Source organism: Macaca mulatta, chromosome 7 (assembly GCF_049350105.2).
Source record: "Macaca mulatta isolate MMU2019108-1 chromosome 7, T2T-MMU8v2.0, whole genome shotgun sequence".
Taxonomy (NCBI): domain Eukaryota; kingdom Metazoa; phylum Chordata; class Mammalia; order Primates; family Cercopithecidae; genus Macaca; species Macaca mulatta.
In genome coordinates this window covers 154677817-154821995 of record NC_133412.1, presented here as the reverse complement: position 1 = coordinate 154821995, position 144179 = coordinate 154677817, and the positions used below count along the sequence as shown (strand labels likewise).

Sequence of the window (144179 nt, the reverse complement as noted above, 5' to 3'; positions counted from 1 at the left end):
ATGTGAAGAAGGACATGTTTGCTTCCCGTTCCACCATGAATGGAAGTTTCTTGAGGCCTCCCTCAGCCCCGCAGAACTATGAGTCAATAAAACCTCTTTCCTTTATAAATTACCCAGTCTCATATATGTCTTCATAGCAGCATGAGAACAGAATAATACAGGGGGTTTAGAATCCAATCGCTCCAGATTTAAATCCTGTCTCCACCCCTTACTAGTTCAACTTTCTTCTAATCATTTATTCTTTCTAAGCCTCAGTTTCCCAATCTGTACTAGAAGGATAGATACTGTCACCAAGTGAACATGAAGGACATTTGGCCAGGGCCTCACATTTTAAAAAGCCTCATGTTTAGATTGTTTTCATTCTCTTTAAATAAAACACGTGTGTGTGTGTGTGTGTGTGTGTGTGTGTGTGTGTGTGTGTTAAAAAAATCAGATTTTTTTAAACTTAAATCTATATTTTTAATATACTTTTCTGGTATTTCTTCAGTCTTTCTATGCTAGCAATCTGAGAAGTATCCTAGGTTTATCTTGACTCTGATTATGATGGGAATAATAATTCCTGTATGTCCAACAGTTCTTTTCACTGGTTCATAGGGAGCGTTAGAAAACATGGCATTTGTTTCCAACCACCTGTCCTTTTCTTATTCTCTTTATTTCTTTCTGGCAAGGTCCACATCCAACTCTCCCTTGGGCCTTCCCATTGTAGCCTCTTTGTAGCCCTGGTGTCCCTAATACTCTATTTTTTATCTATGTTTGGCTCTCAAATTGAGCATTCATGTCTACTTGGACTGTCATTCCAGGAACCAATATTTGGTGTGGTCCCAGAATGCTCTTACCCATGAACTTTCTCCGTGGGAGACGCTAACAGTTCCTTTCAAAATCTCTAGAACTAGGCCCTGGGCCATAGCTGGCAGAACTGTTGGATAATGTAGTTAGCAAAGTCACTGCCATATAGTATTCGAAAACTGCTATGTTTTCCCCTCGTCTACCCGATACTTGTCTTCTTGTCTGAGGTCTCAGGAAGCTGGGACTTTGTTCAGTGTATCATTTAATTAGAAATAATCACTGAGTGGCTACAAAGTACACAGTACTTTGCTAGATTCTAAAATAAAGAGGGAAAGAGGAGAGCTACAAAGAAGTGTAAAGATGTAGTCCCTTGCCTTTCCGGGAATGTACAATCTAGTTGAATCTAGTGCAGAAAAATGGATTGGGCCTTCAATAGATGTTTGTGAGATGAATAAAAGACCCACACACAATTAAGAGCTCAAGTGTCAGGGGGTTGATGAAGTTTAAGATACTTTTGACTAAAGATGCCTAAGAATTCCCAAATCCTGCCTTAGCTGGCCTCCCTTCCACACTGTAAGGCCTCTCATAAAAGGGACAATGACAGATCAGAACTGAAGAACTGTGTTATTTTTAATTACCTGTAATTATGCTCTAAACTCCTGGGAAGAATTGGGTGATAACCTGGTCAGTGGGCGTGTGTTCCGCTTGAACGCCAAATGAGCTTTTTCCATCTTCCTAAACCCAAACCCAAAGCATGGGATTGTCTCACCCTCTAACTGGAGGGACTGTATGGGGCAGCACGAGGGACATCACACGGAGCAGCCACAGGAGAAGAGGAAGGAAGTGACTCAAGGTGACTGCAACTGTCACAGGCTGCCTGTCCCAACACTGGTTAAGTTACAGAGGCCCATGGAGGGAGGCAGTACCTGTGTGTGAGACTTTTAAACACAGTTGCCCTCACGAAGAGTAAACAATGCCTAACTAGCAGATGGGACTCTAACCTCTCCCTATGATGACTGAGGCAGTGTGTCATTAATTTGTAAGAAAAATGGCAGAAAGAAAATGCTATAAAACTCCTGTATGTCCAAATAAACTTATTTGGGGCCAGAATAATAAAAAGAGATAATGGGATAGGGCTGTTTTTTGGGTTTGGAGGGGGATTTTTTGTTTGTTTTTTCCTAAGACAGGGTCTCATTTTGTCACCCAAGCTGGTGTGCAGTGGTGTGATCTCAGCTGACTGCAACCTCTGCCTCCTGGGCTTAAGCAGTCCTCCCACCTCAGCCTCCCTAGTAGCTGGGACTACAGGCACATGCCACCATGTCCAGCTAAATTTTTTTGTATTTTTTAATAGAATCGGGGTCTTAACATATAGCCCAGGTGGGTCTTGAACTCCTGGACTCAAGTAATCCTCCCATTTCAGCTTCCCAAAATGCTGGGATTATAGGCATGACCCACCAGGCCTAGCCCAGAGTTTCTCTTAAACATAGAAGGGTTCCTCAATATCTAATAAGGGTAGAGACAAATTTCCTTCTCCCCTTCCTTCCCCCTGAACTTCCTAGAGATTTTTACAAGGGAACTTGCTATGTATTACTTCTCACCCTTTACAATCTCCATAAATGCTTGGTCAATGGACAAACTAATTCTGCAGTCAATTACCTGCAAGCTCACAAGCTGATCCCTCTTTAAAATATACATGAGAAGAGAGCTACTTGGTTGTTTAATGATATTCCTTTCACAACTTCTTTCTGGGTCTTTTCTGTAATTGAATTGTCTACAAACAAAACAAGGATTGCTACTTCTAATAGCATGTGGCATCTCATGGACACCTTTGAATTAAATGTCACAAAGCACTTCAAACAAATGTTCGTTAATTATGTAGTTCTGTTTGAGGGCAGGACACTCTACATTTCTCAAATGAAAGAGTTTGAGCAATCTAAACATGTCTAAAAAGTAACAAGTAACTCTTGTTCACTAAGTATGATGGAAAATGACATCTTTTAGCCAAAGTTAATAAAATGCTGTCTCTTTATTTCACTTGATTAACATGATATTTTGGGAAATGTTTTATGTCAGTTATAGAAAATGACTTAAAAATTTTAGGACTTCAATTCTCATTATATATTCTATCTCATGATATTATCTGCATATCTTTCTGCTCCTTAGCCCAGTCTATAGCCCAGATACGTTTTGCTCCCTCATCTCTGTCTTCATTGGTCCAGAAATGGTGATAAATATAATGCAAATAGTGAACCCTACTTTCCCGCAATCAATCAGCCTTTTCCTATGTACCTGGGTCATACAATCAAGGATCTTTGGTCTTGAAAATTTGGCCAAAATGCACTATTCACAATAGCAAAGACTTGGAACCAACCCAAATGTCCATCAATGATAGACTGGATTAAGAAAATGTAGCACATATGCACCATGGAATACTGTGCAGCCATAAAAAAGGATGAGTTCATGTCCTTTGTAGGGACATGGATGAAGCTGGAAACCATCATTCTGAGCAAACTATCACAAGGACAGAAAACCAAACACCGCATGTTCTCCCTCATAGGTGGGAATTGAACAATGAGAACACTTGGACACAGGATGGGGAAAATCACACACCAGGCCTGTCGTGAGGTGGGAGGAGGGGGATGGGACAGCATTAGGAGATATACCTAATGTAAATGACGAGTTAATGGTTGCAGCACACCAACATGGCACATATATACATATGTAACAAACCTGCATGTTGTGCACATATACCCTAGAACTTAAAGTGTAATTTTAAAAAATAAAATAAAAACGAAAGAAATTCTGGCCAAAATGGCAAAAACCAATTCATCAATTCAAAAATAAAATCATCTGCATTGAGCATGAATTCATGCCTGTCAGTATTTTTGCTATACCATTATGTGTGTCCCTTAGTTTCAAAAGAAAAATAGCACATAAAGAAATGAGAAGAGGTACTAACTATTGAAAAACTTGGGTGCACCAGATGGCTTCAGCTTTCAATTCCTCCCTATGGAATGTGGAAAAATACTCCAAGCATATTTACTATTCCGTTTATTTTTGATATTCAAAAAAAAACTTGAAGAATTTTCAATTTGGGTAGCTAAAGCATCACATTTTTATGTCACCCAAGGCTGGTAGAAATAGTATGCAAGTTGGCCGGGTGCAGTGGCTCACGCCTGTAATCCCAGCACTTTGGGAGGCCAAGGCAGGCAGATCACGAGGTCAGGAGATCGAGACCATCCTGGCTAACATGGTGAAACTCCGTCTACTAAAATACAAAAAGTTAGCTGGGCATGGTGGCGGGCACCTGTAGTCCCAGCTACTGGGGAGGCTGAGGCAGGAGAATGGCATGAACCTGGGAGATGGAGCTTGCATTGAGCCGAGATCACACCACTGCACTCCAACCTGGGCGACAGAGTGAGACTCCATCTCAAAAAAAAAAAAAAAAGAATAGTATGCAAGTTTTTGCATAGTAAATAGGATTATGTACAGGGAAGTCTATTAGGCTAATACTTGACAAATATGGGGACTGAGGACTTCCATATGCTTGCTCCAATATTTGACTAATTGGCTAGTACCCCTGTAGTAGATACTTCTTAAGTGTGCAGCTTAAGAAGCTATCCACGTGATTTCAGAAAAATAACACTGATTATAAGGGGCAAGTGAGGCAAAATGTTTAACCTAAATAATCCAAACCATCTAAGAGAGCAAATCCAGTAGCAGTTACTCAACTCACTAATATTGCTATTGCCATGATATGCCAAACAGGCAGACAAAAGTAACACCAGGCTTGATGCTACATGCTAGGATTGAAAAATAAACGAGCTACAGCACCTGTTCTCCACAAGCCCAAAATCTAATAGGAACATCCATACAAGGAAGCGAAGAAAGAAGGAAGGGAGGGAGGGAGGGAAAGGGAAAAGGGAAGGAAAGATTAGATAGAATCAACCTGAGGGGTTAAGGAAAAAGGAGATCAGACTTAAACAGGCTCTAGAAAGACGTGTTAGCATTCACTCAAAAAGCAATAAGGGCATCCCAGGCCATGGGAACGCTTGGGCAAGATATTTGCATTCTCTGTTCTGTAAAATAGAGATTGAGGTTTGACTCTACATTTTGAGAAATAAGAAGTCTGATAAGTTCTTATAATATTGCTTGAAAATGAAAAATACATTTTAGCAATTGCCTTTTTATTACCATAGAGCAGTGGTTCTCAAAAGGTGACCTCCAGGTCAGTAGCATGAGCATCGCCTGAGAACTTGTTAGAAATGTACATTCTTGACCACCTGCTCCCACTAATCCACTGACTCAAAAAACTCTGTGGTGGGATACCAATCTGTGTTTTAAGATGCTCTGTGAGAGATGCTGATGCTAACATGTGAGAAGAGCTGCCCCAGAGCAAACGACTTCGAATCATCCTGTGATATACTTTCTGCATCTCTCTAGATGCATCTCTCTCCACATCTAATTTCTAGAAATGCATTACACTAGTGGGTCCTAAATTTCTGTTCATGTACAGCATCAGTGCCTATCTTGACAAAATTTTTCGCTGATCCCCACAGGAATGAGATAAATGAGATAACCAAGAGTTTTTCATGAAGCTAATTTTTTAATTCATTGAGTACATTTAAAAGTTTTTACTGTGAGATTATATCTCTCATACTGTTTTACTTTTAAATCTTCATTCTTTTGAAGAAGAAGAATGGTAGTAAAAGAACAGTGATTTTTTTTCCAAATAAACTTAAGTGGCAAAATAGAATGAAACTCAATATTGGTCCCCAAAAGGCTTTTTTTTCAAACGTATTGGTCCAAGGAATCCAGACATCTGCAAACCACTGAAACTGACAGGATATATATAGCTTTGCCAGGAAAAAAAAAAGGTCATGTAAATGTATTTTTCCACCTGAGAGTCAATAATGTTAGTAAGATTTTTATCTATATTTGTATTTCAAGAATGTTCAAATTGAGTTTGAAATTAATAAAACCAAGTTTCGATAGTACATAAATTTAATAAATGTCCACCATCTCTAATGATTTTTATTCTAAAATTACCATTTTCTTTATCAACTGTCATTTGGAAGATTTCTTACTTGTGGTGAAATACACATATATAATTCTACCTCCTGTGTATATACATGTGTATGGGTGTATTTGTTTTTTGAGATCCTTAAGCACTTTGTTGGGAGAAAAAAAAGGTATCATTTATTTATGATACCATAGAGATGGTATCATAAATAAACTATTATTATTTATAATGTACATTCTTCATTCTCATGCACTAATGCACAATGTTATTTATTAGTTTAATCACTGTTGTGAGAATTGTTATTATTTCATGAAATAAAACTGAAAATGGAAATTGGAAAAGAAAAATACATGCTATCTTCAGGACATGTAAGAGTTACTATATCTACTTTCTACATAGACAAGTTATATTTATTTCTCTTACAATATCGTATTCATCAAAGTATTAAATTGCCTCTTATCCCAAGAAGCACTGGAGCATTAGTGGCCACTGGAACACAAACCTCATTTCTTCCCATCATCTCCCACATCACTCCCTACATTTCTCAAGTCTTTTTAAAACCATCCTAGTCCAGACTTTTAACACTTCAAGTCTCAGATGACTGCAGAGCAAAGTAGCCATTTCCGCAGCCCGGAGGGTCCAGGGAATTCTGGGGATAAAAATTTCTGAACATATCCACTCAGATGTCCCCATCTTGAGTCTCAGAGTTCTTTCTCCTCCCATTGGGGGTTTTGACCTGGTGAGGTACACCTGCTGGGTTGTGAATTCAACCTTCTCTGGAGATCAGCAGTCCTTGTAATTAAATATGGAGCCTGCTCTTCGGCTTTTCCTGCCCTCTGGCTGCAAGAGATAAAAGAATATTTTTATCTATCAAGGAGGACCTCTGCCTGTTGTAAGTCAAGGGCCTTAAATGGCCACTGTTCACCCTCAATCTTTTGCAAGTACATCAATACCCCCCAGCAAGAGCGTTCAATTAGTAGTAATTCAATAATTACCACTTCCCCCAGGCCTCGGCTGAGGGTGAGCTGTTGCACCCACCAGTGCATTTTCTTTCAGTGGTAGCCATCCCAGTTCACCACTGGGGAAAGTTGTAACAATTGCACCCTGTACTCATCTTATGACATGAGAACACCCTGAGCCCACTAGAATTTTACTAGTATTTTTAGATGCTTTTTCCTTGACTTCGACTAGACTGTAAACTCTGCCACTTGCTAGGATGCACCCTGGGGCAGTGAGTAAGTACATCTCTGAGCCTCCATTTCTCCATTTGTGTTAAACTTGGAACTTATTCATTTCGTTCTCTAACGAATATCTGAGTGCCAACTATGTGTCAGGCTTAATGATGGTTTATTTTGTCAAGAACTAGGGGTTGGAAGGTGCCTTGTTTATGGAAGACTGAGCTCAGCATATGAAAGCCAGAGGCGGCAAATGGATGTGCCACGGCCTCGTAGAAAGAGGACAAATGGAGAGCAAATTAAGGGAAAAGCAGATTCCGGGAAAAGCAGGCATGGAAGGAAGCAAAGTCCAAACCCCAAGTCCACATCCACTCCTGCTGGGACGGACTGTCTTTCCAAGAGTCATTACTAATACCTGATGTCTGTAGCTACTTGTTTTAACCCAACTCTGTTAAATCCCCAAGAATATTCTCCTCCCTGTCTCCAAATATAAAGAGAAGTTCATGAATAAATAGCAAAAGCAGAAAATGAGTCAGTGGAGGGGAAAAAGTAACTTGGAGAGTGGGTTTCTAAATCTGTGCTAGTGTCTTCAGATTTGAGGGCCTGAGGCAATTGACCATTCTTTATTCCTAGTTTAGTTTATCCAGCTCCTTCCCAGGTGTGTTTGTCTGATCGACTCTAAAATTATGCTGTCAGAATGAACTTCTCCTGGGCTGGGGCAAATAAACATCCCTCTTCTATGAGATCATGTCTCCTTTTTATAAAGCATTTTTGTTCCGTACTCCTGGAATTTCTAAGTGTGTGCTTTCTCAATTCTGCAGATGAGAAGTCCCTGGAAAAAGGAAAAGAAGGTGAGGATAGAAGGGGCCAGTAGGGATTGAAGATAAAAACGTGGCAAAGCACACATCTCAGCCCAGTGCTGTCAGAGAGTCTGCCCGCAGCTCATCTTGAAAGAAGGACACGCTTCCAGACCCACACTTTCAGTCCCCATGGAAGGGAATCACAGTCAACCAAGACCACAGACTTCAGGTGAGAGACCTGATGTCTACGAAGTTAGGAGAGGCAGTAACTGCGACTCCTGCCTGATCCTAAGCGTCTGTGGAGCTACAGGTTTGTTCTTGGCATGACTTCATTGCCGATTTTCTCCTTCCCAGGGTCTTGTTAGAAACGACTCTAGGTCTGACCCCCAAAATTCAACCTTCTCTGGAGATCAGCAGACCTTGTAATTAAATACAGAGCCTGTTCTTCAGCGTTTCCTGCCCTCTGGCTTCAAGAGATGAAAGAATATTTGTATCTTAGTTCCTGACTCTGCTGCTACCAACTGCCCCGTTGCCAGTCAGCATCTTTCCCTCAGCCCCTCCTTCTGTGTCTAGGAGGATGCCCAGTGCTAGCTCTTGGCTTTGCTCTTTGTCATTGTTTTCTCTGGGACCCAGGAATGCTCACATTCAGGTCTCTTTCATGCCAGCCCCATGCACACATCAAAGAGAATAGATGTTGCCCAGTGAAGCTTCTGGAGATGGACGATGCTCTCATCAGCAGGTGAACCAAGAAGAGGAGAAAAGATGGCAAGGCTTTCTTGCAACAAGGAAGTGATCATTTCACCACATATAGAGAGGCAGCACAGGGATGTGTGCACTACTGAATCGTGGGCTATGGCAGGGGTTTTCAGGGCCAACTCTTTCTCCCCAGTCTAGTTTCTGAACTTCTGTGCTTCTCCATAAGCCAGTCCTCCCATTAAAACTTCCCTGCTAACCCAAAATAGGAGTACTTATTCTGAGTCAGGATGCTGAGTTCTTTTGTCACAGCATAGATACTTACTAGTAATATGAGCCTAAGCAAGTCGCCACCTCTCTGGGTCTTGGTGTCGTGTTCTACAAAGTGAAAATGTTGGATCAGACCATCTCCGTGATCCGTCCAGCTCTCAGTACACACCCGACACACAGGCTTCACACGCATGTTCTTCCCTTACAGATTCAGGGTGATCAGCTCAGAACATGGCTTCATGCACATGTGCTTCCTACATAGATTTAGGGCCGTCAGCTCAGAACATCCCCCCTCTGCCTCTGAATAAAGTTTAATCCATGTTTCATTTTGCACATTCCCCAGGGAGCTGCCTGTGTGGGTTGGTATTGGTCAAGTTGAACATAAAGAGAGCAGTTAGGGCTGGGTGCTCTGGCTCATGCTTGTAATCCCAGCACTTTGGGAGGCCAAGGCAGGCAGATCACTTGAGGTCAGGAGTTCAAGACTGGCCTGGCCAACATGGCGAAACCCCATCTCTACTAACAATACGAAAATTAGCCAGGTGTGGTGCATGTCTATAATCCTAGCTACTCAGGGCACTGAGGCAGGAGAATTGCTTGAACCCGGAGGAGGAGGTCGCAGTGAGCTGAGATCGCACCACTGCACTCCAGCCTGAGCAACAGAGCGAGACTCCGTCTCAAAAAGAAAAGAAAAAAAAGAACAGAAAGAGAGAGCAGTTAGGAAGAAAAAACATACAATTTTAGGTAATAGCTAGTCTGTGGTCATTCTGAAGGAGGGCAGAGGTTTGCCCTGCTTCATGCTCCAGTAGTAATTACCTTCATTGAACTCTTGACAGTTTTTTATGCACTTGTTATCCTAATCAAATCAGCCAAGTTGGCACTAGGATCTTCATCTTATGGAGAAGGAAACTATAATTGGAGGGGCAAGAATTTGACTTGAAACTCCACAGTCTTTCAGCTTTGCCATGCTTGCCTGTGTCAGTGCACCAAGAGAAGGATCAGGCCAGCATGGTTAGGGCATCACTGCTGTACAACCACTTTTCAGCCATGCTAGTTTTACGTTTTACCTATTGTTTCTTGAGAATCATATCCATTTCCTATTAATTTAGCAAAATCTGCTGTCATTTTTAGTTTTAAAATTTGTTTCATTAGTTTTCATTAACAGATTTCCATCTTTATCGAGTGCCTAATAAGTAGAATAAGATGCCGTTAAAAGGTCGATGAGAAAACTAACACCTACGAGCGTTCACAGACTTTACTAGGTGTTATGCTTCAACGGAAGAAATGAGTCATGGCATATTTGAGTACATGCAATGATGAATAGATCTGACTGTTCTTTTGCGATTTCTGTGATTCTCTCAGTGCTCAGACACTGTCACTTTTTCTTCTCGGCCACCCAAGAGTGACCATGTGCCACCCTAGCCTGTCATTCTGAAGCTCATTATTACAGATCCTACAACCCATTCTGGCCAGCCAGTCATTCTATCAACCTGTCCTCGAATTTCTTAGGCAGCCCATAAATGAGACCAGCATGATTTCGATTCAGTTGGTATTATCTGGTTATTTTCAACTTATCCTTTTGGGTTTTTTTTCCTCTATAATTTTTTTGAAAATTTAAAAAATACAGAAAAGTACAAAGAAAAAAATCTAATTATCATCCATTTATCCCCTGCCCAAACTGACTACTATTCATATCTTGTCATACTGATTTCTAGTCTTTTCTTTGGTTTTTACATTTAAAAATCACCTGTTTTGGTAAAAAATGATGCATTCCTACTCTAAAAAATATAAAGACTTCACTAAATCACAAAGCCAAATATAATTTTTTTTAAAATCCAAATTCCACATCCAGGAATAACGATTGTTCATATAAGGTTAAAATGATGCCATATATCTTTCTATGCAAAAATACAGAAAAAAGAACTGATAAGTAGAGAGAGGGAGGAGGGAAAATCCATTTATAAAAATGGGCTTATTTGTATATACATGCTTTTCATTAAAAAGGATTAATTTTAAGTTTACTTTGATTTTATGGAAGTAAAAGAAACTGCAGTGAAATCGAAGTACTTTCTGAACTTCAAACAAACTTTTTTTCACTTTTTAAAGCTATATTGTTAAAAATATATTTCTGAGGTTAAGAAATGAGTTTACTAAAAACATGAGAAGATTGGAGTTTTTAAAGCTACCTATTTTAGGGGGGACGATTTTTCTTCACTCCTTGCAATTTGTTATGAGAGATGAAAACTTTCAGATTCTCCAATTTTTTCCTGTCCCTCCTATTCTTCGTCATGTTTGTATTTATATTATTGCGTTTTCTTTATCCATTCATCTCTTGATGACCATTTAGGTTGTTTTCACAACTTGGTTATTGCAAATAGTGCTGCAATGAACATAGGAGCGCTAGTATCTTTTCAAGATCCTCATTTCAGTTCTTTTGAATAAATACGCGGAAGTGGGATTGTCGATTCATATGGTAATTCCATTTTTAATTTTTTGAGGAACCCCTTTACTGTCTTTCCTCATAGCTGCACCATTGTGCATTTCCACCAACGGTGTATAAGGGATGGATATGCAGACTCAGTTTTGTTTTCAATTCAGAGAAAAGTTTCTGTTATTTCCTTGAATACTTCTTTGGAGACATCCAATGTTTTATGTAGAAATTTTCTGTCTTTTACACCCATTAGCTTCAATTTAATTGCTTTATCTTTTGTGTTTTTCATTTCATTTATTTGGAATGTCTCAAGCCTTTCTTTTTTTTTTCATTTTGAGATGGAGTCTTACTTTGTCGCCCAGGCTGGAGTACAGTGGCATGGTCTTGGCTCACTGCAACCTCCACCTCCCGGGTTCAAGTGATTCTCCTGCCTTAGCCTCCTGAGTAGCTGGGATTACAGGCATGAGCCACCACGCCCAGCTAATTTTTGTATTTTTAGTAGAGACAGGGTTTCACCATGCTGGTCAGGCTGGTCTTAAACTCCTGACCTCAGGTGATCCGCCCGCCTTGACCTCCCAAAGTGCTGGGATTACAGGCGTGAGCCACCGCACTCAGCCTCAAGCCTTTCTTCTATATTAATACTTCAAATTTCGGTACTGTTTAAATTGTGCTCTTTGCAGTTAGCAATTATGAGTTTGAGAGTGATATTGTTGAATTCTTCTAATTCCATAGTGCTTCCATAACTCCTTGATTTTATTCTATTGTTTTATTATCTTCGAATTCTTGACTTATTATATTTTTCTTATAAAGCCAAATTGCTCTAAAACATAAAGTGATTGCAAAGAACTTCTTCTATTCCTCATGTTTTCTTCTAGACAGAATCTGTGCAATATACATCTAGCCTGCTTGCTTTGACTTGGGGTTTTACTTGTTTCTTTTACTGTAGTGGGTTTGCATTCCTGCCATGCTATTTATTTGCATTTTGCTCATGCTCGCCAGCCCTGTGCGAACTTTCTATGTGGTCTGACAGAGTGGGATGACTTCTTGCCTCTCTTCTCACCATGTCTGAGACCAGTTTAAGTTTTCTGCTGAAGACCCAGCTGGGCCCCTACTCTTGAGAGGGTATCAGGGCAGATTTGGTTGGAAAAGTTAATCCTGCTCTCTCTTCCATTATTTTGCTATCTGTGCTGTACAAAGGATCACCCTACCTAATGCCAATGGAGATGGAAGCATCTTCTTCCCATTGCTCAGTAACCTTGGGCTTCGGTAGATTTCTTCAGTCCCATGAGTAGTGGTAGAGCTATCTTCAATCACTCCTTTCTTCCAATATCATTTCCATGATTCCTCGGTCAGAAGGAGAAAATAAGGCCACTTTGTTCCATCTGCTTCTCTTCACATTTGGGGCTAGTAGTGAGAATTCTTAGAATGTTATTTTCTCTCCAGTCTGGAGAATTCAGGCATTACTAGGATTCCAGTCTGTTCCAGCATCTTCTGAGTCTTTTCATAATGGTCAGGTGTTTGTTTGTTTGTTTGTTTGTTTTTAAGTTTATTGTACTATCTTATATTTCTTCATTTGATTACTGCTTATGGTGTTTTTTTTTTCTTTTCCTACTTCCTTATTTCATTATGTTTTGGGGAAGGCATGCAGTTTTAGTCATGTTAGCCCAGAGTCTCATACTTGTCTATATGCTGTTGAATCGTACAACACGCTTCCATGTACACCCAGGGTTTGAGCAATTTCTGACACAACAATTGTACCTCCTTCCTTTCTTTCCCCCTCAAGAATGCATATATGAAAAGCAAGTGTTACTATCTGATGCAGTGCGTACCACAGAGTGCTCGCTCAACCAGTGTTTACTGAGTGTGACGGTAACATACAGCAATTAACAAAACGGGGCAGTCTAAGCCCTTATGGAACTTGGATCCCATGGGAGCAGACAGATATTAATCCAACAAAACACATAAATAGCATTAAGTTAATTTCAGTTTTGTAAGATGAAGAGATTTCCATGGATAGATGATGGTGACGCTAGCACAACAATGTGAATGTACTTAATGCCACTCAACTGTACACTTAAAAACAGTTAAGACAGTACATTTTGTTATGTGTATTTCACTACAACTTTTACAAAACAAGATTGAGTATTATAAGAGGGAGATAAATGGTCCCGTGAAAGCATAGGTGGGGGTAGGTCAGGAGACCCTTCCTCCCCGAGGAAGAAATGATTAAGCTGAAATTTAGAGCAACAATAGGATGGAAGTTATTACAGGGATAACCTTGAAACCACTTCAACTTATAAAAAAAAGATAAATTATCCACAAATGCTGGTACTTTATTATTGGTATGGCAGGATAATATATTTGAAATATTAACCAATATTTTTCCCTATATTTGCTTTCACCTTTCTACCCTTCTCCTCTTGCCCAACCCCAAGCTGCTAGATTGGCCTGCACTTGCTTTGTAGGGAGAAAGGAGGCAGCGAGGAGAAAATCACAAAACCTTTGAGATTCATGCTGGATTTTGTTTTTTCAAAAAGACAGGAAATGTAAGTGCCACAGAGAGAATTTGCCGTACAGGTTTTAGAGAGAAATCATGACTACAAGAGCCAGGGTCCCTCCCGTTCCTAGATTTTAGAAGATTTCCCAAGCTCGAGATAGAGAGCCTAAGGGGAAGCAATGGGATGGTAGAAGTTGGGGACAGGGCGGGGGAAGGGGCACCTTGGGCAAACCCCAGGGAGGTACTAAAGTCCCCAGGTGGGTGTGAGGCATCTGAGAGCAGGAAAATGTTCCCATGCTTGGGGAAGATCCCTGGGAGGCAGAAAAATGCAGAAAGGACATTGTGGCCTGCTGTTTCCGGGACCGCTGGATAGAGCCATGGGTGGCCTCAGAGAATTTGCTGAACTGCAGTGTGACAGAACAATTCCCATGCCCCCAAAGCATCCAGGAGATAGAGTGAGCCAATGAATCTGAAACTTAGCGGGAGAGAAAGGATATCTCCTAGGCAACCTGAATAAACTGATCACCAAGAACCAGATGAGTACCGGACATCTCAACAGATGCCCACGTGGCCAGGTGATGTCAAGGGCTTAACAGCTCCACACACTCACCGAAGCCTTTATATCACCCTCTGCCCCTGCCACACAACCTGTCCCAGAACAAGAGAAACGAATTGACTATGATAACGTCTCTGGCATCCTAACAAATTGAGGAGACAAAATAAAATTAGAAGGACTCATTGGAGGATAAAGCAAGCTACAGATTTTGCTCCCTGGTTTCTAGGCTGAGACCCACAGTAAAAGAGAATTACAGCCGGGCGCAGCGGCTCAAGCCTGTAATCCCAGCACTTTGGGAGGCCAAGGTGGGCAGATCACTTGAGGTCAAGAGTTCAAGACCAGCCTGGCTGACATGGCAAAACCCCATCTCTACTAAACATACAAAAATTAGCTGGGTGTGGTGGCATATGCCACCCCAACTACTCAGGAGGCTGAGGCAGGAGAATCACTTGAACCGGGAACGTGGAGGTTGCAGTGAGCTGAGATCGTGCCACTGCACTCCAGTCTGGGTGACAGAGGGAGACTCTGTCTCAAAAAGGAAAAAAGAAAGAAAATTGCCTCTAACATCCTCATTATGGTTCTTAGCAATATGCCTATGTGTCATGGCATGAACGTTTAGAAGCACTGATACAAATGTTCCCTACGGGGACATCATGTAGGCAGAGTCCAGCCCATCAGTCATGGGTGAGATCACCTGAGGGAGGGAGTTGCGCCTCTCCAACAAAGAGGCCTACAAATAGCTGCAAGCCAGCCCCTGGTGCAAGATGCAGCAGACCCTGCTCTATTGTCTCAGCCCATTGAGCTGCTCTCTTCTTGCTTGTTACTTTCCATTTAGGAGCTTGATAAATCTCACAGATTTCTTAATGACAGTGACCATGTCTTAACTTTGGTTTCCTTTTTTTAATCCCTTGCTGAAACTGTGGTACATCGTGGGTTCTCTGTAAATATCTGTTGAAATAAAGACTCCGGCTTTGTATCCTCTAGCTACTATAACGGCTTGTACACAGTAAATTGAATTTAAACGAACTTCAAATGACTGCTGGGAGGCCTGAGTTTAACAGTTTGGCCAGCTCTGCATGAAATTCTGGATATACCCACAGACAACCTAACGCTTTTAGATAACTTGGCCTAATTTTTAACACTCAAAATTTCAGATCCTGCTGAGTCCTAATTTGAAAAATATTTTCAGCATCTGGAATGTAGAATACTTAATCGTTCCATAGATATCCAGTTGAATAGAAGCCTAGAGGTTAAAACCTGACACTTCAAAAATATTAGACTAAGCTGTTCAGACCTCTAAATGTTGTGTTAAACTCAGAAAATGAGGCTGATGCTGTGTTCAATGCTGAGAGCCATCTGCATACGACAGACAGGTTTCAAATAGTATGGTCATGCCGCCCTCTCGTGATGAAATATAGCAGCTGCAACATTTCAACAGAAAAGCTTCTAGAAGTTGACTACTACTGCTAATGATAATTTAGACCACATTCTATGACTCTGTAAACTTCTCAGATGTTACCGATTTCATGTAATCCTCATAATAACCCTACTTTCAAAGATGATGCTATTATCCCCATGTTACAGATGAGAAAACTGAAGCTCAGAGAAGTTAGCACAGCAAGTTCACACTAGAGCTAGTTAAGTAAGAGAGCTGCTGTGTCTGATTCCAAAGCCCAAATGCTTTTCACTATATTATATAAATAATTTGTTGATAGCTGTGTCTACAGTGCCTTGCACATGGTGGATACTGGACACTCACTAAATATTTACTGAATGGATGAATGACAATAGCAGCAGTTATGGTTTTACAGCAGCAGTTAAAAATACAGCAAGTCTATGTCAGTACCTATCATGTGTTGGGTGCCTTCCATGTACATGTAAAATTTCACTATGCTCAACCAGGGAGAAGTTCAGAACTTATTCTTCTACCCAGCAATCCCATTACTGGATATATAACCAAAGGAATATGAATCATTCTATTATGAAGACACATGCAAGCATATGTTCATTGCAGCACTATTCACAGTAGCAAAGACATGGAATCAACCTAAATTCCTACAGTGATAGACTGGATAAAGAAACTATGGTAGATATACACAGTGGAATACTACACAGCCATGAAAAATAACAAGATCGTGTCCTTTGCAGGGACATAGATGGAACTGGAGGCCCTTATCCTTAGCAAACTAACACAAGAACAGAAAATCAAATACCACATGTTCTCACTTATAAGTGGGAGCTAATGATGAGAACACATAGACACACAGAGGCAAATGACACATACTGGGGTCTTGTGGTGAGTGGAGAGTGGGAGGAAGGAGGGGATCAAGAAAAACAACTAATGGATAATAGACTTAATACCTAGGTGATGAAATAATCTGTACAGCAAACCCCCATGTCACAAGTTTCCCTGTGTAACAAATCTGCACTTGTACCCCTGAACTTAAAAGTTAAAAAAAAACAAAGCACTTGTTCTGCTATATTCTTTAACTCATTCTTTATTTTTAATTTATATACAAAATATGCATATATATATCTGTTTATATATACATCTATGTGTATATATATATTATACTCACACACACACACACACACACACACACACACACACACACATATATAAATTTTGGTAGAGACGGGGTTCTCACTATGTGGCCCAGGCTGGTCTCAAACTCCTGGTGTCAAGCAATTTCCCACCCTCAGTCTCCCAAAGGATTGGGATTACAAGCATGAGCCACTGCACCCAACTTTATTTTTTAAAAGAATTTAAGTACACTCTCTATTTATAGATATGTTATAGATATGTGCACTCATCGTCCAATAACAATGCATGAAAGACCTACTATGTGCTGAACACTGTTTAAGCTGGGGTGAGGCTTGAACAGTTTGAATGATGTGTCTAAAGCCTCGTGCCCAGTGTACTGGCCTTTCCTTCACTTCTCTAAGAGCTGAAACTGAACCACAATTCTGTAAGAGTTTGCTGGGTGGTGTTTTGGGGCATGGATCTTAATTATTAACATCCTAGATTATCTAAATTACTTAAGATAGTGGCATAAAAATAGCTTTTTTAAAATGTCTGTGTTGTTTTTTAATTGTACTCATCAAAGCAGCTTTGGCAGGATTGTCCGTTATTTGTAAATCTGAACCTCAGGCAGTTTTGTCACTGTCAAGGGGCCCCGCTTTGGAAATCATGAGCCCAAAGCAGGACCTAGGATTAAAGCATAAAGACCCCAAAGTCACCACCTGTTTCCCAGCTTAGTGAGCCACTTCACAGGCAAGTATTTAGGAAGTATGAGTGAGGAATGGGAAATTTGAGGAAAGAGCAGTTTGGGTATCTTTCCAATAGGTATTCTATTCAAGTCAAAAATAAAAATACTTGAATATATGTTATTAAACCAAAGTTCGGAGAGTGAGAAATTCAAGTCATTAAATTCCTATTTGTAGAAAACAACAAGAAAACAGAATAATCACTAAGATTCCTGTCATCTCCAAAATATTCTAATTGAAATTAGAGACAATTTGCCTTTCTGTTTCCTTTTCTCTGAGATCAGACAATCAATGTTAAACAGACCTCGCCATGTTCTGAAATCTCAGTCTTTGTGACTGTAAATTCATTCATTCAGTCAACAAAGATCTGTTGAATCATGCCACGTGCCCTATCTTAAGATAGCTTTGGGGTTGGATTTTACACGGAAGGAAAGCTGACATCTTGCTTTATATTCTTCCTGGGTAGTCTGAAGTTGCTGACTGTTCGCAGCCCTTTGATGAGTTCCCGGAAGTCTCTTTCTCTCTTATCTGAGGGGGGTCACAGGAGGCAAGAGAGCTTTCCTGAGGCTGAAAAGCCTCCAAAGTATAGTAGGGAATGAGGAGGGCTCTGGGGGTGAGTTAAACCATAAAGAGGAAGCTCCTGCCTGAAAAGAGGCGTGAGAAGGGGACTGGCAGGAAGATCAATCTCGCGGACCCAGCTGATCAATTGCAGAACATTTCAAATCTGACATTCAGATCTCTAAAGGTGAATCCTCACTTTCCCCTAGTGTCACTGAGCTGCGTGTAAATTCTCTTCCTGAATCACTAAGGAAAGAAAATAGCACAAAACCCTCTGTGTTCTCCAAGACAACGGGCCACATTGGGAAGCCAGGGCCCCGTCATGTGGGTGGTAGTGGCTGGAAGCACATTCCAGCAGGGCTCATCGCTCCTCCTTGGGGCTCCCCAAAGTCATCTCCGTGGGGGGCAGGGGAATGGGAGAGTCCCACAAGGTCTATGCATGGGGACAAACTGGTTGAAGGACTTGAGGGCAGCCTCAGGAGCCCCTACTGCCCAGATGTCACGCATACGAGAAGATACTGATTCTTTTGGTCCTCAATATTTCAGTCTAATCAGAGGATGCTTTTGAGTTACGGTTTTGGGAATACAGGGATTCCTGGCTGACTGCTAGTGGGGTGTTAGAAGCTTTAACAAAGCATTGGCCCCTTATGGGTCTGTTACCCTTTCTAAAAGGAGAAGGTGAGATTAGATGATCTCAAAGGATGGATCCAAGGCTAAATTTTCACTTTGAAGAGTGAAAGAAAACAGCCAGTCTTGTTACCCCTTAGTCTTCAAAAATCAAATTCTTCAGAAGCTGCAGATTTGCAAGGACATTTCCACCTTCCAGGCTACTTTGCCCCCATAAAATTGCATAGGACATATAAGATTTGCTTTGCTGGCCGGGGACGGTGGCTCACACCTGTAATCCTAGCACTTTGGGAGGCCGAGATGGGCAGATCACCTGAGGTCAGGAATTCGACACCAGCCTGGCCAACATAGCAAAACCCTGTCTCTACTAAAAATACAAAATTAGCTGGGTGTGGTGGCGAGCACCTGTAATCCCAGCTACTCAGGAGGCTGAGGCAAGAGAATCGCCACTTGAACCTGGGAGACAGAGGTTGCAGTGAGTCAACATCATGCCATTACACTGCAGCCTAGGCGACAAGAGCGAAACTCTGTCTCAAAAAAGAAAAAAAAATTTACTCGGCTACTATCTACGTGTCTAAAGGTATCTCTGTTCCTATTGCTGGATTTATTAGATCTCCTACTATAATTGTAGTAAGATAAAAATCTAAAGTAATGCCAGATAAATAAATAAGGCATGGCTGGGATACCAGTGCAGACAGAATGGCTTACTTGGTTGAGCCCCATAGCACCTGCCTTATTTGGGTCATTTAGTTTGTGGGTGGAAATGTCCCCCTTTAGAGAAAACACTACTAACCATTCACTCAAAACTCTACATAGTGTTAGATCTGAACCAATGTTTCTTAAAGTTCAGACAGCTGAAATCGTCTTCTGCAAGGCAGCGTCACCTTCAGGTCTACCTGGTAAGTTTCTGTGTACATTCCTCCTATCGATGGCTTTTTACTCAGCTCACATTTGAGGGCAACAAGCTGTTAGTCTGTTCCACTAGCAGCAACCCATCAGACGTGCTGCAGGATCTCTGGACTCCTGAATCAATTTATTTAGAAGACAGAGCATTTTTATTTTATTTTATTTTATTTTATTTATTTTATTTTTTGCCTCTTATCTGTAAGCCCTATCACATCTTCCTACACCTCCTATCTGTAGCTTTTCCTGCACGACCACCTCAGGCTCACCTCTGGCTCATGGCCTCCTGGGAAGAACTAATCCTCCCCAAACCACAATCTCATTCTAAACATTAATCTGGTTTTGTTTACTTACTTTCGATAAATATATAAGTTTCTACTCTGTCTGAACATTCTTGCTGAACTACTTTCATTTATTTATTCACTCCTTTCTTATCTCTCTCCCAGTTTGAGGCTCCTGGCTACCTCACATGACCTAACTGAACTCTCTCAAGCCATCCTTTCAAAAGGAATGAACATTGAGGTCTCTCTTTTATGCCAAAGACTCCAGGATGCCTGCAGAGTCCAGACCTCTGGAATCTTAGGTATCCGCCTTACATATCCATCTCCATCACCCCTGGTTGAACATGCTGAGAAAGAATGACCCGGCATGCATGCAGAGAAGAGTCACTACTTGCTGTGTTCAAACATGCATGGGCACTGTGTACACACACTATGCATCACCCAGCATGGTCCTGTTTTTGTGTGGCGTGGCTTCATTCTTTTGCAGTTCTACTCCCAATGAGCCATATGACAATTTTTTTTTAATTAAAGGAAATTACAAATAGGTTTGTTTTTTAATCTCTGGAAATGTTTAAGATATCTCCTGAAAGAACCAGGGAATGGGTGATTTTGAGTGTTGTGTATATCCTGCAAGATTATAATTAAATTTGCAAAAACTCCATCCCCCTTTGAATGAGTTATAAAAACCAGCAGAAAGTGAAGTTGTCGGTAATTAAGCTGATACTTTTATCTTTATGTGTCTGATGTCTGTCTTACTTCGTTTCTTTCTTTTTTTGGGGGGGGTGCGGGACAGTCTTGCTCTGCTTCCCAGGCTGGAATGCAGTGGTGTGATCTCGGCTCATTGCAACCTCTGCCTCCTGGGTTCAAGTGATTCTCATGCCTCAACCTCCCCAGTAGCTGGGATTACAGTCATGCACCACCATGCCTGGCTAATTTTTGCATTTTTAGTAAAGACAGGGTTTCATCATGTTGCCCAGGCTGGTCTCGAACTCCTGACCTCAAACAATCTGCCTGCCTGCCTCAGCCTCCCAAACTGTCTTATTTCTTAATGGATTCTGAACTCAAAGAAGGAAGAAAAAGGTAGGCTTTATTATCTTCCTCAAATTCCAACAAGAAAAACAAACACTAAACGTATAATCCATAAATTTAAAATTAACTACATATTGGGATAAGCGCCATGAAGTATAACAGGGAGACTACACCTGTTGATAATACTCACAAGCTCTTTTTCATTTGTGGGCTACATGTGGATGTTGAGCTATAAAAACCAACTGATCTGGCAAGAGAAAATGCTTATCTTTCACTTGAAAAAAATTTACACAATGTTTTGGGGGTTAGGGTTTTCTGCTAGTTTTTTTGGTATCTGGTTTGGTTTGTTGGGTGTTGGCTATTTATAAGAGATTCAACCCATGTTTGTATTTAACAAGTCTTTTTTTAACACAAAAAAAGAAAGAATTTTTTAAACCCTCAATCTCTTCTTTGATCCACCCTGCTGTGATGCAAGGTGTCAGTACTGATTGCCCTGACCTGAGCAAAAAGAGATCCACTCTAGACTCCATATTTTAGAGGACACATACTTCTGCAAGTGCCACAAATGCACTCTGGCTCAGTGTGACCTGAAACCTAAACCGAACTCATAACCAACACCAGCCAGGGTTGGGAAAGGATTCTGCATATCTTTCCAAAGACCCTGAAACAGAAGGCAACTGTGTCTAGAAGTCTTGAAAGGCTTTGTATTGCTGATATGGTTTGGATCTGTGTCTCTACCCAAATCTCATGTTGAAATGTAATTCCCAGTGCTGGAGGTGGGGCCTGGTGTAAGGTAACTGGATCCTGGCAGCGGTTTTCTCGTGAATGGTTTAGCACCATCGCCCTAGTGCTGTTCTCATGTAGAGTTCTCTCGGGATCCAGCTGCTTAAAAGTGTGTAGCACTTCCCCTCACTCTCTCTTCCTCCTCCAGCCATGTAAGACATGCATGCTTCCCGTTGGCCTTCTGTCATGATTGTAAGTTTCCTGAGGCCTCCCTAGAAGCTGAGCAGAGGCCAGCATCATGCTTCCTGTACAGCCTGCAGAACTGTAAGTCAATTAAACCTCTTTCCTCTATAAATTACCCAGCCTCAGATATTTATAGCAGTGTGAGAATGGACTAATAGAATTGCTCTGATGCCAATGCCAGAGGTAGACACGGCTTCAGTAAGAGACAACACAAACTGATTTATTTCTCTTAGAGAACAGAAATGTAACGAATTTTCTCAAAGTATACTATCATTTCCCAGTAATACCAAACATCCATTTTTTTATTCACTTAATACTCCAAGTTACAGTTCTAGAGATTCTCACAGCTTTCAAGATGTTCACAGCAGTTGCATAATGGCAATAAAATATTTTGCAATATTAAACAATTCATATTACTCTTAATAGAAATAGGTCTAGACATAACAAGTATAAAGCTTGACATTGACTCTTTACATTGGTAACTGGAGAGACAATGAATCTTGGAATTGTAAATCATTGTAGTTTTATAAAAACATTTAATGTGATTTAAATAAATTTTCAAAAAATTAAATAGAAATATTTTAAACTTCATTTTAATCATTTTTATTTAAAATGTTTTTATTAATTAAAATGTACACCGTCTTTTAATTTTAGCATATAATTTTTAATATTTCCAAAGAAATGTAATTTTCTAAAATATGTATATTTTATTACAACTTTTAATTTTCAAATTTACTTCCACTTATATTTTAAGTAATAGTGTGTCTAAATTACATGCACTTTGAGTTTTATCGTTTAATGCTTTGGATCATTGAGATCATAATAGAAATAAAATATACAAAAGTGGAACTCAAAAAGAAAATGAGCTAACCAGAAAGTAAGTAGAAGTTCTTCAAAGAGGCAGATTGCATACGTATTTTAAAACTGGAAACAAGGGAAATGAGCAAATGTCTGGCAAGTATGCCCCACAGAAAAGTCCTGACCAAGATATTATGTATTCTCTATTTAATGAAGAATTAATTGCAATTAAAAAATTAAAATTAGCAAATTATTCTTATCAATTCACAGTCTGCACAGGTCATATGAAATGCCTACAACTTCATAATCTTCATCAAATGAAGATGTAATTACATGTCACAAAACGTAATTTGCACATAGAAAAAGTACAATGCAATTTCTGAAAAAAATGGATGAATAAAGAATAATTGATCATATTCAATAAAGATAAGGAAATGCCACCTCAGAACCTTATGCTGATGTTCTTAAAAGGATGACACTACGTATCCAAAATTTGCTATGCATAATGATGCTTTCTGTGTCAGTAAAAGCACAATATCTAGGTTTAGTAGAAATTGTCTCACATTTTGATGCTAAAATGAACAAAAATATAATGAAGCAAATGATCACTCTCAAGGTTAGAAAATTCAAAATGAAGCTAATAATTTAATGAGTAATAAGATGAGAAAAAAACATATATAATTTTTAAAAAGATACTATTGGCTGTGCACAGTGGCTCATGCCTGTAATCCCAGCACTTTGGGAGGCTGAGGCAGGCAGATCTCTTGAGTCCAGGAGTTTGAGACCAGCCTGGGCAACATGGTGAAACCTTGCCTCTACAAAAAATACAAAAATTAGCCAGGTGTGGTGGTCCATGCCTGTGGTCCCAGCTACTCAGAAGGCTGAGATGGGAGAATCACCTGAGCCAGAGAGGTCAAGCTGCAGCGAGCTGTGATCACGCCACTGCACTCCAGCCTGGGTGACAAAGTGAGTCCCTAACTAAATAAACAAATAAACAGATAGATAAATGAAATTAAAGATACTATTATTCAGTTCAACTAGGTTGTAACAGGGTCAAAATTTATGTTGATGGCCGGGCGCGGTGGCTCAAGCCTGTAATCCCAGCACTTTGGGAGGCCGAGGCGGGCGGATCACAAGGTCAGGAGATCGAGACCATCCTGGCTAACACGGTGAAACCCCGTCTCTACTAAAAAATACAAAAAACTAGCCGGGCGAAGTGGCGGGCGCCTGTAGTCCCAGCTACTCGGGAGGCTGAGGCAGGAGAATGGCGTGAACCCGGGAGGCGGAGGCTGCAGTGAGCTGAGATCCGGCCACTGCACTCCAGCCTGGGTGACAGAGCAAGACTCTGTCTCAAAAAAAAAAAAAAAAAAAAAAAAAAAAAAAAAAAAAAAAATTTATGTTGATGAAGTAATATTCACTATATGTGTTGTTGAACTACCAGAAAAGGAAACAAGTCAAAACTCAACAGTATTTTGCTGGTTTACATGAGTTGTGAAAGTAGGTTTAGACTTTACTGAAAAGCTGAGAAAATAATTTTTAGTTTTAGGCATTGATTTAAGAGACTGATGAGGGCAATCGCTTATGGAATGACTGTAAAACTCACTGACATGATTGGCAAAGAATAAGGTGATTAAGCCAGAATGTTTACCAAAACTCCAAAAGCATTTCTTTGTGCCACATGTGCACGTATGCACAGAGTTGGAATATATTGCTGGGAGAAATGAGTTCGTCTGCACCTATGGCAACACTCTTCTTTGGAACAATTCAGAGATAAAATGCAGTATCTCCTGGGTCAGCCCAAAAATGAACTAACATGATGAAACACATATGAAATTAGACCCTACACCATTATTTGACACACAATGGGAATTTGGACCAATGTTAGAACACTTAGGATCCACTAGGACAGTGTGGCAAAATAACATTCCCAAATGAGTGAATAATCACCAAAATGAAATTAATTTTGAGTTTGTGCCATCCACATTTATTTAGTATAACCTATTGCTTAATTTTAATTTTTAAAAAGTAACAAAACAAGACAGATCTAATTTGATACTTTATGTTAAAAGCATTAAGCTATATATACATATATAGTTTAATTTTAGAAATTATTTTCTTAACTGAAAAAACTGGCATAAAATATACAACAAAGGTGATGCTTAAAGTATAAAGAATTGTTTTAAAAAAGGCCAAGCATGGTTGCTCATACCTGTAATTCCAGTGCTTTGGGACACCAAGCCAGAAGGATTTCTTGAGGCGAGGAGTTCAAGACCAGACTGGACAATACAGTAAGACCCTGTCTCCACAAAAAAAAGGGGGTTGCGGAGATAACTTTTAAAAACGAAATTATAACGTTTTTATGACGATGAAAGAAGATCATGTATAAATAATTCTGAAACAAATTTCAGAAAGGCAAATCATAAATCGAGGTGTATTCTTAATTGAAGAGAGATTTTAACAAATTGAGTTTCAAACTGCTATTTTCAAGTTATCTTCATAATACCATAGTGTTGAAAAATTTAAAAGGAAAATACTTATTGCAACAGGACTATTCAAAAAAAAACAAAAAAAGAAAAAATACTGAATGGATCTAGATATCAAAAGACACTTACAGTTGTGATACAAAAATAGTAATTTAGATGAGTTAAAATATGTAGTAATATTTTCTATGATAAAAATAATTTATCGCATAAAACCCCATAACAATGTTGTAACATGTTAGTAATATTTGTGGTTCATTTTTTAATGTAAGTAATGTCTTAAGAACTTTATTGGCCATTTTAATTATTACAGCCTCAGCAGAGAGGTTTCCCAGGCTGAAATTTTAAAACCATATAATAACTTCAATGACTCAAAAAAGATTATGTAATTTGGCATTACCATCAAGAGAACAGAAATTTTGTGGAAATCTTGATTAAACAGCATAATTGGAGATACCGCTGACATTAGGCAAGAAAAATAAAAATTTTAGAATAAACGTACAATTTGCAAATTACATATGTCTTTAATTTATGACTCACTCAAACATGCCCAACACATCAAGGGAACACCCAGGCACGTGCAATAATAATTACGGTCAGTTGTCTTTGATATTTGCCGATTTTCAGTAATATAAGACTATATAACTTTGCACATTTTTTGTGAAGGTGTATTTGTTTTGGCAGGTAGATAGGACATAATTTAACAGTTTGTTTGCTTAATTTATAACTTTTAATTTGTAAGAGCCATGGTATATATATAGGCCTCCATTTGTACTCATGCCCTGGGCCCTGCCAGGTGTGTGCCAGGTGTGTCTCCTGGTGGGGGACACAATGCTCAGCATCACCAAGGAAAGCTTCCTTTTTTGTTCCTTGTTTGCTATTTTGTATTTAGCTTGATGCAAGTGTGCAGTCTCTTTGCAAAGCAATAGGCTTCGAAGAATGTTTGTACATGTAAATGGGTTCAAACATTATTTTTTCGTGTGACTGTTACCACAATTAATAAATCGATTATGGAATGACTGTGAAACACAACAATAGCTGGAGACAGACTTCACACTGAGATTGAAACGTGATAGAACAGGCTCCGGAAAGTGACTTCCTTCTGGATTACAGAAAGGTGGAAAAAAAGTACTTGACAGTGGAGAAGCCTGCCAAACACTACTTCAGCCAGGTTCTCAAGGTTAACATCCACAGTGACAAGCCATGTTGGCAGTATGTTTCCTTGATATGATGTGGTGGGAATGGCATTTCACCCCTGTAGTGTTGCGCACAAAAGCCATAACTCCAGTTTAATCATGAGAAAAACAGCAGACAAATCCCAACTGAGGGGCCGGATGTGGTGGCTCACGCCTGTAATCCCAGCACTTTGGGAGGCCGAGGCAGGTGGATCACCTGAGGTCAGGAGTTCAAGACCAGCCAGGCCAACATAGTGAAACCCTGTCTCTACTAAAAATACAAAAATTAGCCAGGCGTGGTGGCAGGCACCTGTAGTCACAGCTACTTGGGAGGCTGAGGCAGGAGGATCGCTTGAACCCAGGAGGGCATAGGTTGCAGTGAGCCGAGATCGTACCACTGCACTCCAGCCTGGGCGACAGAGAGAGACTCTGTCTCAAAAAAAAAAAAAAAATCCCAATTGAGGGGACATTCTGCAAAACGCCCTGCCAGTACCCCTCAAGACTGTCAACGTCATAAAAAACAAGGACCATCTGAGAAACCGTCATAGCCAAGTGTTGCCTAAGGAGACATGATGAAAGGTAATGTGGTATCCCAGATGGGGTTCTGGAACAGAAAAGGCACGTTAGGTAAAAACTAGGGGAAGCTGAATAGAGTGAGGATTTTGGTTCATCATAATGGATCCGTTTGGTTCATTCATTGTAACAAATGCACCACACTGATATAAGATGCTAGCAATAAGGGAAAACTGAGTGTGGAGTACACAGGAACTCCACATTGCTTTGCAACTTTTCTGTAAACCTAAAACTATTCTAACATTTTAAAAGGTATCTTGTTTTTGTTTTTGTTTTTTTTTGGTAAGACTTGTCCAGGTTTTGGACAGGTAAAATGGGGGAATTGTAAGGAGAGTGTATAGGCTTTAAAAGGCCATGCTGTAACAGGCGAATTATAACAGGCTTTAATCCTTTTAAAGCGTGCTGTGGGATGGGATATTGGCATTGGGCGGGGTAAGGGTTATTCGGTTTTAATGAGATGATAAGGGGTGCATGATCAGTCACCAAGGAGGGAGTAGAGGAATCCCATACCTGTGGATTAAGGTGAGGAGATACAAGGGGAGGATGGGAAGGAGGCTTTGAACTGGGGAAAAGGGCAGCAATGAGGTGTGGCTGTAGCCTAGGAATAGTCAGGGAAGCAGATAATTTAGTTGAAATATCTAGACCTAATAAGGGAACTGGGCAGGTGGGGATAACTATAAAGGAGTGCTTAAAAGAGTATTGTCCAAGTTGGCACCAGAGTTGGGGAGTTTTAAGAGGTTTAGAAGACTGGCCGTTAATACCCACAATAGTTATGGAGACAAAGGAAACAGGTCCTTGAAAAGAAGGTAATGTGGAGTGGGTAGCCTCCGTATTGATTAAGAAGGGGACAGATTTACCCTTCAGTGTGAGAGCTACCCAAATCTCGGTGTCTGTAATGGTCCAGGGGGGCTTCCGAGGCAATCGGGCAGCGTCAGTCTTCAGCCACTAAGCCAAGCAGATCTGGGAAGGAGTCAGTCAGAGAGCCTTGGGCTACAGCATTAGGGGCTTTAGAAGTGGCTGCCGGGTGACCTGGGCAATCTGATTTCCAGTGGGTCCCTGCACAGATGGGACACGGCTTGGGAGGATTCCCGGGCTGTGGGCATTCCTTGGCCCAGTGGCCAGATTTCTGGGACTTGAAACAAGATCCTGATGGAGGAAGTATTGTAGGAATGCCTGACTGCTGCGGCTTAGGCGTGTGCGGCTTAGGCATTTTGAAGTTCTTGTGTGCTGGAGGTGCAGCTGGGTTTTGTCTCACAGCAGAGGCATGTAATTGTAACTCAGAAACGCGTTGTTGTCTGGCTGCCTCCTCTCTCTTATTGCACACATTGAAGGTGAGATTGATTAATTCCTGTTGTGGGGTTTGAGGGCCGGATTCTAGTTTTTGAAGCTCTTTTCTAATGTCAGGAGCTGACTGGGTGATAAAATGCATATTTAGAATGAGATGGCCTTCTGACCCTTCAAGGTCTAGAGCTGTAAAGCATCTCAGGGTTGCTGCCAAACGAGCCATGAACGGGGCTGGGTTTTTGTCTTTACCTTGGGTAGTTTCTTTAAGTTTGTCATAATTAACAGCTTTGTACGCTGCCTTTTTAAGCCCTTCAGTTAGGCAGGAAATCATGTAATCTCACCTAGCTATACTTGGGGAAGCTGCCTGATAGTTCCACTAGGGATCCTCTCAGGGAGCTGCTTTAATGCCCTCCGGGAGGTCTGGCTCATGGAGCCAGCAGTTGTCAGTGTGAGATTGTGCCAGAGAAAAAACTCTTTCCTGTTCACTTGGGGAGAGGGTAGAAGTTAGGATGACATTTAAGTCACTCCAGGTTAAATTGTAGGACAGAGTTAGAGATCGGAATTCCCGTATATATTTAGTGGGGTCTGATGAGAAAGAGCCTAAATGCTGGCTGATTTGGGAGAGGTCTGATAGAGAAAAAGGCACATGGACCCTGACTATGCCTTCAACTCCAGCCACCTCTCTAAGAGGAAATTCTTGGGCAGGTGGGGAAGAGCTAGTCACAGAACCAAACTGTAAGCCGGATCGGGTGTGAGGAGTGGGGGTGATGGAAGGATTATAGGGTGGAGGAGCGGAGGCTGAGGAAGAATTGGGACCTGGCTCAGCCTGGTGACAAGCAGCCTGGGGAGGAGGGGAGAGGTCAGATGGGTCTGCAGGAAAGGAAGATTAGAAAGACTCAGTGACACTTGGGGTTGGGACTGAGGGTACAGGCAGGAGGGAAAGAAGGAGGATTTGGGAGGAATCGCACTGGGAACAGAGACTAGGGAGGGAACAAAGTGAAAAAAATACCTGGATGTAAGGCATCTCACACCATTTGCCCATTTTTCGACAAAAATTATCTAGGTCTTGTAGGATGGAGAAATCCAAAGTGCCATTTTCTGGCCATTTAGAGCCATCGTCAAGTTTGTATTGGGGCCAAAAGGTGTTGCAGAAGAAAATAAGGCATTTAGGTTTTAGGTCAGGTATGAATTGAAGAGGTTTTAAGTTTTTGAGAACACAGGCTAAGGGAAAAGAGGGAGGAATGGAGGGTGGAAGGTTGCCCATGGTGAAGGAGGCAAGCCCAGAGAAAGGAGAAAGTAGAGACACAGAGAGAAGGGGTGGTAGGTGCTTGCCCCACAGGATGGTGGAAAAGGGGTAGAGACATGGAGAGAAGGGGTGGGGGGCTTGCCCCCGAGAAAAGCGGTGCTTGCCCCTAAAGATGAAGGACCAAGGCAGGCATCCCGGCGTGATCAGACACCTCTGAAACGTGGGTGAATAATCAAGCAGGCATCCCCGCGTGATTAAACACCAAGAGAAGACTGTCTTCCAGAGTCCATGATCAGTGCCCGAGTTTTGGGTTCACAGATAAAATGAGTCTCCTGTCTCTACCAGAAAAGGGAAGGAACTGAAATTAAGAGAAGGGAGAGATTGAAAGATGATGCCAAGACTGAAAGGAGAAAGAGGTTGAGGGATAGTGAGAGAGGTTGAAGAAGACAGTAAAAAGAGGCCGCTTACCCAATTTAAAATTGGTGAGATGTTCCTTGGGCTGGTTGGTCTGAGGACCCGAGGTCATAGGTGGATCTTTCTCACGGAGTAAAGAGCAGGAGGACAGGGGATTGATTGCCCAAGGGAGATCCCACCAAATTTCACTCGCGTCCGTGTGAAGAGACCACCAAACAGGCTTTGTGTGAGCAACAAGGCTGTTTATTTCCCCTGGTTCCAGGCAGGCTGAGTCTGAAAAGAGAGTCAGCAAAGGGAGATGGGGTGGGACTGTTTTATAGGATTTGGGTAGGTAATGGAAAATTACAGTCAAAGGGGGTTGTTCTTTGGCGGGCAGCGGCGGGGGACACAAGGTGCTCAGCAGGGAGCTTTTGAGCCAGGATGAGCCAGGAGAAGGAATTTCACAAGGTTATGTCATCAGTTAAGGCAGGAACAGGCCATTTTCACTTCTTTTGTGATTCTTCAGTTACTTCAGGCCATCTGGATGCATACGTGCAGGTCACAGGGGATATGATGGCTTAGCTTGGGCTCAGAGGCCTGACAGTACTATCTTATAGTTCTGGATATCAGAAGTCAAAAACGGTCATGTGCGGTGGCTCACACCTGTAGTGTCAACTACTTGGAGGCTGAGGTGGGCGGATCACTTGAGCCCAGAAGTTCAAGACCAGCCTGGACAACATAGTGAGGTCTCGTCTCTTTTAAAAAGTGAAAAAAGTTAGCCAAGTGTGGTGGCATGCACCTGAAGTCCAGCTACTCAGGAGGTGGAGGTGACAGGATGACTTGAGCCCGAGAGATCGAGGATGCATTGAGCCATGTGTGCACCATTGCACTCCAGCCTGGCCAACAGAGCAAGACCTCGCCTCTTAAAAAATATTAAAAATAATTTTTGTAACATCCAAAAATGGATCTTACAAAGGTAAAATCAGGAAGTTGTCAGGGCTGTGCTCCTTCTGGAGGCTCTAGAGGAGAGCCACTCCTTACCTTTTCCAGATTCTAGAAATTGCCTGCATTCCTTGGTTCACGGCCTTCCAGCAATGGCACCACTCCAACCGCTGCTTGCATCATCACATCTTCTCCTTTTGACTTTGACCCTCCGGCTTTCCTCTTATAAGAACACTTGTGATTACATTTAGAACCCATCTGGAGAATACAGGAGAATCTCCCCATCTCAAGAAACTTAATGCAATCATATTAGCAAAGTTCCTTTGGCCATGTAAAGAAACATATTCACTAGTTTGAGATTAGAACATGAACCTCTTTGAGGAGGAGGCGTTATTCTGCCTAGCACAAAGTATAATTCACACACAGTAAAATGCCTGGATCTTGAACATGCAATTCTATGAGTTTTGACAAATATGTGTACTCATGTTACTCACACATGAATGAGATTATAGAAGATTTTCATCACACGAAAATTCCCTCCTGCCCCTTTCCAGTCAGTTTTTCCCCTGCCCACCCTTACCCCAAGCGACTGCTTTTCTAATCTTTATTGCTGCAGATTAACTTCATGTATTATTATTATTTTTTTTTTTGACAGAGTCTCACTCTTGTCTCTCAGGCTGGAGTACAGTGCCATGATCTCAGCTCACTGCAACCTCTGCCTCCCAGATTCAAGCAATTCTCCGGCCTCAGCCTCTTGAATAGCTGGGATTACAGGCGCCTGCACCGTGCCCAGCTAATTTTTGTACTTTCAGTAAAGACGGGGTTTCACCGTGTTGGCCAGGCTGGTCTCGAACTGCTGACCTCAGGTGATCCACCTGCCTTGACCTCCCAAAGTGCTGGGATTACAGGTGTGAGCCACCGCGCCCAGCCAGCTTCACCTATTCTTGAGCTCCGTATGAGTGGAATCATAAAGTATGTGCTCTTTTCTGTCTAGTTTCTTTCACTTGGCATAATGTTTTATGTTTCATTCAGCACAAGATGCATCCATGATGTTGCACATATCATTAGTTCTTTCCTTTTTATTGCCAAGTAGTATTTCATTGTATGGATATACCACAGTTTATCTCTTCACCAGAAGGTAGACATTGAGTTTTTCCAAGATCTTCAGTATTATAAAATGATATTGCAAATATAGCTTCTGTCAACATTTTCGCATGAGATGTTTTGTGGATAAATGATTTCATCTCTCTTGAACAAATAATAATAAAAAATGCTGGGCTATAGGGTAGGAATACATTAAAATTTATAAGATATACTGCCAAACAATTTTTTACAGTTGTACACATTTACAGCTCTATCAGTTTTATCTGAGAATTCCAATTGCTCCATATCCTCATCAACATTTCACATTGTCAAGCTTTTAAATTTTAGCCATTCTAGCTGAGGTAAGTGATATTTCATTATGATCTTAACTGGTTTTTCCTTAATGACTAATGAAGTTGAAAACCTTCTCATGTTTCTACCTGCATATTTTCTTTGTGAGGTGCCTGTTCAAATCATTCCCATTTTTTTGTGTGTGTTTTTATTATTGAGTTCTTATATTTATAGTATGGGTTATGTCATATTTATATTGCTTACATTATTTAATACATATTCAAATTGCATGTTTTATTCTACATAGTATTTATAATATATTCATTATAATTTATTGAGTTTTTCATATATCTTAGAAACATGCTCTCTTTAAAATATATGTACTACAAATATTTTTTCCTTTTTTTTGTGGCTCATTTATTCATTTACTCAGAGATTTGAATAGAGAGAGATAGATATAGAAATGACTATAGATGTGTGTGACTGTGTACGTGTGTGTATGTATGCATATGTACACACTCACACACATCTATAACCCCCCCACACACACACAAGAGGAGCACATACATATATATTTCCCAGTTCTATCTGCTAAGAGATTTTAGAGGCAATACCACCTCAGTAACAATAAGCACTCCGCGGATATAAATACCATTTTCCACTGAAGGGAAAGCAGAGCTCCTTGGAGAAATGGGTGATGTCAGGGCTGGGTCAGGGAAAGTAGAAAAAAATGTAAATAGTACAAAAATGTAAGGATGTGCTCAAGGAATGATGGGAATATGTCACAAAGATATAGGTGTTGGGGGCGTGCCCAAGATGGCTGAATAGGAACAGCTCCAGCCTCCAGCTCCCAGCATGAGTGACACAGAAGACAGGTGATTTCTGCATTTTCAACTGAGGTACCGGGTTCATCTCACTGGGGAGTGCCGGTCAACTGATGCTGGTCAGCTGGTGCAGGACATAGGCATGGGCAAAGACTTCATGTCTAAAACACCAAAAGCAACGGTAACAAAAGCCAAAATTGACAAATGGGATCTAATTAAACTAAAGAGCTTCTGCACAGCAAAAGAAATTACCATCAGAGTCAACAGGCAACCTACAGAATGGGACAAAAATTTGCAATCTACTCATCTGACAAAGGGCTAATATCCAGAACCTATAAAGAACTCAATCAAATTTACAAGAGAAAACCAAACAACCCCATCAAAAAGTGGGCAAAGGATATGAACAGACACTTCTCAAAAGAAGACATTCATACAGCCAACAGACACTTGAAAAAATGCTCATCATCACTCACCATCAGAGAAATGCAAATCAAAACCACAATGAGATACCATCTCACACCAGTTAGAATGGCAATCATTAAAAAGTCAGGAAACAATAGGTGCTGGAGAGGATGTGGAGAAATAGGAACACTTTTACACTGTTGGTGGGACTGTAAACTAGTTCAACCATTGTGGAAAACAGTGTGGCGATTCCTCAAGGATCTAGAACTAGAAATACCATTTGACCCAGCCATCCCATTACTCGGGATATACCCAAAGGATTATAAGTCATACTGCTATAAGGGCACATGCACATGTATGTTTATTGCAGCACTATTCACAATAGCAAAGTCTAGGAATCAACCCAAATGTCCATCAGTGACAGACTGGATTAAGAAAATGTGGCACATATACACCATGGAATACTATGCAGCCATAAAAAAGGATGAGTTCGTGTCCTTTGTAGGGGCATGGATGCAGCTGGAAACCATCATTCTCAGCAAACTATCACAAGAACAGAAAATCAAATATCACATGTTCTCACTCATAAGTGGGAATTGAACAATGAGATCACTTGGACACAGGAAGGGGAGCATCACACACCAGGTCCTATTGTGGGGAGGGGGGAGGGGGAAGGGGTAGCGTTAGGAGATATACCTAATGTAAATGACGAGTTAATGGGTGCAGCACACCAACAAGGCACATGTATACATATGTAACAAACCTGCACGTCGTGCACATGTACCCTAGAAGTTAAAGTATAATAATAAAAATAAAATAAAATAAAATAATAAAAATAAAATAAAATAAAACCAAAAAAAAAAAGAAAAAAAGATACAGGTGTCCCTTTGAAGGGGTACCCACTGGTCAAATCTGAAGTAATCTGATGATAGTGAAGAATTATACCTATTGAATAAAGTAAGAATCTAAGAGTCCACACCAATGTAAATTAGTTAATTAAATGAATAAATAAATAAGAAGAGAAAGTCCTGCCTACAGAAGAAAGCCAATGATAAACATAGGAGGAATGATAGAAAATCACCATTTGGCAGCCATCATAATTATTCATTCAGGCAAGAATCATGAATATATATGGTAAATTAGTGGGTAAATGTTTGAGAACTCATGAGATAGTTACATAGTCTTAAAGTATCCCCTACAAGATACCTATTAATTACAAAAGGTATAATACAGTGAAAACACCTCTATACCTAATTGATCAAAATCATCATTGCCAGAATAGGAACTAACCAACAGCATTTGCCTCCTGATATGGTGCACTGAGAATTCAGAATCATTTTTGTGGTGTTCTTACCAAAAGTGCATAACCTGAATCTAATCATGACACAAACTGAAAGTAGCACGTTTTACAAAATTACTGGGTTATGCACTTTCAAAATGCCAGTGTCATGAGACTCAGGAAAATGTACACAGACACACACTCTCTCACACACATAGTCCCCTCAAGAACTGTTTCAGGTGAAAGAAAACTAATGAGATGTGACAAACTGGACACACTTCATGATCCTGGATATTCTTTTGTTAGGAAGGACATCATTATGGCAAGTCGATGCAATCTGAATAAAGTCTGTAGATTAGACAATAGTATTGGATCAGCATTAAGTGCCTGACTTTGACAACAGTACTGCAGTTGTGTACGAAAATTGCTTGTTTTCAGGAAATGCACACTAACATCATTGGGGGGAAAAGTATCATGTCTGCAACCTACTCTCAACTCTTATGCCGTTTGTTTTAATCACATATGTGTGAGCCTATGAAAACATTTTTCATGTATTTACATAAAATATATCTTTATATATCACATATATTTTGTCAACTGCAGCCCTTTAGTTTCCATTTATGTGATGTCAACATGGCATAGCTGGGAGAATAGGAAATGGTCCAAAAGCCTTGTTTTGCATCATGAATGTTTTCTAAACTTACTCTCAAGTAATTTGCATTTACAGTAATATTATTTCCCTTGTTTGAAGATCTTTTTCTTAACTGCTATTTTGCACTTATCTATCTCCATTTCTTTTTTTATTTTTTAAGAAATTCCACTACATATATATGTAATTATACTTTAAGTTCTGGGATACATGTGCAGAACATGCAGATTCCTCTCTTCATTTAGTGCTATAAATTTCCCTCTAAACACTGTTTTAGCTGTGTCCCAGAGATTCTGGTACATTGTGTCTTTGTTCTCATTGGTTTCAAAGAACTTATTTATTGCTGCCTTAATTTCATTATTTGCCCAGTAGTCATTCAGGAGCAAGTTGTTCAGTTTCCATGTAGTTGTGCGGTTTTGAGTGAGTTTCTTAATCCTGAGTTCTAATTTGATTGCACTGTGGTCTTAGAGGCTGGTTATGATTTCCGTTCTTTTGCATTTGCTAAGGAGTGCCATACTCCCAATTACATGGTCAATTTTAGAATAAGTGTGATGTGATGCTGATAAGAATGTATATTCTTTTGTTTGGGGTGGAGAGTTCGGTAGATGTCTGTTAGGTCTGCTTGGTCCAGAGCTGAGTTCAAGTCCTGAATAACCTTGTTAATTTTCTGTCTTGTTGATCTAATATTAACAGTGGGGTGTTAAAGTCTCCCACTATTATTGTGTGGGAGTTTAAGTCTCTTTGTAGGTATCTAAGAACTTGCTTTATGAACCTGGGTACTCCTGTATTAGGTGCATGTATATTTACGACACTTAGCTCTTCTTGTTGTGTTGATTCCTTTACCATTATGTAATGCCCTTCTTTGTCTCTTTTGATCTTTGTTGGTTTAAAGTCTGTTTTATCAGAGACTAGAATTGCACCCCTGCTTTTTTTTTCTTTCCATTTTCTTGGTAAATATTCCTCCATCCCTTTATTTTGAGCCTATGTGTGTCTTTCAACATGAGATGGGTCTCCTGAATACAGCACACCGATGGGTCTTGATTCCTTATCCAATTTGCCAATCTATGTCTTTTAATTGAGGCATTTAGCCCATTTACATTTAAGGCTATTATTGTTATGTTTGAATTTGATCCTGTCATTATGATACTAACTGGTTATTTTGCCTGTTGGTTGATGCAGTGTCTTCATGGTGTCAATGGCCTTTACAATTTCATATGTTTTTGTGTGGCTGGTACCGGTTTTTCCTTTCCACATTTAGTGCTTCCTTCAGGAGCTCTTGTAAGGCAGGCCTGGTGGTGACAAAATCTCTCAGCACTTGGTTGTCTGTAAAGGATTTTATTTCTCCTTCGCTTTTGAAGTTTAATTTGGCTGGATATGAAATTCCGGGTTAATTCTTTTCATTAAGAATGTTGAATATTGGCCCCCGCTCTCTTATGGCTTTTAGGGTTTCTACAAAGAGATCCACTGTTAGTCTGATGGGCTTCCCTGTGTGGGTAACCTGACCTTTCTCTCTGGCTGCCTTTAACATTTTTTCCTTCATTTCAACCTTGGTGAAACTGACGATTATGTCTTGGGGTTGCTCTTCTCAAGGAGTACTTTGTGGTCTTCTCTGTATTTCCTGAATTTGAATGTTGGCCTTTCTTGCTAGGTTGGGGTAGTTCTCCTGGATAAGGTTGTGAAGAGTGCTTTCCAACTTGGTTCCATTCTCCCCGTCACCTTCAGGTACACCAGTCAAACATAGGTTTGGTCTCTTCCCATAGTCCCATATTTCTTGGCAGCTTCATTCATTCCTTTTCATTCTTTCTTTTCTAATCTTGTCTTCATGCTTTATTTCATTAAGTTGATCTTCAATCTCTGATATACTTTCTTCCACTTGATCAGTTCAGCTATTGATACTTGTGTATGCTTCACTAAGTTCTCATGCTATGTTTTTCAGTTCCATCAGGTAATTTATGTTTTTCTCTAAACTGATTATTCTGGTTAGCAATTCCTCTAACCTTTTTTCAAGGTTCTTAGCTTCCTTGCATTGGGTTAGAATTCGCTCCTTTAGCTCGGAGGAGTTTGTTTTTACCCACTTTCTGAAGCCTACTTCTGTCAATTCGTCAAACTCATTCTCCATCCAGTTTTGTTCCTTTGCTGGTGAGGAGTTGTGATCCTTTGAAGGAGAAGAGGCATTCTGGTTTTTGGAATTTTCAGGCTTTTTGTGCTGGTTTTTTCTCATCTTCATGGATTCATCTACCTTTGGTCTTTGATGTTGGTGACCTTCAGATGGGGTCTCTGAGTTGACATCCTTTTTGTTGATGTTGATGCTATTCCTTTCTGTTTGTTAGTTTTTCTTCTAACAGTCAGACGTCTCTGCTGCAGGTCTGCTGGAGTTTGCTGGAGGTCCACTCTGTTTTCCTAGGTATCACCAGCAGAGGCTGTAGAACAGCAAAGATTGCTGCCTGTTCCTTCCTCTGGAAGCTTTGTCCCAGAGGGGCACCCACCAGATGCCAGCCAGAGCTCTCCTGTATGAGGTGTCTCCCATTCAGGAGGCATGAGAGTCAGGGACCCAGTTGAGGAGGCAGTCTGTCCCTTAGCAGAGCTCGAGTACTGTGCTGGGAGATCCGCTGTTCTCTTCAGAGCCAGCAGGCAGGAACATTTAAGTCTGCTGAAGCTGCGCCCACAGCCACCCCTTCCCCCAGGTGCTCTGTCCCAGGGAGATGGGAGTTTTATCTATAAGCCACTGACTGGGGCTGCTGCCTTTCTTTCAGAAATGCCCTGGCCGGAGAGGAGGAATCTAGAGAGGGAGTCTGGCTACAGCAGCTTTGCCAAGCTGCGGTGGGCTCCACCCAGTTCAAACTTCCCTGTGGCTTTGTTTACACTGTGAGGGGAAAACTGCCTACTTAAGCATCAGTAATGGCAGACACCCCTCCCCCAACCAAGCTCGAGCATCCCATGTTGACTTCAGACTGCTGTGCTGGCAGCAAGAATTGAAAGCCAGTGGATCTTAGCTTGCTGGGCACCATGGGGGTGGGATCCACTGAGCTAGACCACTTGGTTCCCTGGCTTCAGCCCCCTTTCCAGGGGAGTGAATGGTTCTGTTTCACTGGCATTCCAGGATCCACTGGGGTATGAAAAAAAACTCCTGGGCTACCCTCTTTGGGTCCCCTCCCTTTGTATGGGAGCTCTGTTTTCACTCTATTTCACTCTATTCAATCTTGCAACTGCACCCTTCTGGTCTGTGTTTGTTACGGCTCAAGCTGAGCTTTCGCTCACTGTCCACCGCTGCTGTTTGCCACTGTCGCAGACCTGCCGCTGACTTCCATCCCTCTGGATCCGGCAGGGTGTCCTGCTGTGCTCCTGATCCAGCGAGGTGCCCATTGCCACTCCCAATCAGGCTAAAGGCTTGCCATTGTTCCTGCACCGCTAAGTGCCTGGGTTCGTCCTAATCGAGCTGAAAACTAGTCACTGGGTTCCATCGTTCTCTTCCATGACCCACGGCTTCTAATAGAGCTATAACAGTCACCACATGGCCCAAGATTCCATTCTTTGGAATCCGTGAGGCCAAGAACCCCAGGTCAGAGAACACAAGGCTTGCCACCATCCTGGAAGTGGCTTGCTGCCATTTTGGAAGTGGCCTGCCACCATCTTGGGAGCTCTGGGAGCAAGGACCTCCCTGGTAACATTTTGGTGACCATGAAGGTACCTCCAAAGAGGTGAGTAATATTAGACCACTTTTACTTGCTATTCTGTCTTATCTTTCCTTAGAATTGGAGGAAAATACCAGGCACCCATTAGCCAGTTAAAAACAATTAGTGTGGCTGCCAGACTTAAGACTCAGGTGTGAGGTTATCTGGGGAAGGGCTTTCTAACAAGCCCCAACCCTTCTGGGTTGCAGACATTGGTCTGCCTGGAGCCAGCTTCCACTTTCAATTTTCTTGGGGAAGCTGAGGGCCGACTAGAGGCAGAAAGCTGTTGTCCTGAACTCCTGGCAGTAGCTGGTTGAGATCACGGCTTAGCCAGAAGTCTCTACTCAACAGTCACCCGCCCATGTGTGTGCTCCTACCTATCCTTCTGACCCATCCTCCTGGGTCCCGACCATGACTTTCTGGAAACTGTAGCTCCAAAATTCTCCTTATCTCTGAATCTACTTCCTCTGATCCCTGCCTCCTAGGCACTAATGGTTCAGACTTTCATTTCCTCTAGCAAGTCTTACCTCCAAAGGAAGCTCTACGCTGTGTCCTTAGGCACTTAGGCTATAACCCAGGGAGTCTTATCCCTGGTGTCCCTCCCAATTTAGGTATACAGCTCTCAACATGGGCAGTTATGTGAGAGCCATTCCCCACCACCCTTGCCAGGGCCCCAAGTTTGTAATGGCTAAGAGAGAAAGATGGGGGGAGAGAGAGAGAGAGAGAGATGGAGAGAGAGAGAGAGATGGAGAGACAAAGAGGGAGTCAAAGAGAAAAAGAAAGGAGAAGATAGAAATAGTAGAAAGAAAAAAGAAAGAAAGAAAGAAAGAAAGAAAGAAAGAAAGAAAGAAAGAAAGAAAGAAAGAAAGAAAGAAAGAGTGCCCCTTTCCTTTAAAAGCCGGGGTAAATTTAAAACCTGTAATTGATAGTTGAAGGTCTTGTCCATGACCCTATAACACTCCAATACCACTTTGTTGTCAGTTTAAATAAAGGCGTAGCCTGAAAGCACTGAGACCACTGACAACCCATAGCCTTCCCATCAAAAATCCTTAACCCAGTAACCGCAGATGGGCCAAATGCATTCAGTCAGTAGCAGCAACTGCCTTGCTAAAAGTAGAAAAGTAACTTTTAGAGGAAACCTCATTGTGAGCACCCCTCACCAGTTCAGAATTATTCTAACTCAAAAAGGTAGCTTACTAACTCAAAAATCTTAAAGTATGGGGCTATTCTGTTAGAAAAGGGTAATGTAACTCCAACCACTGATAATTCCCTTAACCCAGCAGATTTCCTAACAGGGGATTTAAATCTTAATTACCATACAGAGGTCCGACCAGACCTAGGAGGAACTCCCTTCAGGACAGGAAGATAGACGGTTCCTCCCAGGTGATTGAGGAAAAAACCACAATGGGTATTCAGTAATTGATAACAGAGACTCTTGTGGAAGCAGAGTTAGAAAAATTGCCTAATAATTGGTCTTCTCAAAGGTACGAGCTGTTTGCACTCAGCCAAGCCTTAAAGTATTTACAGAATCAAAAGATTATCTCAATCCTGACTCAAAAGGTTGCTACACCCTTTTTCGAATTTGCATAAGAACAGTTGTTTATGGGAATGCATCTTGATGGGGCAGCTGGATTGTTATGAAATATTCAGGAACCCAGTCCAGCTCTAGGACTCACTCCTGAGCGCAAAGGCAATGTTGGGCACACTGCTAAAGGACCACTAGAATCTAACAGGCAGGACCCCTTTCTTTGTGGTAAAGAAAGGTGGGAAAACAGGTGCAGGACTGCTACATCGGTGAGCATAACTAATCCGATAAGCAGAGGTCCGTGAGTGGTTACGCACCCTGGAAAGTAATAAGCATTAGGACCGTAGAGAACACTCTATGACTAACGCCCATCGGAAATTGACTAGGGGTGCTGGCATCCCTATGTTCTATTTTCAGATGGGAAACATTCTCCTCAGGGCAAAAACACCCCTAAGATGTATTCTGGAGAATTGGGACCAATTTGACCCTCAGACGCTAAGAAAGAAATGACTTATATTCTTCTGCAGTACCGCATGGCCACGATATCCTCTTCAATGGGGAGAAACCTGGCCTCCCGAGGGAAGTATAAATTATAACACCATCTTACAGCTAGACCTCTTCTGTAGAAAGGAGGGCAAACGGAGTGAAGTGCCATATGTGCGAACTTTCTTTTCATTAAGAAACAACTCGCAATTACGTAAAAAGTGTGGTTTATGCCCTACAGGAAGCCCTCAGAGTCTACCTCCCTATCCCAGCGTCCCCCTGACTCCTTTCCCAACTAATAAGGACCCCCTTTAACCCAAACAGTCCAAAGGAGATAGACAAAGGGGTAAACAAGGAACCAAAGAGTGTCAATATTCCCCAATTATGCCCCCTCCAAGCAGTGGGAGGAGGAGAATTTGGCCCACCCAGAGTGCATATACCTTTTTCTCTCTCAGACTTAAAGCAAATTAAAATAGACCCAGGTAAGTTCTTAGATAACCCTGATGGCTATATTGATGTTTTACAAGGGTTAGGACAATCCTTTGATCTGACATGGAGAGATATAACGTTACTGCTAAATCAGACACTAACCCCAAATGAGAGAAGTGCTGCCATAACTGTAGCCCAAGACTTTGGCGATCTCTGGTATCTCATTAAGGTCAATGATAGGATGACAACAGAGGAAAGAGAACGATTCCCCACAGGCCAGCAGACAGTTCCCAGTGCAGACCCTCACTGGGACACAGAATCAGGACATGGAGATTGGTGCCACAGACATTTGCTAACCTGAGTGCCAGAAGGACTAAGGAAAACTAGTAAAAAGCCTACAAATTATTCGATGATGTCCACTATAACATAGAGAAAGGAAGAAAATCCTACTGCCTTTCTAGAGAGACTAAGGGAGGCATTGAGAAAGCATACCTCCCTGTCACCTGACTCTATTGAAGGCCAACTAATCTTAAAGAGTAAGTTTATCACTCAGTCAGCTGCAGATATTAGAAAAAAAACTTCAAAAGTCCGCCTTAGGCCTGGAGCAAAACTTAGAAACCTTATTGAACTTGGCAACCAGGTTTTTTATAATAGAAATCAGGAGGAGCAGGTGGAATGGGACAAACAGGAAAAAAAAAAAAGAAAAGAGAAAAAAAAAAGGCCACTGCTTTAGTCATGGCCCTCAGGCAAGTGGACTTTGGAGGCTCTGGAAAAGGGAAAAGCTCCGCAAATCAAATGCCTAATAGGGCTTGTTTCTAGTGCGGTCTACAAGGACACTTTAAAAAAGATTGTCCAAGTAGAAATAAGCCACCCCCTCATCCATGCCCGTTATGTGAAGGGAATCACTGGAAGGCCCACTGCCCCAGGGGATGAAAGTCCTCTGAGTCAGAAGCCTCTAACCAGATGATCCAGCAGCAGGACTGAGGGTGCCCGGGGCAAGTGCCAGCCCATGCCATCACCCTCACAGAGCCCCGGCTATGCTTGACCATTGAGGGCCAGGAGGTTAACTGTCTCCTGGACATGGGCGTGGCCTTCTCAGTCTTACTCTCCCATCCCAGACAACTGTCCTCCAGATGTCACTATTCGAGGGTTCCTAGGACAGCCAGTCACTAGATACTTCTCCCAGCCACTAAGTTGTGACTGGGGAGCTTTACTCTTTTCACATGCTTTTCTAATTATGCTTGAAAGCCCCACTCCCTTGTTAGGGAGAGACATTCTAGCAAAAGCAGGGGCCATTATACACCTGAACATAGGAGAAGGAACACCCGTTTGTTGTCCCCTGCTTGAAGAAGGAATTAATCCTGAAGTCTAGGCAACAGAAGGACAATATAGATGAGCAAAAAATGCCTGTCCTGTTCAAGTTAAACTAAAGGATTCTGCCTCCTTTCCCTACCAAAGGAGGTACCCCCTTAGACCCGAGGCCCAACAAGGACTACAAAAGATTGTTAAGGACCTAAAAGCCCAAGGCCTAGTAAAACCATGCAATAGCTCCTGCAATATTCCAATTTTAGGAGTACAGAAACCCAACGGACAGTGGAGGTTAGTGCAAGACCTCAGGATTATCAATGAGGCTGTTGCTCCTCTATACCCAGCTGTACCTAACCCTTATACTCTGCTTTCCCAAATACCAGAGGAAGCAGAGTGGTTTACAGTCCTGGACCTTAAGGATGCCTTTTTCTGCATCCGTGTACATCCTGACTCTCAGTTCTTGTTTGCCTTTGAAGATCCTTCAAACCCAACATCTCAACTCACCTGGACTGTTTTACCCCAAGGATTCTGGGATAGCCCCCATCTATTTGACCAGGCATTAGCCCAAGACTGGAGCCAATTCTCATACCTGGACGCTCTTGTCCTTTAGTACATGGATGATTGACTTTTAGCCACCCATTCAGAAACCTTGTGCCATCAAGCCACCCAAGCGCTCTTAAATTTCCTCGCTACCTGTGGCTACATGGTTTCCAAACCAAAGGCTCGGCTCTGCTCACAGCAGGTTAAATACTTAGGACTAAAATTATCCAAAGGCACCAGGGCCTTCAGTGAGGAATGTATCCAGCCTACACTGGCTTATCCTCATCCCAAAACCCTAAAGCAACTAAGAGTGTTCCTTGGCATAACAGATTTCTACCAAATACAGATTCCCAAGCACAGTGAAATAGCCAGACCATTATATACACTAATTAAGGAAACTCAGAAAGCCAATACCCATTTAGTAAGACAGACACCAGAAGCAGAAGCGGCTTTCCAGGCCCTAAAGAAGGCCTAAACCAAGTCCCAGTGTTAAGCTTGCCAACAGGGCAAGACTTTTCTTTATATGTCACAGAAAAAACAGGAATAGCTCTAGGAGTCCTTACACAGGTCCAAGGGATGAGCTTGCAACCCGTGGCATACCTGAGTAAGAAAATTGATGTAGTGGCAAAGGGTTGGCCTCATTGTTTACAGGTAGTGGCGGCAGTAGCAGTCTTAGTATCTGAAGCAGTTAAAATAATACAGGGAAGAGATCTTACTGTGTGGACATCTCATCATGTGAACGGCATACTCACTGCTAAAGGAGACTTGTGACTGTCAGACAACCATTTACTTAAATATCAGGCTCTATTACTTGAAGGGGCAGTGCTGTGACTGCACACTTGTGCAACTCTTAACCCAGTCACATTTCTTCCAGACAATGAATAAAAGCTAGAACATAACTGTCAACAAGTAATTACTCAAGCCTATGCCACTCAAGGGGACCTTTTAGAGGTTCCCTTGACTGATCCCAACCTCAACTTGTATTTTGACGGAAGTTCCTTTGTAGAAAAAGGATTTCAAAAAGTGGGGTATGCAGTGGTCAGCGATAATGGAATACTTGAAAGTAATCCCCTCACTCCAGGAACCAGTGCTCAGCTGACAGAACTAATAGCCCTCACTCAGGCACTAGAATTAGGAGAAGGAAAAAGGGTAAATATGATACAGACTCTAAGTATGCTTACCTAGTCCTCCATGCCCACGCAGCAATATGGAGAGAAAGAAAATTCCTAACTTCCGAGGGAACATCTATCAAACATCAGGAAGCCATTAGGAGATTATTATTGGCTATACAGAAACCTAAAGAGGTGGCAGTCTTACACTGCCGGGGTCATCAGAAAGGAAAGCAAAGGGAAATAGAAGGGAGCCACCAGGTGGATATTGAAGCCAAAAGAGCCACAAGGTGGGACCCTCCATTAGAAATGCTTGTAGAAGGACCCCTAGTGTGGGGTAATCCCCTCTGGGAAACCGAGCCCCAGTACTCAGCAGGAAAAGTAGAATGGGGAACCCCACAAGGACATCATTTCCTCCCCTCGGGATGGCTAGCCACCAAAAAAGGGAAAATATTTTTGCCTACAGCTAACCAATGGAAATTACTTAAAACCCTTCACCAAACCTTTCACTTAGGCATTGATAGCACCCATCAGATGGCCAAGTCATTATTTACAGGACCAGGCCTTTTTAAAACTATCAAGAAGATAGGGCCTGTGAAGTGTGCCAAAGAAATAATCCCCTGCACTGCAGGCCATACATTTCAATCCCTGTATCTTTAACCTCCTTGTTAAGTTTGTCCCTTCCAGAGTTGAAGCTATAAAACTACAAATGGTTCTTCAAATGGAGCCCCAGATGCAATCCATGACCAACATCTACCGTGGACCCCTGGACTGGCCTGCTAGCCCATGATCCGATGTTAATGACATCCAAGTCACCTCTCCCGAGGAAATCTCAACTGCACAATCCCCACTACACCCAATTCAGCAGGAAGCAGTTAGAGCAGTCGTTGGCCAACCTCCCCAACAGCACTTGGGTTTTCCTGTTGAGAGGGGAGACTGAGAAGACTAGCTGGATCTCCTAGGCCAAATAAGAATCCCCACGCCTAGCTGGGAAGGAGACCACATCCACCTTTAAACATGAAGCTTGCAACTTAGCTCACACCTGACTAACCAGATAGTAAAGAGAGCTCACTAAAATGCTAATTAGGCAAAAACAGGAGGTAAAGAAATAGCCAATCATCTATTGCCTGAGAGCACAAAGGGAGGGACAATGATCGGGATATAAACCCAGGCATTCGAGCTGGCAACGGCTACCCTCTTTGGGTCCCCTCCCTTTGTGTGGGAGCTCTATTTTCACTCTATTTCACTCTATTAAATCTTGCAACTGCAAAAACAAAACAAAACAAAACAAAACAAATCCTGCAGGCTGAGGCATAAGAATCGCTTGAACCTGGGAAGCAGAGGTTTCTGTGAGTTGAGATGGCACCACTGCACTCCAGCCTGGGTGACAGAGTGAGACTCTGTCACAAAACAACAAAAACAACAAAACAGAAAAACAGAAATAAATCTTAAGGAGAGTAATCAGCTAGCTCGGTGTCTGCCCAAACGGCCACCCAGTTTTGTGCTTGAAACCCAGGGCCCTGGTGGTATAGGCACCTGAGGGAATCTTCTGGTCTGCAGGTTGCAAAGACCATGGGAAAAGCATAGTATCTGGGCCAGAATGCACCGTTCCTCACAGCACAGTCCTTCATGGCTTCCCTAGGCTAGGGGAAGGAGTTCCCCAACCCCCTGTGCTTCCTGGGTGAGGCAACACCCCACCCTGCTTTGGGTCGCCCTCCCTGGGCTGCACCCACTCTCTAACCTGTCCCAATGAGATGAGCCAGGTACTTCAGTTGGAAATGCAGAAATCACCCACCTTCTGTGTTGATCTCGCTGGGAGCTGCAGACCAGAGCTGTTCCTATTCGGCCATCTTGCCAGCCACACCCATCTATCTCCATTTCTAACCAGCATATGAACTTCCTCTGAATAAACCTTTGAGTGTAATGGTTTTAATTGGTCACTTCAGCATTATATCCAAACAATGAATTTAAAAGTTTGTGTAATTAATTTGGTCATTCCCATGCAGGAGAGGATCTCCAGCCACTATACAGGTGATACATGGAGATAGCCTGTCTCAAAGTCACCAAAAGTAGCACTTCACCAGCTCCCTTATATTAGCCTAAAATCCTCAGACCATCTGGCTTCAATCACTGCTCGGACCTCACGGGCTCCTACCCCCCACCCCCACCCCTCCCACCTTCTTCTGCCACCGTAGAACCCCTTGGTGTTTTTAGAAAACAACAGACATGCTCTTGCCTTGGAAACTTTACACAGCCTGCTCCCTATTTCTGGACAGCTCTTCTCTCCCATATCGTTGTGACTGGTTCTGTCATCATCTTAAGTCTTTGCTCAAATGTAAACTTTATAGGGAAGCCTGTCCCAACCTCCTCATTTTAAATTTTAATGCCCCTGCTCCAAGATTCTTATTATTCTTCCCTGCTTTATCTTTTTCTCCATAGCATTTATCACCTCCTAATTTTATAATTTATTTATTTAGTTTTGTCTGTTTTTTTCACTCTGTTTAGAGGGTAAACGCCATGGCTTTTTGTTTTTTATTCATTGTGCAATCCCTCATCAAGAACCAGGTGTGTCACACAGCACGTGCTGAGAAAGAAAACAAAGGGCAGTCTCTGACAAGCAGAACTGATCTGGCACTCAGAACTAGGGCATATTATTTTCTGATTAGACATAAGCAATCCCACAGAAAACCAACCCTAGACAGGTTACTCTGAGAGCAGGATACAATGAGACAATGCAAAGTCATAAGTCATTTTATGACTTTAAGCACAGACCCAAACAAGGTCCCTGTGCCACCCACAAAACACCAAACACCTCCTGTCTTGGCCAAAATGAGTGACTGCTACTTCTTTTCTACTAACAGCTTTATCCTCATTCTTGTCTACTCTCCTCAAGATTTATTTCTGTTTTTCTGTTTTGTTGTTGTTGTTGCTGTTGTTTTGTGACAGAATCTCACTCTGTCACCTAGTCTGGATTGTAGTGGTGCCATCTTGGCTCACAGTACCTCTGCTTCCCAGATTCAACTGATTCTCATGCCTCAGCCTCCTGAGTAGCTGGAACTACAGGCGTGTACCACCATGCCTTGTTAATTATTATTTATTTCTATCAAATCATAGAAGGTGTTGTGGGAAGTCAGAGACCCCGAACAGAGGGACCAGCTGGAGCTGAAGCAGAAGAACATAAATTGTGAAGATTTCATGGACATTTATCACTTCCCTAATAATACTCTTACAATTTCTTATGTCTGTCTTTACTTTAATCTCTTAGTCACATTATCTTTGTAAGCTGAGAATGTACATCACCTCAGGACCATTATTGTACAAACTGATTGTAAAACATGTATGTTTGAACAATATGAAATCAGTGCACCCTAAAAAAGAACAGAATAACAGTGATTTTCAGGGAACAACGGAAGATAACCATAAGGTCTGACTGCCTGCGGGGTTAGGCAGAATAGAGCCATATTTTTTCTTCCTGCAGAAAGCCTATAAATGGACATGTGAGTAGGAGAGATATAGCTGAATTATTTTCCCAGCAAGGAATATTAATTGATACCCTGGGGAAAGAATGCATTCCTGGGAGAAGGTCTATAAACGGCCACTCTGGGAGTGTCTGTCTTTTGTGATTGAGATAAGGAATGAAATACGCCCTGGTCTCCTGCAGTATCCTCAGGCTTACTAGGATTGGGAAATTCCAGTCTGGTAAATTTTGGTGAGACCGGTTCTCTGCTCTTGAACCCTGTTTCCTGTTAAGGTATTTATCAAGACAATATGTGCACAGTGGGACATAGACCCTCATCAGTAATTCTAATTTTGCCTTTGCCTTGTGATCCTTATTGCCCTTTGAAGCATGTGATCCTTGTAACCTACTCCATGTTTGTACACCCCCTCCCCCTTTAAAATCCCTAATAAAAACTTGCTAGTTTTGTGGCTCGGGGTTGTCATCATGGTCCTACCAATATGTGATGTCACCCCCAGAGGCCCAGCTGTAAAATTCCTCTCTTTGTACTCTTTCTCTTTATTTTTCAGACCAGCCGACACTTAGGGAAAATAAAGAAAGAACCTACGTTGAAATATTGGGGGCTGGTTCCCCCAATAGAAGACAGAGGCACTTCCAACAGCATCCAATCTAGAGCAAACTGAACTTCCCTAGTCTCTGACAAATCACCCAATCAAAGCCCAAATTCTGTAATAGGTTCTTTCTAATAACCTCCTACAGAGATACCTTATGGTGTGTTTTTTTTTCAACACTGCAATGAGTAATAAAGCCATGTGCTCAACTACAGGAATGTTCCTGTATATTTGTGGAAGGAAGGAAGGAAGGTCCTGTGAAAATAATGTTCCTAATGCAACATTCACTAATTAAATACATTGCCACCTACTCAAGGGTTAAGTATTCTGAATCTAATGGGAGCTCTAAGCTGTTTATCTCTACCTTATAAAGTTCATTTCACCAAATTCTTATTGAAATTTAGTTATAATCCAGTCTCTTCCTGGAACTAGCAGTTAACAAATTTATGAAAATATTGAACCCAAAGATGCCTGTCTAGTTATTTAGGGTATAAAGGTACCCTGGCCTTTCCTTTATCTGGTATGAGTCAACGCTGCTCAGAGAACACACATGTCCAAAGCAAATGCCGCTTCACGATGAAACTTGGTAAACAGCCTGAAGCCGCCTTCCCCCTTTCATCTTCCATCAACTTCAAAGATTAGGTAGATCAAATATACTCCTCCACAATCTATGATCTACAATCCGAACTTAATGCTGTTAATTAGAATCATGGAAACTTGCATGAACACCCAAAATTTATTAATTCGATCACTTTGATCACCTGCCATATGCTATCCTGGAGTTAGGAGGGATATGATGAGGTATAAATCCATTGTTCATTTACTCCAAGAGGTCAGAATATAAATAAGAAGATGCCAGGTTCTATCTCACTATATAATGCAAGAGTTTATATTTTCATTTATGCCTGAAAACTTTAATTTACCTCATCTAGGAAAGAAAGTACATTCTTTTCAAAGCCCTGAAGGGAAAAATATTCTGCTTTTTTTTTTTTTTTTTTTTTTTTGAGGCGGAGTCTCGCTCTGTCGCCCGGGCTGGAGTGCAGTGGCCGGATCTCAGCTCACTGCAAGCTCCGCCTCCCGGGTTTACGCCATTCTCCTGCCTCAGCCTCCCAAGTAACTGGGACTACAGGCGCCCGCCATCTCGCCCGGCTAGTTTTTTGTATTTTTTTTAGTAGAGACGGGGTTTCACCGTGTTCGCCAGGATGGTCTCGATCTCCTGACCTCGTGATCCACCCGTCTCGGCCTCCCAAAGTGCTGGGATTACAGGCTTGAGCCACCGCGCCCGGCCAATATTCTGCTTCTTGCTTCTCCCTAATCCTGCCCTGGCAAATACCTTAATACAAATGCTGACAGTCTTGCCTATTACCAATTCAAATGGAAAGCAAAGCAAAGCACAGGAAAGGATATATCCCACTAGGGTTGGTGACAATTGCCCCATTCTCAGGAAAAGTCTCTGGAGGTTGTCTCACCATCCTTAAGTGAAAAGCAAGCTGGGTTTATGTCCTCAACACGTTCAGGTTCTCAGCATTTGCTGATTGCTTGATTCATTTCAATGGAATGAGGTTACATCAGTGTCATCTGCATTAAAAGGTGTTTATTACCTACCTCTATTGAGTGCTATGCTGTGTTGCAATGCAGAGCAAACAGGTTTTCTGCAACTTGGAAATCTCTGACAATGACCCAGAATGCTGATGTGGACAGATGGAATAAAGACAGCTGAGCAAATATTAAAGAAGTCCAAGAATTAATAAATAATATTAACATTTTGTACAAGTACATAACCTTAACTGGGAATGCTGGCAGGGAACCTTGAGGAGTGTATGCACAGACTGGATAGGCCATGGAGAATTCACAACCTTTTTTCTAATTAATCTCATGCAATATAGCAGGCTGATAAAATAAATCTGACTTTCCCACGGCATATTCTGAACCACTTGGGAGACTTGGAACTTCCCCAGGAAGTCAGGTCCTGTGAGAATTATCAGAGCATGTCAGTTACTCAATGCTGGCCAAATGCAAAAGCTCCAGCAGGTCTAAGCCCTTTTCACATTAAGGGTATAAAACTAATTTCCCTCCTTCGCCTCAACCAAGCAATCAATAAGAAACAGTATTATACGTAAAACATCCTACAATGTAGAAAGTGCTTTTATACTGTGTCTCCCTTTTGAATCTCACAACAGACAGACAAGATGTATCTATCAACCAACAAATAATTATTTAGTGCTAGTGGTGGCAAGTCCAGCGCTATATACCTATACACAGAATCACATTATCATCTCTGGCCTCAGCACGTTTACAATCTGTTTATAAGGCAAGGTTGTGAGTGTTCAATAGATTCTTAGAGAAATAAAGACTAATGAGGACAGATTTGGTTGGAGAAGTGTGATCCAAGACGAAATGTGAACGAAATTGGGAAGGATGCCAGAGTTATGGCTAAGAGAAAGAAGCAAGGGCAGTTGGAGAAAGGGTAGAGGCACCCTTAGGAAGACATGATTGTGTTAATGTGAAATCTGGAACGTAAAAGTGAAGTAGCTATTTCGTCCATGCAGCACCCAGGACAAGCCTTAAGTATAAGACATACTCAGTAAAGACAAAACTGAAAAAAGAAGTTAGGCCTTAACTAAGCAGTAAACTTTCCCCAATTTTAATCAAACAGATCATCACTGGCTCTTCTGTACAAGGCAGAAGTTTCTTCCCCAGTACTTCCCCAACAGAGTAGAACTGTCAGCACAGTTCCTATTTTGTGAGAAGAATAAGTTCTAATTTTTTTTATTCTATGAGAAGCGTAGCCATTGAAAATTTTCAATAGGCATATGAAAGTAGTGTTTAAGGAAAATTAATATGGCCATGATATGCAATTCAAGTTAAAGGGAGAATGATGTCAGTGAATATGGCTAGAACTCAGGTGCATCATCCAGGTGAGAGAAAATGAAAGCATTGGGGGAGTCTTCAGTGAGGGAGAGAACACAGGTACATAATAAAATTTAAAAAATAAAAGTTACATAGTGAGTTGATAGAACTTGATTATCAATAAGACAAAAAAGGAAGGAAAATATACTAGATTTTACTCTATGATTTATAATCAGAGGAACTCAGAGGGAACATTGTTAGTGACACAAATGGTGATGAGAGCCGAGGAGGTTGTAGTTGAAAAGACAAGTTTTTGGAGGAGATAATTCTTTCCTTCAACTCCTCCGATGTGAATGAGAAACAGTGGTTGGTTTTTTACCATCTTCCTGAAAATAAAAGGCTCTATCTCAAAAAAAAAAAAAAAAAAAAAAAAAGGAAGACAAAGACAAATGCCCAGAAGTGCTAAGACACATGGCCAGCAGAGACTTTTCCAAAGCCCTTCACTTGGCTGGACGAGGTTCTAGGCCTTAGAGCTGACTGTGGGTGGATGATAGGGAAAGCAGAACGACAAGGTTTGATGAAAGAAGGGCCAGGAACACCAAGCCACTGCTCTACTACCCAGTTGGAACATGCCTGGAATTGGTGCTTATTACATAGAGTATTTCTGTGCCTGCGATGCAATCACTGTCACCTTTACCTCCACACACATGAACCTGGTCTCCTGACTTTAGTTAGGAAAGAAGAGAACAATGCAACTCACAAGAAGAGAATGATGAGGACAAGTGTTTAAAATACTTTTTCAGACGCTGTTGGCACATTTTCTAGATGATTATTGTCTGGTGAACCCAGTGAAAACAAATACTGTATTGAGATAATCTGTACTGAGTGGATTTATTTCCTTTTGTTTTGTCGGAGAAAGGAGGAGAGGTAGTGAGTTGCACCCTGGTTTCCATACTTCACGGTACTGTTTTATCTAAGTTTTAAAAAACACCTCAAATTCAACTAGCAGTGGCATTTTTCTCAGTGTTCATATCACTATGCCCAACTTAAATTTTTTTAATAAAACAGGAAAAAACGCTAAACACATTACAAGTTCTTAAAATTATTCCTTAATATTTATTTTGGGTCAATTTAAAAAGGCTTGTGAATCCATAGCCTTGAGTTAAAATTTAGTTCAGGTGTTAGTTACATTCTAACTTTAACAGTCACCCGCACTTGTAAATCTTGCCCCACGATGGACTACATTTCCCAAGAGCATCCCCCGAGTTAATCACATGAAGTGCCTTCTAGGAATTGTAGTCTTGGATGAGCCTCTTTTCTCTCAGTCTTTGATTCACGCCCTGATTCCGGTTGAAACGGTGCTACCAATTAGCAGGGGCCATGTCCGTGAGTCGTGGTCCAACCGGGAAAGCTGGTGTGGGAGCCTGGGACAATGATTGGCCAATGAATGACCCCGGGGCGGAGCAATGGGGGCGGGCGGGGAGACCATGGTGATTGGACCAGACGCCCGCGACGGCGGGCGGGGATTGGCTGCGCCCTGGGTCAGGGAGGCCTGGGAAGGGGCGGAGGAAGGAGACTAGAGCAGGAAGAGCAGCGGCGAAGCGGCGGCGGTGACTCCGTGGTGGCAGAGGCGAAGGCGACATCTCTAGGGGTTGGCACCGGCCCCGAGAGCAGGATGCGGGTCCGGATAGGGCTGACGCTGCTGCTCTGTGCGGTGCTGCTGAGCTCGGCCTCGGCGTCCTCGGGTCAGTATCCGCCCCCTTGGGCTGAAGGCCCAGAGCCTCCGCCCCCCAGCCTCTACCGCCGGCCGGAGCCGTGGGGACCCAGACTCCGGACCCCGTTCTCCTTGGGCACACCTCGCACTGGCCTGTCACTCGCTCTTTGGCTTTGCTTGGCCTGCGCCGAAGGGGCTATTTAGGGAGGTGGAGTGGGGTGGAAAAAGAAGGCGCGGTCACTCCGCCCACACCTCTCTCCCACGTAACAAACTTTACGCGACTCTCTCTCACGAACGCGGAATTGACTCCAAAAGAATGAATCCCGACCCAGGAGCCGGAGTGGTGCTTCCTCGACCCTGGGGTAGAGGAAGGGTCTGGTCTGGAACTCTGGGCTTGGGAATTGAAAGTTAAATAATTGACAAACCTGGAGCTGTCTCTTTAGGGCAGAGGAGGATCCATCCAGACCAGGATGTTGACAGTAGTTTGGTGAGTTTGCCTAACACCTGTGATGGTCCCTGGTCCGTTTGTTTAAAAACAAAGACTTTTGATCTCCTCGTAGCCACTTTCTACTTTTTTGAAACCTTCCTGAGAAAGCGGTGACCTGGGGCAGTGTTTCTGAGTTGCCCCATGTTTGTTTATGATGTTTGGGAAAATCTTGGTTCTTATAAGTTGCGTTTTATATAGATAGAAATTTGTGTGCTTTTGAATTGATTTTCCAGTTAGCTAATTTTTATTCTGGTTCTAGTCCCCCACCCCCCACCTTTTTTTAATGTTTTAATCTGCCTACATTTGAAAATTTCCATTTTGAGAGGGTTCATGAAAAACTTCGTGTTTCTAAGTGTTGATAAAGAAAAATTAGTACAGTAAACTTTGGAATTTTAATCTGTTTCAGTTAACAAGACAGCTGTTCTGTGGCTTTACGTTTTGGGGAGACAACACAGAGTATAATGTCAACTTTTTAAATAAATGTCAGCTTTTTTTTAACAGAAAATTTCCCAGGTGGTTATTTGAATCCCCAAATTACCTGTCCTAGTTGTAAATCAGTGCCATAACGTCATTCTGCTTCTAAAATAAGAGGCCTAAACCTAAATTCTATCCATGATGTGGTTTGAAATTCCATTTCAAAAGCACCAACCCTGTGCTAATTACTTTACTGCCAACGTCATTCTTTGAGGTCCACTCGCCTCCCTCCAGTAGTAGTGGTGGTTTGAGTTTAATGACCAGATCTTTAGACTCTACATAACTCTGGAAGCACTTTTAGCAGTTATTTAATATTTGATCAAAAAGCATGAAATGAAGTTGTTGAGCTTAATGAGTAGAGTACCTGCTGGACCATGGACCTTCTGCATCAGAATTCCTCTTATGGGGTTGTTAAACATGTGGTTTTAGGTCTGGAACAGCTCAGGTATACATAGATTAACAATCTCCATGAGGGATTCTTCACACTAAAGAGAACTACAGTAATGAAAGAGCACGGTGTGTATCCCTCTGAATTTAATTGGCAGAGTTTAAAGAAAATTAAAGCATAGAAATTTTTCTGTCTGTCTTTGACTACATTTCATATACTTACAGCTCCATGCTAGTGGAAAAGATATTTGAAGATCAACAGTTGGGGCTTTCAGGATATTATAATAAAAGACTCAACACTGATAGATTAAGTCCTTGGGTTGTATTGACGTAGGTAGAGGACTGTATTCAAGAAATGTCTGCTCTGATTTCCATGGTAGTTAAAGCTGTACCAAAACATTTCCATGGTAAAGGCAAAAGCCTTAGCTGGAACTAAAACAATGTAGATGTGGGTGCTAAAAGGTAATAAAGGCAGTACTGTGCTCACATGAAGTTCATGTATCATAAAACACCTGTGCGGGCCAGGCTCATGCCTGTAATCCCAGCACTTTGGGTGGCTGAAGTGGGAGGATCACTTGAGCCCAGGAGTTCAAGACCAACCTGGGCAACATGGCGAAACCCCATCTCTACCTAACTCCAGATGTGGTGGTGCACACATGTAGTTCCAACTACTTGGGAGGCTGAGGTGGGAGGATGAAGTGAGCCCCAGGAGGTTGAGGCTGCACTGAGCTGTGATTATGCCACTGCACTCCAGCCTGGACAACAGAGTGAGACCCTGTGTCAAAAAAAAAAAAAAAAAAAAACTGTGTAAAATAAAGTTGTATAAATTAGGCAGTGGATTTTCAGTTGTCATTTTCATTCACAGGATTTTGGCCTCAAAGTTTAAAGTTTTACTCCAGTATGAAAATCAAGTTTTTGGTGATAATTTTGTGTGTGAATGTTAGTGGTTACCCAGGGCAGGTCGCGTTTATCCAGGTCGAGTATGGTCAGCCAACAGAGATAATCTTGATTCTATTGCTGTTGGTGGCTGTTATCTAATATCATGTTTTAGAGTCATGTAAAAATATGATATAGTCATATGCTACATAATGACCTTTTGGTCAGCAATGAACCCCATGTAAGATAGTGGCCCTGTAAGAATATAATGGAGCTGAAAAATTCCTGTCACCTGGTGATTTGTAGCCATTGTAACATGGTAGCACACTTTAAAAAAAAAATAAATTTAGTGTAGTTTAAGTGTACAGTGTTTACAGTAGTGTATAGTAACATCCTAGGCTTCACATTCACTCACCACTCACTCACCCACAGCAGCTCTTAATCCTTCAACTTCCATTTATGGTAAGTGCCCTAGACAGGTACACGTTTTTTAATCTTTTACACCATATTTTTACTGTAGCTTTTCTATGTTTAGCTATGTTTATGTGCACAAATACTTTTATGTTACAGTTGCCTACAGTAGTCTGTATAGTCACATGCTGTACAGATTTGTAGCTTAGGAACAATAGGCTACACTATATAGCCCAGGTATGTAGAAGGCTATCCCATTTAGGTTTATTTAAGTATACAAAAAGGAAATCACCCAGTGATACACTTTTCAGAAGATATCCTCGTCATTAACACGTGGCTAATATTAGAAACATTTTCTCTTTTCTGTTAATAAATTTAAAGGAGGACACTAAAAGGATATTTCTTCATTTTCTCAGGATAATAGTGAAAACGTTATAGTTTTTCTCACAAATGCATGTTTCTTATTTTTGGCAGGAAGAGGCAAATGGCTTAACCTTTATTTTTCTTTTTAGTCATTTTAGTGAGGTCCACTGCCAGGTATTTCAGGTAATAATTATAAATTCAGAGAGTAGTTTTCAGAGAGCAGAGGATGTTTAATTTCACTGGTTTAGTTGTTCCTTAAAACATTGTGAGTCAGCGGGACAGAGGTGTTACCCCTTTTGACAGGTTGAGAAACAGAGGCCGAGCAAGCTTTTGTTACTGAACCATGTGTGTCAGAATTAACATTTGATGAAGCCAGGTTCCAGAACTAGCTCTCCAGGCCTCAGAATTGAAGAAATTTAGAATCGAGAATGTCTTAGGATCTGTACCGATTCAGAGCTAACGCAGAGAACAGGGATCTGGTCTGTTTTCACCAAACTCTTTAGACTTTCTATGTTTAAAGGTTGTCAGTCTGTTTAATTTACATGATGAGTGGAAAAATGATTTTGTAGTGGTTACTTTTCCCTGAAAGCATATCTCTGGTACTTTGCAGTTTTGTTAGCTAATACAATAAAAATAAAAACTGGTCTTTTTCAAAGGAAGGTGTACAGTTAAATAAAGTAGTATGAACCATTTGGATGAGCGAGAAATGCATAACTTAATCCTTTTGCATTTTTTCTTGTTGCTTGATATCTGTGTTCTGATGAAAACATTACTATTTGCTTTTTATTTATGCATAACTTCAGTCTCTTTAATCCTTACCTGAATACTACATATCAGAAGTTCCTGGGTTATAAACAACTCTTTAAAAAGTGTTGTGTGAATGTTTGTATCAGTTTGAAAAAGAAAATAGCTTATGCTTTGAGACTACCATCTGGAGTAGGCTTTCCCAGTTTAGTAACTGAGAATTATCTTATTTACCGGTAATATTAGTATATAGTCCAGATTGCGAAGAGAGAGGGAGAGAAAGAGAAGCATGATGCAATTCACATGAAATAACCCTGATGTCACAAATCATGTTTCTTGGAGTTGGAAAACACATTTTGCTACTCTAATGCCTAACAGCTTGTGCTGTGTGAAATGTACATGTCTTCAAGTGTATTTACCGGTGTGTCTATATGATTCATCTGTTAGCTACCTATGTAGCCTGTTGTGGTGAGGTACTAAATGTAGCAATTTAGTGAGAGTGATTTAGAGTTCCAGCTAAAGTTTCATTCAGCATTTGGGGATATTTAATATACGTTTAAACATTTAATGTCTGTTCTTGATATATTAACTAGTTGAAGTTTGTGATTAATTACATGTACTTACAGTACAACTTTGTTATAGAGATGGTTTTTTTTCTTTAAAGATTTGCTGAGAATGGAATTTGAACCACATGTTAGAAATGGGACTTTGGGTAATGCTTGTGAAGAAGTTAACATGAAGGACAATTGTTAATTAACTGACATCATTTCGTAATGTTATGGGCACTATGAGACTAATATGTGGCATAACCTTCTGTTCATCTGCCAGAAGTAAAACATACTTTGAAGGTAATCTAAACGTAGGTGAATATGAATAGTAGCTGTAATTTAAATTTTCGTCAACTTCACAGCACTTTCATATATGGCAAAACCTCACTAGTGGGCTAGTTTTCTCAAATACTCAAAAGAAATATTGTGAGATAGTGTCTTGTATTTTGTGCATAATTGAGTTTATTATACTTCTTAGTCTTAGTACTTTGACAAACTCTTACACATGTTTTTTGTTGTATTTTAGAGTTACAAATTACAAATAATATTTAAGATAAAGCCATATGAAGTAAAGTATAAATGAAACTCTAAAAGCAAATTTTCTAGTAAAAATCACATGGCCTTACAAGATTTTGTCTACTGGTTAATTTCTCATACAGCTTATATAGAGTGGGTAAAACTGAAACTCACTCCTGAATAAAATTAGGTAATTTTAAGAGCAAGAGGGCAACTTAAAGATGATCTGACAGATTTGCTGTTTTAAACTGGCAAGGAATACAAAAATCACGCATTTGCGTCTGAACATTAAGTTGTTGCATGTGTTTATGTAAGAGCAGGAAGAAGGGTAACAAGTAGCCAGAAAAGTAATAGTCAGAAAGCATGTAAAGAGTAACAGAAGGAACATTAATATAATCAGACAACACCAAAAGCAAGCTGTGTGAAAGTTGTGACCGGTGACTGTTTTTAATTGTTTAATGCAAGTTATTGATTTCTTAATACATAGCTCTCAATTGAGTGAACATATGACAGGACCATGCTGCTTTTTACCTGCATCTGGTTATCTCTGAGTAGAGTAGAACACAAATCCTAAATATATTTGTTTTGCCACTCTGCTATCAAATAATAATTCTTAGTTTCCATCCTTACTCTAGTAGTAAACAATAAAAATACTAATTAGCACTAAAATGGGCTACTCTGACTCAAGATCCTGAGCAGAGAAACAGAATAGGTGGAAACCTGGAGTATGAAATTAGAGATTTATTTTTATGAACTTAGTAACTCATTCTCAGAAATAGGCTAAATAGACCCGCAAGAATTGGATGGCATGTGAAGAAATACCTGTTTTTGTTGGTGGAGGCTGTTGATCTTCCTACCTTTGTAACAGATGAAGCTAATGTCTTCCCCTGGAGAAAGAGAGAAACTAAACCCCCAACCCATTTTTTTTTTCACTTTCATTTGATCTTTTCTGAACAATTGCTGAATATAGCTAATTTTAAAATAATTCTAGGTTTATTTATCCAATGTTTGATCATTATATGCTATACTTTTCAAATGTTTTCTTTTAATAATAACTATAATTTCTCAACAAGAAAGATTACTAAATTGTCTTAAAATTTCTTTGCAGATGAAGAAGGCAGCCAGGATGAATCCTTAGATTCCAAGGTATGTACTAAAATGTGTATTGACCAGTATTTGCTGCCTGATTTAAAAGCATGAATTACGTGTCTTAGAAAGGATATGAAATCTGCAACTTTTGAGTAACAATTGAATTTAAAAGGACAGAAAAAGACAGATGGTATTAGTATTAGGTCTAGTTTTTCTGGAGGGAGAAAATACCTACAAGAGGGGATAGTAAATATTTCATTTCAACTTGAATGTGCTCTGTGTGTGTGTGTGTGTCTAAGTTTGAAAATTTAACCGGTGTCATTTTTTCCACTTTCCAGTTTTCAAAAATAAATCCAGTGAGCTAATGCACTTATTGGTTGATTGAGCTCTCCCATCCAAGTACTAACCAAGCCCAACCCTGCAATCAGTTATGAGCTCTGATCTTTAGATTTGAGGGAATGTAGATAAAAGCAGGAAGTAGAAGTATAAAGTATGCTGGGGGCATGTGGAGGAAAACCTAACCCAGACTTTGGGAATTAAGGAAGGCTTCCGGGGGAAATAACATCTAAGTTGAAATTCAGAAAGACTACAAGTTAGGTGATGAAGGAAGGCACGTGATGGACACATGCCGAAGCCTGTAGAGATAAGTGAGTGTGGCACTTCAGGGAGCTGAAGGAGATGTGATATCTGGATAAGTGAAAATAACGGTCAAATAGGGTTGGGGGAAGTCTTGGCATTGTTGATAACTAAAAATACTTTATATTCTCAGACTACTTTGACATCAGATGAGTCAGTAAAGGACCATACTACTGCAGGCAGAGTAGTTGCTGGTCAAATATTTCTTGATTCAGAAGAATCCGAATTAGAATCCTCTATTCAAGAAGAGGAAGACAGCCTCAAGAGCCAAGAGGGGGAAAGTGTCACAGAAGATCTCAGCTTTCTAGAGTCTCCAAATCCAGAAAACAAGGACTATGAAGAGCCAAAGAAAGTACGGAAACCAGGTAGTCTGGACACTTTCCTTGCTTTTTGATTTATTTAGGAGACAACTGAAAATTTTAAGCTAATGAATAAAGAGGCTGAAGAAAACTGGCTTCAGTGATTATTACCCACAAATAATATATGGAGTGTAGTTTGGTGAGAATTTCTAGATTTTAATATACCAAATTATTCACTTAACTGATTTGTCCCAAGTTACATAAGCTGAATTCAATAGATGAGATTGCATTTTTTTTTTATTAATATCCTAATATTTCTTTTTGGACTCCAGTACGTAAATACATTTCTCACTGAGAAATTTTGGAAAATAATCTGTCAGGGTAGCATACAAAACAGAAACTCAGGAAGAATTGTCGAACATGCCACTATGGTTGTTTTCAGGATTGTGGTAGGATTATTATTACAGTAACGTTGTGGATCATCCTAGGTAATTTGATTTAGGTGTTTATCCCTCAGTTGAAGCTTATGTGTACTTCCGTCCTTTTCTAACTTTCACCATCTTGAAACCTCTACTTTTCAGTTTAAAACTTGATCTTTTCCACAATAGTCTTCTAAATATTAATCCTTTTAAAAATTATTAATGTATCCATTCTACCATGTCTTGCTACCCTTCTGTCATTTATTATTTCAACGATCACTGCCTTATCTGTGTATTATTCCATTACTAACCACTCTCAGGAACTAATCCAAATTTGAACTTCTTAAAAAAATAGGAGTTTGTTTGTTTGTTTGTTTTAGATTTGGCAACTTTTATTACTCATTTTACCCAAAAGTACACTTTAACTGGCACTTACCAATACTCAGTGAAGTGTTGTCCAATTTTCCTGTTAATTCCCTGGATTTTGTAACAATTCTCATAAACAGATGAAATTTTATAAACTCTCACTATAAAGAATGAATAATATAAATTGTCTGTTCTTGGCCAAGGATATGCTTGTGTGTGTGTGTGTGTGTGAGAGATACGTGGGAACTATTCACATTTTCCCACTGAATTGAGAATTGATCACAAAATTTAAAAAATGGCAAAAATTGGTGAAGAAATAACTTCCTTTAGCTTAAGCAGTCACCCTGCTCCTCTGTTTCTTGCTTATGTTAGCTGTTGGAAAATAGTTAACACAGTCCTAGGCATTTGACCTGGTCACTTAAGGAGGCAGTGTCAGTTAATATGCAAGTGAAACAGCATAGAAACAAGCAACAGCAGCCACTCTAACATTCTAAGTGATCTTTCTATGTAATTACAATTTGTTTCATCATAGTCATTTCACATGACAAATAGTGAAGCTAGGATTGGAGAGCTTTGCACAGTGGGACTGTGTCAAGATTATAAAAGAGTAACCTGCCACTAAGTTATCAAATTGAAGGGAAAGATGTAATTTCAAAGACCTGTAATAATAAATATTTGTCAAGTGCCTATGTGCCAGACACTGTCAGATGAACTCTTAATTCTCCCAATAGCCTTATAAAGTAGGCATTTATAGTTGCCATTTTATAGACGAGAAAACTAAGGGACAGAGAGGGAAATTCCATGTCTGAGTCCCACAGTTCATAAGTGGCAGAGCTGGGACATAGCCCACTTGGCCTGATTCTTTTTTTTTTTTTTTTTAATTGTACTTTAAGGTCTAGGGTACATTGTACAACGTGCAGGTTTGTTACATATGTATACATGTGCCATGTTGGTGTGCTGCACCCATTAACTCGTCATGTACGTTAAGTATATCTCCTAATGCTATCCATCCCCCTCCCCCCACCCCACGACAGGCCCCAACAAGTGATCTCCATCCTGTGTCCAAGTGTTCTCATTGTTCAGTTCCCACCTATGAGTGAGAACATGCGGTGTTTGGTTTTCTGTCCTTGTAACAGTTTGCTCAGAATGATGGTTTCCAGCTTAATCCATGTCCCTACAAAGGACACGAACTCATCCTTTTTTGTGGCTGCATAGTATTCCATGGTGTATATGTGCCACATTTTCTTAGTCCAGTTTACCTATGATGGACATTTGGGTTGGTTCCAAGTCTTTGCTGTTGTGAATAGTGCCACAATAAACATACGTGTGCATGTGTCTTTATAGCAGCATGATTTATAATCCTTTGGGTGTATACCCAGTAATGGGATGGCTGGGTCAAATGGTATTTCTAATTCTAGATCGTTGAGGAATCGCCACACTGTTTTCCACAATGGTTGAACTAGTTTACAGTCCCACCAACAGTGTAAAAGCATTCCTGTTTCTCCACATCTTCTCCAGCACCTGTTGTTTCCTGACTTTCTAATGATTGCCATTCCAACTGGTGTGAGGTGGTATCTCATTGTGGTTTTGATTTGCATTTCTCTGATGGCCAGTGATGATGAGCATTTTTTTCATGGGTCTGTTGGCTGCATAAATGTCTTCTTTTGAGAAGTGTCTGTTCATATCCTTCGCCCACTTTTTGTTGCGGTTGTTTGTTTTTTTCTTGTAAATTTGTTTAAGTTCTTTATAGATTCTGGATATTAGCCCTTTGCCAGATGGGTAGATTGCAAAAATTTTCTCCCATTCTGTAGGTTGCCTGTTCACTCCAATGGTAGTTTCTTTTGCTATGCCGAAGCTCTTGAGTTTAATTAGATCCCATTAGTCAATTGTGGCTTTTGTTGCCGTTGCTTTTGGTGTTTTAGACATGAAGTCCTTGCCCATGCCTATGTCCTGAGTGGTATTGCCTAGGTTTTCTTCTAGGGTTTTTATGGTTTTAGGTCTAACATTTAAGTCTTTAATCCGTCTTGAATTAATTTTTGTATAAGGTGTAAGGAAGGGATCCAGTTTCGGCTTTCTACATATGCCTAGCCATTTTCCCAGCACCATTTATTAAATAGGGAATCCTTTCCCATTTCTTGTTTTTGTCAGGTTTGTCAAAGATGAGATGGTTGTAGATGTGTGATATTATTTCTAGGGATCTGTTATGTTCCATTGGTCTATATCTCTGTTTTGGTAGCAGTACCATGCTGTTTTGGTTACTGTAGCCTTGTATTGTAGTTTGAAGTCAGGTAGTGTGATGCTCCCCGCTTTGTTCTTTTGGCTTAGGATTGTCTCGGCAATGCGGGCTCTTTTTTGGTTCCATATGAACTTTAAAGCAGTTTTTTCCAATTCTGTGAAGAAAGTCATTGGTAGCTTAATGGGTATGGCATTGAATCTATAAATTACCTTGGGCAGTATGGCCATTTTCACAATATTGACTCTTCCTGTCCATGAGCGTAGAATGTTCTTCCATTTGTTTGTGTCCTCTTTTATTTCATTGAGGGTTTGTAGTTTTCCTTGAAGAGGTCCTTCACATCCTTTGTAAGTTGGATTCCTAGGTGTTTTATTCTCTTTGAAGCAATTGTGAATGGGAGTGCACTCATGATTTGACTCTCTGTTTGTCTGTTATTGGTGTATAGAAATGCTTGTGATTTTTGCACATTGATTTTTTATCCTGAGACTTTGCTGAAGTTGCTTATCAGTTTAAGGAGATTTTGGGCTGAGACAATGGGGTTTTCTAAATATACAATCATGTTATCTGCAAACAGGGACAATTTGACTTCCTCTTTTCCTGATTGAATACCCTTTATTTCTTTCTGCTGCCTGATTGCCCTGGCCAGAACTTCCAACACTATGTTGAATAGGAGTGGTGAGAGAGGGCATCCCTGTCTTGTGCCAGTTTTCAAGGGAATGCTTCCAGTTTTTGCCCATTCAGTATGATACTGGCTGTGGGTTTGTCATAAATCACTGTTATTATTTTGAGATACGTTCCATCAGTACCTAATTTATTGAGAGTTTTTAGCATGAAGGTTGTTGAAATTTGTCAAAGGCCTTTTCTGCATCTATTGAGATAATCATGTGGTTTTTGTCTTTGGTTCTGTTTATATGATGGATTACGTTGATTGATTTGCATATGTTGAACCAGCATTGCATCCCAGGGATGAAGCCCACTTGATCATGGTGAATAAGCTTTTCGATGTGCTCCTGGATTCGGTTGGCCAGTATTTTATTAAGGATTTTTGCATCGATGTTCATTACGGATATTGTTCTAAAATTCTTTTTTTGTTGTGTCTCTGCCAGGCTTTGGTATCAGGATGATGCTGGCCTCAAAATGAGTTAGGGAGGATTCCCTCTTTTTCTATTGATTGGAGTGGTTTCAGAAGGAATGGTACCAGCTCCTCTTTGTACCTCTGGTAGAATTCGGCTTTGAATCCATCTGGTCCTGGGCTTTTTTAGGTTGGTAGGCTATTATTGCCTCAATTTCAGAGCCTGTTATTGGTCTATTCAGGGACTCAACTTCTTCCTGTTTTAGTCTTGGGAGGGTGTATGTGTCCAGGAATTTATCCATTTCTTCTAGGTTTTCTAGTTTATTTGCATAGAGATGTTTATAGTATTTTCTGATGGTTGTTTGTATTTCCGTGATGTCAGTGGTGATATCCCCTTTATCATTTTTTATTGCATCTATTTGATTCTTCTCTCTTTTCTTCTTTATTAGTCTTGCTAGTGGTCTATCAATATTGTTGATCTTTTCAAAAAAACAGCTCTTGCTTGGATTCATTGATTTTTTTTGAAGGGTTTTTTGTGTCTCTCTCTCCTTCAGTTCTGCTCTGATCTTAGTTATTTCTTGCCTTCTGCTAGCTTTTGAATTTGTTTGCTCTTGCTTCTCTAGTTCTTTTAATTGTGATGTTAGGGTGTCAATTTTAGATCTTTCCTGCTTTCTCTTGTGGGCATTTAGTGCTATAAATTTCCCTCTACACACTGCTTTAAATGTGTCCCAGAGATTCTTCTGTGTTGTGTCTTTGTTCTCATTGGTTTCAAAGAACATCTTTATTTCTGCCTTCATTTCGTTATGTACCCAGTAGTCATTCAGGAGCAGGTTGTTCAGTTTCTATGCAGTTGAGCGGTTTTGAGTGAGTTTCTTAATCCTGAGTTCTAGTTTGATTGCACTGTGGTCTGAGAGACAGTTTGTTATAATTTCTGTTCTTTTACATTTGCTGAGGAGTGCTTTACTTCCAGCTATGTGGTCAATTTTGGAATAAGTGCAGTGTGGTGCTGAGAAGAACGTATATTCTGTTGGTTTGGGGTGGAGAGTTCTGTAGATGTCTATTTGGTCCACTTGGTGCAGAGCTGAGTTTAATTCCTGGATATCCTTGTTAACTTTCTGTGTCATTGATCTGTCTAATGTTGACAGTGGGATTTTAAAGTCTCTATTATTATTGTGTGGGGGTCTAAGTCTCTTTGTAAGTCTCTAAGGACTTGCTTTATGAATCTTGGTACTCCTGTATTGGGTATATATATATTTAGGATAGTTAGCTCTTCTTGTTGAATTGATCCCTTTACCATTATGTAATGGCCTTCTCTGTCTCTTCTGATCTTTGTTGGTTTAAAGTCTGTTTTATCAGAGACGAGTATTGCAACCCCTGCTTTTTTTGTTTGTTTGTTTTCCATTTGCTCGGTGGATCTTCCTCCATCCCTTTATTTTGAGCCTATGTGTGTCTCTGCATGTGAGCTGCATCTCCTGAATACAGCACACTGATGGGCCTTGACTCTTTATCCAATTTGCCAGTGTCTTTTAATTGGAGCATTTAGCCCATTTACATTTAAGGTTAATATTGTTATGTGTGAATTTGATCCTGTCATTATGATGTTAGCTGGTTATTTTGCTCGTTAGTTGATGCAGTTTCTTCCTAGCATCGATGGTCTTGACAATTTGGCATGTTTTTACAGTCGCTGGTACTGATTGTTCCTTTCCATATTTAGTGCTTCCTTCAGGAGCTCTCGTAAGGCAGGCCTGGTGGTGACAAAATCTCTAAGCATTTGCTTATCTGTAAAGGATTTTATTTCTCCTTCACTTATGAAGCTTAGTTTGGCTGGATATGAAGTTCTGGGTTGAAAATTCTTTTCTTTAAGAATGTTGAATATTGGCCCCCACTGTCTTCTGACTTGTAGAGTTTCTGCTGAGAGATCCGCTGTTAGTCTGATGGGCTTCCGTTTGTGGGTAACCCGACCTTTCTCTCTGGCTACCCTTAACGTTTTTTCCTTCATTTTAACTTTGGTGAAACTGACAATTATGTGTCTTGGAGTTGCTCATCTCGAGGAGTTTCTTTGTGGTGTTCTCTGTATTTCCTGAATTTGAACGTTGGCCTGCCTTGCTAGGTTTGGGAAGTTCTCCTGGATAATATCCTGCAGAGTGTTTTCCAACTTGGTTCCATTCTTCCCATCACTTTCAGGTACACCAATCAGATGTAGATTTGGTCTTTTCACATAGTCTCATATTTCTTGGAGGCTTTGTTCTTTTTACTCTTTTTTTCTCTAAACTTCTCTTCTCGCTTCATTTCATTCATTTGATCTTCAATCACCGATACCCTTTCTTCCAGTTGATCAGATTGGCTACTGAAGCTTGTGCATGCATCACAGAGTTCTCATGCCATGGTTTTTAGCTCCATCATGTCATTTAAGGTCTTCTCTCCAGTGGTTATTCTAGTGAGCCATTCGTCTAATCTTTTTTCAAGGTTTTTAGCTTCTTTGCAATGGGTTCAAGCATCCTCCTTTAGCTTAGAGAAGTTTGTTATTACTGATCACCTGAAGCCTTCTCTCAACTCGTCAAAGTCATTCTCCGTCCAGCTTTGTTCCGTTGCTGGCGAGGAGCTGCGTTCCTTTGGAGGAGAAGAGGCACTCTGATTTTCAGAATTTTCAGCTTTTCTGCTCTGGTTTCTCCCAATTTTTGTGGTTTTATCTCCCTTTGATCTTTGATGATGGTGATGTACAGATGGGGTTCTGGTGTGGATGTCCTTTCTGTTTGTTAGTTTTCCTTCTAACAGTCAGGACCCTCAACTGCAGGTCTGTTGGAGTTTGCTGGAGGTCCACTCCAGACCCTGTGTGCCTGGGTATCACCAGCAGAGGCTGCAGAACAGCAAATATTGCAGAACAGCAAATGTTGCTGTCTGATCATTCCTCTGGAAGCTTCGTCTCAGAGGGGCACCCGGCCATATGAGGTGTCAGTCGGCCCCTACTGGGAGGTGCCTCCCAGTTAGGCTACTCAGGGGTCAGGGACCCACTTGAGGACACAGTCTGTCCGTTCTCAGATCTCAAACTCCGTGCTGGGAGAACCACTACTCTCTTCAAAGCTGTCAGACTGAACGTTTAAGTCAGCAGAAGTTTCTGCTGCCTTTTGTTCAGCTATGCCCTGCTCCCAGAGGTGGATTCTACAGAGGTAGGTGGGCTTTCTTGAGCTGCGGTGGCCTCCACCCAGATCAAGCTTCCAGTCTGCTTTGTTTACTTACTCAAGCCTCAGCAATAGCAGGCGCCCCTCCCCCAGCCTCACTGCTGCCTTGCAGTTCCATCTCAGACCGCTGTGCTAGCAATGAGGGAGGCTCCATGGGCGTGGGATCCTCCGAGCCAGGCATGGGATATGATCTCCTGGTGTGCCGTTTGCTAAGACCATTGGAAAAGCACAGTATTAGGGTGGGAGTGACCCCTTTTTCCAGGTGCCATCTGTCACGGCTTCCCTTGGCTAGGAAAGGGAATTCCCCGACCCCTTGTGCTTCACAAGTGAGGTGATGCCTCGCCCTGCTTCGGCTCATGGTCCATGGGCTGCACCCACTGTCCTGCACCCACTGTCCGACAAGCCCCAGTGAGATGAACCCCGTACCTCAGTTAAAAATGCAGAAATCACCCGTCTTCTGCGTCACTCACGCTGGGAGCTGTAGACTGGAGCTGTTCCTATTCGGCCATCTTGGAACCTCCCCCTAGAATTTTTTTTTTTACTACAAATGTACCATTTTCATGAATAGAAAAACTATTTTTAAAAAATTAAAAGTACCTGAATCCCATCAACTAGAAATAACAGCTACTCACATCATGGAGAATATTCTCTCAGGATTTTTTTAGGTGTATGAATAATTTTAAGAAAAGTAAATTGAGTCAAAATGTGTATTCTATGTTGCAGCCTGCATTTTGCACTTAACAGTTTACCATAAACGTTTTTCCATGTCATTTAGCTATTTTGCAATTTGATAGTTAATGACTATAAATAATTTTATATGTAAATATACGGTACCATAAACCAAAACGTTTATGTTATGCCGGGAGATCATTTTAGATGTATCTTTGTGCATATCTGTGAAAATTTCCTTAGAATTCTTAAAAGTATATTTACTGAATTGGATGTAAAAGTTTAAAAGACAGTTGATACACATTGTTAAATTGTTCTTCAGAAAAGTAATTCTGTTTACTTCGTTTGAAAATAGCGAAGTGTGCATTACCATTTTAAAATTTTTACTAAATATTATAATTTAATTCATTCTTCATTTTTTAATTAGGGATTTTTTTTTTTTTTTTTTTTTTAGTTTCTATATTTTTAGAGACATGGTCTCACTCTGTCACCCAGCCTGGAGTGCAGTGGCACAATCAGAGCTCACCATAGCCTCGAACTCAGGTGATCTCCCACTTTGGCCTCCCAAAGTGCTGGGATTACAGGCATGAGACACTGCAGCAAGCCTGGGAAATTTTTAAACATGCGTAAAAGTAAAGGGTAAAATGACCCCCCTTCCCACCCCTCACTCAGCTTCAATAGACATCATTCTGCTGGTCTTTTCATCTTTACTACCATACCCACATTTCCCTCTTTTTTCTTTCCTAGAATATTTTAACGCAAATTCCACCTGTGCTTTTACCTCTCTCTCTCTCTCTCTCTCTCGGAAGAATTTTCTTTTCAGCAAATACACAGAATTAGCCATTACTCCTTTATTACCTAATACCCAGACTGTTTAATTTTTCAAGTTTCTTCAAGTGTCAGTTTACAATTTATTTGTTTGAATTCATTTCCAAGCTAAGACCTAGGTTTCTCTTAATCTGTTGCCGATCTCCCTCCCTTGTTGTTTTTCTTTTTTTTTTGAGACAGAGTCTCACACTGTTGCCCAGTCTGGAGTGCAATGGCACGATCTTGGCTCACTGCAGCCTCTGCCTCCCGGGTTCAAGAGATTCTCCCGCCTCGGCCTCCTGAGTAACTGGGATACCAGGCGCGTGCCACCATGCCCAGCTAATTTTTTTGTATTTTTAGTAGAGATGAGGTTTCACCATGTTGGTCAGGCTGGTCTCAAACTCCTAACCTTAAGTGATCTTTCCACCTTGGCCTCCCACAGTGCTGGGATTACAGGCCTGAGCCACGGCACCCAGCCCCTCCTTTGTTTTTAAGTGTCATTTTATTTGCTAAAGAAATATGCAGTGTACTTTGTGCTATATGGTTTCTCATGTTTTGGATCTAGCTAGTCATGTCCTTGTAATGTCATTGAGCTTGTCCCATTATCTGCTGTTTATTCTATAAACTGGGAGTTAGTTCTAGAGACATGGGTAGATTTGGTTCTGTCTTTTTATTGAGAGTATTTCATAGGTAGGTGGTGGTGTGTACTTTCTGTTGCATTACGTCGAGAGACATGTAGTATCTGATTTTTCCACTTTTACTGATGTTAAGATTAATCAGCGAGGTCAGGTGATATCAGTCTGATCTCACCATTCTAAAGTTCCTCATTGATCTTTTGCTTAGAGATTTTGGCAACCGTTTATGTTTATTGCCTGGATCTTTTATTTATTAGGGGTTGCAAAATGGTGACTTTCTAATTCTACCATTCCTCCTGCATTTGTTACCTGGGATTCTTTTATAAAGAATTTTCTTTCATCAAGTCTTTGATTGCCCTGAAATATAGTCTCATCCAGGGAAAGCTAGATAAACTCTTGATTATTTCCTTTGAACTGTTTCAAAATGAAAATTTGGTGCCCAAGCAATCTCCAGAAGAGACTAATGAGTATGTTTTTGTTTGTATTTGTTTTGCTTTGTATTTGAGCATTGTAAGGATATAGGAAAAACCAAACGAAGGTGTGTTTTTCTTTCTCTTTCTCAATGAGTTAACACTTCTGACACCAGATCTATTGTGAGTGTTTCCCCACATACCAAGTAAGCAATCAGTTCTACAGAGGATTCTCCAGCAGAAACCAGCAGGATGTCTACCAATTTAATTCCGTTCTGACACTACCTGGAGATAGCATTAGATCTCACAAGTTGAAGGCTCAGTCTCACAAGACCAGTCCCCACTCCTTGAGATGCCAATCATAAGCCCCGGGTTGTCTGTGCTTCTGACAGACTGGCTATAAATCAGGATTCCCACAACCCCCTTCTTGGGTTCAGTTAATTTGCTAGCACTTAGGACTCTGGGAAGCATGATAAATGGGTAAATGTAAATATGAATTTACATTTATTATAAAGGATATTACAAAGGATAGAGACGAAAAGCCAGATGGAAGAGAGGCATAGGGCAAGGTGTGGGAGAAGGGCTGCCGAGCTTCCATGCCCTCTCTGATCTGACCATGCCACCCACCCTCCAGGAATCTCCATGTGCTCAGCTTTCCAGAAACTCCCAGAACTCAGCTATTTGGGGTTTTTATGTAAGCTTTGTTATGCAAGCATAATTGATTAAATCACTGGGCATTGATTTATTAGCTCAACTTTTAGCTCCTCTGCCCTTCTGAGGTTGGGCGGTGGGACTGTAAATGCTAACCCTCTAATGTAATGGTTGGTTTCCCTGGCAACCAAGTCCTATCCCAAGGCTTTCTAGGAGCCTCCAGCCACCAGTTATCTCATTATCATACAGAAGACATTCTAATCACTCAAGAGATTCCAGGGATTTTAAGAGCTATATTTCTGGAAATGGGATGAAGATCAAGTATTTTTTTGCAATATCACAAGCATCATTATAAATTAATGGATTCTTATATATAGTCAGCCCTCTGTATCCATGGATTCAACCAAATATTTGAAAATATTTGGAAAAAATGGGTGGTTGCAGCTGTGTACTGAACATGTCCACAGTTTTTGTTCCTGTCATTATTCCCTGAACAATGTAGTATAACTATTTACATAGCATTTCCATTATATTAGGTGTTAGAAGTAGTCTAGGGATGATGTAAAGTATACGGGAGGATTGCCTAGGTTATATGCAAGCACTACATCATTTTATCTAAACCGCTTGAGCACTCATGGATTTTGGTACCACCAGGCCAGGTCCTGGACCCAGTCCTCCAGTGATACTGAGGGACAGTCATGTATCACTTAACAATGGGGATGCATTCTGATAAATGCATCACTAGTTAATTTTATCATTATGCAAACAGAGTATACTTACACATAGCTAGCTATTGTAGCCTATTATGTACCTCGGCTATATGTTATAGCCTGTTGCCACTAGGCTACAAACTTCCATAGCTTGTTATTGTATTGAATACCATACTCAGTTGTAACACAGTGATAATTAGTTTATAAACTTTTATATTTTCATTTATAAATTTTTTAGCTCTTTGACTATTTTGTAGTAACACTTAGCTTAAAATACAAACACATTGTACAGCTATACAAAAATATTTTCTTTATACATTATCCTTATTCTATAAGCTTTTTTCTATTTTTTAATTTTTTAAAAAACGTTTGTGTTAAAAACTAAGACAAATATACACATTAGCCTATGCCTACACAGGGTCAGGGTCATCAATATCACTGTCTTCCGCCTCCACATCTTGTCGCACTGGAAGGTCTTCAGGGCCATTAACAGGCATGGAACTGTCATCTCCTATGATAACGATGCCTATACTTCCTGAAGGACCCACCTAATGCTGTTGTACAGTTAACTTTTTTTTTTTTAAATAAGTAGGAGTACATGCTAAAATAAGGGTGAAAAATACAGTAAGCATGTAGACCAGTAGCATAGTTGTTTATTATCACTATCAAGTGTTAAGTGCCATACATAATTGTATTACTATACTTTTATACAACTGGAAGTGCAATAGGTTTATTCACACTAATTTCACTACAAAAACATAAGTAATGGATTGTGCTACAATATTATAATGACTAGGACATGACTAGGTGATAGGAATTTTTCAGCTTCATTATAATCTTATGAGACCACCATGGTATCCACAGTCTGTCTTTGACCAGGGAGTCATAATGTGTCTGTCACATGATTGTATTTGTGTTCATTGCAATCATTCTTTTTTGTTGATTGCTCAGAATTTTCCTTTTTTGGCCGTTGGTAGTCATTCCTTTGTCTTTTTGACTAAATCCTGGTGATCTTTCGTAACTTTTTTTTCCAGGAAGAACAAGGGTGTCCTAAACTCATTTTGTACATTTCTTGACCCAGAAGTAAATGTCAGCTATTTCTCCAAGGAACCCAGATTGCTTTTAATGGGTTAGATACTATAAGCTCCAGTGATCTGCATTGCTAAATTGTCATTACTTATAGGCCTTTTTGGTGCGTTGGGTTAGGAAATGTATCTTTCATACCGATAACTTCCAGTTCAAATTAAATATTACACGCAAGATAACAAAATTCAGATTGACATATTGAACTTATAAGGATCAGAGATCCTAACCTACTATCAAGCTTGGCAAATATTTTCAAAGATAAAATTATCATAAGACACAAGCAGGGTGTAGAGAAGTCTGTGGCTACCAGAGCTGCTCTTAGGTCCTTTCTTTCCTCAATTAGACTGTGCTCCAGCCCAGAGTTCAACACTCGAGGTCTCTAAGTAATGCCTATAGAGTGTCAGTTCCACGAAAGAAAGCTGTTTCCAACATGAGACATCACCGGTTTCTTCTCTGATAATTACATAGTGTATGTGATATTTTCTAGAGTCATGCCTGCCTACATCCCAGGTTTTTGTATAATGAGCAATGTAGACAGATCAAGTTCATCCTGCTGAAGCATTTTATAAGTAAGGACTCTTCCGATAGTAAATACCTTCAGTGTGTTTGCCAGAGGTCTGTCTTTACCATATTTCTAAGGTGATTTGATGATGCTTAGAGAGAGGTATCTGCTCGCTCTGTTTTGGGCCAGTGAGAAGAAAGAACAGATTACAGGTCTGCTGCGAGCCTTACCACCTCATCAAGGTTTTTGCTTATTTTGTGTTATTTCCTTTCACTGGTGCTGAAAATCTTAGTACCTAATGACATTAATGTTACTTTGTTTTATAATAAATATGTATATATAGTTTCAAAATAACAGTGGCCCTTCCCACTAACTGTGGGACCACAGAATGCAGCCCAAGATTCCTTTATGGTTCTTCTTATCCTCAGTATATATTTTGCTAGGGATTTATAATAATACAGTGTTTTAAAATCACTAATAATTCTCTGGTTCTATCAACAACTTTATAAACATTCAGATTAGTTTGTATCAGTTTGTTTTCACTTTTCAATAATGATTTAGACTTGTTTTTAATTTATTCTTAATACAAGAAAAGGCTTATGTACTTATGCACATATAATATATAACATAAATTGCATATGTATGGCTGTGTACAGTTCCAGCTACACTAGAACTGGGTTATGTGACAGCTACTTTGAAACTTTTGCCCTTTGTCAGCCTCTCAATCTTGTTGCTACCATATTAACCTTTCTCAAACTCAAATTTGACCCTGTAACTCCCCTGTTTACAGGCCTCCATTACCTCCCTGTTTGCCTGGGAGACGAAGTATGCAGTCCTTAGCATGATTCACAGAGCCTTCGGTTTACCCCTCCCCCAAGCAGCCTTTTTCAGCAATACAAAACCCTTCTCTGTTCTTCAAATACAACATACAGTTCATGCCTCTGGGCCTTTGTACAGGTTCTCCTCACTGCTTAGGATGCCTTCCTCATTCCCTTGCCCAAATCCACTGTCAAATTTCTGTTCATTCTTAAAAATAAATGTAGGTTTCTCCTTTCTGAAGTGGTTCCTGAACCACCCAAGGATAATCAAAGTGTTTACTATATGTAAGAGCTTCCAATCGGGCCTTCCTCCTTTTGCTCTTTTCCCCCACTATCAGTTCCCTAACAGCAACCAGACTGAGCCTTCTCCCTGCTCAGAAACCTCCTTTGGCTTCCTGTCCTACTCAAAATAAAATCCAAACTTCTTCTATTAACAAGGCCTGACATCAGGCACCTCCTCTCTCTTTAACTTCTGCCACTTCCCTTTATGTGACTCCCGCCATACTTGTCCTCTTGCTATTTCTTGAACATTTCACACTTATTCCCAATTGTGTTGAGGAACCCCAAGACCACACCCTCAGGTGCAGTAATTGGGTAGGAAGTGTTCCTAGTAAATCTATGCTGACTCCAAGGACTCAGCGTAGAGTTGTGTTCACACCTATAAGTTGTCATAGTGGAAGACTAGAAGGCAAAATCAGCAAAGGAAAAGCATGAAATGAAGTGTAGGGGAAACCAGATGTAAGCTTTCAAGGGTCCTCTCTCAGAGGAGTCACACAGGTAGTGCTTACATCCGGCAGCAACAAGTTAAGATAACACATGTGAAATGTTTTGTACCTGGGTAGCTTATTAGAGACCTAGAGTTTTTATTGAGGGCTAGTTAAGTTGGCAGTCTCTTCCTGGCATGTACCAGACTTGCAGAAGGAAAGCAAGTGTTCAACATAAATCATTGTTTGTATAGTTTGGGTGAGCCACTCTTATCCGTAGGATGGTAGGAACTCTCCAGCAATCTAAATTTCCAGATGCCAACCAAGGGCTAACCTTGTAAGCTGACCTTCTCAAAGAGAGAAGTTTATGTCTATTTTGTTAACTCTTCTCTGCACAGTCTACTCCCTAGGTCTTTGGCCAAGGCATCTTTACAGCAGAGTTACCAATAAGACCCAGTTAGTAGTAAGTAGGAAGACTAGCCTGCAGTATTGATTTAGGAGGCCTAGACTTAGCCAGGTAAAGAATTCCCATTTATCATAATGGTCTATCTTAGAAAAACAATAGGCTTCCTCCCGGCCTACCTTTTTAAAAACACATTTTACCTATTATTTGTTTTTTTACATGATCTTAAGTTTCTGTGTTAACTTTTTTTTTTTTTTTAAATCAGGCACAGCACAACTGTAGCCTAGTAAGTGGAAGCTGACCTAAAAGCTTTCCAGGGCTGAGTCAGTCTCATGAGAGTCAGAGTACCCGAAGTTCAGTCCCAGGCCGGGCGCGGTGGTTCCTGCCTGTAATCCCAGCACTTTGGGAGGCCGAGGCAGGAGGATCACTTGAGGCTAGGAGTTCAAGACCAGCCTGGCCAATATTGTAAAACGCCATCTCTACTAAGAACATAAAAAAATTAGCCAAGTGTCGTATGAGAATCGCTTGAGCCTGGGAGACAGAGGCTGCAGTGAACTGAGATTATGCCACTGCGCTCCAGCCTGGGCGACAGAGTAAGACTGTCAAAAAAAAAAAAAAAAAGTTCAGTTCCAGAGAGTACACATGGTAACCCTGGAAGCAAACCATCAATTACAGATACTCTGTTTCCAAAACTCAAAAGAGTTCAAATTCCAGTCCTCCCACTGGCAGCAAAAAGCAAAGAAGCTGTGTGCCACTAACACGTTTCTTTTTTTTTTGCAGCTTCCCCTGATCAGGATTATTCCTCTGGTATTTATGAAATTACAAGTGTTTAACATTTTATATTAATTTTTACAATACATCTGGATGCAATAGCCACAAAATATAAAGCCATTTTTAAATTTTTCTTCCTTTTTTTTTTTTTTTTTTAATCTACTGCAGTTTACTTAGCCTCCTAGCAGTAAATTCAGTGTTTGCACTGTTAACATTACAGCTGCCAGGGAAGATCCTGGAATGCAGTGCAGGAAGGGAGGCGGGGGAGGATATTGTAGCAAGAGCAGCAGCCAGGCTGAAAAAAAACTGCTGGATTGTTACCTCCCCCAGTTTTTTTGTTTGTTTGTTTTCTGGTTTATCCAAAATTTTGTTCCAGACCAGATTTAACTTTTTAAAGAGAGCAGTTCAAACTTGTAACATTTTGGTTTGGCCCATCCTTGGGAATTTGGGGGGTCCTTTCTCTTTCCATCTAGAGGAGAGAACAAAAACCATAGGCTGCACTACACTGCCTTTTCCCTCATTTTAGCCAGCATGCCTAAAAGCAGTCAGGGGTATCCAGCAAGCCAGCTTTCCTGGAGCTGGATCTATCACTTTCCGATTCTGTGGCTCTCACAACGTATAGTAGCTCAGCTACTGCTTCATACCGTGGATGACTGCGTAACCACTCAGGCCCCAAAGATTCATCATATTCTGCCCTTTATCCTTCCTCTTCTCAAACAGCACTTTCACCATATATCAGTGAGTCAGGGTCATTCTAGCAAATCCCACTTCTGATGCATCTGTGTCAGAGATCCCTAGACCATCCCCAGATTTAATGATTTGGTAGGGGGATTTGACATATAGTTGCCTTCACAGCTATGATTTATTACAGCAAAAGGGGGCAAAGCAAAATCAGCACAGGTGCAAGGTACATGGGGGGAAGTCTGGAGGAAACAAGGTAGAAGCTTCCAAGGGTCCTGTCCCACAGAACTTATGCAGGACGCACTTAATTCCCCCAGCAGCAAATTGTAACACGTGAAATGTTGTCTGCCAGGGAGGCTCATTAGAGACCCACTGCCTGGAGTTTTTATTGAAAACTAGTTTCTAATCACCCTCTACTAGCATGTACCAAAACTGTAGAATCCCAGAAGAAAAATGGGTATTGAGAGTAAACCACGGGTTTGTATGGTTTGGGCTCCATGAGTCACTTTTATAAGTTAGAATGGTGGTGTGCCCGGAATTTGTTCCTTCCAATGCCCAGACTTCAGGGTTAATTCCCTACTCAAGCAGGGGACAACAAATGGGTAACTTGTTCCCCATATTCATGTAGACAGTAGCTCCAACTTTGAATACTATATCCCTCCCTAATAAGGGCATGGGACTTTCAGGAGTAACAAAGGCATGTGAAAAGAGCAGAGTCTCCCAATTACAACTGAGGAGGTGGGAGAAATACCTGGTTACAGGCTGTCCCAGGATTCCTCAGTTGGTAACAGACCTTGAGGACGGTTGTCTGGGACAGGAGATTAACATTGAGAAGGCCGCACCAGTGTCCAGGAGGAAGTCAGTTTCCTGGCCCTCAATGGTTAAACGTACCCGGGGCTCACTGCGGGTGATGACATGAGCTGGCGCTTGCCCCAGGCACCCTCAGTCCTGTTGTTGGATCATCTGGTTGAGGGCTTCTGGCCCAGAGAACCTTTGTCCTCTGGGGCAGTGCACCTTCCAGTGATTGCCTCGGCATAGTGGACATGGGCGAGGGGGCAGCTTGTTTCTCATTGGACAATCTTTTATAAAGTGTCCTTGCACACCACACTGACAACAAGCCCCACCAGGTGACTGGCCTGCTCCATTTTCTGTCCTCTTTGAACCACCAAGGTTGGTTTGAGGGCCATGACCAAGGCTGCAGCCTTTCTCTGGTCTCACTTTTCCTTTTTGGCCTGTTCCTCTTGGTCCCTATTATAGAACACCAGGTTGCCAGGTTTAATAATGCCTCCAGATTTTGTTCAGGGCCAGGGCTCGCTTTTGGAGCTTTCTTCTGGTATCTGCGGCCGATTGGGTAATGAACTTACCCTTTAGAATCAGTTGACCCTCAAGTGAGTCAGGTGACGGGGGAGTATGTTCTCTTAAGGCCTCCCATAGCCTCTCAAGGAAGGCAGAAGGATTTTCTTCCTTTCCCTGAGTTATGGTGGACATAATTGAATAATTCATGGGCTTTTTCCTAATTCTCCTTAGTCCTTCTAGAACACAGGTCAGTAGATGTTTACGACTCCAGTCCCCATGATCTGAATGTAGATCCCAGTAGGGATCCATACTGGGGATGGCTTGCTGACCGGTAGGGAATTTGTCCCTTTCTTTGGCTGTCAGTCTGTCATTTACTTGACTAAGATACCATGTATCTCCAAACTCTCAGGCTGTAGCTAAAGCCGCATTGTTTTCTTCAAAGGCCAGGGTTTGACCTAACAAGAGCATGACATCTCTCCAAGTGAGAGCAAAGGTTTACCCTAGACCCTGTAGGACATCTGTATACCTATCAGGATCATCCGAAAGCCTCCCCAGGTCTGCCTTGATCTGCTTTAAATCAGAGAGGGAGAAGGGGACATGTACCCAGCTTGGGCCAAATTCCCCTCCCCCTACAGCTTGAAGGGGACATAACCGATAGCCCAGGGGTTTTTGTGGTCCTTTGGAGATTTCTTTGCTTGTTTCCTTCTGGACAGGGGGGATTACAGGAGTCTTATCATTAATAGGAAGGGGAGCTATAGGGAGGCTAGGATATGGAGGTAAGCTGAGAGGTCCTCCTGTGGGATGTAAATTGCAAGCTTTGCATAGTTGTGGATTCTCCTTCAATGAAGAGAAAGCTTGGACATAAGGTATTTCACTCCATTTGCCTTCCGTCTTACAGAAAAGTCAAGCTGCAGGATAGTATTATAATTCATACTTCCCTCAGGTGGCCATTTTTCCCCATCAGAGAGAATACTGGGGCCAGGCCATAATGCAGAAAAAAATGAGCCGCCTCTTTTTCAGGGTTTGTGGGTCAAATTGGTCCCAACAGCTTAGGATGCATTTCATGGGTGAGCCTGTTGATGCCTGTTTCCCATCTGAAAGACCAAACTGCCCGTGGCTTTGGTTTGGTTCTCTCCCTGTCCAGGAACCCATAACGGTCCCTGGACCCTGATGATCGGAATAGTTGAGCTCATTGACACAGCAGCAGAAACACTAGTTTTCCTCCTAGACCACAAAGAGGACCAAGGAAGGTTGGATTTAGTGGCCCTTACCAATGCATTCTCGAAAACCTGCACCCTTGCCTGTCCTCCTAGACCACAAAGAGGACCGAGAAAAATCGGATTTATGACCCTTACTGACGCAGTCTCAAAAACCTGTTAGAGTCCTAAGTATTCTCCTGTTAGTATTGGGACTTTACCCATATCCTATAAAGATATTATGCCCCAAAAGTGAAGTGGGGCATCCCCTAAGTGAGGGGAAGGATCTCCAGAGTTGGAAGAGTGATGCCTTTTGTCCTCACTTGAATCAGAAGGATATCATTTCTGAGGCTCCCCATATCCTAGCTTCAGGAATAGCTTTTGTTAGGCCTGCTAGCCTGAGGAGGGACCCTAAAATTCCAGATAAGATAGTCCCCCGCCCCGACCGGGCTTTGGGCAAAAATTGTGTGTCTCTAACTAGTGAGGCCAGGTGCCTAAAGAAGGGAATAGAGTCCTGGAGTATATACTAGAAATCATTCTTATAGGAGAAACTAGAAAAGCACCAGAGATAGGGAGTGGTTTTAAGAAGCAGGACTAGCCTCAGAGAAGAGAGGCTAGAGGAAGTTTGTCTGACAAGCATTAGGACCCATGGAGGTAAGGGTCAGGATAGATAGGATAGATGGGTGAGTCTCACTTGGGCAACGTGACTTTGAGAGTTCCACTCATGGCCGCAAGGTCAACCAACTTGTTGTCCGGACCCCGGAACTGAATGGCTTTCCTCTCTGTCCACCTTCGGCTCAGCCCAGAAGTACAGGGAAAGCAGAAGCTGGTTCCAGGCAAACCAACACTCCCAACTCCGAAGAGTTGGGGGTTGTTAGAGAGCTCTTTCCCAGAAAGCCTGACACCCATGTCTTTAGTCCAGTGGCCACGCTAGTTGCTTTTAACTGACCGACAGGTGCCGGTATTTAGTGCCCAAATTCTAAGGAAAAATAGGACAGAATAGCAAGCGAAAGGGGTCCGATGGTACTCACTGCTTGGTGATTGTCCCTTCATGGTCACCAAAATGTGTCCAGAATTTATTCCTTCTTAGTCTCGCTGACTTCAAGAATGAAGCCACAGACCCTCGCAGTGAGTGTTACAGTTCTTAAAGGTGGCGCGTCTGGAGTCGTTTATTCCTCCCAGTGGGTTCATGGTCTCACTGACTTCAGGAGTGACGCCACAGACCTTTGCAGTGAGTGTTACAGCTCATAAAGGTAGCGCAGACCCAAAGAGTGAGCAGCAACAAGATTTATTGTGAAGAGCAAAAGAACAAAGCTTCCACAGTGTAGAAGGGGACCCAAGTGGGTTGCTGCTGCTGGCTCAGGTTACCAGCTTTTATTCCCTTATTTGGCCCCGCCCACATCCTGCTGGTTGGTCCATTTTACGAGGAGCTGATTGGTCTGTTTTTACAGAGTGCTGATTGGTGCATTTACAAACCTTTAGCTAGACACAGCGCTGATTGGTGCATTTTTACAGAGTACTGATTGGTGTGTTTACAAACCTTTGGCTAGACACAGAGCGCTGGTTGGTGTGTTTACAATCCTTTAGCTAGACAGAAAAGTTCTCCAAGTCCCCACCCTACCCAGTAGCCCAGCTGACTTCACCTCTCAGTGGGAACCCTTCCAAAATCTAAGTTCCTTGATGGCAACTGACAGCCACGTGATAAGCAGTCTTTCAAAGGATAACTAGTTAGACTTGCTAACTATTTTCTGCATGTCATCTCAGTAAACATTTGTTGATCATGAATGAATAATTAATTGGCCATCATAAGGAGAATGATTACTTTGTGGTATTGCCTGTTATAGAATACTCAGCCATTTTAAAAGGAACATGTTTTCTTGTAAATAAGAAAATCTGTCAGACAGTGGCAGAACCAGAGGTTTATTTGGTTCATGTAAGTAGAACACAGGACTTGTGCCATCAGAGACTCCAGCTCTCCCTTTCTTCCTGTTCAGCTCCTCAAGTAGACTGGCTTCATCCTCATGTTTGTTCCATGTGGTCAAATCTGATAGTGGCTGCACCTTCAGGGCCTGGGTCCTCAGGAAGAAATGTTGCCTGCATCAGAAAAGCAGAAGCATTTTCGGAAGACACTAGGAGAATTCTGAAACTATCATCTGGGGAAGTGGTTCAGAATCGGTAATGAGGCAGTCTGCCCTGTCTGCCACCTACAAGAATGTCAATGATATGTGAAGCAAAAAAATGTCCTATTGAAAAGTAGTTCAGTTAGTATGATCTTGTATTAGTCACAGTTCTCCAGAGAAACAGAACCAAAGGCCATTTGCTTAGAGAATTTCTTCTTTATAGGGTTCAGTCTTCTTTCTACTCAGTCCTTCAACTGATTGGGCGACATCCACCCACATCATGGAGGATAATCTGCTTTATTCAGAGTCCACCAATTTAAATATTAATTTCATCCAAAAATCACCTTCATAGAAACATCCAAAACAATGATATACTGAATATCTGGGCACTATGGCCCAGCCAGGTTGACACACAAAATTAACCATCACAAATCCTTTCTGTGAAAATAAGCCATTTGTAAAAATAAGTTTGCAACTGAAAAAGGTCCAGAACTTTTTTCACTGTCATTACCTCTAGGCAGAAATAACTTGAAGTGATAGGTAAAGATAACTGTCATTTTTCTTTAATTTTGTATACTTTCTTACTGTTTGTCTCTGCAGTAAATACATCCTTACAGCCTTAAAAAAGAAAAATAGAGTAATTGGCATCTTGGATTATTTTAAATGGCACAAAAGGAACTGAGTTTAAACTGACTACATCTTGCTTAAAATTAGGTTCTGCAGCAAGCTGTTGAGCAGTAGAATGATTTCTACTCCATTGTTGCTTAAGTGGGGATGGCAGGGAAGGAACGACCTTTATCCTAGCAATCAGATTAAACAGAAGATAAGAAGACACAGGCAGTTGCCTGCAGCAGGTCCGGACTTTCATGAAAAGGCTTTTTTTGTTATTGTTGTTTCTTTGGTTTGATTTGGTTTTACAAGAAAATTATTTGTGCAAGGAAACTCCTTTAGGAGACCATCCTTGTAGATGCCAGCCACACCACAGCTTTGAAAACCCACCTGTCTTTAAAAGCCATTGTTTAGAGAAACCCACTGTTCTTAAATAGCAGCTTTCCTGAGCAAGTTTTACTCTGGATGGTTTTTGACAGTGCCTATCACCTGATTGATATGAAGTTTGCCACTTTATTCTGGTCACATGGGCCAGTGATTGGGCTTCTTTCTCTTTGTATTTTAAAATGATTAGTTGCTTCTCACAGAAAGAGCTGAACTTTGTATGAACCCTGATGTTAACGTTTTGTTCATTCTACATATGAATACATCTTCTGAAAAATACATTGTAATCTATAAAACAGTGGCTTTCTTCGTATAGTGTGTGTTTATTTACAAAGATAGTTTCTAGACCTTATTTTGCAGTTTTCAACTTTTGATGAAAGCAGTCTGTAGCAAATTACATACCATTGGTATTTTCCCCAAAATATTACTATAGCATTTTCCTAGACAACAGTAAAATACTGCCCATATCATTTGGCCTATGTCATGTACTTTAAGTCAAGTACTTTGGTTCCTTTACACTGTATGTACTGGTGCTTTGTTCTTAGTCCTTGGGAGATTTTTTTTGGTGACAATTGTTTGCTTGATTGAGCTTTTATTTCAGTGTTTACCAAAATTGATGAACACTATGACAGTTGTCTTGAGGTTGGTAGCTTTTTAACATTAAATAATTGTTTATCAGCTCTCTTTGACTACAGGTATATTTGATTCATATGCTACTTAGTACTCTATGTTTGGAAGTACCAGATTGCTTCAGAGAAACAGCATGATTAAATGGGTAATTTTCTTATTTAAAGATCACCCATGTAAACTGTAAAAGTTCTTAAAATGAGAAACTTGTAAAGCTAAATTATTTGTGTTTATCTGTATAGATCAAGAAATTAACTTTTAGTTTTTTGTTTTGATTTTACAATTGAAAGTGCGAAAAAGATGTGCTTATATTCCACTAGCCTTTAATTCTATATATGTAGAGAGAGAGAGAGAGAGAGAGAGATCAGCATTCTAGCCATGTTTACCTTTTTTATCTCTTGGATTCTTTCCTTCAGTGTTCAAGCATCAAGCATACTGTAATATCTGTTAAAAACAAAAATCTTATGTCCTTTAGTCCCCTTCCAGCTACCATCCCACTCCTCTACTCCCATTTGTAGCATAATTCTTTGAAAGGGTTCTCTTTAATCACTGATTTCGCTTTCTCTCTTCCTGTTCTCTAATCCAGCTCCAGCAAGACTTGAGCCTTCTCCAGACTACTAAATCTACTCTTCTCCACCAGTCACATTCTAATTGCTGGATACCTGCTTGGTTCCTGGTCCTCATCTTAACCCCTCACTAGTATCGTTCTTTTCCCTGAAGATACTTTCTTCACTTGGCTGCTGATTCCTGAGAATTTGTCTGATGGTGAAACCCGAGCTTGCCTCAGGACTCAGCCTTTGATCCTCTTCCCCACCCCCCCTCCCCGCCCGCCCCCTCCACTACTCTCTAGGGACCTTTAAATCCTTCCATGTTGACAATGCCCCGGTTTTCATTTAATGGCTGCCCCATAGTGTATTTCCCAGTTTCCTATCAGTAGATCTTTGAGTTCATTTGGTTTTATGTTTTTAAAATTAGGATACTGTACAAGTATTCTCTTGCACATAATCTCTTTGTGTGTTTTTGGGAGCATTTTTTTAAGTAAACATCCCAGAAGTAGAAAAGCTGGATCTAAAGATAGGACCTTTACATTCTAATAGGTATTACCAAATGCCCCTCTTGAAGAGATTGTATTAATATATTCACTTGCTGCGATTACAGGCGTGAGCCATCGTCACCGTGCCTGACTCTCAGACACTGTCTTCATACTCATTTACCCATCTTCTGGCCAACACTGAATATTTTCAGTTCTGTTTTGCTTTTTGCTTTTTCTTACTTTCTTGACTGATTTTAATTGACTTTGCAAGAGCAGATTTCTACCAGTTGAAGTGTAAAGCATTCTGTTCAGTATTACAATAAGTTCTGTACTATAAATATCTTACTCTTGAGGTCCAAATAGATTGGGATACTGTGTCACTAATTGTAGAGCCAAAATATGATTCATTATTTAGAAAATGTGAATTTTACATGAAGCTGCAGAACTGAGAACCCATTTTTCCCTTTCATGGTGTCAGATTTGATTACTGGTTATCGCTAATTTAAATTGCATAACCTGTCAGCTTCATTATACCGGAGCAGTGATTGCCTTGTTTTTAAAATTGACACTGTTCTTGTGGAGGTTTTTAAAAGGATGGCTTTGAAATTATTGCAGAATTTCTCCATAGAAAGAAAATTAACTGAAATTAAAACTATTGTGAGGAGTTTCTGTTTGAGATAATCAATTTGAAACTAGGGAGTCCCAACCAATAACTTTTGGAAGATTTTAGAACAAGTTTAAAAAGTAATAACACTTTCCATATTGTGATTTCCCTTGGAGAAGGTAGCTGAGAGAAACAAATTTTCATTGTAGTAACTCACTAATGATTTATTTTGACAGGTTGCAGTTTTGACTAAATTGAAGCAAGTGCCTCATGGGGTTTCTTCCTGCTTATGTCAGTGCTGAATCAGCAGTAGATGAAAACCTTTTGTTGTCAAAAAATTTTTTACTCTCTCCGGTTTCTTTTCTGTCATATAGTTCATCACATGAAAAGGAATTATTTCATATATTTGAAATACTTAGAAAATATAAGTTTTGGCAAACTAGAATTCCTACGATAAGCTATTTGTTTTTAAGACAAAGATTTCTATTATTATAGAAGTATTCTTTTAAACCGTCATTTGCTATTTAATTTGAAATTCAGGTTTACAAACTGCAGTTCTACAGACACTTTCTCAGCTCACTGCAGCCTCCGCCTCCCAGGTTCAAGTGATCCTCCTGCCTTAGCCTCCCAAGTAGCTGAGACTACAGGTGTCTACTGCCACGCCCAGCTAATTTTTTGAATTTTTAGTAGAGACGATTTCACCATGTTGCCCAGGCTGGTCTCAAACTCCTGGATTCAAGTGATCCGCTCACCTCAGCCTCCCACAAAGCTGGGATTACAGGCGTGAGCCACCATGCCTGGCTCTCAGACACTGTCTTTCTAAAGCAGCGGCAGGTTTGGATCTAGTAGCAGTGTATAGGGATGTCCTTTCCAAATTCTGTAGTCAGAATGACTCCTCTGAAGTTGTTACTAAAGGATTCCTTGCCTATACATTGCATTAGAGATCCCTTTTTTTTTTTTATACTTTAAGTTCTAGGGTACATGTGCACAACGTGCAGGTTTGTTACATATGTATACTTGTGCCATGTTGGTGTGCTGCACCCATCAACTCGTCAGCACCCATCAACTCATCATTTACATCAGGTATAACTCCCAATGCCATCCCTTCCCCCTCCCCCATCCCCATAATAGGCCCCAGTGTGTGATGTTCCCCTTCCCGAGTCCAAGTGATCTCATTGTTCAATTCCCACCTATGAGTGAGAACATGCGGTGTTTGGTTTTCTGTTCTTGCAATAGTTTGCTGAGAATGATGGTTTCCAGCTGCATCCATGTCCCTACAAAGGACACGAACTCATCCTTTTTTATGGCTGCATAGTATTCCGTGGTGTATATGTGCCACATTTTCTTAATCCAGTCTGTCACTGATGGACATTTGGGTTGATTCCAAGTCTTTGCTATTGTGAATAGTGCTGCAGTAAGCATACATGTGCATGTGTCTTTATAGCAGCATGATTTATAATCCTTTGGGTATATACCCAGTAATGGGATGGCTGGGTCAAGTGGCATTTCTAGTTCTAGATCCTTGAGGAATCACCATACTGTTTTCCACAATGGTTGAACTAGTTTACAGTCCCACCAACAGTGTAAAAGTGTTCCTATTTCTCCACATCCTCTCCAGCACCTGTTGTTTCCTGACTTTTTAATGATTGCCATTCTAACTGGTGTGAGATGGTATCTCATTGTGGTTTTGATTTGCATTTCTCTGATGGCCAGTGATGACGAGCATTTTTTCATGTGTCTGTTGGCTGTATGCATGTCTTCTTTTGACAAGTATCTCTTCATATCCTTTGCCCACTTTTTGATGGGGTTGGTTGTTTGTTTTATTGTAAATTTGTTTGAGTTCTTTGTAGGTTCTGGATATTAGCCCTTTGTCAGATGAGTAGATTGCAAAAATTTTCTCCCATTCTGTAGGTTGCCTGTTGACTCTGATGGTAGTTTCTTTTGCTGTGCAGAAGCTCTTTAATTTAATTAGATCCCATTTGTCAATTTTGGCTTTTGTTGCCGTCGCTTTTGGTATTTTAGACATGAAGTCCTTGCCCATGCCTATGTCCTGAATGGTATTACCTAGGTTTTCTTCTAGGGTTTTTATGGTATTAGGTCTAACATTTTAAATCTCTAATCCATCTTGAATTAATTTTCGTATAAGGAATAAGGAAAGGATCCAGTTTCAGCTTTCTACTTATGGCTAGCCAATTTTCCCAGCACCATTTATTAAATAGGGAATCCTTTCCCCATTTCTTGTTTTTGTCAGGTTTGTCAAAGATCAGATGGCTGTAGATGTGTGGTATTATTTCTGAGGACTCTGTTCTGTTCCATTGGCCTATATCTCTGTTTTGGTACCAGTACCATACTGTTTTGGTTTCTGTAGCCTTGTGGTATAGTTTGAAGTCAGGTAGCATGATCCCTCCAGCTTTAAAACATAGACAAAGCAAAGGTAAAAAAGTTATTTGCCTCTTATTACCAGGATGAGTGACATTTACTTGGTGTAAACCATTTGAAATTCATTTTGTCTTTCATAGCTTATTGAAAATATTTTTAAAATTAGTATAGTAGGATATGCCTTTTTTTACACTGCAAAGAAAGAAGGGATACTTTCTAGCCTTCAGAGCGGGGGTGCCCATAATAATAATAGCAGCTGTCATCTCTTGGACTCTTATTACCTAAAGTGATAGGCACCATAATGAATTCTTTACATGTATTATCTCAGTCATTCTTTGCAAACAACCCAATGCAATAAGGACTGTTATTCCTATTTGGAGATAAGGAAGTTATCGCTAAGTAATCTTAAGAGATTAAATAATTTGCTCCAAGCACACAGCTAATAAGTGGTAGGATTTGCATCAAATGTTCTGACTCCAGAACCTAGACCCTTCATCACCAAGCTCTGCTACCCAATTAAATTATCCATGTAAAAGCGACTAGTGGAAGTTGACATGGGCTCATACCTACTGTGTATGGTTTTAGGCTTAGTCCTGGACCTCTGGTGTTCTCATATACATCTCATGCAGCATTCTTATGCATACCGTTGAATTCAACTATTATCTGTGTACTGGAGAATTTTTTTTTTTTTTTTATCTATGACTGAAACATGTCTAAAACATTTTCACTTGTGATTTTTTTTGTTTTTGCTGTTGTTTTTTGTGGGGTTTTTTTTTGTTTGTTTGTTGTTTGTTTGTTTAGTAGCCACCTTGAATATAGCAGTACCTACCCGGTAACCTACTCCTCCTTTAGAATTCTGTATCTTAGTAAGGGCAACCATGTATGTACCCCTAAAGCATCTGGGTGTCTTCCTTGACTCAACTTTCCTCTTATCCACACATCTAGAAAGTGGTACCATATCTACCTCCTTAACATCACTTGAGTACATCCACATCTTCCATTCCATTCCCCTCTCTGGGCTACCAATGCCTCTCAGACTACTGTTACAACCTTTACACTGGTCACCTTACATCCAGCCTTACTTTTTACATACTTTCCACTCTTTTAATAAAATGTGAGCATGTCACTCCTACGCAAAACTTTTCAGTGAGTTTCCGTTGTTCTCAGGATAAAAGTTCGAACTCCTTATTAAGACTTGTAAGGTTTTCCCCAGTCTGGCTTCCTCGTGCTGCTTTAGCCTCTTCTCTTGTCCACTTTGCCACTCATTGATTTTTGTCACTTTAGCACCTGTTAGAGTACTCCTACCCACCCCACCCCCGAGCCTTTCATTCACTGCTCCTCCTGCACGCCCTTGAGGTTCAGTTGAAACCTCAGTTCCTGAGAGGGGAGGCTTTCCTTTCCATAGCATCCATCACACATTTGCTTAATATCTCCCATCCTGGCTAGGCAGCAAGTTGTGTGTAGCAGAGACCTCTGATCCACCTCATTTCTAGCACCTCGCATGATTTCCGACACCTAAGAGATACTCAGAAATAATTTATAGAATAAATTACAGATGCAGTCTCTACCCTTTACAAGCTCAAAGTCCAATGAGAACCAGAGTATGGTAAAGAAGTAACTTCCATACATGGGATAAGTACTGTAATAAAATGCCACAGGATTGCAGAGGAGTGTGTGAGTGGTTAACTTTGCCTTGGGGGGAGCATTTTCCCTATATAACTCTGTATTACTGAAGAAATTGACTTCTGGCATTCAGAAACAAGGAGAGCTTTGCTGAGCAGTAGAATTGATTCACTTGCATTTTGCCTATTTTTTGTGCTTACTTTTCGGGCGGGAGTTTTACAGTAGACTTTTAATATTCTAAGGTTATATATCAGGAACTTCAGAAAGTCTAACCTAGACACAGATGCTAAGTAATCAGCTAGCCATGCTCACTAAATTAACTAAACCAAGTCCTCCCTAATCAAAATCTTTGCTAGCCCTTTTATGTTCCCGATTACAAATCAGGCATCATGAATCTTTGCTTCAAATTCTAACAGCCAAAATTGATGGCATTGAATCCATGAATACCAGAGGTGTTCATGTTGAGATTTTTATTTCTTGTCATTCCAGCTTTGACCGCCATTGAAGGCACAGCACATGGGGAGCCCTGCCACTTCCCTTTTCTTTTCCTGGATAAGGAATATGATGAATGTACATCAGATGGGAGGGAAGATGGCAGACTGTGGTGTGCTACAACCTATGACTACAAAGCAGATGAAAAGTGGGGCTTTTGTGAAAGTAAGTATTCCTCAGTAGGAGGCAGATCTGCATTGCTTTATGTCTAGGGCAATGTTTTTAAGGCCTTTTTCTAGTCATCCTTTTCCACATTGGTCAGAAATGGCCAACATTGCTAATGTCGTTATAGCCTTAAAGAGTGGACTTAAGAGTGGGAAGCATATGGTGTATTTAGTTTCAGGCTGTGTCATTCACGTCACACTCACGTTTTTTTTGGAGATGGTTTTCCGTTGGTATACACAGGTTGTTTTGTTAAACCCTTCAGGCTGGTAAATTAACATAAAACTTTTGGGGGACAGTAAAGGAAACTGGGCCATTACGGAGAAGATTAATAGTGATTAGAAGAAAAATAAATAACTTTTAAAAAATACTTAGAGTGAAATATGCTATGCCAGGGTAACATTTGACAAATACAGTATATTTAACCATCTTTAGTGTTAATGTCATTATAAAGATGCTGACCTCTAAGGAAAGCTATGTTCAGGAAAAACTTCCTAACTATGAAAAAACAACAGAAAATCTTGAACATAACCCATTAAATACCAATTTTTTTAAAAAAATGGCTTTTACAGAGTATTTGGGCAATTCTAAAAGAGGAAGCACATCAAATATAGTCCATCTTTAGATGTAGGCCAGTGTGACTGGGTACTCCAGTTAATGCATTTTTTTATATTATAAGAAGAATTTGCTTCTGTTTCTATAAATACTGGTTCTAATGAAATATGTTTCTTTTGATGAGTTCTTACAGTAGCAAAATAACTTTTGAAAAATCTTTAACAGTTCTGTGATTTTCAGTGTTATATGATTTTGAAAAATTGGTGAACTTGAACATTAAATCAGTTTCTATATTTAATAAAAATCAATTTTTTACTAATTTGTATTATATAGTTAATCAAATATTTTATCCTCATAAAGATACACAGTATTTCCAATAGAGCTAAAGTGTCCTTTGGATATAACAGCATTTTTCTGACTACTGTGTTCTAATGTCCAGACCTTATTTTAGCTGACCTTGGCATGTTGTATTAGTCCATTCTCACACTGCTATAAGGAAATACCTGAGACTGGGAAATTTATTAAGAAAGGAGGCTTAATTGGCTCACGGTTCTGCAAGCTGTACAGGAAACATGATGCTGGCATCTGCTTGGCTTCTGGCGAGGCCTTGGGAAACTTCCATGTGAGATGCAGCCATCTCATATGGTGGGAGCAGGAGCAAGAGAGATGGTGAGGAGCAAGGTGCCACATACTTTTAAATGACCAGATCTCGTGAGAACTTACTATCACAAGAACAGCACCAAGGGGATGGTGCTAAACCATTCATGAGAAACCATCCCTCTCACCAGGCCCCACCTCCAACACTGGGGATTACAGTTCAGTGTGAGATTTGGTGGGGACACTGATCCAAACCGTATCACATATAATCTGAAATTTTAGTTGAATTATATTTTTAAAAGTTAGCATTTCTAACAGAAAAGTACCCTCTAAGAGTAGCTTGGTATTGGTATTTCTATAAGAAAGTGATTTCAATGAATTATATATATATATATTTTTTAAGTTTTGTCTTGTGTCATGTAAAGGCCACACATAAGTGTTTTTAGAATCGTATTTGAGAATAGTGAAAGATCATTCATTACGTTTGTATGACTGCCCAAAAGAAAGAATAAATACTTATGGTTGATAATTGGTGTAGAATTAAAATCCATTTAAATGCATCTGACATTTTGTTTTTAGCTGAAGAAGAGGCTGCTAAGAGACGGCAGATGCAGGAAGCAGAAATGATGTATCAAACTGGAATGAAAATCCTTAATGGAAGCAATAAGAAAAGCCAAAAAAGAGAGTAGGTAGCACTGCTAAGTCCACTTTTCCCCCAAGACAGGCCATTACTGAGACAAATAGCAACTACATTATTTAAAAAACGGACTACCAGAGACACAGAAGATTTTTTTAAGTTCCATTACAAGAAAACGTAATATGACTTGCGGGCATTAGTAGCATTGCTTTTACCACACTTTAGTTTGTTAAGGTAAAATTGTTACACATACTGATTACAGTAACAGTGAGTAAAATGGCAATGATTGACTCAAGTTGTAGTAGTTTCTAAGAACCAAGAATGCATATACTATTTATAATTCAAAATGACATAAAACAAAAAGAATTGTTGTCAAGTACGTTTTTTTGGTTTTGCTTTGTAATTTTTGACTGGAATTTAGGAATTTGTGCTTGGAAAAAAAACAGAACAAGTGATTATCTCGTAACATCTTATGTCCTTTTAATTTCAGCTGACATTTTTATAGTCTGCAAAGATTTAAAAAGAAAATTGCAATGGTTATTTTTAGATCATATACTGGACACCATCATATTGTAATCTCTTACTGCAAATCTGGTGAACTTTTTTTAATAGAAAAGTAAAGTAATAGAATTACTGTTAGTATAATTAGACTATTTCAAGATATTAGGATAACAGGGAGAACTGGTACTTCATATGAAAAACAAAATAGCCAGCCAATCTGGGCAACATAGTGCAACCCTGTCTCTAAAAAAATAATTAAAAATTAGCCAGGCATGATGGTGCACACTGTGGTCCCGCTGCTTGGAGGCTGAGGTGGGAGGATCACTTGATCTTAGAAGGTAGAGAGGCTGCAGTGTGCTGTGATTGCCTGGGCAACAGAGGAAGACCGTGTCTCAAAAAAATTTTTTTTTAATAAAAAAGCAGGATGTTTTTTACATATATAAGTAACATGACCAAATAGAAATAAGATTTATCAGAGGGGGTGGCTGGGCATGGTGGCTTATGACTGTAATCCCAGCCCTTTGGGAGGCTGAGGTGGCCAGGAGTTTGAAACTAGCCTGACCAACATGGTGAAACCCCATCTCTACTAAACATACAAAATTAGACAGGTGCAGTGGCACACGCCTATAATCCCAGCTACTGAGGAGGCTGAGGCAGGAGAATTGCTTGAACCCAGGAGGTGGAGGTTGCAGTGAACCGAGATTATGCCATTGCACTCCAGCCGGGCAACAAGAGTGAAACTCCGTATCTCAAAAGGTTATCAAAGGGGTTTTGTAACATAAAGAAATTATGCTGCATTTTAGTAGATCAAAAAAACTTAATGGCAGTTTCAGAACATTACTAATTTGGTTTTTAATTGTTTACATTTAAAGAGCTTATCGGTATCTTCAGAAGGCAGCAGGCATGAACCATACCAAAGCCCTGGAGAGAGTGTCATATGCTCTTTTATTTGGTGATTACTTGCCACAGAATATCCAGGCAGCGAGAGAGATGTTTGAGAAGCTGACTGAGGAAGGCTCTCCCAAGGGACAGACTGTAAGTACATTCTCAGTGAAGAATCTCTCTGCATGTAGCACTTGTTCATTTTAAAAGCAATTTACTCTCTTATGTCCTGACTTCTTTTAAAAAGTCAGACTGAAAGATAAAGTATCTTTAAATACTAATTTTGTGGCTAACCATTTTATCAGTCTTCTTGGATAGTCTTTTTCCTTAGTCTGGGAACATTTATAGTCAGTGAAGACCTTTTTGCAGTTGTGCCTTGCCACAATTACATTTGTAGTTTTCCAAATTAGATCTGTAGAGAATGAAATATGAAGCTAATTATTTTTTATCTGAAATTACTCACCATTGCATTTTTCCAAAGTTCAGATGTTGCAGCTCATGTTAATCTTGGGTTTTTTTAAAAAAAGTATTTTATTACAGAAGCAGTACATGTCCATTATAGGAAACTAGAAATACAAACTAACAAAACTAAGAAGTACACATCACATATGTACCACCCAAATATGAGTAATAACATATTAGTGCATGCATATCCTTCTATAATAGATCTTTCTCTTTGTGTATATATACACATGATATTTTTATTAAAATGAGATATCACTGTCTGTTGTTCTAGAACTTCACCTTTTCATCCCAGCACATTTTAAGTCACATAATATCCACACTATGTTCATAAGATGTTGAACCCCAAAATTTTCTTTATACCTGTTTTGTCCAAACCAGTATTCAGTCCAGGACTCGACCTTTCATTTTGTTGTTATCTAGTATACCCCAGTGCCTTTTTTGTCTGTATTAGAGATAGGCACAGTTTTTCTGCAGAATATCCTACTTCAGTTTGTTTTTTCATGGTGGCTTTTAGTTTGTTTCTTCATCACCTGTATTTCCTGTCAATAGGATGTCACAGCTAAAAGCTGATGAACACAAGTAAAATATTTTTGGCCAGACTACATTACAAGGGATGTTCTGTATTCTACATTGTATCACATCAGTTGATAACATATCTGGTTGTTTCCCCATTAATAATGCTAAGATTGACACCTGGATTTAGGGGACCATCATATTTATTTAAAATTCCTTCAATAATTCAAGTTTATTCAAGCTGTGAGACTTGCTTAAAGATTAATGAAATATCTAATCACGAGGAAAGTCTGTTTTCAAACTATATGACCAATAACAGGAGTCATAGCAATTGTTTTCTTAAAACTGAATACCTAACAATTCTGCAGCTCTTTCCTCAGTATTTTATTATAAACAGATTGTATCTTAATGGTTCCCTTTTGTTTTCAAAACTTTTTCCCTTCTTTGCATGAATCAGTTTGTATAAAAACATATATATTCTTTATTTTCAGAGGCGTTCTGCTCTGAAGAACAGTTTTACTTTATAAGGCGTCAGTTCCCTCTAATATTAGAACCTTACAAAACCACAGCACTTTATATGTTGCAAAGCATTCTCTCCATGAAAATTAATTCTAGTTGATGCAACAGACAAAACCAGAAAATCACAGTGGCTTAACTACAACTGTCTGAAATAACAGAGAGTTGTTTCTTGCTCATGCTAGATTTGATGTGGCTCTCCTGTTGGCGTCACTCTTTTCTGAATAGTGACTCCTGGTCATGGGCTGTTTCTGTTATGTAGCTACACTGATTGCTACACGGGGCTTCCACGCCACAATGAAGTGAGAAAAGAGAGCCTCAGGATTCATTAGAATGTTTTCAGGCTTACATCCCTGACAGCCATATCCCAGGCATGTGATTCTCCAGAGAGGCTGGGAAATGTAGAGGAGCTCATGATTTCAGTGAGCACTGCGGTCTCTGCCACACCTGCCTTTGTCACGTTAGCTTATACTTTCCAACAACAAGGACGATCCACAGAAGGCAAAGGATTGAAAAGGTTGAACTTCACCAGTGCATTGTTTGTTCCATTTTTTTGTTTTTATTTTTAGAAAATGATGTGTGCTCTAACATTGTAGAGCAGCCTTTCTCCCTGGACCCCTTCAACTTGACCCCTTGCTGCCTCTTTTTATATCTGGGATAGTTTATCTTGGTAATTCGTATCTTCTCTGTTTTCATAGTGTATTCCTGTCTGCATATATAGAGAAATATGCTGATGTACCGATAATGGGAGTTGTCTTCATAATGGTTGTTCATAAAGTCATGTTTACATGTATTCAGCTTTGTCTTTCTAGTTAATATTAAATTGTTTTCAAGCTAAACGTTTGTTGTTTAAACTTACATTTGGCTGGGCGCAGTGACTCACGCCTGTAATCCCAGTACTTTGGGAGGCCAGGGCGGGCGGATCACAAGGTCAAAGTTCAAGACCAGCCTGGCCAACATGGTGAAACCCCGTCTCTACTAAAAATACAAAAAAAAAATTAGCTGGGCATGGTGGCAGCACCTGTAATCCCAGCTACTCGGGAGGCTGAGGCAGGAGAATCGCTTACCCAGGAGGCAGAGGCTGCAGTGAGCCAAGATTGCACCACTGCAGTCCAGCTTAGGCGACAGAGCAAGACTCTGTCTCGAAAAAAATAATAAAAATAAAGTTACGTTTGATCCGGTTCTCCCACCGCCCCCGCTGTGGGTCTCAGAAGCTCGCGCTGCCGGAGGAGTGGTAGTGGCCAGGCAGCCCAGTTTCGCCAAGGCTCTCCGCGCGCCGCGGCCCGCAGGCACCCGGCACACGCCTTCCCTGCCACCAGGATGCCCAGGAGGAAGGTCAGCTCTGCCGAAGGGGCCGCCGAGGAAGAGCCCAAGAGGAGATTGGCACGGTTGTCAGCTAAACCTCCTGCAAAAGTGGAAGCGAAACCGAAAAAGGCAGCAGCAAAGGATAGATCTTCAGACCAAACAGTGCAAACAAAAGGGAAAAGTGGAGCAAAGGGAAATCAGGCCGAAGTGGCTAACCAAGAAACTGAAGAAGATTTACCTGCAGAAAGCGGAGAAACGATAACTGAGGAGAGTCCAGCCTCTGATGAAGCAGGAGAGAAAGAAGCCAAGTCTGATTAATACCATATACCATGTCTTACCAGTGGTCCCTGTCTCCCTTCTTGTACAATCCAGAGGAATATTTTTATCAACTATTTTGTAAATGTAAGTTTTGTAGTAGCTCTAGAAACATTTTTAAGAAGGAGGGAATCCCACCTCATCCCATTTTTTAAGTGTAAATGCTTTTTTTAAGAGGTGAAATCATTTGCTGGTTATTTTTTGGTACAACCAGAAAATAGTGTGGGATATTGAATTATGGGAGGCTTTGACTATCTCGGGTGTCAGCTTAACATTCCATACATGGGGGTTAGTTTTTACATCCTATAATACAAAGCATATTAAATGGCAATATGGAGTCAGTCCTGCATTTAATGTCTTGAACATTTTAAATTACTTCCATTCTCATGTTGTTTTTTAGTAGAATTGTTTCCTAAAGAAAAGCACTCCTCGATCATGGCGCTCCCTGTCGGAATTGTGTGCACTCTGTAACATGTTTGGTTGTGGTAGTCCTGTTTTCCTAGTAACTTTGTTACTGTGCTGTGAAAGATTACAGATTTGAATATGTAGTGTACATGCTATTCAGTTGTGAACTGGTGGGCCGTATGTAACAGCTGAGCAACATATGAAGATACTGGTACTTGATACCCTCTTAAGGAAAATTTGCTTCCAAATTTTAAGCTGGAAAGTCACTAGAATAACTTTAAAAAAGAATTACAATACATGGCTTTTTAGAATTTCGTTACATATGTTAAGAATTATGTACAAATTGAAATGTCTGTACTGATCTTCAACCAATAAAATCTCAATTATGAAAAAAAAAAAGTTACATTTAATTGTGGCCGGGTACAGTGGCTCACGCCTGTAATTTCAGCAGTTTGGGAGGCTGAGGTGGGTGGATCACTTGAGGTCAATAGTTCGAGACCAGCCTGGCCAACATAGTGAACCCTTGTCTCTACCAAAAAATACAAAAACTAGCCGGGCATGGTGGCATACGCCTCTACATAGTCCCAGCTACTCGGGAGGCTGAGGTGGGAGAACCACTTGAACCCAGTAGGCAGAGGTTGCAGTGAGCCAAGATCACGCCCCTGCACTCCAGCCTGGATGACGGAGTGAGACTCTGTCTCAAAAAAAAAAAGGCCACAAATAAGTAAAATTTTTTTTAATGTTACATTTAATTTAATTGTGTAATGTGTAAAACCCTGAATGCCTTTCCAAGGCTCCTTAATCCACGTTTGTACATACTTGAATTCAAGTCTTTTAGCATTTAAAGACTCTTGCATTTTTTAGTAGTATATAAAACTGTGTCTGTCTTGGATATACCTTCACCAACTCAAGATTTCTTACTTTATCATTTATTTCAGGCTCTTGGCTTTCTCTATGCCTCTGGACTTGGTGTTAATTCAAGTCAGGCAAAGGTAATACTATTAAAACTTTATTGCATGTTACAGTTTGAATTGAATAAATGTGTGCCTGTGTTCAGTTAAACATTGTTTGTTCTTTCACAGGCTCTTGTATATTATACATTTGGAGCTCTTGGGGGCAATCTAATAGCCCACATGGTTTTGGTAAGTAGACTTTAGTAGAAAGCTAATAACATTAATATCAGAAGAATTTGTGGTTTATAGCAGCCACAACTTTTTCAGCTTTCATGATCGAGATTTGCTTGTATTAATACCAAATACTCAGTTGAACTTCCTTCAAATTCTTGTTAATGGATATAACACATGGAATCTACATGTAAATGAAAATCGGTGGCGTCCACAATTTTTCTTTAAAATGATTAGTTTGGCTGATTGCCCCTAAAAAGAGCGATCTGATAAATGTCTCTTTTTAAATTTTCTCTGAGTTGGAATTGTCAGAATCATTTTTTAATTAGATTATCATAATTTTTAAAACTTTAGTTTTTCAAAATTTTCTAAATAGTGGCTATAGAAAAAGAACGTGAAATATTATACATTATTTTGCAACAGTGCCCTAAAGATTGTTAAAGTTCATGAAGTTATTTGTGCAGAATGACTCCAGAGAGCTCTACTTTCTGTTTTTTACTCTTCATGATTAGCTATCTTCCCATTTATTCTGGTCATTTATTGCTAGTGGCACTTTGCCTTCTTCCAGTAGTCTCATTTTCCCTATTTTGCTGTTACTTTTTCTTTGCTAATTTGGAAGATTAACTCATTTTTGATAAAATTGTGTCTTAAGATTAAAACTGGTTCCAAGCAAAAGCCCTTATAATTTTTCTCTTACGAGTAAAATGCACACACTTGAAAAATAAAGTTTGTAACATCTATTTTGATTGCTCTAGGAACTACATTATGTATTTATTTGTTCTTAGCTATGGCCTTCTTGTTGAAGTTGCTGAATAAATTACCTCAAAACCGAAAACTTAGCATAAATAAGGTGTTAGTGTACTTGGATCAAATGACAGCAAAATTCTGGGGATGCTTAGCTTGATTTGTTCCACGAAGAATGCCACTGAGGTACGTGAAACTGCTGCCTCCTCACGTGAAGTTGTTTTACAGGGTTACAGATACTGGGCTGGCATCGGCGTCCTCCAGAGTTGTGAATCTGCACTGACTCACTATCGTCTTGTTGCCAATCATGGTATCTATGTTTTCCCTTTTACCTTTCAGGGAAAAAAAAAATAAATGAAATTAACTTTAAACATTTCTATTTTTATTGTTCTATTTGAAGTGTTAAAAATGGCTGTTTTATGTAGACTCATCTTTAAACTAGTTAAGGTTCAGAAGTACTTTTTTTTATATAATTTTTTGCTTTAGGTTCTATTTATGTTGTGAAAAAAGTTCAATTTATTAATAGATTACTGATTTGCGATCTATATAGACTACCGTAAAAACAGATTCCTTTAACATTGTGTTTGTCAGCGTTTGGTAGCTAGAATTGTACTTCTCTCTGGAACAATTCTTCTGATTTTCCTCAACCGTATTATTTTATCCCTCTATTTCAGTTGCTAGTGATATCTCGCTAACAGGAGGCTCAGTAGTACAGAGAATACGGCTGCCTGATGAAGTGGAAAATCCAGGAATGAACAGTGGAATGCTAGAAGAAGATTTGATTCAATATTACCAGTTCCTAGCTGAAAAAGGTGATGTGCAAGCACAGGTACGTGTTTAAACATCTCACCAAGTATCTTTACTGCATTGTGTATTTTAATCTGTGGGGGACAGGAGCAAGCACTTATATCTGTAAGTTACATTTTCATTGCCCTGAGCAATTATGAACTACATATTAGAATCACCTGAGCCCCTTAAAAAAAAATACCAAGAGTCTCACACTCTTAGGATATTCCATTTCGGTTAGTGTGGGATGGGACCTAGGCGTTGGTTCCTGAAACTGTCCAGGTGACTCTCCCATGTACTGCCGCTGAAAAATCACTGCTTGAACAGAGCAGCATTAACACCGACGATGAAGGCTCTTACTAGAGTCACCAATGATGAAAACTGTCACTTTCTGTAAACAAGAAGTCCCTGGAATATTTGCAATATCAGATGCTCTTCAGAGCTATTTACCGTTCATGTTTTCTTCTGCTCATCTTAAATCATAATTTCCTCAAGGTCAAGAACAGAAGTAAGCTCGTTTAATGGAAATTGTATAATGTCCATCAAAGTGCCATGTGTGCACACACACGTTTTGTGGCTTCTTTTAATATTAAAATAAAAAGAACTTTAACATTTACATTTTTTTCCACTAAGTTTGCAATTATTTCTAATTTAGGACATGTACAGATGAGCATTAGATACTTATTAAGAACAGTTGGTTTTAAGACTAGCAGTGGAGTCTTAAGAAAAAAAAACGTAGTGAAAGGTAGATCTAAATGTTAGCTGACAGACTTATAATAAACTTGTTCAACATCTTATTTTTACACTAATGTAAAATTTAATTTACTTAAAATTTTCTGTTTTACTTGCTTTCTGTGTATCTTGCTTTTCGTGTTTACTTTTCTCTCCTTTCTTGCCCTTTTTTGGTTTGAGTGCTTTTTCCTGTTGCATCTCTTCCCCTCTGCTAGCATGATGGCTACTCTTGTAGTGGTTATCTAGCAATCACAACATGCATCCTTGACTTACCAAAGTCTGGTACAATGAGCACTTTTACCATTTCCGGGACAGCACAGAGATCTCAGAGTATTCTGTGTGTGTTTGATTTTATATCTTTTGGTACCATGAGATACTGTTGTTTTGTACAGTCCATATTAATTTATATTTATTTTCAAATTTACCTTTTCATTGCTTTTTATTATTTTTTTTTTAATTTTTTGAGACAGATCCTTGCTCTGTTGCCCAGTGCCACTATCTCGGCTCACTACAACCTCCGCCTCCTGGGGTCAAGCGATTCTGGTGCCTTAACCTCCCCAAATAGCTGGGAATGCAGGCATGCACCACCACACCCAGCTAATTTTTGTATTCTTAGTAGAGATGGGGTTTCACCATGTTGGTAGGCTGATCTTAAACTCCTGGCCTAAGTGATCCTGCCCACCTCGGCCTCCCAAAGTGCTGGGATTACAGGCGTGAGCCACCACACTGGGCCAGCTCTTTCTTACTGTATCTTCCAGCTTCTAGTAATTTTCCTTCTTTCTGAAAAGCACCCATTTGTGTATTTCCTTTAGAGGAGGTTCACTGGGGACAAATTCAGTTTTAATTTATGTGAAAATGCTTTATTTCACCTCCACTTTAGAAGGATACTTTGTGTTTTTGTTTTTTGTTTTGTTTGTGTTTTTGAAATGAAGTCTTGCTCTGTCACCCAGGATGGAGTGTAGTGGCACTATCTCGGCTCACCGTAACCTCTTGCTTGCCAGATTCAAGCAATTCTCCTGCCTCAGCCTCCCAAGTATTTGGGATTACAGACGTCCACCACCATGCCCAGCTACTTTTTGTATTTTTAGTAGAGATGGGGTTTCACCATGTTGGCCAGGCTGATTTTGAACTCCTGGCCTAAGTGATCCTGCCCACCTCAGCCTCCCAAAGTGCTGGGATTATAGGCATGAGCCACCACACCTGGCCAGCTCTTATTTCTTACTGTATCTCCCAGCTTCTAGTAAGTTTCTTTCTTTCTGAAGAGCACCCATTTGTATTTCCTTTAGAGCAGGTTCACTGGGGACAAATTCAGTTTTAATTTATGTGAAAATGCCTTGATTTCACCTCCACTTTAGCAGGATACTTTGTGTTTTTGGTTTTTGTTTTGTTTGTTCATTTGTTTGTTTTTTGAGACGAAGTCTTGCTGTGTCGCCCAGGATGGAGTACAGTGGTATGATCTTGGCTCACCGTAACCTCTCCCTCCCAGGTTCAAGCAATTCTCCTGCCTCAGCCTCCCAAGTATTTGGGATTACAGACGTCCACCACCACGCCCAGCTAATTTTTGCATTTTTAGTAAAGACTGGGTTTCACCATGTTAGCCAGACTGGTCTTGAACTCCTGACCTTAGAGAGTCCACCCGCCTTGGCCTCCCAAAGTGCTGGGATTACAGGCATGAGCCATTGTGCCTAGCCTGTGTTTTATTTGAGAAAGCGTCTCTCTCTGTCACCCAGGCTGGAGTGCAGTGGCACAACACAGCTCACTGCAGCCTTGACCTCTCCAGGCTCAGGTGATCCTCCCACCTCAGGCTTTCAAGTAGCGGGGACTACAGGTATATGCTACCACGCCCGGCTAATTTTTCTATTTTTTTGTAGAGACAGGATTTTGCGATGATGCCCAGGTTGTTCTTGAACTCCTGGGCTCAAGTGATTCACCTTTGACCTCCCAAAGTGTCGAGGTTACAGGTGTGACCCACAGCACCTGGCCGCAAATGGTGCTTCGCAATTACAAGTATACGTTTTTACTTTTCAAAATTTTTAGGTTAAGGTAGAATAACATTTTCAGGAGTTAAGACTAAATCTTTTAGTTTTTTGAGTCCTGAACAGAAACCATTTTACGATCAAATCATTTCTTGTTGGTTTGATTTTAATTGTGTGCCAGATGCTACCACTTACTTTTGCCTTGTTTGTGATCATTTTCAGGTTGGTCTGGGACAACTGCATCTGCACGGAGGACGTGGAGTAGAACAGAATCATCAGGTAACTACCCTGTTCCTAGGGCTTTGCACCTCAGTTATAGCAGGAAATGATGTTCTCAATATATTTCTTGCTGAGTCAATGCCAGTATCAAACTTGTGTCATTTAAACACCCATCACAAATGAGCTTTCAAGATGTAACCAACCCCTAAGAAAGCTGAAAAATACAAATACTAGTGCCTACTATGTGCCATTCACTGCAGGATGCAATATTGGACAAAATAATTTTGGTCTTTCCCCTTTTGGAGCTTTAATAGGAGCATTAGATATTTTTTAAATGATCACACCAAATATAAATTGTGGTTATTCTTACAAAGGAAATTCAAAAGATACAATAATTGGTTAATGGATAGGAAGTACCACTTGGCAGGGAAGACTCCCATAAGGAGAAGTAGAGAACATTTTAGTTGACACTGGAGATAAGGTCCTTCCAGGCCAAAAAGAACAGTATGTGCATAGACCCAGAGACAGGAAGGAATATGGCTAGTCTGCCCATACTACAGGAATGTGGCTGGTCTGCCCATAGTACATGAAACAGAAATAAGATAAGCAATGCCTGATCACATCAGCATATCCCTGTAGCACTTCAGGGAGCTACGAAGATCAGCATGTTCAGATTTGAAAAGAGCTTTGGCTGCAGTATAGAAAATGAATTAGAAGACCCCAAGAATAAAATCAGGCAGATCAGGGAGGGGAATATTCCAGAAGTTCAGGTGAGAGAGAATGTGGCTTGGACTAGAACTACAGTAATGGAAGATAGTAATGGATTCAAGACGTATTTGGTGGTAAATGTAACAGGACTTAGTGATGGATAGAGTATGAGTGAAGGGGGGCTGATACCTTAAGCAACCAATAAGGTGGTATTGCCATTTGCTTAAATTGAGCTGCTGGAGGAGAAACAAGTTGAGGTCAAGGAGAGAAGATTTTAGGGGTATGTTCAGGCATTGGATAGGGTGTTCAGAGGTAGTTGAATAGACTGGATTGAAGCTGAAAATACAAATTTAGGAGTTGCCATCATCTTGATGGTGTGTGAAGCTATGGGAGTAGATGAGTTGGCTTAGAGAATGCCAAGTGAGAATGGAGTCCAAAACTAAGCCCTGAAGAACTTTAATGTTCAGAAGTCAACTGATAGAAAAATAACCAGCAAAGGAGACTTAGGTGGTACCCGTAGAGTTAGGATGGAAACCAGGAGAGTGTGACATCTTGTAAGCCAAGCAGAGAGTCTGTCGAGAAGGAAGCCATGATGGACTCTGCCAAATGTTGCAGAGAAAGGTGGAGTGAGGTGAGCTGAAATTTAGATTGGCAATATGAAGGTCATCGGTGGCCTTGACGAGCTGTCTTTTTGATGTAGCGTATGGAAGCCAATTAAGACTAGATGACAGAGTGAATTGAAGTGCATGTCACCATTTATTCGAGAAGCTTGGCTGTGAAGGGAAGTAGCTAACAGAACAGTCATCATTGGAGAGAAATTGAGGGTCTAAAGGAGCTACATATCTTGTATGTTTTGGTTTGAGTTTTTTTATTTTATTTATTTATTTATTTTTAAGACGGGATCTCGCTTTGTTACCCAAGCTGGAGTGCAGTGGCACAGTCTTGGCTCACTGCAACCTCCACCTCCTGGCTTCAACTGATTGTCCCACCTCAACCTCCCGAGTAGCTGGGAATACAGGTGCATGCCACCATGTCAGGCTAATTTTTGTATTTTTAGTAGAGACGGGGTTTCACCATGTTGGCCAGGCTGGTCTCGAACTCCTGACCTCAAGTGATTCGCCCATCTTGGCCTCCCAAAGTGCAGGGATTACAGGTGAGAGCCACCACACCCTGCTGAGTTTTAGTTTTTGATAACGAGATTATAGAATGTGGTTGAGGGGGAACTGGTTCCAAAAGAGGGAGAAGTTAAGTCAGCAAGGAAAAGAAGAGGAATAACCAATGGTACAAGGTCCTTAAAAAAAATGGGCGGCAATACAGTTGAGAGTGGTGATAATGAATTTCTGTGACGCTAGTGTGTTTACTTAAGTGATTTTTAAGTAGGGTCAAGAATTTTTGTCTAAACAGTACAAGAGGAAATTGTATTCCTTTAGAGAACAATGAAAATATGCTCCATGTCTTGGAAAGGCTTCTTAGTTTTTCCTTTCTCCCAGGTTATCATTAGAGAAATAGACCAAAGAAGTCAAGCTGCTCTTAAATGTGTCTTTTAAGCAGGCTGATGTTCATTTTGCCTAAAAATAACAGGAGCCTTCTTGGACCTTAAGTTTAGGAGACATAAGAAATTTCTTTGTATCTATAATTATGCAGTGACTTAATGATAAATGGTACAGTTATTTGGTAAAATAAGACTTCTAGATGTTCCGATTTCTCTTTCAAAATATTCGTGACTGGGTATTCTTGTTTTTAAAGCACTGTAATATATAACAAGATTTTTTAAATGTTCCTGAAATAATTATTTTGGCTGAAAGTCAAAAGCAGATTCTGTTTAAAACTAATTATTTTAATAAATTCTTTTCTCACAGAGAGCATTTGATTACTTCAATTTAGCAGCAAATGCTGGCAATTCACATGCCATGGCCTTTTTGGGAAAGGTACTGTACATCCTGTGAATGTTTTATGCAATAGCAAGAGGTGTTTGCATAATTAGCATGTATTGTGTTCAGGATCTACAATTTACCAAAAATAAATTGGAAATAAAATTTCTAGTGCACGACTATTATATCTTAAAGTGCTGTTCAGAGGCATTTTCTTAGGCAACTTAAATATAACATAGTGTTTGCGGCTGGGTGCGGTGGCTCACGCCTGTAATCTCAGCACTTTGAGAGGCCGAGGTGGGTGGATCATGAGGTCAGGAGATTGAGACCATCCTGGCTAACATGGTGAAACCCTGTCTCTACTCAAAATACAAAAAATTACCCGGGCATGGTGGCGGGTGCCTGTAGTCCCAGCTACTCGGGAGACTGAGGCAGGAGAATGGTGTGAACCCAGGAGGTGGAGCTTGCAGTGAGCCGAGACCGCACCACTGCACTCCAGCCTAGGTGACAGAGCGAGACTCCATCTCAACAACAACAAAAAAAACATACTATTTACTCATCAGTATGTTAATTCTCCATTGAAATTAACTCTCACTGAGCGCCTACTTTTTGTGTATTGTATGCAATAATGAGGAACGTATTCTTGATGCTGTGCAGTTTTTTGCTAAGACTCTCACAGTTGCCTGTTTCCTTCCATACTGAATAGAGGCAATTAGAGTTTGTTGAAATTTATCTGCAGAGCTTTTAATTGTCTTAAATGTGGTAGCCATGACCCACCTCTTCTCATTGTAGCTATGTTCTCAATCAAGGGAACAGAACATTTAAGTGTAGAAACTTTATAAATAAATTACATATGTCATGGAAGAATCTCAAAACTTTTTATTATTTTGAAACATACTATAAATCAATGGGTATTTTCACTTCTAAGTAAATCCTGAAGTAAGGAAGTTTAGATGGAATATATCACAAAGGTTTTTACAACAGGGAAATTTCATCATGATTTGCCTCATGATCATACTAGTAATTGGGGTGTGGTAACTACATTTAAATATTCCAGCTGTTCCGTAGCATGGAACTTGGTATTTCCCATCTGTTTTTGTTAAGCATTTAAGAACCTTTCATTCCTCTTTTGGTTCTTGCTCTCAATTACTGTCACTGTCTTTAAAAACTATCTTTTAAATGTATTGTTTCTTTAACATGTATGTGAATAAAGGCGGTCTTGACCATTCTGTTTTTCTTTCTCTCGGCCTTTTATCATTCTCCATACCTGATACTCTAATCGTTTAGTGTTTAAACCCTTTTCAAATAAACCTTTTAGTTACTTCATTTCCTGAACTTAAGACCCACTTGTGATCTTATCCTGGGGAAAGTAGTGGTAGAGGAGAAAGAAGAATGAATGCTGCAAGCAGCTCCCCCTTTCCTTGTTGAATCACTGATCTGATCCTAAGCAACTTACTAACCATTTGACTGCCCTGGAATAGAGTGAGAAAAATGATTTATGCTGGGCTTAAAGATTTCTTCTGAGACTAGTATATGAGCTGATTTTATGTATTCATGTTTACAAGTAAGGCATAAATTTGAGGTGGCATCAAAATATATAATTATTAAAATGTTTGCTTTTAAGGGTTTACTTTTAATTCTTTTTTTTTTTTTTTTTTTTTTTTGAGATGAGGTCATGTTTTGTGGCCCAGTCTGGAGGGCAGTGGCAAGCTCTCAGTTCTCTGCAGCCGCAGCCTCCAGGCCTCAAGTGATGCTGCTGCCTCAGCCTCCCGAGTAGCTGAGATTACAGGCGCATGCCACCACGCCTGGCTAATGTTTGTATTTTTAGTAGAGACAGGGTTTTGCCATATGCCAGGCTGGTCTCGAACTCCTGACCTCAGGTGATCTGCCCACCTTGGCCTCCCAAAGTGCTGGGATTACAGGCATGAGCCACTGTACCCAGCCTTTGATTTTAATTCTGAAATATCCTGTGGGGAATTCTAAATATTTTGGAAAGATTTCATGAGATCTAACAAAACCCAAAAGGCGATGAGAAAGGAGAAAAATGTAATTCGAGAAAGGGTTACAGCTCTTACTGAAATTGGGATCTGTTTTCCAGATGTATTCGGAAGGAAGTGACATTGTACCTCAGAGTAATGAGACAGCTCTCCACTACTTTAAGAAAGCTGCTGACATGGTAAGGCTTTGTCTCAGTGTACTGAAATGTGTACCTTATTGCTAATATTTAAATAAATAAATTTGTTATATTAAAAGGTTAATCATAGCCAACTCATGCTATACATTATTGAAACTGCTTATTAGGTATGATTCATGTGAATGTATTAATTAGACAAAGCCCTCCTGATAAAAAGCAATTTTCTTAGGGACCATACTGTTGATTTTTAATTGTTAAGTTTCACTGAGAAGTTTCCTAATCAGGGAAATACTGATTTTTAGTAATGGAACTTGAAGTTATATAATCTACCCTATTTATATTGCAACATGAAATTGAAAAGCTTACATAATAGGGTACTTTTGATAATCATAGTACATAATTTGGGCTTTCTCTGGCTCAGAAAACTGCATATGAATACCTACAATTTTGTATGTCTTCAGTATGTACACTTACCTCTCTGTCAACTATTATACATGTTACCGTAGTTCCAGATATCACTTGAATGTTTTCTGAAGGAATGCTGTGACAGTCTTTTTAAAGATGTCTTCTGTCCCTCTAAGTTTAGGCAAATGCTAGATTCTTTTTTTTTCTAGTCCCAAAACAGTGATTCTCTTTGCTCTATGACACTCCAATAATCCTAAGTATATATTTTTGTCACCTGATTGCAGCATTGCTATTATTACATGATTGTGCTCTTATTACAAGATGTTCCTTGATACCTTCCCTCTTTATTGGGGTGGGATGTTACCAATGAAAAACTGCAAAAATGTGACCTGCTTTTCATTTTGATGAAATAACATTAGTCATGCTTTATGTCATAAATTCATGGTACAGATGTTCATAAAGTAAGTCACCAAAATTGAATTCTAAATGACTTTACTCTTGACTCTTTTTCAGCAAATTACTCAAAGCCCCTAAATGTCTAAAAGCCAATAAATATTATGTTTAGTCTGATGAGAAGAAATTTTGATTTGAACTGAAAAGTACTAAGACACATTTTTGAATATGCTTACAAATGATTTATTTTGCAGTTATTTATTCTTGCCTATTTTTGAATGAATTCTTTTCACTCTTTTGTCTGATTTCTCTGGTTTGCAGGGCAACCCAGTTGGACAGAGTGGGCTCGGAATGGCCTACCTCTACGGGAGAGGAGTTCAAGTTGTAAGTGTTCAGTCTGACATTCTGACTTTAATAATCAGTCGGCTGGAGAGGTAGGGACGTGTTCCTTAATTAGCTTCCAGTCAGCCCAGGTGGGGCTGTTCCATTGTAAGCAAAGCTGAACCTCTTCCTGTTGTCTGAGTTTGTCTCACTACCACCCGACACCCGACAGACACCCTCTCAGCTCTCTTAGAACAGCTCTGTGTCTGGCACTTTCTCCCAAAGGTGTGGAACTGTTTCTTGTTCTTCCATCTCTGCTCTCTACCTGACCTGCTCTAACCATTTCTCAGGACTTTATCTCCTTGCCTCCTTTTTTACTCAAGCCTGACAAAATACATAACTGCCTTCCATTTAGGAGGAGGAAAGCTTTCTGTTCTGCCCTTTGCCCCTTCTAGCTACCACCTCTCTTCTCCCAGCCCTTCACTCAGAGTCAAACTAAGCTGCTGCCATTCACTCTTGAGTTCTTAGCAATCGAACTTCTGCTTCATGGAACTATACTGTCTGTACAGATCACCAGTAACCTCCTAAATGTCAGTCCAATTGACATTTTTTGGTTGTACCTCACTTGACCTCTCCCTTCCCTGGTGTTCTGTCTGTGTCTGGGTTTCCTTGGCCATTGCATCTCATCCTTTGGTGCAGCCTCCTCGTATTGGATGTCCCTGGATTCATATTGCTGTTGCCTTCTCTATATGATCTTTCCAAGTAATATGTCCTTTTGATTTGAGGCTGAAACTAAGAGCTAGGTTTAAGAGCTAGGTTTTTAATATCTATAGGTATTCTCTAACACAAAAGACAGTAATGTGTTCTCATTTTGAGGCCTTGTAGTCATTCTAGGACACTAAAATTCAGTAGTAACCTTTATTTTAACTTTTCTCCTTGGATACATATGACCTTTGAAGTATAATAATAATGTGTTTGGTAAGGTACACAGGGAATAAAAGAATAAGGAGAGAATTTTCCTTCTTTAATTTTAGGAAAATTGAGGTTTAAAAAGGATTAATTGGTTAGCAGAGAAGATTGACTGTTTCTTAGTTCCTGGTCTGAAGTTCTACTAGTGTTTATGCTTTCTGAGAGCAGCATACAAATCGTTTCACAAAAACTCCTTTTTGCTTTTCTTTTTTTTTTTTGAGACGGAGTCTCGCTCTGTCACCCAGGCTGGAGTGCAGTGGCCGGATCTCAGCTCACTGCAAGCTCCGCCTCCCGGGTTCACGCCATTCTCCTGCCTCAGCCTCCCGAGTAGCTGGGACTACAGGCGCCTGCCACCTCGCCCGGCTAAGTTTTTGTATTTTTAGTAGAGACGGGGTTTCACTGTGTTACCCAGGATGGTCTCGATCTCCTGACCTCGTGATCCGCCCGTCTCGGCCTCCCAAAATGCTGGGATTACAGGCTTGAGCCACCGCGCCCGGCTCCTTTTTGCTTTTCTTCACCGCCTTAAATATTAATCCCCCTATGACTTAATGTATATTATTATCTATTATAAGAATTAGAAAGTGGTCTTTTTAATGGCTCTTCAGGAATTTTTTTATATGCTTTATTTTTTAAATAAATCTCTTAACTTTTGAGTATGTCAGCCTTTTGAGCGTTCTCATCATATGACATCTTTTTCTACAGAATTATGATCTAGCCCTGAAGTATTTCCAGAAAGCTGCTGAACAAGGCTGGGTGGATGGGCAACTACAGCTTGGTTCCATGTACTATAGTAAGTAACATTGGAATTAATGGTGGATACACCAAGATCTAAATTAAGCTGTTTTCCTCTGGATGGCGTTATGATATGGAAATGGGTGTTACCAAATTCTGGCTGGTTAAATGTTCTGCCAGTTCAATGATTTATACATCTTGTGTTTTTCATTGTAAATTATATTAATCTGTATCAATATGCTAATTTGTATTAGATTCACATATTTACTCAGTAAGAATTCTTTCATTAGAGTTTTATTCCTCATATATAAGCCTCCTCTGATGCTTAACTAAATCTTAAGTCTATTATCTCATGTGATTTTTTTTTTCTTACAGACGGCATTGGAGTCAAGAGAGATTATAAACAGGCCTTGAAGTATTTTAATTTAGCTTCTCAGGGAGGCCACATCTTGGCCTTCTACAACCTAGCTCAGATGCATGCCAGTGGCACCGGTGTGATGCGATCATGTCACACTGCAGTGGAGGTAAGGTCTTTTCTACCAGCTTGTGTATAGGGAGTTGATTTGCCCAGCAGGAAAGTCTGTGCTTTTAATTCTGGTTTTCTTGGTATGTTTTCTTACATAGTTCTAGACTCAGCCTACCTAGCTTTGATATACTGAGGGAAGACTAAGGGGTCAGTGTGTAATTATTATACTTACTTATTATAGTCTCTCCCTATTAGAATCAACTGTGTAAGGGGAGACATTGGTGTCTGCAGTATCTCTCGCACCTAAGACAGTATCTGATAATAATCAGCATCAAAAAAAAAAATGAGCTGGGCACAGTGGCACATGCCTGTAGTCCCAGCTACTTAGGAGGTTGAGGTAGATGATGGCTTGAGCCCAGGAGTTCGAGACCAACCTGGACAACATGGAAAGAGCCTATCACTTTAAAAAAAAAAAAAAAAGGAAAGAAAAAAATTGAATGAATGTTCCAAAAAGGAATGCTAAGATCTCCTAATTGGAAATTTTCCTCTTAGCTCTTTCTTAGACCTGGCACTTTAGAGTGACATTGATAAATGCTTAGCAGAGTTTCTAAATCTCTGTACTTTAGTTCACTCACTTGTCAAATGGGGCTGTTGACAGGACTTACGTCATAGGGTGGCCCTTCATGAACCTCACGGGAGGATTAAGAATCATAATACACATAAACCATTAGAACAGTACCTGGGCAGAGTAAGCCGGGCGCGGTGGCTCACGCTTGTAATCCCAGCACTTTGGGAGGCCGAGGCGGGCGGATCACAAGGTCAGGAGATCGAGACCATGGTGAAACCCCGTCTCTACTAAAAATACAAAAAATTAGCCGGGCGCGGTTGTGGGCGCCTGTAGTCCCAGCTAGTTGGGAGGCTGAGGCAGGAGAATGGCGTGAACCCAGGAGGCGGAGCTTGCAGTGAGCCGAGATCGCGCCACTGCACTCCAGCCTGGGCGACAGAGCGAGACTCCGTCTCAAAAAAAAAAAAGAACAGTACCTGGGCAGAGTAAATGGTCATTTTTGTAGTACAATGATTGTGTACTGTTATTTTTTTATAAACCCGTTGACTTCTAAAGAGTAAGTGAAAACTTTAAATAAGTATCTCAAACTTTTATGTCTATTCAAGAAAGCTACCAGAAACTGAAAGAGCAAGCTTAATAATTATCTGTAGCCAAAGTGCGTAAGTGATTTTCTGGTATATCGTTCTTATTTTCTTTTACTGATGTTTTATTCCCCACCTCACACAGTTGTTTAAGAATGTATGTGAACGAGGCCGTTGGTCTGAAAGGCTTATGACTGCCTATAACAGCTATAAAGATGGCGATTACAATGCTGCAGTGATCCAGTACCTCCTCCTGGCTGAACAGGGCTATGAAGTGGCACAAAGCAATGCAGCCTTCATTCTTGATCAGAGTAAGGTTCATTTTACTCCTACCTTAGGTTTAGAATGCACGAGTTCATACCAGTGAGCTGTTTAATCTGTTCAAAAAGAAAAGCTACTAGGAAACATTCTTTATTATTATAACTGGAACTGAACACACATGCTTAAGTTATTAATATTTTACTTTAGCCATCAAAGTTAGTTTTATAACCAGAGTTGACTGTAGAAATGGATTTGACATTCATTTTAAAATTAAGCCCTTTGCATAAATATATTTTTCAAAATACAGTGGATGCAAAAATGCCATTTTCCCAACACTGTGTAGAAAAGTGGCTCAATAGTCTCATGATTGGTTCTATAGATAAAACATGTTTCACAAAGGAGTGCACTCTTGCATCCGGTGATTGCTTTGAACTCACTATTTTAGTTCAGTAATTGTCTAATTTCAGCATTTGTTTTAATTCTTATATCCTAATTCTTCTTTAACTTATGCTTCACCTGTCCTCCTTACTTTGCAAATGAAAATTAAGTCTAGTGCCTTTTCTTAAATGCCTGATTTGTATTTCGTTTCTTTTCCTGTAGGAGAAGCAACCATTGTAGGTGAGAATGAAACTTATCCCAGAGCTTTGCTACATTGGAACAGGGCTGCCTCTCAAGGTGAGTGATTAATTCTAGGACAAGAGTTTCACCCAGGGACCTCCCTGTGTTGTTTATCTCCCATGAGAATATTAAACCATGCCATTCATCACCTTTAAATTAAGCAGAAGCCGGGCCCAGTGGCTCACGCCTGTAAGCCTAGCACTTTGAGAGGCCAAGGCAGAAGGATCACTTGAGGTCAGGAGTTCGAAACCAGCCTGGCCAGCATAGTGAAACCCTAACTCTATTTAAAAAACAAAAAAATTAGCCGGGCATGGTGGCAGGCGTCTCTAATCCCAGCTACTCAGGAGGCTGAGGCAGGAGAATCGCTTGAACCTGGGAGACAGAGGTTATAGTGAGCCAAGATCGCACCACTGCACTCCAGCCTGGGTGACAGAATGAGACTCCATCTCAAAAAAATAAAATAATTAAGCAGAGATACTGTGACTTCATTTGTTTGCATATTATTCTTATTTATTCTTGACATAGAAGTTTCTCAGAGCCAGAGTTTCTAAATTGGGTTGTAAAGTCTTTGTACAACACATTTCCGTCAAGCTATGATTCACTCTTTGGTTTGTAGTTTGAGGCCAGTATACTGTGTGAAACGGGAATTAAACAGAATATATGATAGAATATTAGTCTGAAACCTAAGAGACTTTTTCTTCTTTTTCTTTTGAATATTTCTTTTGAACATGTTCCTCTCAACATTCTCTGCTTGTTCCTTCTCCAAACCTAAATGGTCAGTCTGGACTATTTTAAAATGTAAGTGACATGATAAAGTAGAGCCTGATCATTTACATAGGAGTGTTTGTGAAAGAAGGGAGTACAGGTTGAGTATCCCTTATCTGAAATGCTTAGGACCAGAATGTTTCAGATTTCGGATGTTTTTGTATTTGTGTGTGTGTGTTGGGAATATTTGCGCATATATATTGTTTGAGCATCCTTAATCTGAAATCTGAAATGCTCCAGTGAGCGTTACCTTTTGAGCATGACCTTTGAATGTCAAGTTTCAGGTTTTGGAGCATTTCAGATTTCAGATTTTTGAATTAGGGATATTAAACCTGTCCCCCAACAACAGGTTGGTTGGTAAAACCACCAACTTGGTTTTACCTCTCTCTATTCCAAAGCCTTCTGCAGAAGAGCTACACTTCTAGTTTAAATTTTTACTGGACTTTATAACTTGGCTGAAAGGATTTGTTACAAAGTTTGTGTACTACGAATTAAAATTATTTGTTTTATGTAAGCATGTTAACAGGAGGAGAAAAAAGTTTGGTCTGTTTTAAACATACTTTATTTATTGGCAGTTCTGCATTTAACTTTTGTTTAAGGCTATACTGTGGCTAGAATTAAGCTCGGAGACTATCATTTCTATGGATTTGGCACCGATGTCGATTATGAAACTGCATTTATTCATTACCGTCTGGCTTCTGAGCAGCAACACAGTGCACAAGCTATGTTTAATCTGGGATACATGCATGAGAAAGGACTGGGCATTAAACAGGTGAGTGTGGCTTCCAAACATGTTTGAATCATATAATTGTGATTGGGGGAAACACTTGCATTTGAATAGAAAATAGACTTTCCTTGACATTCAGTTGGATTTCAGGCCACTAAATTATGGGCCTGATTTGTAATATTTCAGAAGACTGTGCTTCCATCTCTCATCTTCCAGCACCCACAGATACTGCTATCCACGCCATTTTATTTAGGGATTAAGCTGAAGACAGACTCATGAAAATGGAGGTGCAGTGCTGCCTCTGCTGATAACTACTTGTTTGAGAAACTGTCTGTCCGTCTTCAGCCAAATTCTATTCTTTTCAAATTATTTGGAAATGAATTAAATGCATTATGATAAATTTATTTCTGATTCTTATACTTTCCTAATGAAGTCTGACATTCTCTAGACTCATGACTTAAGGTTTTGCCTGTGTGCCCTCAAAAGAAATTGGAAAAACTACAGACCCCCTTGTACATTTTTAAGTTGGCATTTCAGTTTTTTCTTAAGTTTCAAAGGGTCTAAATTCTAGCTGTTTTAATCATTAACATTTTTAAATAAAGTTAGTTACCCTTAAAATATCCAGTAGACTCTAAATAATAATAATTGAATACTCACCCACCATTATTAATGTTTTAGAAATATACAAGCAAGTTTTTTAATTGAAAGTTATATCTTTTCCTGTTTCCCTAAATTTATGTTTTCTACCACGAGTTCTGTAGAATGTAATACTAATATATTGTTTTTAATGCTTAGGTCTTTTATTGATTATTCTATCATACTTATCTGAAACAAACAAGTGTATAAATTCATTTTGAATTTTTATACCAGTGATCTAAGTGTTAAGAAAAATTCATGAGATATTTTAGTCACAGTTGGTCAGTTAATACATTGTTGGTCAAATCTACAAAATACATTTTGATAAAACTTTGCTTTTTGTATTGTTAATTGAAAATGCATCTTTTAATGAGATAGAGTATTTGTTAAAAATTGAGATTTAGCATTCTGTTTTTCGTTTTTTAAAATGTATCACTAGAATGTCATTCATATAAATATGTACATGAAAAATGGGAAGAGTTTCACTATAGCGTGGTCACTTAATTCTTCAAACTGCCTTAAGAGTTAGATGCCAAAAATCAGAGTCACTTGTCATTAGAAATTATTTTTAATGATCCAGTCCCCTGACCACTTGATAGGTCCCTCTTCAGTTGTGTCGAAAGCAAAGAATTGGAAATGAGAGACTTGTGAAAACATGCGTTCCCTGACACTGGAGCCTTTCACTTTTCTCAATTTCTAGGAAGAGTATAAAAGGCTTTACCAAGACTTATGAAATGGGCTGTTAATTATACTCCTTCCTGTGTCACTTAGAGGCCCTTTGTTGACCTAACTCTGCTTAAGGATTGAGGGAAAGTTAAGTTCATTTTTTGCTAATGCAGTATTTTCTTGACAAAATGCTGCTGCTTTGTTAACATTTGGATGTTTTATTTTAATTAGTATGTAAATGTTTATATTTTAAACTTACCTTAATATTTAGAATATTACTAAAATTAGATACTTACATATAGTTCAGTCAAGGCTTAGGAGCAGCAAACTCAGTACATTCAACTTCTGGAAGATCTCTGCCACTTAATGTAGTAATTAAAGCCTCTCTTTATTGTCAAACCCAGTCATCCAGTGTCCCAAATTAGACTTAGCGTCTATCAGAAAGGCTGATGGGTTTTTGTTTTTTTTTTTTTAAATGGAGATGGGGTACCACTGTGTTGCTTAGGCTTGTCTCAAACCCCTGGGGACTCAAGCGCCTTGGCCTCCAAAAGTGCTGGGATTGCAGGTATGAGCCACTGCACCCAGCTGACTTTATATTTAAATCAAGTGAAGTTTAACAAGACTAATATAAAAATCACATGTAAGTTATAGCTTTCATGGAGTACATCTAGTAATAATTTACTGACTGTAGTCAAGATTAAAATGATATAACTACTCTTGTTTTTATAATAGGTTATAAAACAAGAAAATTAATGTGCTCTTCTAATTTACAATGTATAACTAATAATAGAAATTCTTGTGAATAAAGAATATGATAAAAGGCATAGTATTCCGTTGATAAGAGTAGGGGGAGGGAACTTTTGTTTAGCTTTTGAGAATAAATAATCATGTATGAAAATAAATAATCATGTATAAAAATCAGTAACTCCATTACTTTTTTTTTTTTTTTTTTGAGATGGAGTCTCACTCTGTCGCCCAGGCTGGAGTGCAGTGGCGCGATCTTGGCTCACTGCAACCTCCGCCTCCTGGGTTCAAACTATTCTCCTGTCTCAGTCTCCCGAATAGCTGGGATTATAGGCGCCTGCCCTCACACCCAGCTAATGTTTGTATTTTTAGTAGGGATGGGGTTTCACCATCTTGGCCAGGCTGGTCTCGAACTTCTGACCTCATGAGTCACCTGCCTCGGCCTCCCAAAGTGCTGGGATTACAGGCGTGAGCCACCGCACCCGGTTCCATTACTTTTTTTTATAAGACATCGTGATCACCTTTTGTATTTTTTTTCTTTTGAGGTTTAAAATATTCATGCTACTAAAAGCAATCCCCCATTTAATATAGTTAGGAAAATATTAAATATGAGGATTGACTGTAATTGAAAAAAATCATATTATTTGATAAGTTTTAATTACACACTAGTGAATCTATTTAATTACCCCAGTGAATCATCCAGTGTATGAATCACAGGAAGTTTGATCCATGATCTTGAAAAATACAGCAGTCCAAAAAACCATTTGAGTTATATTTTTCTAAAAACTCAGACACTAACCATATTGTTACCATTATTTGAAGATGCTCTTCTTTTTAAATAATGACACACCCTAAGGACAAGAATAAGGAATAGGTGAAAATAACTGCTTGTATTTAAATATGTTGGCGGGGGAGTCATTTTTGGTCTTTAACCTTTCTTCCTCATGTCTCATGGAATTCTTTAAGAGTTTGGTATTCTTTGATAATAGGGAGTAGAAGTGAGATTTTTAAGTGAAAATTCCCACCATCCCATTCTATTACATGTCTGAATTTAGAATACTCCAGCCTGGGCCAAAATTAAGAATGACTGGTTTCACCCCTTACAGAAAGATCTAACACAAGGAAACACAAGATCCCCTAATAAGGGTTTATAATTAGTCGATAAAGGAGCCTTCTTCAGAACCAGTATTTCAAGGCATCTCTTCTGGTGGTAGCCCCTGAGGTTTTTACACCCCAAGGCAATGCACTTGAGGAAAGAGTGGGGTAGATAAGGGCTGTGCCTCCTTTTTTGCAGAGAAACATTGCTGTGCACACAGGCCTATTCTCAGCAGATCCCTTTCAGGAAAAAGCACATATGGAAGCTGCAGAACTGCAGAACGGAGTCCCTTAACATGTCCATGCCAGTACCTCTTGGTAAATCTTTTTCTTTTTTTGGAGACAGGGTCTGTCACCCAGACTGGAGTTCAGTGGCACCATATCAGCCCACTGCAACCTCCGCCTCCTGGGTTCAAGTGATCCTCCCACCTCAGCCTCCCAAGTAGCTGGAACTACAGGCAGGCACCACCACACCCAGCTAATTTGGCTTATTTTTTTGTAGAGACAGTTTCACTATGTTGCCCAGGTTGGTCTTGAACTCCTGGCCTCAAGTGATCCTCCTGCCTCACCCTCCCTAAGTGTTAGGATTACAGGAATGAGCCATCAGGCCTGGCCTTTGTTGTAAAATCTTGAGTGTCTCTACCCCACTTTGAAGGTCACTGTCCCAAACTGAAACCAGACGTTGCTAACACTGATTGAAGTTTTCAGTAGCAAAAAATTAGTGTGAGTTTCAGAGGTCACCCTTGGAAATCTCTAGGTTAACAGTGCTAATGCATAGATACATGGCTGTATCCAGCATATCTACACAGCAAATGAGATGTTATGTTGGGGGAAAATGAGTTTTTAATTAAGTTTTTCAATATTAAGCAGTTAGATAATTAAACAAATTTTATCCAAGTAAAGCTTGGCATTTTCCTTTAGGTGAGGGAAACTCATTTTAAAATGAAAACCTCACGGCCGGGCGCGGTGGCTCACGCCTGTAATCCCAGCACTTTGGGAGGCCGAGGCGGGCGGATCACAAGGTCAGGAGATCGAGACCACGGTGAAACCCCGTCTCTACTAAAAATTACAAAAAATTAGCCGGGCGCGGTTGTGGGTGCCTGTAGTCCCAGCTACTCAGGAGGCTGAGGCAGGAGAATGGCGTGAACCCGGGAGGCGGAGCTTGCAGTGAGCCGAGATCGCGCCACTGCACTCCAGCCTGGGCTGGGCGACAGAGCGAGACTCCATCTCAAAAAAATAAATAAATAAAAATAAAAAAATAAAATAAAATGAAAACCTCAAAGGTAAAATAAATTTGTCTAATATGTTCACTAAATATTTTTACTTATTTTGACAAGAAAATGCATTTTTGTTTCTTACCTATATTATAGGATATTCACCTTGCAAAACGTTTTTATGACATGGCAGCTGAAGCCAGCCCAGATGCACAAGTTCCAGTCTTCCTAGCCCTCTGCAAATTGGGCGTTGTCTATTTCTTGCAGTACATACGGGAAACAAACGTAAGTGGTCCATGCCGCTTTTCATTAAAATATCAATGATGGAAGGTCTGTCCTGGAGGTTTGTTTTTCAAAAGTTGAGAAGCACAGGGAAGAGTGTCCTGCAGGTATCAGGTGTGTTCCCTTCTTCCCCTCGGCTCAGGTACCAGAGCACCTTATCAGGGGAGGGATAAATGCAGGCACAAAGCAGCTACTGCAGTTTTTAGATAGTGTTTGACACTTCCTAACGCTAAAGCATTTTTCATGGAGGCAGATGTTTTCTGTTTTAGGGAAAACTGAGACTGACGGCAGTTTGAAACAGTATTTAATTCAGTAAACGTTAAATCAGATGACCGCCTGGCAGTGATTCAAACGAGTCCCTTAAAAAGAAAAAGAAAAAAAAAAAAAAGGAAAGAAGAACCTGAGAACCTGCCCAGGTTGTTGTACTTCAGATTCTTCTGATAGTGAAACATTAAGTTGAAAACACCACCCGAATTTTCTTCTCTAAAAGTAGCGTAAATTATTTAAATAGGCTAATGGAAGAACCTATATAGGAAGTGGGTTACCCATTTTCTTCAGAATTACCAACTTTAGTTGGCAATACTGGTATGTAGGTACTCTTGCATTCTGCCAGCTTTATATTTTGTTTCTAGTACTGTAGTTCCTAGAATGGATTAACTGGTGCAGCATTTCACTCTGAAAGCCCTAAGATGTTCAGAGCCCTTGTTTCTAACATAGGCTTATTCAGGACAAGAGAAGTTTCTTCAGGACCAGAAAAGGGTGATGTTTCACCCTTTTGTTAATGGCTTTCAGTATTAGATTCAAGAACGGGCTTTCCCTCATGTCTGTCACAGGTATAAATGTAGTCCATGCTGCTCCAGCATCAGTGAAAAGAAATGGACTTGTCTAGTCCATGCACCTGAAGTCCTCCACAGATAGGGCTCCAGAGCACTGGTCTTGTGGGACTCTGGCCTCCCAGTCGCTTATACATTAATTGCATGGTAGCATGAGTCAGGTGTGCTGTAACCACTGCCAACTGAAACAATCTGTGTTCCTTTCATTAAAAAGCCGATCATGTGGCAGCCTCCTCTTTCTCTCTCAGTACCATTGCAGACCCTTCTCTCTCACAGTTTTTATTACTCACTGTTGGTTATGGTCTAGGACTTCATCTTACAGTATGCTGTACTGGGTATATTATATCTTTGCTATTTGTGTTAATACAGAAGTATAAAGAAGATAGTAAAAACGCCTCATAATCCTACCACCTAGCTATTCCAACTAAAAAGAAAAAGAGAGTACAAGACTAATAAGTAGTGATCGTAAGAAAGTCAAACAGTACAGAAGACCACAAATCTCCCATCCCAGATTCTTCCCCAGAGAACACAATTAGTGGTTTCTTGTCATTTTTTTCCAGAAAAATTTAGCACTTGTACCTACAAATGTGTTATAGAGATACTTCAAATGTAATTTTATTTTAAAAATTATACCCCAGCCGGGCACGGTGGCTCACACCTGTAATCCCAGCACTTAGGGAGGCCGAGACGGGCAGATCACGAGGTCAGGAGATCAAGACCAGCCTGGCTAACATGGTGAAACCCCGTCTCTACCAAAAAAATACAAAAAACTAGCCGGGTGAGGTGGCGGGCGCCTGTAGTCCCAGTTACTCGGGAGGCTGAGGCAGGAGAATGGCGTGAACCCGGGAGGCAGGGCTTGCAGTGAGCTGAGATCCGGCCACTGCACTCCAGCCTGGGCGGCAGAGCGAGACTCCGTCTCAAAAAAAAAAAAAAAAAAAAAAAAATTATACCCCATATTTACTATCTTAATGGGTAAGTATAATAGAAGTCAGAAAGTGTCAGAAATAAGTGATATTAAAACAATTAAAATATCGTAGCCTAAGGACATAACTTTCAGGTTGCAATTCAGATGTTAAATATTTTGTGTTTTAGTTAAATCCTAATTGAGAAGCATTATTTATTCAGCTATTAAATGGTTGAATTCCTGCTATTTTCAATTACATGGAGAACAGTGAAGTGGCCCCACTGTCATGGAACAGAGCTTTCCAGCTGGTGTGCTGTCACTGCCAGTAGATTCGCTGTGCCAACATACTAATTTCTCCCCTTGGCTCGCCACTGTTTTTTTCTTTTTTTCTTTTTTTTTTTTTTTTGAGACAGAGTCTCGTTCTGTCACCCAGGCTGGAGTGCAATGGCACTATCTCGGCTCATTGCAACCTCCACCTCCTGGGTTCAAGCATTTCTTGTGCCTCAGCCTCCCAAATAGCTGGGATTACAGATGCCCGCCACCATGCCTGGTTAATTTTTGTATTTTTAGTAGAAACGGGATTTCGCCATGTTGGCCAGGCTAGTCTCGAGCTCCTGGCCTCAAGTGATACACTCACCTCAGCCTCCCAAAGTGCTGGGATTACAAGGCATGAGCCCCTGTGCCTGGCCCCAGTGTGTGTTTGTTTTCAAATATTTTCTGTGAAAAATGATTAAAATTAGTGTGTTGGATTACTGATGGAAAGAACACTGTCAAACATTTTATATTAAATGTCTTCTGTTATACAGTAATAGCTTAATTCCTCAGACACATTATTTTGAGCTTCAGTTGAAGGCTTTTAAAACCCTTGTAAACATACACATACACACATTGCAAAACATTTTTAAAACCAATTATTTTAGTTTCTGTACTTATCTCTGGTGATGTAACTTTCCCAGTTCCTTGCCTGACATTTTAGTGATAATAATGGTTTCTATATTATTTTCATTAAGATTCGGGATATGTTCACCCAACTTGATATGGACCAGCTTTTGGGACCTGAGTGGGACCTTTACCTCATGACCATCATTGCGCTGCTGTTGGGAACAGTCATAGCTTACAGACAAAGGCAGCACCAAGACTTGCCTGCACCCAGGCCTCCAGGGCCACGGCCAGCTCCACCCCAGCAAGAGGCGCCACCAGAGCAGCAGCCACCACAGTAACAGCCACTGGGTCCAGCCTTGATCAGTGACGGCAAAGGAAGTTATCTGCTGGGAACACTTGCATTTGACCTTGGATCAGTGGTCACCTCCCGGAAGAGGCACGGCACAAGGAAGCATTGAACTCCTAAAGCTGCTTAGAATCTGATGCCTTTATTTTCAGGGATAAGTAACTCTTACCTAAACTAAGCTGAATGTTTGTTTCAGTGCCATATGGAATAACAACTCTCAGTGGCTTTCTTTTTTCTTTTCTGGAAACATATGTGAGACACTCAAAGTAACGTCTACTGTATCCAGCTATCTTTCTTGGATCCTTTTGGTCATTATTTCAGTGTGCATAAGTTCTTAATGTCAACCATCTTTAAGGTATTGTGCATCGACACTAAAAACTGATCAGTGTAAAAAGGAAAACCCAGTTAGTTGCAAATTTAAATGTGTTCGAAAGTCTGAAAATAGAACTTGCCTTTTAAGTTTTTGGAAACTGCGACAACTGAGAAGCTCTTACCAGTCCACATGCAATTAGATTTATTCAGCATATTCGTTATTTTAAAAGGGAAGGTTGGGCGGTTTCTTATTGGTGATTGTCATACGGTATACCATACTCCTCTCCTTCAAAGACTGAAAGGCCTTGTTAAGGAGCTTTTTGTGAGCTTTACTTTTTGGAATGGAATATACATATACAGAGCCTTGTGAACTGACTCCTTGCGCTAACGAGAATTTGCCCCACCTACTCTGTAATTTGCTTGTTTGTTTTGAATATACAGAGCCTTGATCCAGAAGCCAGAGGATGGACTAAGTGGGAGAAATTAGAAAACAAAACGAACTCTGGTTGGGGTACCACGATCACAGACAGAGACACACTTTTCCTAAAGTTGAAGCATTTGTTCCCAGGATTTATTTTACTTGGCATTTCTTTTTGCACAAAGAACACATCACCTTCCTGAATTCTTTAAATATGAAATATCATTGCCAGGGTATGGCTTACAGTGACTACTATTATAATACTAAAACTCAGAGAATCAAAGATGGATTAAACTCAGTGGTTGATGAAAGCCAAAACCTGTCTATATTGTTCTGTACTATTCAGGTATCTTTTTATTTCTGATAGTTTTATATTATAATAGAAAGCCAGCCACTGCTTAGCTATCATAGTCGCCATTTTCTCACTACTAACATTAGGAAAATCAAGGCTACTTGATTTTCAGGATTGTCTGGTTAAATAGTATGGGAAAAAAACTGAAGAGGTTCACATAATCACACACGTGAAGGAATTAAAGCTTAAACTGAATTTGTATTTCATTTTATTGTCAGATGGTGGTGTTCACCAGCCTGTATCTTGTCTGAGACTGCATTTGTATCTGAGCGGGTTTTCTATGCCTACTGATGTCAGTCTGTTTATACTAACCTTCATGCTTTTTTCCCAGAATCCCTCATCTGCCAGAAAACTTGAAAAGTTTATTGCTTGTAGAGGTGTACTGCTTTGATTTTTGAAGTTGGGGTAGTAGTTAGAACTAGATTTAACTAGCCTATAATGAACATGAAGGCTTTTAAATGTGAAGTTGTATACCTTTTTTGTGTTTAGAGAATTATGGGAAACCTGGTAAGCAAAACTTTCCTCCCAGATAATTGCTTCCAGATTCGAAGGGTTGGTCACCAAGAGAACCATATGTATGAAAGCATATCTGTGAAAGGTAGGAAATCTACCCCCACTAAGTGTAATGTTGCTTTAGGCAGCTCTTGTAAATACTAAGACTTGTTTGGTCTCTGACACGTAGAGATTTGAGTTCAGTTGGTACAGTACTTTGGTGTCTGCACCACGGCCCCTTCTCCCCGCTTCAAAATAAGTGTAATCCATGGTAGCAGCCACACTTCCTTTAGAAAGAACTGTTATAATTTATTTAAAAGTTGAAAAACCACCCAAGATGACTACCAACTTTCACTTTTTTCTTCTGCTGTCCACCCTCATTTTTCTTTCAGCAAGATTTTTATATCAAACTTTCCTTTCCTCCATTGAGTACATGCTTTGAGAAAACATGTCTTAAAACAGTGTGTGCCACCTAAGGCTGGATGGGAAAGTGCAGTCTCGTTCTTCATATAATAACCCACTTCTTATTAGTTTACCACTTGCCTTTTTTTATTGTTAATGTTCTGAATTTCCTTTTCTTGGCTTGTTTCCACTTTGTTTTACCCTGGGTCATTTGCTGCCAGCAGTTTGTGAACGGTATCTTTCAAATAACTTAGTTCTTATGGCTTCACTTAAAGACTGTCTCAAAAATACTTCGCTCTCTTCTTTTGTGTTCATGGGACATGGTACCTAAGCAAATAGGAGTTGGGTTTGGTTTTTCTCCTAAAATAATGCTCAATACTTACCTAATCAAATGGCATCCATTTGAATAAAATGACAGTAACTAAAGCTAGTTAATGTCAGTGACATTAAACTAACTCAGGATTCAGGAGTTTTAATGTTAGAATTTAGACTTAACAGATAGAGTGTGGCTTCATTTGTCCACGGTAGCCCATCTCTCCTAAGACCTTTTGTAGTCTGTCTTCCTGCCTTCGAGCGTGATGACAGTAATATCCTGTTTAGTATTCTCTTATGCATTTGGTTTGTTGGTTAGCCGACTGTCTTGAAACTATTCATTTTGCTTCTATTTTATTTTACAGAGGTAGCATTGGCGGGTTTTTTTTTCCTCTCTCTCTCTCTCTGTTTGAAGTTTCAGTTTCTGTTTTCTAGGTGAGGCTTATTTTTGATTAGTAGTCAATGGCAAAAAAAAAAAAACTAAATCAAAGATGACTTCTTTTCAAAATTTATTATTTAGCACTTAACTCAGATTAATTTATAAATTATTAATCTTGATACTCCTAAGGATTTGTTACTTTTCTGCATATTAGGTTAATTTTTACCTTACATGTGAGAGTCTTACCACTAAGCCATTTTGTCTCTGTACTATTGGGAAGTTTTGGAAACCCCTGCCAGTGATCTGGTGATGATCTGATGATTTATTTAAAGAGCCGTTGATGCCTCCAGGAAACTTAAGTATTTCATTAATATATATATAGGATTTTTTTCTTTTTTTTTTTTTTTTGCTTTGTCTTTCTCTCCCTTCTTTTATCCTCATGTTCATTTTTCAGTGTTTGGAAGTATGCATGCAGGCCTATAGATGAAAAACACAATTCTTTATGTGGGTAGCATGTGCATTAATGTCTCAACTACATATGCAAAAACTTCCTTTACAGAGGTTCGGACTAACATTTAACATGCACATTTCAAAACAAGATGTGTCATGGAAATAGCCCCTTTACCTGCCAAGACAAGCAGGGTTATATTTGTTTCAGTGACAGCTGATACTTGTTTTGAAAGTGAATCTCATATGTATATATATTACACATTATTATGACTAGAAGTATATAAGAAATGATTAGAACAAAAGAAAATTTCTATTTTCATGCAAATATTTTTCATTGGTCATCGCTCTCAAATATAAATGAAAATATAACACTCCTGAATGCCTGAGGCACGATCTGGATTTTAAATTTGTGGTATTCATCGAAAAGAAGCTATATTTCTCCACCCACTTGGTATTTCAAGAAAATTTAAAACGATCCCAAGGAAAGATGATTTGTATGTTAAAGTGACTGTTTGCACAAGTAAAAGTCCGATGTGTGCATGAAAAGGATTCCTTGGTTATGTGCAGGGAATCACCTCACATGCTGTTTTTCCTATTTGGTCTGAGAAACAGGCTGACACTATTCTCTCTGATTAAAAAATAAACTCATAAAACTCATAATGTTGATATAATCAAGATATAACCACTATAAATATGTAGAAAAGGAAGTTTTAAAAGACCTTAAGCTGGCATTGTGAAGGAACACCATGGTAGACTCTTTTTGTAAATGTATTTTGTATTTAATGAAATGCAGTATAAAGGTTGGTGAAGTGTAATATAATTGTGTAAACAAACAAACCCTGTTAATAGAGAGATGTACAGATTCGTTTTGTACTGTATCTTGAAACTTGTGAAATAAAGATTCCACCTCTGGTTATCCTGTATGCTGTCATATACCACAACCAGGCGTCTTTCCAGACAGACTGTTTTTAAGCTGAATGATTCCATTTTTAAATGTTTTTTGGAAATTCAGAAGCTTCTGAAAACATTCATTTGGGGCAATTTGAATTCATGTTTCATTTGAAACTCCTGAAATTCAGAGTTTTACAAGTCCAGTATTGCCCCAGGGAGAGCATGCATATGCTAAGAAATGTGATTATCTTTTCAATCTCCGATCATCTTTGCCCTGAGCGGCCTGTGATATGTAGTAAGCGTGATTCACTCTAGCCTGATGATAATATAATTTATCTAAAGTTTGTTTATGCATTGCCTTGTGCCAGGAAATGTTTGACACGTACAACACAATAACATTTATTTAGACTAAATATGCTCTGAGTAAAGGAGAAATGAAAAAACACTGAATCAAGAGTGAACATGTACACAAAATGCAGCTGGAAGTGGGCTACAAATTTGGGCCGCAGCTTCCCAGCAGGCAACTCAAAGAGGTACCTGAGGTAAAATGTTCCAGCTTAGAAGCATTAGATCTTGGATAAAAAGCCTGCATGATGCAAATTATGGCAACTGAGATGTCAGATCTCAAATTTTACTTGTGGGAGCACAGTCAGTGACCCCAGATGACCTTGACTGACCTAAAAGTTGTAGGGGAAGTCGGATGTCAGAGCCTTAACACCAGCAGGTGACCATCCAACCTGGGGCAATACCTGTTCACCACTTGGCCTCTTTCTGACAAGTCATTAGAACGTCCTCCATCTTCACTGGCTGCAACTCGATGAGCTACAGCCTCTTCCCTAACTTCCTTTATGATGCTAATTTACGTTGGTTATACCAGCTTAGAAGTATGCTTACATTAAGTTACAGCAGATAACACAAATTAGATGCAAGTAAAAAAAATCAGAATTTCTGTAGTAGGAACTATGAAAAAAAAGGAAATTTTTTACTTTTTGGGTATTTTTCTATGAATAAGAAAAAGCGTTAGAACCTATCAGTTCAAAAGGAGGTACTGCTGTGTAACGGGCTTTGTACATTCCTTCTCATGTCACGCCACTACTTCGCCATCGAATTGAACAAGCTTTTCATTAGATCCTGAAAATTCACCACCCTAGTAGTTTATTATTGGTATTAGAATTTGAGTAGAACTCTTGATTTTCCCTAGAGGCCAAATTCTTTTTATCTGGGTTAATTTCTTTTAAACATGACAATGTTAATGCTGAATTGTATATTAAATCCCATTTCTAAAAACTGCACAATTTTTTCTCGTGTGAGTGGAATGTGGTTAACTGAATTTGGAATGTTCATATAATTTGTTGCTGCTCAATCCGGTTTCCCTTTGCCTCCTCTCTACCGCCCAGTATAACCTCATTAATTCAACTCTCAGACTTGGAAAGAATGTCTCATAAGTCTTGGGAGATAAGAGATTCAGGTATCCCATGTAAGGATGCTAACTTCGAACATGAGTATGTCATTGAGTTTTACACGATTCAAGATTTAAATGTGGGCAACAGAAACCTCTGTTCTTGGAAACAGATTTATTTCAGGATGTGAAAGCACAGCTGTGGGTTTCAAGAGTTTGCACACCTGCGTTTCCTCACCCTTCCTCTGTGGCTATGCCCGTAGATGCTTTTCTTAGGAAAATTTTATTAATTGAACTTTTTTTGTTCTAAATGCAATGTCCTGAAGTGGGTAGAGACTAACGCTGGCTGTGCGTGCGTGTGAGTGCATGGTGGTGAGGAGTTGGGGAGCCTTCCAGCTGATTTTGTTTCCCTTAAGTACTAAAAGAAGAATTTACTTGAATTTCTCCAACCTGTACATGTATTTTCTTTTACCTACCATTTGGACAATGTTCTGTGGCTTGTAGCATCTTAAACCTCTTTTTTTTTTTTTTTTTTTTTTTTAATTTCTTTTGAAACAGGGTCTCGCTCTGTTGTCCAGGCTGAGTGCAGTGGCTTAATTAGAGCCCACTGCAGCCTCAAAACTCCTGGGCTCAAGAAATTCTCCCACCCCAGCCTCCTGCATAGCTGGGACTACTAGCGTGTGCCACCACGGCCAGCTATTTTTTAATTTTTTTGTAGAAACAGGGTCTCCCTATGTTTCCCAGGCTGGTCTCAAACTCCTGGGCTCAAGCAATCCTCCCACTCCCAAAGTGCTGGGATTACAGGTGTGAGCCACCCTACCCAGCCCGTCTTACATCTTTCAGTGCATGGAAATGTACTTCCAGGACTGTGAGAGCTGAGAAGAGCAGGGTATTTTCCCTGTAGCCATCTTTGGACCCTAGCTGAAGTATGTGCTGAGGTGAAAGCACCCACACTGGGCCTTTATTATTTCAGAAGGAGGAAAAAGTAATTGAAGCCTTAAGTTTGTGTAATTGCTATCTGTATTTCATCACTCATTTGAGACTGAAAATTAGTTAAAGCCTCATAACTAGACTGTTGTTTTGTGTTCTCACGTTAGCTAAACCAAAGAATCAGTTGAGTCTCCACACAGTACAGTGGGTTAAGAGAGCACATTTGTGCCTTAGAGCAGTTAAACACAGGAGAAACCCATGAACAGAGATGAAACCCAAACTTTACTACAGAGAAATGAAACTCCATCTCATCTGACCTGTTGCCACTCCTTAAAGGGGCTTTTTAATTGTGAGTCACCATTTCAGTGCAGGCCAGTATGACAGATCAGATAGAGGCATAAGGGAAAGGTCCATGGCCAGGTGTGGTGGCTCACGCCTGTAATCCCAGCAGTTTGGGAGGCGGAGGCAGGTGGATTACGAGGTCAGGAGTTCGAGACCAGCCTGGCCAACATGGTGAAATCCCCTCTCTACTAAAAATACAAAAATGAGCTGGGCATGGTGGTGCGCACCTGCAATCTCAGCTACTTGGGAGGATGAGGCAGGAGAATGGTTTGAACCCAGGAAGTGGAGGTTGCAGTGAGCCAAGATCACACCACTGCACTCCAGCCTGGGTAACAGCACGAATCCGTCTCAAAAAAAGGAAAAGAGATTGAGACACAACCAACCGTTTGATCCTCGCATGGGTTCTCCTGAGTTGCCCAATCCCTTCACAAAAGAGATTAGTGATGGTCAGTCCTAGCCCCACTGAATGGCCCTAAAATGCAAAGGAAAACGGGAAGGATGCCATAGCGAGAAAGTTCTGGACTGCAGTCGAGTCCTCACACTGGGTGGGTGGCCCCAGACAAGTGATTTGCTGGACAGGGTTCTCATAGGCATCAAGAGACTGGGTGGGGATGGTCCTTAAGGTCCTGTCCAGCTGTGGGAGGTCTTAAGTGCCAAAAGAAACCAAATTGACTTTTTATTCCACTGACACCAGACCCTTTACAAGGCTTCCTGGTGGAAATGACAACATTCCACTGTCCTAAAATGGTTGACTCCAAATAATTTACAAACAAAGTTTATGCTAAAGAGGTCAATATTAAAGTTTATACATAAGGGGTCAGGCGCAGTGGCTCACGCCTGTGATCACAACACATTGGGAGACCGAGGCAGGCAGATCGCTTGAGGTCAGGAGTTTGAGACCAGCCTAGGCAACATGGTGAAACCCCGCCTCTACCAAAAAAAAAAAAAAATTAGCTGGGCATGATGGTGTACGCCTGTAGTCTTCAGCTACTTGGAAGGTTGGGAGGCTGGGGTGGGAGTATCACTTGGGCCTGGAAGGTGGAAATTGCAGCGAGCCAAACTGGGTGACAGAGTGAGACCCTGTCTCAAAATTTAAAATAAAGTTTATAACATAAGGTTTCATTTGGGCATTCATTCACCAGCCTCTATTAATCACCTACTATCTTCCAGACCCTGAAGTGTAAAATGAATTTTTTTTTTTTTTTTTTGAGACGGAGTCTCGCTCTGTCACCCAGGCTGGAGTGCAGTGGCCGGATCTCAGCTCACTGCAAGCTCCGCCTCCCGGGTTTACGCCATTCTCCTGCCTCAGCCTCCCAAGTAGCTGGGACTACAGGCGCCCGCCACCTCGCCCGGCTAGTTTTTTTGTATTTTTAGTAGAGACGGGGTTTCACCGTGTTAGCCAGGATGGTCTCGATCTCCTGACCTTGTGATCCGCCCGTCTCGGCCTCCCAAAGTGCTGGGATTACAGGCTTGAGCCACCGCGCCCGGCCGTAAAATGAATTTTAAGATGAGTATGAATGAAAGACTGAATTGAAAGAGGCTGTTTTCATCTGTGGGTCTTCACCACCACAATATGTGACAGGTGCTAAGTGTTTCACATCCATTATTGAATTTAATCTTTAGTACTCCAGGATGTCAGTACTAGTCATGTCATTCTCATTTAACACATGAGGAAACAGGCTTGGACAAGCTAAGCAACTTGCTCAAGGTCACTCAGCTAGTGTTAGTCATAAAACTTGAATTCAAATAAAGAACTGGGCCAGGCATGGCGGCTCACACGTGTAAGCACAGGACTTTGGGAGGCCAAGGCAGGCGGATCACCTGAGGTCAGGAGTTCGAGACCAACCCGGCCAATATGATAAAACCCCGTCTCTACCAAAGATACAAAAATTAGTTGGGTGTGGTGGCACATGCCCGTAATCCCAGATACTCAGGAGGCTGAGGCAGGAGAATTGCTTGAACCCGGGAGACGGAGGTTGCAGTGAGTCAAGATCGTGCCACTGCACTCCAGCCTGGGGGACAGAGTGAGACTCCGTCTCAAAAAAAAACAAAAACAAAAAAAACAAAAAACCTGTCTTGGCTAAAAGCACCCAAGTTGTAAACTGTTATGTTATGCTGTCTCGTTAATGCAGCATGGTAAGGTTTACAGTGGAGTTATAAGTGCAGTGCCCATAAGGAATAGGAAAGGGTAACAACAGAATGAGCAACGTTTCTCCCAAGTGCGCGTCATCCTTGTCCGTGCTCACAAGTGCTGTTTTGTGCTTAGCATGTGCTGCTGCTTTACAGTCGTAAAGATATAAAAAAAAACAGCTAGAGCACATCAGGATTGGCTTGTCTCTCTTCCACCACGTCTAGTGTGAGGTGGGATGGCTTGAATGGTTTGACGAGCCACGTGGCTGGGAGCGCAGCCTTTTTTCTGTTGACATACACCTGGAGCTGAACATCTAGGATGCTCCTTCACGCACATGCCTGGTGCCCAGGCTGGGCTGGCCAGCATCACCCTCTCCACGTGTGGGGATCTCAGGGTAGACAAAACTGCCTCAGAGTGAGCACTCCAAGAGCCAAGATGGTGCTGAGGGGCTTCTTAGGACTACACTTAGAAATCTCAACCATCAGCCAGGCGCGGTGGCTCATGCCTGTAATCCCAGCACTTTGGGAGGCTGAGGTGGGTGGATCACGAGGTCAGGAGATCGAGACCATCCAGGCTAACATGGTGAAACCCCGTCTCTACTAAAAATACAACAAAATTAGCCGGGCGTGGTGGTGGGCGCCTGTAGTCCCGGCTGCTCGGGAGGCTGAGGCAGAAGAATAGCGTGAACCCGGGAGGTGGAGGTAGCAGTGAGCCAAGATTGCGCCACCGACAGAGGGAGACTGTCTCGAGGAGGAGTAGGAGGAGGGGGAGGGGGAGGGGGAGGGGGAGGGGGAGGAGAGGGGGAGGGGGAGGGGGAGGGGAGGGGGAGGGGGGAGGAGGAGGGAGAGGAGGGGGGAGGAGGAGGGAGAGGAGGGGGAGGAGGGGGAGGAGGGGGAGGAGGGGGAGGAGGGGGAGGAGGGGGAGGAGGGGGAGGAGGGGGAGGAGGGAAAAAAAGAAATCTCAGAAATCTCAACCATTAATAGGATGCAGACCAATAGGACTGCATCCTATTGGTCCATAAGTCACTTGGGCAGGCCCAGATTCAAGAGTTGCTGGTTGGAGAAACAGACTCCACCTCCCAGCAGAGAAGTGACTTGGGCATCCACGGAGGAAAGGAGTCGATGGTGGCCCTCTTCAGATGAGGCTGCCACAATCACAAATTCATTCTTCTCCATGGTATCAGCCACATTTACAGTTAGTAAACAGTTACGGAAAACATCTGTGTTTGACTTGCTTCTAGATCGCTTCTCTGTGTATAACTTGGGCTATTAATTGTGGTAATACAGGGCGACACAGTAAATCAGGCGTCAGCCCTACTTTCAAGGACTCCCTAAACAGTGGCCTTCAGGCGCTCGGCAAGACCAAAGCTACTTCCCTGATCGGAATTTTGTTGTTGTTGTTGTTGAGACAGAGTCTCGCTTTGTCGCCCAGACTGGAGTACAGTGGCCGGATCTCAGCTCACTGCAAGCTCCGCCTCCCGGGTTCACGCCATTCTCCTGCCTCAGCCTCCCGAGTAGCTGGGACTACAGACGCCCGCCACCTCGCCCGGCTAGGTTTTTGTATTTTTTAGTAGAGACGGGGTTTCACCGTGTTAGCCAGGATGGTCTCGATCTCCTGACCTTGTGATCCGCCCGTCTCGGCCTCCCAAAGTGCTGGGATTACAGGCTTGAGCCACCGCGCCCGGCCCCTGATCGGAATTTTTAAGAGCTTCTCATTTAACTGCTACCAACTCAGTTGGTCTACAAATTTAGAACGAGAACTCCCACATCCGTTTACCTGAAATAGCTGAGCTAATGAAGATTAATGGAACTAAGGGGGGAGTGTGTGAGTGAGCAGTATTCATCATACCTATTTCAATTCTCCTCACTGCTGGGGTCTCAACATTATGCTGTGCCTTTTTTCCCTCCCTCTGTCCTCTGCCCAAGCTCACTCTCCTCCAGGTTTCCGCTCAGACTTGCCTGACTGCCCCCCATTAAATCAAGTCCATCTGTTATACAACCCCTGTGTTTTCCCTTTATAGCACTTATTGATTAAGGTATTTAATTAATCTTCATCTCTCTACTGGTAAATCTCAAAAGGACAGGCATCAGTCCGTCTTACCCACCAGTATGTGCCCAGAGCTTGGCACAATGTCCAACACACAAATTAATTTGATTAATACTTAAATTAAAAATTAGCCAGACATGATGGTGCGTGCCTGTAATCCCAGCTACTTGGGAGACTGAGGCATGAGAATCACTTGAACCCGGGAGGCGGAGGGTGCAATGAGCCAAGATGGTGCCACTGCACTCCAGCCTGGGTGACAGAGCAAGACGCCGTCTCAAAAAAATATATATATATATGTATGTATATATGTATATATGTATATATACACACACACACACATATATATATACACACACATACACACATTTTGTTTGTTTTAGTAAAACGGAGTTTGTTTGTTTTGGTAAAACGGAGTCTCATTCTGTCACCCAGGCTGGAGTGCAGCAGTGGGATCTTGGCTCATTGCAACCTCCGCCTCCCAGGTTCAAGCGATTCCCCTACCTCAGCCTCTTAAGTGACTGGGATTACAGGCACCCACCACCATGCCCAGCTAATTTTTGTATTTTTAGTAGAGACGGGGTTTCTCCATGTTGGCCAGGCTAGTCCCAAACTCCTGACCTCATGATTCACATCTCTACTAAAAATCCAAAAAAAAAAAAAAAATTGCCGGGCGTAATGGCGTGCGCCTGTAGTCCCAGCTACTCGAGAGGCTGAGGCAGGGAATTGCTTGAACCCGGGAGGCGGAGGTTATGGTGAGTCGAGATCGTGCCACTGCACTCCAGCCTGGGCGACAGAGCGAGTCTCCGTCTCAAAAATAATAATAATAAATAAATAAAAGTGTTACCAAGTAGTGACACTCTGGCCAAAGTACGATTAAAAACTGAAAACCAAGACGTTTCAATATCTCTTTAAGGAAAGTGCTGTACTTCTTTCTTAGGATTTTATGGCTGGAGGAGATACACAGCTGTCTTCATTCTCTCTCTTCCTCCCCCAAGCAGCCTCGGCTTCTTTTGTTTCTGTAAAAAAGAAGTGCAAGGCAGAGAAGAACTGAATCCACAACTCAGTCTCCTTTTGCTCTATATAGCATTGCTTCTCTCAAAGATGCACAGTAAATTGGACTGGATCGTAGTATAGACGGTCCAAGCTCCTTTTTTGGGTTGAAACGCAACCTACGTGTCACTAATCGTTTTAAATGTGCGCCTACAGATTCCTCGGAAAAGTATGACTGCAGTTACCATAATTTCCACTAGAGGGCACAAAAGGGCTACGTCTGAGGCAAAGTTTTGTCGATAAAACTTTCTGGGTTTTTCCGAAGTTTTTCAGGCGTCTTTTCTGGGGTGGGCAAAATCTGAGGGACAAGTGCTCCCCAGATTTCCTGGAATAAAATCACTGTAACTGCTAGAAACATCACAAAATGTTAAAAAAGTACACTAACCCAGCAGTGTGAGTTGTGACGTGTACACAGAGCTTTCTGGCTGATGCCACTGAAGAATCAATGTGACGTTCCTCTGTCAGCAAGGGTGCATCCCCTGCCTCCAGAACTATTTTCGCCATCATCATGACTAAATGATGGCTTCCATAAACAGATGTCTTAGCCACTGGCACCTGTGTGTGTGGCCTTATTTGGAAAAAGTTAAAGATCGCCAACTGAGATATTCTAGATTATCAGTGTGGGCCCAAAATCCAGTGACAGGTGTCCCTTTTTTTTTTTTTTTTTTAAGTCGCCCAGGCTGGAGTGCAGTGGCGCAATCTCGGCTCACTGCAAGCTCCGCCTCCCAGGTTCAAACAATTCTCTGCCTCAGCCTCCCGAGTAGCTGGGATTACAGGCGCCCGCCACCATGCCAGGCTAATTTTTGTATTTTTTTTGTAGAGACAGGGTTTCACCATCTTGGCCAGGCTGGTCTTGAACTCCTGACCTCATGATCCACCCATCTCTGCCTCCCAAAGTGCTGGGATTACAGGCGTGAGCCACCACGCCCAGCCGACAGGTGTCCTTATATGAGAAAGGCAAAGGGAGATTTGACACACAGAAAAGGAGAAGACGCAGAGGAGAGGAAAATGCTTTGTGAAGATGGAGGCTGAGATCGGAGTTCAGCTGCCACAAGCCATGCCAGCGGCCACTAGGAGCCGGAAGAGGTCAGGAAGTTTCCCTCCTAGGGCCTCCGAAGGTAGCACAGCCCTGCAGACACCTTGATTTTGACCTTCTGGACCCCAGAACTATGAAAGAACAAGTTTCTGTTGTTTTAAGCCACCAAGTCTGTGGTGTAATTTGTTACAATAAGCCTAGGAAACTAGCACAGTCATCCTATACCATGCGTGGTCAATGGGAGCAATGTGACCCCAAGGAGGAGAGAATGGGCTCCTGGGAGGGTGTGAAGAAGTCCTAGATATTACAATGGTTTGTCATCCTCCAAGAGGCTCTATAAACAGCCTTATGTATAAACATAAACAGATAGACAGTATATCTGTGGTGTTAAAATTGTATACATAGTGTGGAGGAGAAGGACAATTAGGAGGGGAAAATGTCTAAAAAGCCTCCTTAGAAGAATTCTTTTTTAAAAGTTGAGAGGCTGGGTGCGGTCACTCACGCCTGTAATCCCAGCACTTTGAGAGGCCAAGACTAGCAGATCACGAGGTCAGGAGATCGAGACCTGTCTGGCCAACACGGGGTGAAACCCCGTCTCTCCTAAAAATACAAAAATTAGTTGGGTGTGGTGGCACGTACCTGTAATCCCAGCTACTCAGGAGACTGAGGCATGTGAATTGCTTGAACCCAGGAGGTGGAGGTTGCAATGAGCCAAGACCTCCCCACTGCACTCCAGCCTGGAGACAGAATAAGACTGTCTCAAAAAAAAAAAAAAAAAAATTAAGAAATGCAGCTCAAGGCCAGGCACAGTGGCTCACACCTATAATCCCAGCACTTTGGGAGGCTGAGGCAGGCAGATCGCTTGAGGTCAGGGGTTTGAGACCAGCCTGGCCAACATGGTGGGAATTTGAGGAGCCTTCCTGAACAAGGAGGAGCTGGGGTATGGAAAACAAGCTAGAGTTAGCCAGGCAACGAGAGGCGGACGCTGGAGGCCATAGGAATGCTCCGTCTGAAGAGAGGCACTTCCTCTGTGCTCTCTCAGGCGCTCCATCCTTTTCATTTCTGCTGTTACCACCTTGGTTAAGGTCCTCCAATAGCATTACGCCTCGGCAACAGTGTTCATCCCATCTCTGTTCCGCTGCCCTTCTGACCTCCCCTGGATACCAGATGAATCTACCTTAAATAATTTGCAACAAACACACACTTCTTCTGCTCAAGAACCCTCTATGACTCACTATTACAGGATAAACTCTCCCCAAGCTTGCTACTTAGACTCTAACATCCTTGCCCCTTCTTCTTCTCTTACCTAACCAATACTGTTTTTCCCGGATATCGCTATGCTACAGGTAAAGATATTACCACAGCCGGGCGCGGTGGCTCACGCCTGTAATCCCAGCACTTTGGGAGGCTGAGGCGGGCGGATCACGAGGTCAGGAGATCGAGACCATCCTGGCTAACACGGTGAAACCCCGTCTCTACTAAAAAATACAAAACACTAGCTGGGCGAGGTGGCGGGCGCCTGTAGTCCCAGCTACTCGGGAGGCTGAGGCAGGAGAATGGCGTAAACCCGGGAGGCGGAGCTTGCAGTGAGCTGAGATCCGGCCACTGCACTCCAGCCTGGGCGACAGAGCACAACTCTGTCTCAAAAAAAAAAAAAAAAAAAAAAAATATATATATATATATATATATATATATTATCACATTGACAGTAACAAAAGGGCTAATTCTTCCTTTTTTTTTTTTTTTTTTTTTTTTTGAGACAGAGTCTCTGTCTCCCAGGCTGGACTGGAGTGCAGTGGTGAGATCTCAGCTCACTGCAACCTCCACCTCCCGAGTTCAAGCAATTCTCCTGCCTCAGCCTCCAGAGGAGCTAGGATTACAGGTGCGTGCCACCACGCCCAGCTAATTTTTTGTATTTTTAGTAGAGACAGGGTTTCACCATGTTGACCAGGATGGTCTCGATCTCTTCACCTCGTGACCCGTCCACCTTGGCCTCCCAAAGTGCTGGGATTACAGACGTGAGCCACTGTGCCCAGACAAAAGGGCTATTTCTTTGGCTCCGTCTCTAACCTAACTGTGAGAACTCTGGACCCCTCCAAAATTCCTCCTTGTTTGTTTTTGGAGTCCCGAAGCAGGCTCAGATACGGTCTTTTTTTTTTTTTTTTTTTTAGTCCTTTTTTTATTATTATTATTTTGAGACCAAGTCTCACACTGCCAACCGAGTTGGAGTGCAATGGTGCAATCGTGGCTCACTGCAACCTCCACCTCCCAGTTCAAGCGATTCTCCTGCTTCAGCCTCCTGTGTAGCTGAGATTACAGGCACCTGCCACCACACCTGGCTAATTTTTGTATTTTTAGTAGAGACGGGGTTTCACTATGTTTGCCAGGCTTGTCTCCAACTCCTCACCTCATGATCTGCCCACCTCGGCCTCCCAAAGTGCTGGGATTACAGGTGTGAGCCACCGCGTCTGGCCTTTTTAGTCCTTATTTTTTAGAGACAGGTTTCACTCTGTCACCCAGGCTGGAGTGCAGTGGTGCAATTATGGTTCATTGTGGCGTCAATCTCCTAGGCTCAAGAGATCCTCCTGCCTCAGCCTCCTGGGACAATGGGCATGCACCACCATGGCAAGCTAATTTAATTTTTTTTTAAGAGATGGGAGTCTCACTATGTTGCCCAGGCTGGTCTCAAACTCCTGGCCTCAAGGGATGCTCCCCCCTTAGCCTTCCAAAGTGCTGAGATTACAGGCATGAGCCACTGCACCCAGCTTAAATAAATTTAAATAAATATTTGAAGAATATTAATTTGCAACGTTTCTCTGATTAGCCTACCCAGGGCACCATGTTCAGCCCTAATCAGTTGTCTTATTTTCTAAGATATTCTTTCTTTCTTTGTTGGAAACATACATTTAAAAAGACAAAAGTTACCTAATTATCACTCAAGCTCCAGAAGCCATAAAGGAAAAGATTGATACGTTTGACCATAAAATGAAAACAGTATGCTTGACAAACCTGCTGTAATCAAAGTCAAAAAGCAAATGTCAAAGTGGGAAATGCTTGCACTTCATTTTCCAGCAAGAGATTAATTTCCTGAAGACATAAAATCTCATAGAAATCCATAAGGATCAATAAACTAATATGATAGGGAAAGTGAGCAAACATGATTAACAGTTCACAGAAAATGACTTTTAGTACATGAAAGATAGCCTCACTAGTAAAAGAAATGCAAATGAAAACCACCGATAACTCTGGAGATTCTTACTGGAAAGTGGGACCACCTTATATAGCAGACGTCCCCCTGGCGGACCACCTCTGAGCGATCTGCAGCTGCAGACACTCTCAGCACATACTGTGTTTCCCACATCTGAGGTCTGCTTCTCTCTGCTTCTCAGCTTCTCTCTGCTTCTCAGCTTCTCTCTGCTTCTCAGCTTCTCACGGGTGTGGAAGGAATATTGTTGGAAGGTGGGAGCTGAAGAGGTCTGGCAAGTGGTGTATGGAGAGCCTATGGAGTGGATACAAAGCTCAAGGATCGAGCCAGGAACAGGGGGTCATGCCTGTAATCCCAGCACTTGGGGAGGCTGAGATGAGTGGATCTCCTGAGGTCAGGAGTTCAAGACCAGCCTGGCCAACATAGTGAAACCCCGTCTCTACTAAAAATACAAAAAATTAGCTGGGTGTGGTGGTGGGCACCTGTAGTCCAACCCACTAGGGAGGCTGAGGCAGGAGAATCGCTTGAACCTGGGAGGCGGAGGTTGCAATGAGCTGAGATAGCACCATTGCACTTCAGCCTGGGCAACAAGAGCAAAAATCCTTCTAGAAAAAAAGAAAACAAAGCTCGAGGATCTTTTGTTTCTCATATCATTGCACTCAACAACTGGGTAGACAAGATGACTCCTCAGGTTGCTGCCAGTTGTCCTCTGTTACCCCAGTGCTTTGAAAAAACAAGTCACACGCAGTGGCTCACACCCATAATCCCAGCACTTTGGGAGGCTGAGGTGGAAGAATGGCTTGAGCCCAGGAGTTTGAGACCAGTCTGGGCAACAAAGTGAGACCCTGTCTCTACAAAAAATAAAAAATTAGCTGGGGGTGTTGGTGCATGCCTCTAGTCTCAGCTACTCAGGAGGCTGAGGCAGGAGGATCACTTGAGCCCAGGAGTTCAAGACCAGCCAGGCAACATAGGGAGACCGCCATCTCTCTGAGAAACAAACAACAAAAAAAATTAGCTGGCCGGGCGCGGTGGCTCAAGCCTGTAATCCCAGCACTTTGGGAGGCCGAGACGGGCGGAGCACAAGGTCAGGAGATCGAGACCATCCTGGCTAACACGGTGAAACCCCATCTCTACTAAAAAATACAAAAACCTAGCCGGGCGAGGTGGCGGGCGTCTGTAGTCCCAGCTACTCGGGAGGCTGAGGCAGGAGAATGGCGTGAACCCGGGAGGCGGAGCTTGCAGTGAGCTGAGATCCGGCCACTGCACTCCAGTCTGGGCGACAAAGCAAGACTCTGTCTCAACAAAAAAAAAAAAAAAAAAAAAAAAAAATTAGCTGGACATAGTGGCATGTGCCTGCGGTCCCGGCTACTTGGGAGGTTGAGGTGGGAAGATCCCTCAGGCCTGGGAGGTCGAGGCTGCAGTGAGCCGTGATCTCACCACTGAACTCCAGCCTGGGCAACAGAGCAAGACCCTGTCTGAGAAAGGGAGAGAGAGAGAGAGAAATTTAGAAAACAGGGTGGATGGTGGAGGAGGAAGGTGCAGGGTCCACCTTCCTCAGAAGGCAGCTGGCAGTCAGCAAGAGCTCCTGGAGCCGGCACCTTGCACAGCTAAGGAGTCCCCCTCACCTGCCACAGGCACACCTTCCAGTCAGAGCTGGAATTCTTGTAAGTGCAGCTTGGTTCCTCTGGCTGTATTTCAAGGGCTGTCTTGGCATTTTGGTGACATTGTTTGCCTCTCCTGTCCTGAGACTGGCTATGTCCGCAACCTGACTGGTTCCTGGTGAACAATAGGAACAGAAACTGTCTTCCCCATTCGGACACAGGAAGCCAACTTGTTCCCCAGAAGGCTGGACAAGGACTGGCAATGGGTTTGGAAGCAGAAAACAAGCTTGCTAGAAGCGGCAGGGTGTGGGGAGAGCAATGGCTTCCGTGTGAGTAGCAAAGAGAGGTTTTGAAAGAGACTCAGAGATACCCGTGACCCCCAACAAATCTTCAGTGGATAAAATGCTTGGTGTGTGTCAACCGGCTTTTAACTAGAGAAGGACTCATAATAATTCATAAACGACTATGTTTCGGTCATGACCCCTTTATTCCTCTTTTTCTCAAAGAATGCCGACTGTAATTACACACAAGGGAGAGTATGAGTTATTCTAAACCCTGACTGGTGCCAAATGAGTTCACGAGTGGAGAGGACATTTCCCAAGCGACCTTTGGGAGAATTTTTTTAAATCCAGAAACTCTAAAATTAAGAGGAAACTGGACCCAGTGTGGTGACTCAGGCCTGTAATTCCAGCACTTTGGGAGGCCAAGGCGGGTGGATCACCTGAGGTCAGGAGGTCAAGACCAGCCTGGCCAACATGGTGAAACCTCGTCTCTACAAAAAATAGAAACATTAGCCAGGCGTGGTGGCGTGCTCCTGTAATCCCAGCTACTCGGGAGGCTGAGGCAGGAGAATGGCTTCAACCAGGGAGGCAGAGGTTGCAGTGAGCTAAGATTGTGCCACTGCACTCCAGCCTGGGCCACAGAGCGAGACTCTGTCTCAAAAAAAAAAAAAAAAAAAAAGGAAGCTACAATAACAATTCAAATGTTTCTAAGTTAAGAGGTGAGATTGTCATTGGAGACGTTCCCTCGTTCATTCCATGTCCTGCCCCACACACCAAACCGGAGTCCAAGGCTCCCAGCGTTCCCAAGCTCCCAATAGGACGGCCCTCCTTGGCTCAGATGCCAGTAAACTCAAGACTACCAACCTTCTGGGACGTTTCCGACAGTCACCTCCATTCCTCTTTGCTCTCAGCATCCCAGCTTTGCTCCAACATCAATGAGCACAGTTCCTACAGAGTGTATCATGCCAGCATGATTGAGTCTCAGCCGTTCCTAGCTGGCAGTCCTGTACCCCCTTGACAGTGGTGACTGGGCTACAGTAGTGTTTCTCAATTTTTTTTTTTTTTAAAGACAGAGTCTTGCTCTGTCACCCAGGCTGGAGTGTGTGCAGTGGCATGATTTCCACTCACAGCAACCTCCACCTCCCAAGTTCAACCAAGTCTCCTGCCTCATTCAGCCTCCTGGGTAGCTGAGACTATAGGCATGCACCACCATACCCAGCTAATTTATATATATGTGTATATATATATATAATTATTATTATTGTTGTTGTTGCTGCTGTTGTTGTTTTGAGACGGAGTCTAGCTCTGTCACCCAGGCTGGAGTGCAATGGCGCGATCCCGGGTCACTGCCACCTCTGCCTCCTGGGGTCAAGTGATTCTCCTGCCTCAGCCTCCTGAGTAGCTGGGATTATAGGCATGTGCCACCACACCCGGCTAATTTTTGTATTTTTAGTAGAGACGGGTTTTCATATGTTGGTCAGGCTGGTCTTGATCTCCTGACCTCATGATCCACCCACCTTGGCCTCCCAAAGTGCTGGGATTACAGGTGTGAGCCACCGTGCCCGGCCATCAACAGTGTTTTTATTGTTGGCATCCCAAGAACCATTTTAGATATTTTTTTCTTTGCTCTCTACCCCCTCAAGAATTATAATACGATAGATATACTGTATATCTATTTGTGTGCTGTATGTATATTTTATTTGTGTGCTGTATGCATATCTGTTCATTATAAAGAAAAAGAGAAATTTCTTTGCCCCTGCCAAGAACCCATTTTCACCCCTTTGCGGGTGACACGGCCCCTGTTTGGCATGTGTAGTGTGAGGGTATTGCAGCACTGTTTGTAATAGCAAACAATTAGCAATAACTTAAATGTCCATCAAAAGGACTGGTTAAATAAATTATGCTATAATACATCCAAGGAATATGACAGTATGTAGCCACAAAAAGGAATGAGGAGTCGTTCTGTATTGGGATATGATAAAAGCTCCAAAATATAGTTAGTGAAAAATGCAAGGAGCACAATGCTTATAATGGTACCCTTTTTGTTAAAATGAAAAGAAAGAATAGCTACATGTATTTGCATATGCGTAAATTATCACAGAAAAATATGTAAAACGTATATTTTTTTACATTGGTGTACTTTAAGGGTGGAAAACTGGATGCCAATAGGACTGTATACCCTGAACCATGTAATTGTGTTACCTATTCAGACTTTAAATTAAAGTGAGAAATCTAATTTTAAAGTTACACTTATGCTTATGCATTTTCCCTTTTTTTTTTTTTTTGACAAGAGTTTCGCTCCTGTTGCCCAGGCTAGAGTGTAGTGGGGTGATCTCAACTCACTACAACCTCTGCCTCCCAGGTTCAAGCGATTCTCCCGCCTCAGCCTCCTGAGTAGCTGGAATTACAGGCACCTGCCACCACGCCCTACTAACTTTTTGTAATTTTAATAGAGACGGGGTTTCACCATGTTGACCAAGCTGGTCTTGAACTCCTGATCTCAGGTGATCTGCCCGCCTCGGCCTCCCAAAGTGCTGGGATTACAGGCATGAGCCACTGTGCCCAGCCAGTGCATCTTCTTAAAACGTTAGTGGCTGGCTGCAGTGGCTCATGCCTGAATCCTAGCACTTTGGGAAGCTGAGGTGCGTGGGTCATTTGAGCCCAGGAGATCAAGACCAGCCTGGGCAACATGGCAAAAACCCGTCTCTACAAAAAGTACAAAAATTAGCTGGCTGTGGTGGTGCACACCTATAGTCCCAGCTACTCGGTAGGCTGAGGCAGGGGGATCTCTTGAACCCAGGAGGGAGGCGAAAGTTACAGTGAACCAAGATGGCATACTGCACTTTGACCTGGGCAACAGAGCGAGATCCTGTCTCAAAAAAAAAATTAGTGATAACAAAATTACTGTGTTCTTCCTTTCTATCACCAATTGAAGGATTCTCTCATTAGTTGAATTTAGCAACCTGATAGAATATATTACTTTTCCTATAGTGGTAAAATCTTGGAGTAAGCTTTTATCACCTTGGGGTTTTTCATAATACCTGCACAACTGGAAGAAAACTTTACACTGAGCTTAAAAATGGAATTTCCTGGACTCCCCACCATTTTCATTTATCTGCTCAAACACACAGTTAATTCCCTTATAGCCACACGTTGATTATCCACCCTGTGGTTTATATCATTTTTCACAACTGTCACAGTAACTTTGTCCTTGAGCAAAGAGTCATTGCCTGATGTGGTGAATATTTTGAGGCCCCAAATTTCCCCCAAATATTCCTGCCATTAATGACTCATTTTCTAGGCATGGAGAATCATAAGCCAACGAGGAGCTCTTTACACATTCAACTGCCTGAATCCTTCCCCTTTCTGTCATTAAGGTTGTCACTCAATGAGATGACACACTACAGTCCACTGAAGCTTCAGTTAAGTTCTAGTCTGGACTCAGTCATCAGGTTGCCATCAACAAGTATGAAGTGAGTGCTGATTACAAATTCATGGAGTTCACGTGGGCATCAATCTTCACAGTAGTGCATGATTTAGTCCAAAGCACCTGCCAGAGCTTTTTGGTGATGATTAACTCTTATATAATCATGGGGAGGAAAGAAAAAAAAACCCATGAAGGATCCCTGACATTCTTTTCACAGGGTGCGGAGACACTATAAATACAGCAGTATGTCCATAGCTGTTAGCCATCAGCAATGGTGACATTGTTGTGTTGGTAGTGTTGTTCTATCACCTTGAATTCATCAATAGTTGAATTTTTAATATTTGAAAATGTGATTCTCAAAAATAACTCAGTGCTACCACCCTGACTCAGGTGGATGAACTCAGACCTCCCTCTAGGCTGTGTGGTCCAGCCAAGAGCAGAGAGACTCTCTGGGGATCTGTGGGTAAAGAAGAGGATGTGGCCCTTCCTGTTTAGGTGTTGAGGTTAGTGGGGGTTATGGTGAGTCAGGATCCCAAGGCTGGTTAAAAGGGAGGCCACAGTGGGTGCAGGGGTCATGGGGGTCAGAGCAGCAGCAGACCCTCTAAGAGGCTCTCTGGAGTGGAGAAACCAGTTCCCCAAGTGGGTCTTCTACAACCACTGTTAATGGCCAAAGGTTTACCGTGCAACACCAGGCTCCAGCAACAGGAGGCTAGAATTCTAGTCTTCTGGCTTGAACAGGTGCCAGTGTAAAGCTGTTTCACTTGCCTCATAACGTTCTCTCTTCATAGCTCTTGCTGATACCCAAACCCTTAGAGATTATCAAATTGTTGCATAAGATTTATAAAACACAATTTTTATTAATTAATTGGTTGTCATTTTGCCCCCTAGAGAAAAATGCTAGTTATACACTTAGCAAATGGAAGTCTTCCATTTCTTTGATGCTTATGAAAACGTGTAAATTTCCAAACTGAAGCAGAATTAAGTAAAAATGTGAAATGCCATCTGTCAGATTTACTCTAGATGCAATGATAAAGAAATTTATCATTAGGGTATGGGGTAGGTCCCAGAATCACACAAAGAAAAGCTGAATATGCAGACAGGGCTGATTATTTAATTGAAATTATTATTGCCACGGATGGAGAAGAGGCAGCACTTCTTGTAAGAGGCAGCAATTCTATTTAAGATTCAAATCTCTAGGCCCAACCCTTAGCCAGGGAGGTCGGGGCACTTGATTGGCAGCCTCACAAAAACTGTGGATTGTGGGAGGAAAAGAGAATCCAGGTGCTACAGCCCAAAGAGAAAGAAAGAGAATGTCCGGGCGTGGTGGCTCACACCTGTATTCCCAGGACTTTGGGAGGCCAAGGCAGGTGGATCACTTGAGGTCAGGAATTCGAGACCAACCTGGCCAACATGGTGAAACCCCGTCTCCACAAAAAGTACAAAAATTAGCTGTGTGTGGTGGCAGGCGCCTGTAGAACCAGCTATTCGGGAACCTGAGGCTGGAGAATCCCTCGAACCCAGGAGCCGGAGGTTGCAGAGAGCCGAGATCACGCCATCGCGCTCCAGGCTGGGCAACAGCGAGACTCTGTCTCAAAAAAAGGTAAGGGGGGGGACCCTGAGCAGCGAAAGCCATAGATATCCATTATTAATACCAAATTCCTTTTGTGCTCTTATATCATTTTACTCAGGCAATCAACAACATTGGTTTAATGTCATTGATAATCATTTAAGAACTCAGAATGTGCAGGGCCTTAAACTAGGGGTTCGAGTCTTTCCTTTGATCAGCTGACAATCTAGCTGGAGAACAGGCACATTAACACACACAGTAAACTTAGAAACTGAGATATAACCATGTACAGCTGAACATACTTACCCAAAAAATGATGTAACTGAAGCAGAACCTGCAGCTGAGATCTCTTTGGGACCGTCCCTCTGACAGTCTGAGACGGGAGAATGTATTGCAGTGATTCCAATGTTTGCCGAGTATTAGGTCCTTTTTGAAAAAAAATTTGAAGGACATTCATGTCATGTCCTATTTTTATGTATTCAGGTAATGAACTAGGAAAGCCACAAACCCGTTTGCCTGCCCCTTGCAATAACTCTGACTTCCACCAGGGGACCTCAGCGCCTATGTTTTTAACCACAAGTCTGCGGAATGGGACACCTTTCAGAATAGTTTGACGACGTGACTTGTAATCATTCAGTTAATTTGTTTACAGCTCTCCGTGCATCACTAATGTAAGGACAGCCTTTGAATGACTGTCTTGGAGACATCTATGGGATAAGAGAGAAGCATGGGCTCTGGAATCTGAAGATTCATTCCATTTCTGCCTCTGTGTTGTGGCTATGTGATGCTGGCAAATTACAGACCTCAAGTTGAAATAATGAGCATAATAATTACCCATGCCCTGCCTTCCTTATACTGCCCCCACCCCCAAGCTTCTACGAGGGCTCACAAAGAAGCTGCTTCACTCACCCAGGCGCTGCCCTGCATCCCTGTCCAGAACTCTGCCTGCACCCTGCCCCACCCTCCCAACTGTCTCCTGCCACGTCTGCAGCTCTGCAGGCAGAGACGGATCATTCCAAACCGGGAGTAATGGACAGGGACTCCGGGCAGCAACTCAGGGGCGCAGTAATAATGGATGTTAAGTGCTTATTCGGGGACAAGTAGATTGTAGCTGCTCCATGATTGTCTGTTCCTGTCCCCTATGAATATTCTCCAAGTAAGATAAAAGGTTTCGATCTGCGCTGCCCGATACAACAGTTACTTGTCCCATGTGGCTGGTCCCAGTGAGGCATACTCTAAGTGTGAAACCCACACACTCTCCAAAGACTTCACAGGAAGAGCAGATAGACAATATTGTTTTAGTTCACGCAGGCTGCTATA

General features: G+C 41.1%; 1 protein-coding gene and 1 pseudogene across 2 annotated transcripts; both read left to right on the top strand.

Annotated features, from left to right (window-relative positions):
• Positions 1–52839: 52839 nt before the first annotated feature.
• On the top strand, positions 52840–123869 carry SEL1L (SEL1L adaptor subunit of ERAD E3 ubiquitin ligase). Its single transcript, XM_001105925.5, has 21 exons — positions 52840–53006; positions 58890–58927; positions 59640–59871; positions 88282–88449; positions 90178–90283; positions 91609–91771; positions 96076–96129; positions 96220–96279; positions 97234–97315; positions 97680–97834; positions 100722–100778; positions 103286–103354; positions 105396–105473; positions 106551–106613; positions 108222–108309; positions 108627–108775; positions 110009–110174; positions 110725–110799; positions 112107–112279; positions 116746–116874; positions 119619–123869. Exons 1-21 carry the CDS (start codon positions 52937–52939, stop codon positions 119826–119828), a joined length of 2385 nt encoding a protein of 794 aa, XP_001105925.3. The 5' UTR covers positions 52840–52936; the 3' UTR covers positions 119829–123869.
• On the top strand, positions 91631–95536 carry LOC100427525 (non-histone chromosomal protein HMG-14 pseudogene; annotated as a pseudogene). Its single transcript, XR_013396476.1, has 2 exons — positions 91631–91771; positions 94324–95536. The product of XR_013396476.1 is annotated as a non-histone chromosomal protein HMG-14 pseudogene (transcript).
• Positions 123870–144179: the final 20310 nt, after the last annotated feature.

Coding starts and splice junctions, on each gene's coding strand:
- SEL1L (XM_001105925.5), top strand. CDS start 52,937: ATGCGGGTCCGGATAGGGCTGACGCTGCTGCTCTGTGCGGTGCTGCTG. Junction 53,007..58,889: donor CTCGGCCTCGGCGTCCTCGG/GTCAGTATCCGC, acceptor ATTTCTTTGCAG/ATGAAGAAGGCAGCCAGGAT. Junction 108,310..108,626: donor GCTTGGTTCCATGTACTATA/GTAAGTAACATT, acceptor TTTTTCTTACAG/ACGGCATTGGAGTCAAGAGA.